The 144179-nt window shown below is 47.4% G+C and overlaps 1 protein-coding gene across 1 annotated transcript; it reads right to left on the reverse strand.

Moving 5' to 3' along the window:
* Positions 1–54850: 54850 nt before the first annotated feature.
* WNT9A (Wnt family member 9A) lies at positions 54851–119672 on the reverse strand. The gene is made up of 4 exons (XM_034759777.1): positions 119539–119672; positions 76048–76307; positions 68965–69227; positions 54851–57018 (listed from the first exon to the last, which is right to left on the reverse strand). Exons 1-4 carry the CDS (start codon positions 119631–119633, stop codon positions 56545–56547), a joined length of 1092 nt encoding a protein of 363 aa, XP_034615668.1. The 5' UTR covers positions 119634–119672; the 3' UTR covers positions 54851–56544.
* Between the last annotated feature and the right edge of the window lie 24507 nt (positions 119673–144179).

Genomic DNA, 144179 nt, shown 5'->3' on the forward strand with positions numbered 1-144179 from the left:
AGCTCTGGCCACTGTTACAGACCCGGATATTGGATTGGATAGAGCACTAGTCTTCCTCCAGGATGGCAATCCCTATATTCCTTTAAAAAAAAAAAAAGTCCAATGAATTTGTAACGAACAGTGGCAATTTGCCGACAGATTCTGTGCTTGTCAAGTTGGGGAATCATAGAATCATAGAATATCAGAGTTGGAAGGGACCTCAAGAGGTCATCAATTCAACCCCCTGCTCAAAGCAGGACCAATTCCCAGCTAAATCATCCCAGCCAGGGCTTTGTCAAGCCGGGCCTTAAAAACCTCCAAGGAAGGAGACTCCACCACCTCCCTAGGTAACGTATTCCAGTGTTTCACCACCCTCCTAGTGAAATAGTTTTTCCTGATATCCAACCTGGACCTTCCCCACTGCAACTTGAGACCATTGCTCCTTGTTCTGTCATCTGCCACCACTGAGAACAGCCGAGCTCCATCCTCTTTGGAACCCCCCTTCAGGTAGTTGAAGGCTGCTATCAAATCCCCCCTCATTCTTCTCTTGTGGAGACTAAACAATCCCAGTTCCCTCAGCCTCTCCTCATAAGTCATGTGCTCCAGACCCCTAATCATTTTTGTTGCCCTCCGCTGGACTCTTTCCAATTTTTCCACATCCTTCTCATAGTGTGGGGCCCAAAACTGGACACAGTATTCCAGATGAGGCCTCACCAATGTCGAATAAAGGGGAACGATCACGTTCCTCGATCTGCTGGCAATGCCCCTACTTATACAGCCCAAAATGTTGTTAGCCTTCTTGGCAACAAGAGCACACTGTTGACTCATATCCAGCTTCTCGTCCACTGTGACCCCTAGGTCCTTTTCTGCAGAACTGCTTTCCCCTCATCCACAGAGCCAGTTATCTCATCATAGAAGGCAATTAGGTTAGTCAGGCACGACTTCCCCTTCGTGAATCCATGCTGACTGTTCCTGATCACTTTCCTCTCCTCTAAATGTTTCATAATTGATTCCTTGAGGACCTGCTCCATGATTTTTCCAGGGACTGAGGTGAGGCTGACTGGCCTGTAGTTCCCCGGATCCTCCTTCTTCCCTTTTTTAAAGATGGGCACTACATTAGCCTTTTTCCAGTCATCTGGGACCTCCCCCGATCGCCATGAGTTTTCAAAAATAATGGCTAATGGCTCTGCAGTCTCACCCGCCAACTCCTTTAGCACCCTCGGATGCAGCGCATCCGGCCCCATGGACTTGTGCACGTCCAGTTTTTCTAAATAGTCCCGAACCACTTCTTTCTCCACAGAGGGTTGGTCACCTTCTCCCCATGCTGTACTGCCCAGTGCAGCAATCTGATAGAACTTAGGACTTTGGTACCAAAAGGACAAGCTTCTACCACTTGAGCTAAAGGAGAACTTTTAATGGAAAAGGAAACAGAGGTTCAATGAAGTGAAAGCCAATGCTGTCCAACAGGAGGCAGGAAAAATTGACCCATGAGGGTTGTGACACTTCCAGGGGGTACCCAGGGCTGGGAGACCCCTCGCTACCAGCTGCTCTTAGAGAGAGGAAGCCTGAATATCAGCCCCTGTTCCACTGAAAGTTCAGATTTGCTGCTTCCAAAGAAGCAGTATACCTCACCTTACCCATTCCACCTCTGCTCACCGCTCTGCATAACACCCAGCACTGGTGTCTACTGAAATCAAGTATAAGTTTATTTAACAAAGCACAGAGATTCAAGTGATAGCGCAGAGAAGTGCTGGAAACAAATGGTTACAGAGCAAACAAAATCATAACACACATTCTAGAGCCTGGACTGAATTAACGAGATACTCTCCTGGCTGGCAGAATATTGTTCACCCCAAAACTTTACAGCCAGACTGGCTGTGAGCCTCTTTTCATGAAACAAATATGCTGTCGGCTTGTTTCCCGAGTGAAGAAGCCCAGATGTCTCTTTGCTCCCCTAAATATACACTCATTCTTCGTCTTCATTCATGAACCGGACACTCCTTGCTAATTGGTTTTTCCTGTAGATTTCTCTCTTGTAGATTTCACAATCTTTCAACTGGTATCTGGCTCAGGATACAACCAGTTGTGAACCAGACAATACTCACATGGCCAGACATAGAGATAAGCATCTGCTACCTCCTACCTGATGGAAACATATCCACAGGATGTCACCTCCTGGTATGTCTCCTGCCTTAACTTCCAGACTTTAAGAACATAACTGTCCATATAGATACATAACTCCTTAAGTATTATCTTTATTTACACTTTGTGGTGATTACAACAACCAGTGGGCTACTGCCTCATGGTAGAGATCTCACCTGCCATCTTTTGGTGAACTATTATGCTCATATCTAACCCAGGGGATCCCTGTAAAACCCTATGCATGTGCCCTCTGCCAGTTGACACCAAAAGGTCTCTGGGTCACAAGGATACATTTGGTCAATTTATAATAATAGAATCACAGAATCACAGGACTGAAAGGTTCCTCACGAGGTCATCCTGTCCATTCCCCTGCATTCAAGGCAGGACTAAGTATTATCTAGACCATCCCTGACAGGTGTGTGTCTAACCTGCTCCTAAAAATCTCCAGTGACGGAGATTCCACAACCTCCCTAGGCAATTTGTTCCAGTGCTTAACCACCCTGACAGTTAGGAATTTTGTCCTAATGTCCAACCTAAACCGCCCTTGCTGCAATTTAAGTCCATTGCTTCTTGTCCTATCCTCAGAGGTTAACGAGAACAATTTACCTCCCTCCTCCTTGTACCAACCTTTTATGTACTTGAAAACTGTCCCCTCTCAGTCTTCTCTTCTCCAGATCAAATAAATCCACTTTTTTCAATCTTCTCTCATAGGTCATGTTCTCTAGACTTTAGTCATTTCAACCAATAATCAGTGAGTGAAGATCCTAATGTATTTTATTCCCTTAGGGAACACTCACAGTATAAAATCAGCTGTCTTGATGGCTGTCCGGCTTTCTCCCTGTCTATTTTCCCTCCTTCGATTCTGGCCTGATTAGCGTAGCCAGCAGACTCACGCTCTGTATAACTGATATAATCTGCAAGCCGGGATTCCAAAACAGGCCAGGGGAGCTGGAATTAGGCAGGGATTCATCTGAAAGACAGCACAGTGCACCCCTCACACCGTACTGGGTTTGGAGAAAAAAATATAACCTACAGAACCACACCCACATCAGAGAAATCCCAGGATTGCAGGGACTGAAGGTCTCTCCCTGCACAATACTGAGCAGGCTTGGCTATACTTAGGCCCCAATCCAGCAAAGCACTTGACCCTACGCTTCACTTTAAGCAAATGGACAGTCCCATTGACTTCCACACCCGTGGAGCCCAACTCCAGAGACTCGAAAGGCTGACCCTTGTCCCCGGAATGCTGATCAGCTGGGGAATGGGCAGAGAGGAGGAGGTGGAGAAAGGGGTGTGCAGGCTGCCTGAGAGGACACGTGCCACTGCAGGGACCCAGCATCGGGCCCCTGATCAATGACCGAGGAGCTGATATAGAGCGGGGCACTGGGACTGTTCATTAGCTGATAAAGCAGTTGAAGGGATCTGTGGGTGAATTCCTGCCTCCTCGAGGCTCTCCACCCCCAGGGAAGCTCACTACCAGCAAGGGGACCCCCCCACCACACCCCCCGCTGGTCCAGGGCCTTAGTTTGTGGTGCCTCCTGAGATGGCAGCAGGAGATAGCACGGCTCACAAGAGGTCCCCAAGGGGGGTGAGGAGTACAATGTGTTCAGATGGGATTGAGGAACTGTCTCTCCGCTGTGCTCTCTTACAGCTAGGGTGACCAGATGTCCCGATTTTATAGGGACAGTCCCAATTTTGGGGTCTTTTTCTTTTATAACCTCCTATTACCCCCCATCCCGATTTTTCATATTTTCTGTCTGGTCACCCTTCTTACAGCCAATGAGTTTAAATTACAAAGGGCTGCGGCTATTTTACCGTGCGCCTGTTTGTGAGCGTGGGAGGGTGAGATCCATTTCACTGCACGATGAGCCCTTTACTAAGATGGTGCTAATCCTACATGACTTAAGCAAATGGAAAGTCATACAACATCATGCATTCAGCGTTGGATCCTGGCCCAGCCTCATCCCCACCGGTCATGGCACTGTTTGCCGAAAGTCGTGTTCATTTTCAGACCAGGCTCTCTGGCACTCTAGTCCACTATCCTGCTTCTGGCAATAGCTAATACCGGATGCTTCACTGGAAAGCAGAAAGGCAGCATGATGCAGCTAACCAACTGTGTAATCACCCACATGATTGCGCGCGCGCGTGTGTGTGTGTGAAATATCCCTTCCTGATGCTTGCAAGTAAGCCCTGAAGCCTGAGGCCTGTTTACACTAAACACACCTCCTAAAGTTGTCCAGCCCTTTAAAAAAACCCATCTCCCCACTACTTGACTCTGTGACCTCCTGCAGCAGGGAGTTCCACAGATTGGCAATACACTCACAGGAGGGGAGGAAGGTGAGGAGATGCACAGAGTAGAACTGATCTGCATTTTTCAAATGTCCAAGACATTTCAAAAATAAAAATGTATATAGCCAAAATAAAAATTGGGAAAAAAATTTGATGACTCCTCCCCTGCCATTTTTCAACTGGCTCTTCCCTTTCCCAACCTTATCACCATTGTTTACTAATATAATTCTTTATTATATTACTATTGCTAGGAGCTGTACACCTATAACATGTTCAATTCTATTACACTGCCCTGCTCCCTGCATCTCAGCTTAATGCTTTGTCAAAGCACAGGCTTGAGGTTTGTCTTTCCAGGCCTTTTCAGAAAGCATTACCCCGAGTTAAACCTCAGGGCTGTTATATGGACAACCCTGCTAAATAGGTGTCAATAATTCCGAATCATCTCTAGAGAGAGAGTACCAGACAGATTCTTAGGCCACGTCTACACTACAAAATTAAGTCAACCAAACTTACGTCAGCATACAGCTGCCGCAGGACTTACATCACATGCGCATGTCTCCTCTTTGTGTCCTCACCAGGCTCACTTGTATCATCAAATGATTGAATCGTAGGACTGGAAGGGACCTCGAGAGGTCATCTAGTCCAGTCTCCTGCACCCAAGGCAGGACTAAGTATTATCTAGACCAGCAGTTCTCAAACTGTGGGTTGGGACTCCCCGAAGTGGGTTGCAACCCTGTTTTAATGGGGTCGCCAGGGCTGGCTTAGACTTGCAGGGGCCAGGGGCCGAAGCCAAAGCCCGAGCCCCACTGTCTGGGGACAAAGCCTGAGGGCTTCAGCCTTGGGCAGTGGGGCTGAGATTACAGGCCCCCTGCCTGGTGCTGAAACCCTTTGGCTTTGCCCCCACCACACACACACACCCACACCTGGGCTGGCAGGGATCGGGAGGGCTCAGGTTTCTTCCCCCAAACCCCTTCCTGGGGTTGTGTAATAATTTTTGTTGTCAGAAGGGAGTAATGGTGCAATGAAGTTTGAGAACCCCTGATCTAGACCATCCCTGACAGGTGCTTGTCTATCCTGCTCTTAAAAATCTCCAATGATGGCGATTCCACCACCTCCCCGGGCAATTTATCAATTGTACTATCCATGTGGGGCATTGTGGGATGGCTCCTGAAAGCCAGTAACAGTCAACATCAGCAACACCGTGTCTACACTGACCCTGCCTACATCTAAGTTGGCGCTACACTGCTCTACGCCCTCAGGGATGATTACTCAGTCCTCCAAGTGTGGCCATAATATGGATTGTGTGTCACCTGGACTCCTCTGACCTTGAGACGAATGGCAGCACCTCAGTGTCCCTCCAAACACTTCAGAACCCTGTCAGCAAACAGTTGTTGGAGGGCGAGGATCTCCACAGCCGGCAGCATTCCAGCCCCGGCATTAATAACGGACTGATCCTCAGGTGCTGTATCCAAGGCACGACAAGTATTGGGACTCCTTAAATTTCCAATACAGCTTCGGCAACAGCTAGTGAGCACGTCCAGTAACTGCCGTACCTTAGTTCTAGAGATCTGTGGGCCCTTCTAGCTGAATTGTCCTGGCCTGCCCTCTGCACGTGGGTAGAGACAGAGTACCCAATTAAAACCCATCCGTCCTCCCCACTGCTTCTTTCCCGTTCTTTGGAAGAAAACAGAAAAAAAATGGAATGCTGCAGAATAAAGCATGTGGGTTACATCAGACTGGTAGAAAGCTCTCTTGCGTATTAGGCCCTTTCCTGCTGCAGTGACATTTTTATGGTGTGACGTACGGTGCCAGCGATGGAAGGTGCCAAATCTGCCGGAGCTGAGGAGTTATTCTCAGGAAGCAGAAAAACCCGAACTAGCTATTTGAGCCCTGACCCTATAAAAAAAAATACAAACCCATCTGGCTGCTTCCCCACTGCCACCTTTATTAGGGGGACCCTGGGAAAGGGTATTGGAATCCAGGGGAATTAATCAGTCTTGAGAGTACGGAGCAGATATGTCAGCATCATTGATCAGGAGCATCTGGTGCGAAATTAGGGAGCATTCCATAAAGAACAGCTGGCTGCCCTTAGCATCCAAAACGGCCAAGGTTGGCACGGTGACTATACCACAGCCGTGCCATTTTCACAGCTCTCGGGCACTAGTGCCACATGCTGTTGCTCTCACGTCACTTCCCCATTTGGTTCACCCACGGCTGGTATCCACCTGTCAGTTAAACGTTTTCCATATGGCAGTCACACACCCACGAGGATCTGTGGAGCTGGGAACGCGTGACTAAGACCATTTCCAAATACAGCAGCAACTTGCTGTACTTGATCATGGGATCCATACGGGGAGGACTTTACAAATGAACACTGTATTGCTGACTATATATCAGGATTCCTTGCCACTGAAATGCAGCCTACTCTGGGGTGAAGCCCAGCAGGTGTTTAGCAGCACAAAGGATCACTCCCCAATAACACTTACACCATATACCTGTCAGTTATGCTGTTCTCATATCAGTCATCCCATCTCTATGCACGTCACAGCACAGTAGAAAAAGGCCCCAATGACAGTGCAGAAACCTCTCTCTTCCCAGCCTAGTTTTGGCAGCCAGATCCGATCCACAATATCCCCGCTCCCCTCATCACAGATGGCTCACCTCTTCGGGAATACTAATTCCACTGTCATGCCAAGGAGGAGGCTGAGTCTGTGACCTCCAAACCAAGAGCCTCCTGTGTTTGCTGCTAAGCCACGGGGCTGATCAAAGATCCCAGGATTTCCCTAATTAAAACTAGCAACGAACTTCTCAAAATAGATATGATTCTACATTGGACAAGGTCCCACTTTTGATATTGACCTTCCAGTCACGCCGTCTCTTTTCCTTTGAGTGGTAATCACTGGCTAGCAACCTTTGGCATGCAAAGCAGCAGGCTTATAATAAAGCTGCTAATGAGCAGACCAATAATTTCTGAGACTTGAAATGTCAGGACAGGAGTCAGTTGAACGGATGGCATTTTTAGTGCCATGGCCTGACTTGCTAGATCTGTTCTCGCCATGAAAGTCACTGGGTTGTATGAGGGCTAAATCATTGGTCACATCCTGCTAGCTGATAAGAAGAATAATGTGGAGCCTTTTCTCTCCGGGGATCTCATTACAAAAAGGGGTTGAGTGTTAGCATCAGCATTTTTTCCAGTTAGGGAAAATGAGTCACGGAAATCCGGGTGACTTATCCAGGCTCACACAGTGCGTCTATTGCAGTGCTGGACTTAGAATCTAGATCCTCTAACCCACAAATGCACTGTCCTCACTACCAAAGCACATAATCTTTCAATCTTCTTTATAAATAAGAGGGGAGAGAGAACTGGGACAGAAGGGAATATCACTAATATTTCCTTCCTTTAATTGCACCAACCAAACAGCATCTGGAGACACTTGAAATGCGTGAAAGATGCTCCCAACTCCTGCAGTCAAATGGCCTCGGATGGAGGCTTATGGGAAATTCTAAGATGAAGGGCACGCAAAGAGGTGATTCAAGCCATGCGGCTGTCTAACAGAGAAGGCATGAATCCCCTAGGAATGCCTTGTACATAACAGCTCTAGCAGGTGTCCCTTCATCACCCACCAAAAGAACCATAGCCCAGATCTAATCTCAGCTATGATGGGTGTAAATCCAGCGTGACTCTGCAGACAACAATAGAATTATCCTGGTGAGACTGAGATCAGAATTTGGCCCAGAGGTCCCCACCCTCACCCCGGCTCTATTTTAAATGTATACTTAGCAATACCGTTCCCAATTGCACCTTGAACCATTAGCTCTGCCTAGCTGGTCATGAATTTCCCAGGACATACCCTTTTCCCCCATCATTATTGCCTAAAATTGCAATAAAGTGATTTACGTTTCCAGGAAAATAATTGGCCCAGTGCGTGTGTTTGAAAATTAGGCTATAATGGTTTGGTTTTAGTATAGTAGGGCCTAGATGTCACAACAGATTGGGTGCTGCCCCGAAGAGCTTAAAAACAAACCAAAGAAGGGATGTGAAGCAGAACAGATCAGTGGCAGAGCTAGGACTGGAGTCCAGATCTCCTGAGTCCCAGCATGACACCACTAGCCCACACAGCTTCCCCACTTATGTCTGATTTCTAGTTCGCTGCTTTCTGATGGCAGCCAGGGGTCCTCCTGCTCCCCCCCCTCCCATTTTAATAGTTCCCACATTGCTAGCATAATACCAAGTAAAAATCAACCGGCCACCGTCTGAATACCACATTGTAAAATAAATTGATGAGCATGGAACCTAAACATCTAAGTCCACATTTTGTCTTCAGATTCACACATGCCGCTCCCATTTGATTTTCATGGGAATGCACTTCGCCAAGGTCCAAATTCAGCCCCTGGACTTCCTGGGCAGGTCACGGTACATGACCAAGGACAGATGTTGGCTTCTGATTTGTTCAGGCCTCGAGTGACTTTTGACTGAGAGGGTGTGTCTACATTGTGGTCAGAAAGAGCCATCTACACCTTAGCCTAGCTAGACCAAAGCTACTGTGAATAACAATAGCAGTGAAGACCCAGTGGCATCAGGGATTAGCTGTCCCCTCGTGCTGCATTCACACCTCCCAATGAAGAATAGATGTACCCGGTGTGTAACCAAGTTAATGATCAAAGTTGTGGCAAAACCCCCAGATACCTGGGTTGGCTCTATTAATAGGGAGCCAAAGGGAAGAAAAAAAGATACATCGACACAGATGATCTAGCTGTAGGTATAAAAGAGACAGAGTGAGAGAAAACCCACTCTCCAGTCTTCCTATGATCAACCCCAAGGCCTTTAATATTACAGCTAGCAGGATCCTTGTAAGGCAAATGCCAAAGTAATTGTTCTTAATGGGGACCATAGGTGACAGCAAAGGCTCCTCTCATCTTCAAGCTTTCATAGGGCTTGATCCAAAGTTGCCCATTGATTTTTAATGAGTTTCTAATCAGAGCATGGAGCTCGCATGGACTTTAGTGGATGGCCCATATGTACAACACATGCAGGGATGGCCCGTATTCTCATCAGGACTTAACTCGGGGGGAGGGATAGTTCAGTGGTTTGAGCATTGGCCTCCTAAACCCTGCGTTATGAGTTCAATCCTTGAGGGGGACATTTTAGGGATCTGGGTCAAAATCAGTACTTGGTCCTGCTAATGAAGGCAGGGGGCTGGACTGGACTCAACTCAATGACCTTTCAAGGTCCCTTCCAATTCTATGAGATAGGTATATCTCCATTTTGTCCCTATTCCTGCTGGCATAGGAAGGCACTTGCTACAGTGAAGGAGTTGTGATTGCTCTGTCCAACGTCCTTTCATTGCTTTGGTCTCCTCTGAGAGATTTTTTATTTATTTCTGCCAGCCTGGGATGCCCTCTTTTAATTGCCCTTTCACTTTATTGCAGTGTGTAGCTGGAGCTTGCTTTATCCACAGAACAAGTCCGATGGGGTGACAGAATCTTCTCCCTCCCCTCTCGACCATCATACCGGCATCTTGACCTGGAGAGACCACTAACTATTTTCCTACAGAGAGATAGCAGTTCATTTTCTACTGATCATGCTATCCTTGGCCTCTCCGCTGACAAAGGGAATCAATTAGTGCCAATGGATTTTGATGAGGTGGCCACCCATCTACCACAAATTGGTTTGAGACTATCAATTCAGGTTATGTAGGTCAGGCCCTGATAAATTGGATACATCCAAAGCTTCTAACCAGCCCATCAACCTGTGTTCCAGGAAAGGGACGTGATTATGTCTTTCTGGCTATAGGCATATATGCATAAATTGTGTGAAGCGTAGGGAAAGGGCAGGAGGCCAAATAAGAAATAAGGGTCAGATTAGAGTTAGTCAGAGCCAGTTCTTGAGGGTTGGTCCTTAAATCCCATTTTTACAGGGCACATGGGACCAAATGGGATGAAGGCAGAGATTTTGCTTCACTCTTTCCATTAGATACGATGACACCGCTAGGCCAATCGTCTGTTCCATGTAAAGGGATGGGAGAATGCTGTAAATTATTGACTTGCATTTCTTCGGCTTGTACTTTGCACACTGCTGTGCTGGGCTGCATTTGGGAATTGCAGTAATAGGAAAGATATGTGGGGTTTGGAGCTGGGCTTGAGAATGTCATAGCAGAGGTGATGTGCACTGAGCCCATCCCATTTGTGCTCTCAAATGCTTCTATTTCTCCTTCCAGCTCTCTCTGATCAAAAGCTCTCCATGCCCTGTCTCAGCATGCACAGACATTACACTCTCCGGCAGTCCCTGTTTGAAATGCACCCCTCATCTTCAGGACCTACTGAGCAAAGCCATCCTGCCTCAACTCTCCCATGGCTCACAACTTCATGACATTCAGAGCACGCCCTGTTCCTTCTTGGCCCAGCTTCGTAGGTTTTTCAGGAGTCAATCCCAGATTCATTAAAAGTTCATGAAAAAATGCAGAGAAATAATGTTTGAAAAGGTCAGACCAGTCATCACGACACCTGGTGAAAAGAAAAGAATCTACTCCATTTTCTCCATCTTTCGTGCTGTTGGTTTGGTCTGCATCATTTCATCTCCACGTCCAATGCAGTGTCAGCAGTAGACCATTGGGAGCTAGATGGTTCAAAGGATTGGTAATTGCCTACAAAGCCTTTCACTGCTACATCAGTGGTTTGCGTCCAGCTCAGATCCATCACTATCAAAAATCTTCTAACCCATGATGGCTCCTTTGTGGCCTTCATAGAATGAGCTAGGGCATCCTAATCCAATGGGTAAGTAGCGAGATCACACGGTGTATCTACACTACATACTAAGCCTGGAGTCTGACTCAGGTTTGAGTCCAAGCCCCATTTCTGTCCACACACAAATCAGTCTGACTCAGAATCTAGGACCATGCTAGATGGTTGGTCAGAGCCTGAGTCAGATCCTCACCAACAGAATTTGGTCCATTAAAAGATATTACCTTACCCACTTTGTTTCTGTATGATCCAAGCTCTGTCGTTTTGCAGTGTGGATGCAGTTCAAGCCCAGAAGGTCTGCATAGTGCAGCATGAACATGGGTCCAGGCATTGTAAAGTCAGGTTTATAATGCAGTGTGGACACTCTAGCATGGGTTTGGAACCACCCAGTCCACAAGCCCAGATCCCACAGACTTGGGTTTATAATGTAGTGTAGACACACTGACAGAAACCAATAGGCTCCAAGTGCCCCCCTTATTGGGATCCCAGACAAACAAGCCCATGGCAGAAGGAACCCAGCAGAATACATTGCTCCCTCAGCCCCAGAGGTGGCCCCTCCACTGCAGAGGACCCTCCCCTTGATGATATTTAGGCCACATCCAAGGATTTAAAGCCTCAGTCTAGCACTGTAGAAAAGGTCACAAAGCTCTCAAATATCCCGCAGGCACTAAAGGGGGTTACAGACAGGGAAGCAAGAAGATATCTCCGTGTGGCTGTCATTCAAGGTCCTGGAGAGCCGTTGCCTCAGGCTTAGATTAATGCATGATCATTTTGCTTCTTTGTGGTCCAGTCCGGGAGACCTCTTGTTGCTCAGGCTGGAGACGAGCCAGAGACTGACATGAAAAAAAGACGCCTTTCCCGTGAGCTGTCGGCTGGAACGTCCGACGGTTTGCTGGAGCTGAGAAGAGTGGAGCAATTCAAGGGACGTCTCCCCCACCAGCACAGTCCATCGGGGAACGCATTTCAAACTCCTCCTCCTTCTAATGGTCCTTGCCATTGCTGGGCAAAAGCGACAATGAAGACCCAACTCTGATGACCTAACAGTTCCGTTTAACTCATTCAAGTCCACGGGCTGGGTATTGTTCATTGCAATGCCCCGAGGACATCACCTCCAGGTTCCTGACCAGGGCTGTGGGAAAAACGAAGACAGGGATACCCTAAATAATTCGTGCCAAGTTTTACACGGAACCCAGTGCCTGCTGGGGTGGGACTTAGGAAGTTCAATGTGAATAAATACCCCAGCAGTGCTGCTAGGATCCCCAACACATAGTGCTCAGTACGTTGCTTTCCAATCTCAGTGCACTGTTCCAGGGACACAAGGCTGACATCTAGGACACCGCTCCAAAACAGAAAAGTTCTGCTCTCACTTACACACTGGTGGAAATCATGGACAACTCCACGGACGCCAATGGTGTAATGCCAGCGTAAACCGGGGTTGATGGGAACGGAATCAGGCCTGGAGGCTGAAAGGAAGGTTTACTCTTCCTCGGGACACCCCAACGCACGGATCACCCAGCCTTTAGCTTTCTTACATACACTCCTAAAGAAATGCTGGTTTATCTTTTCTGGAAGGTGATAGGAACTGAAATCACCTGATAAAGGGGCCATTTAGTCCAGGGGCCAGTCTCTGCTAAGGGATAAAACTGGATATTTCAGTGCAGGCATAAAAACCCTGCTTCCGAATGCAGCCAGCCATGCAATAAACAGGCCGGATTGTGTCTTGTTATTATTATTATTTATTACAGCTGGTCAGACATTTTCTGAGGGAAGGCTTTGCGGTCAGAAAATGCTGATTTGATGGAATCAAAACTATCAACGGAAACGAGGCATGCAGGCAGGGTGGCTGGCTGCCAGCCCACCTGGCTTCCTGAGCTCCCAGCCTCCCCTGTGCCCTCCCACTCCCCCCCCCGGTGAGCTCCCAAGCTCTCCAGCTGCCCAGCTCCCTGCCTGGCTGACTGGCCAGCCTTCGCATTGGCCAGGAAGCCGTTTCCATGCGTCCCAAGCAAAATATTTTGGAATTTCTGTCCCGTGAAAAATGTTGAGATTTTTTTGTGATGTTTTCTCCCGATTCCGGATGAGGGGTTTTGTTTGTTTGTTTGTTTGTTTAAAACTCTTCATTCGGTGGCGATTGGAAATTCCATTTCCCAGCCAGCTGTATATTATTTCTATTCCTTAGCAGCTAGAGGACCCATCCAAGATCAGGGCCCCACTGTGGAAAGCACCGCATGGCCATATAGTAAGATGCAGCCATGTGTCCAGGAGTTTACACTCTTAAGAGACACAGGAAACATGATTCTTCCCATTTTACAGATGGGGAATTAAGGCACAGAGAGATTAAGGGACGTCCAATATCACTCTCAGCATCCATGGCAGAGCTAGTCACTGAACCCAGGTGTGCTGGTCCAGGGCCTTAAACTCCCGAGCCAAACTTTCTCTTTTACATTTGCTGCTCCATGGCTAGATGGCCAATAGAACAGCTATAAAGCCTCTTCCAAAAGGCCATGCACAATTGCAGCCCCTGCTCTGGAGGGAGAGTGAGGCCTGCTCCTTTCCTACACACCACCCCAAAGTGGTGGGGAAAGCCCCCACCACCATCACATACACACACACACGCACACACCTCAGAAGAGGTGGGTGGAACAAAACGCACTGATCTAAAGAACACAACAGCCTGTGCGTGCCCACCTGTGCACTGGGAAGGGGCCGAGCCATTTCGTTACCATATAGGATGGCGCGCTGATAAAGGAAACATGAACCCTGTCAGTCTAGACACACTTCCGCCTTCTAAGCACCAGCCGCGCTGAGTCAGAGCCCTCCAGCAGGGCCTCCCTGCCATCCAAGGTGGCTTCAACAGCTTGGCGTCTCGCACTTTCCCACCCTCCTCCCCCGCACGACCCGATTCCCCTTTCTCCCCTGCCTCCCACTTAAGCCTGGCTTGAACCACAGCCAACGCTGTGTTTGATGGGTGAAATGTCAGAGGATTAACTTCTCCCTGACTCGGCGGGGCCAACAAGCAAACAGGAATTCTCACAAGACGGCAGCAGCTTCTCTTCTTATCCTTCCCAGACTCTCAGGAACGAGGCCTAGCAACGTCCGCCTCCCGAGCCTGCAGCTTGGGGAGCTCTGGGCTTAGTGAGGCTATTCGGCTGCCTTCATGGAAACAAGTGGGGTATTTTCCTATCCCGTCCCTTAATTCAGTCAGCAAACATTCCCCACACAAAAACCCCAGGCTGGGAAGAATGGCCGTATGCACCATCCTGCATTTGCCAAATGGATTAGTTACTAAATTGCTGACTCCCTCAAATGCTGAAGGGCTCCTGGGTCTTATGTCTTGGGAGGGATGGTTTTTAATTTTCATTTTCCCCCCTTGTGAGCCCCCGGATCCTGTTCCTAAATCCGTCTTGCCTTTTTTTTCATTAGCAAAGCAATGGGCCTAAAAATGACTTTGGGAACCAAGATCTTAACCTTTAAGGAGCCTAATGCCGCATTACAACGCATAATCCTGCATTCCACAGCATGTTAAAAACATAAAAGGATAGCCTCGAAGAGCAAAGATCACCCGTTGTGCAGAATTTACACTCGCCGAAGGAAACAGAGATCATTTGAAGGGAGGGAGGGTGAGGACAAAACCGAGCTGGGTCAGGCTGTCTAAGCGTGGGACATTTCTAAAGAGCGGAGCGTTGGCTCCAGAGTGGCGTATTGAAATGATCACTCCCGTACATACACACACACCAACTACTTCCTCCCCAAACCACTTTGCCACCAGGCATATACAGCCTGTGTGGGGTCAGCACTACCAACCCCATCAGCACGAGCAGGGGTCTGTGGCACACAGCCACTGTAGCCTGTTGGCATCCCAGAGGATTGAGAATGCATCACAATAAGTAGAACCATCCTTTTGTTCACGGGTTACCTAGCTGCCTAGCCCCCGGGGCCATCTCAGACAGTGTCAGGATCTATTGCTCTATGGCTCTGCCCTGGAATCTCACCACTTAAATATTTCTTTCCCTGCGTATTGGTGAGGACATCAGAGTCTCCGATTTCATGCAAGTGTGATACACGTATCTGAGCAATAAGGTCATCGGAATGATCCAAGGCTTACTTAAAGATATTGCTATGCATCCAGCACACAATGGGAGGGTGGGAGCTGTGAAGGAAGGGGAGGTTTGGCAAGGGAAAAGCTGAGCAGTAAAGAAAACTTTTGTAACAAAGAGGAGAAGAAAAAAAGAATCCAGGTTTGAAAGCAACCTTCTCGGAACGTTGATTCTGCGAAATCACGGGGCACCAGAATCAATGTTCAGATAAGGTTGCTTTCAAACCATCTACGGTTAGGGTGACCAGACAGCAAGTGTGAAAAATCGGGACGGGGTGGGGGGTAGTAGGAGCCTATATAAGAAAAAGACCCAAAAATCAGGACTGTCCCTATAAAATCAGGACATCTGGTCACCCTATCTACAGCGCAAGGCGGTGGAGAATCAGGCCCAAAGAGTGTCCAGGATCTAGGTTCCTAGAGAGGTGGTTGGAAATTTTCAGAGGGAACGTTTTTCTGATGGAAAATGACATTTTCTCAAAGCTTCCCAAGGAAACATGCCAATTTGGATGATATTTCATTTCAGAAAAGAAACGGGGAGATTGAAAAGTTAAAACATTGTGTTTTGACATGACCAAACTGGAACGTTTTGATGTTTCATTATGAAACCCCTTGCTGTTTTGCAATTGCTTGTCTTTTATATTAGCAATTCTTTAAAAGGGTCAACATTGATTTTGATTTTTTATCCAAAGGAAATAGTTCAACTGCCTCCATTTATTTTTTCCAGAAATGTCACTTCACAGGAAATTTTGAAATTCTTTATTTTCATTCTGATTCAGAGCGAAACAAATTTAAAAATCGCAGAATTTCTCACAAAATGGAAATTCCAGCTCCCACGCTCTAGATTCCTATCTATCGACGCATCTGCCTACCATAAATACATAGTCCCCATTCCAGTAGCATCTGAGTGCCTGTTGCCTGCACTGATTCAGATTGGATACATTTGTGAGCTTTACCCATTGCTATAAAGTGCCTCTGTATTCATATTTCTGTGTCTCTTTCATTTAGGGTGATCAGATGTCCCGATTTTTCACACTTGCTATCTGGTCACCCTACTTTCACTTAACTGCTTTCAGTGGACAGCAACCTCCCCTTGTTTGAATGACAGGGGCCTGATTGTTTATGTACACCTGTTTTAAAGCAGCACAACTCTAGACACCTAACTGGAGTTAGTCCTAATGTACACCAGTGTAAGTGAGAAGAGAACAAAGTCTAGCTAGGACAAAACTGAAGCTATCTCCCTAATGCACTGACCAGGGTTTTGATTTTGCAAAGCCAAAACCAGAAGGCAATTCAGAACCAGGTTCCCTTCTAAACCAAACATTCCAGTCCAGGTGCTGGGTTCTGTTCCAAAGCAAACACTGAATCCACCGAAGTTCAGATACAAGTTTTCAGTTCTGTTGAACTCTGTTCCACCTCAGATACCAAATCCTCAGCTGGTGTAAATGGCTGATTTACACCATCTGGGGCTCTTGTACCCTTGCATTCATTGGAGCTACTCTGATTTATGCCAGCTGGTCCTACACGTGTCTCCTGCAATAGATATGCAGCATGGGAAAGTGTGCTAGCGATGCCTTAAAGCGCTTTTCAAAATATCCGCAATAGCAAGGAGTGGGAGAAGATCATTGCTTTGCTAAATGTATGGTTTGCAACAAGCACTCCAGGCAAGCTTTCTGAATGGAACCTGACGTTAGCCCTGGAGGGAGTCAAACCACAATGGTGTGTGGGGGGGAATGGGAATGGGTGCCACATGTGAAGAGCGGGGGGTGCACTTAGAAAGAAAAGTGTGGGGAGTGGGTTTGGGATTCCTCCCTTGGAAAATGGGGCAGTACCAAGAGCAAATATCCTGCATTTTAGAACATTTTAAAAACATTGCAGATAAAGGTTTATGCCCCCAAATGAAAGGAACTGCTTCAATGGTCTTTATCCCAAACTCTCTTCACTAGGAAAACTTGCCGATGTAATAGGACTGGGTAATTTTAGATGGCCAATAGAGTCATAGAGTTTAAAGCCAGAAGGGACCACCAGATCATCTCGGGTGACCTCCTCTATATCACTGGTCACCAGCACCATCCAGCCACCCTTACATCAACAGCCAGAATTAGACCCAGCACACACCAAACCCAGCCACGCCTCAGGGATTATTTGATTGTACTTGGCAGCAGCTAGGAACCCCCAGACAAGGATCTCCATGCACGCTAGGCGCTGTACAGCCAAGTAACAAAGACTATGGCTGCCCTGGAAAGCTCTCAATCGACACGTCAGACAGGACACACAACACATGAGTGACAGACATGTGGGGGAGGGGGAGGAGGAGGTAACAATAACATGAACAGAATTTGGCTAAAAAAACACAACCCATGAGGATCTGATCAGACACCTCTGGAAACAGAGGACCAAAGGTGTTCAGATGCTAAGACGATAGCACCTATGTAAAAACCTAGAGAGAGAGATTGCCAAGGAGCTGCCTGGGTAGGGTTAAGTCAAAGCAGATTCTGGATCGCAGCGTACAAACACGTTCAAGAAGGTGTGTATGTCTATCTATACACATCAGATAGATATCGATATGGATAAATACACACACACACACACACACAATGTAAAACCAAAGCAGGATTCTCCCTTCCCATGTACACAAAGACAGGTCTCCCTTGATAACTTCCCATTCATAACCATGGCTGCCCATTTAAATCCCCATGGTGCAATTCCCCCTTGCCCTGCACAATCTCTTCCACTGATGTATATATAAAAAACAAACATTCTACATATATAAAGGCCAGACCCAACCCATACATACAGTCCCAAGCCCTTAAAATCTCTCTGTCCCACATGGGATTCGCTGCTCCAGCTGGTTAGGAAATGGTTTTCTCGTCCTATTAAAAATTCACATTTTGTATCAAGACAAAACTGAGACCTTTTGACATTTTTTGCAAACAGTGTGAAAGCCCCATCCTGGACCAGCCAATAGCTGAGTGCTATTGGACTCACCTAGCATGTAGGAGACCCAGGTTCAAGTCCCTATTTCAAGAGTAAAGATTTGATTCTGGGTCTTCTGCAGCGCCACCCCCCCCCCCCCCCGAGCGCCCTAATGAGGAGGCTATTGTGGGGCCTCATTGGCCAGAAATTCCATCCTGGACCAGAAGGACCATCCCAACAAAAGATTTTTTGAAATGGACTCTTTTGCAAAAAGTTTCAACAAATTGGCATTTTCCGACAACAACAAAAAAAGTCTCATAAAAAATTCCCCACTGGCTCCATTCCCAACCCTGCAAGGTAAATTCCTTGGCCTATTTTCTTGCTTCATACACACTCCCTTTCTCCAGGAAAGGTGCAATGTTAAAGTTGTATAGATTTGTACTGGGCATGCAGGTCATACCATCTGCAGAGAGACATTTATCATGCAAAATCATGGAAGTATAGGACTGGAAGGGCCTCAATAGGTCATCTGGTCCAGTTCCCCGCACTCAAATGCCCTAGAATGGAACATTGAACAACGAAATGGCATCCTAGGCGAGGCGCGTCTTCTGCACCCTCCCCCTCCATTTATTAAACCTTTGAATACCCTGTTTTTACTGCCTTTGTAGCCCATTTCACAACTTTTGATGCACAATTTGCATGCATGATTTATCCCTGTCATATAAGAGGATACATTTGCATGCTAGGATCTGTAAATCTGTATTTGTTCATGCCCTATATAAGCAACATGTAGTTCTCAGAAAATCTGGAAGGTTCCGTGAGATTCTACAAAGGTCCAGAACTTTCTAGAAAAATGAATCCTTATACAGAATACTTGAAACATGTTATTTCAAACATTCTCTTTTCCCTTTTCTCGCTAACAACAAAAACAGCCCCCTGAGCCTGGCATCCCCCAAGCCTGGAACCCCAGGTGTTTGCCTGGGTCACCTGCCCCTAAATCCAGCCCTGGTTGTGGCATGCCCAGAAGCACAGCCAGCAGTAAAGTAACAAAATACCCAAGATACATTCTTAACACCTAAAAAAATTAGGAGCGGGACCTCAGTGTGATTTACTAGCAGGTGCAGTGCACAGAGAACTACCTCTTCTTCCTTTCCAATGGCCAATAATTCACTGGATTCATCTGCTGTCAGGTCTTACTATTTTATATATCAGATTGCTGGCTAATTTATGATCTGCAGCCATTCACTCATCACACGGGCCTCTGAAAAAACAACAACCCACACAAGAGTAAAAAAACCTGCCAACAACTGACAGCAAAGAGATAATCCCGAGATTAATCACTGACAACCCCTATGATTTAAAGGCCTTCGGAAACACCTTCCCCTATCAGTCATCTGAGTGCTAAGAGTCAAGTTAATTTTCAGGGTAGCACCACTGACTCCTGTAGAGTTACACCCCAGGGCTGAGTTTGGCTCAAGACATGCCCTGCCAAAATTCTGCCCAAAGGCTTTCTGTAAAGGGATAAGCCGTAATGACAGGCTCCAGGGGACTCCATCACACCAGGGATGTGGTTGATGGGATGATATGTCCTGGTAACCAAGTGGGGCTGTGCTGACAGAGTTCTGTGGGAACTGCTTGACACCCCTGAGAGCAGTGTAGCAGTGCTGGACCCACCTTCTACTGACCTTCCTCTCTTCTGTCCGGCCTGGAAGAGCAGACTGGGATGGGGCAAAAGAAGGCCGGACATGGAATCGTAGGCCTTGTGACCAGGTATCCAGTCAGCGGATCTGCTTACTGAAGTCAGTGGGGGCATCTCCATTGACTTCTACGGACATCAGTTCAAGCGCTAAAAGAACCTGCACCAAAAGCTCCCAGACTTTGGCCTCCAAGAACCTGCACCAGCAGACTGTTCACTGGAGCACTACAGCTGTTCTCAGCTGTCAAGAGGGCACATGGGGGAGAGGAGTGGTCAAACTCAACCATCCCAAAAGGAAGAGCAGTTTAAGCCAGATTTAGACTTGATCCCTGGTCTCTAAAGTAGCCAGAACGCAGGCCTTTCTCAGAATATTTCAGCACATCAGATCCTGAATTAACATGTCTAGTCAAAGGCACTTGGAAATTATAAGAAGCAACAAAACCAAGTTATCCAAATTTTATTCCCCTCCCCCCTCCCACACACACAACCCTCTTAAAATACTCTAGTTTGGCTTGGGTTGAAGGGGAAGGTCCAAACCAGTCACTAATTAACATGGGGTTGTCTGGTTTTCTGGTATTTATGTGCCATAAAATTTAATAGGGGATTTCTTTGGGCAAATAAATGGTGAGTTGGAAGGTTTTTAGCCTTCATGGGTTTTTTTTCCTGTTGAGTCATAACCTCTCAGTGAGGTTTCCTCAGAATTTTGAGTCAGTTTCATCCCAGGAACCTATACTGGCTTCCCAAAGCCTATGCTTAGAATGGGGAATGACTACAATCTCAGGTATCGTCATGCAGCCACTCTAGGGAAAAGTTAATTCTTTCATGTTGACCTCAATGGGCATTAGTATCCCGATTCTACAGAAGCAGGGAAGGGAGGCACAGGTTTTCCGAAGTGGCCTATCATTTTGGATGCCTCCATTTTTTTCCGGGTACCCAAACTGACACAGCTACCGTCCAGCTTTCAGAAATGCCAACCATGCACAGAACCCATATGGAAGTCAATGGGTGCTCAGTTCCTCTGAAAACCAGGCCCAGAGGGGTTTAAAGCTGGGCACCCAACAATTGGACCATGAAAAAATTGAGAGCTCTCTCGAAAAAAATTGGCCCTATGTGATCTACTTAAGGTCACACAGCCAGTCAGTGATAGCGTCAGGGATCTAACCTAGATCCCCTGACTCCCAGCCCTGTGCTTTAGCCCCCAGCACTAATCTGTACTAAGCCTATGCCAACTGCTGGGTTTGGGATTCCGTTCCCTTACAGCTACTTCACATTTCCATCTGTAATATCCAACAGCCTCCACCAGAAAACCACCAGTAGTTCCATTCTAAGGGTATGGAGAGTACTCCGTACTTTGAGTATACTCAGAATTCAGAGAAGGGTAAGCTTCAGAACATCATGAAGAACATCACTGATACTACTCCAGATCTCCTGGTGGAATAAATGGTCAGCATACCTCTGTTGATATCAATGGAGTGACACCAGTTTACATCAGCCAATCCTCTTTGAGTTGCTTCCCTCCTCCTCCCCTCCCCACACACACTGAGTCATGAACCATTCTCCCTAATGAATCCCTTTCCTCTAATAATATAGCATCGAGAAAGAACTCCTGTTGGATAGAACATTTCTACAGAGCTAGTTCTTCTTGGAGGCCTGAGGAGAGCTGCAGGTGTCTGGCATGGGATGAAAGCAGGCAACTAACAATGCTGTTTTATTCCTGACACTAGTCCTGATATTTCACTGGGCTGAAGTATGTCAGTGATGCATGAGCCAAACCTTAAACTATATATGTAATACACAACATTGGGACCTATGTAATGGATTAAAAGGACACGATTATTATGGTTACCTCAACTGCAGTGCCAGCACTACTGAGTAATGTTCAGCCAAGGAAGTATCATGGAGACAAAATTTACTTCTTTATATACTCGAGGGGGGTAGGAGGGAGACAAATGACTCCAATTTGAAGGATGAAGACACCAGCCAGGCAAAGTTTGCTTCTTTGAATGATCCAGTTTCTGAAGCGGCAACCACAAAATACAATGTTTAATGCATTAAAAGGGCCAGTCTCCAAGATTCAAAAGCTGGATTTTGTCAACCCACCAGACCGCAACTTGCTGGGTGGGCTCTGGCTGGCTAGGTGATACTCTTGCATTTGGTTCCTTCAGGAAAGTCCAGGGTGCCACTAGCTTTACGTCTAGTTATCCAAAAGCCTTCACTGATTGTCATCATGAGCACGATGGGACAACATATCATTATCTTAGAGTAAGTAAGATCAAATGTCTCCTGGTCAAAGAGAGACAGGATGCTCTTGTGGCTAAAGCAAAAGCCGTAGGAGAAAAGAAATCTGGATTCTCTATCTCTGGCTCTGTCAGAGTCTTCCTGTTTTACCTTAGGTACGTCCCTCAGAGTCTACCATTGTTCTTAGCGTGAGGAAAGGGGGGAAAGATTCGCCATTTTGCTCACTGGCGCCGCTGGGTGGTGCATGCTTTTGCAAGTCTGGCCAAAGAGGTACTAAGCACCTCCTGAGAGTGGATAAGTGCCCTCAAATAGCACTGAGGTCAACTGGAATAGAGGGTACTCAGCACCTTTCAGGATCAAGCTATGGGCTTCTCCATGCCTCCCCTTCCATAAAATGGGGAGGATAAAACCGGCATCACCAGACAGTTTGGAGGCATCTTTCATTCCTGAGCAGATCCTGGCCTAGAAGATGAGAGGAAAGGTCAAAATACTAAGAGACTAATAGATGTAGCATGAGAAGCAGGACACAGAACCAGAGATTACATCGCTCTGGTAGCATAGAGGGCCCATGGAGAAATCACATCAGCCCAAAGGAGAGTTCCTCTGGCATAAGAGCTATGTAAGGTCAGTGGACATAGTTTCCTGCAGCCCCAAGGTAGGAAGCATGTTTGGGGTGGAGTTGGGGCCAGGAGGTGGAGTGGTCATAACCCTGAGCTCTGCACAGATAGGTGTCAGGAGACTGCCATAAGTTATGAGAGCAGGTCTATACAATCATGGACGGTGTGGCGAAAGTGCATAAGGAAGTGTTATTTACCCCTTCATATAACACAAGAACTAGGTGCCCCCCCAATGAAATGAAGAGGCAGCAGGTTTAAAACAAACTTAAGGCAGTACATCTTCACAACACGCACAGTCAACCTGTGGCCTTTGCTGTCAGGGGATGTTGTGCAGGCCAAAAGTACACACGGCTTCAAAAAACAAATTAGTTGAGTTTAAAGAGCATAGGCGTATCAATGGCTATTAGCCAAGATGGTCAGGGATGCAACTCCATGCTCTGGGTGTCCCTAAACCTCCAAATGCCAGAAGCATCGGGCACTGGCCACTGTCGGAGACAGGATACTGGGCTACGTGGACCACTGGTCTGACCCAGTATGGCCATTATGTTCTCATGAACTATTCTACTACTTTATACCGGGAGTCACACAATCCCCCAAGCAGGCCGAATCCATGTAGCACAAAGATAGCTTAAAGCCCCTTCCACCCCATCCCCCATCCATACTCGGTCTTGGGCTGAGTCTAGTCCATATCCTACCGAGGTTATGATGATATGGGAGAGCTGGGTTCTTATGGGATGGCTTTTAGAATCACAACTACAGCTGGACCAGAAAACGAGGTCAGTATATTTGGCAGGACAAAACATTATAAAATAAATGAGCTTTTTCATGTTTGACATTTTCTGTGAAATTTTCCATTTTTCAACACAAAACTTCATTTTGTTTTGGTTGGAGAGGGGAATTTCCCCCCTTTTCCTCCCCACTGGAAAAAAATTGGAGTGGCAGGAACTAAAAGTAGTGGGGGAAGGATCTGAGGGTCCACCCTGACTTTGCCTGCCTGCCCCTAGCCTGGCCCTAACACACCCCTGGTTTCGGAGACAGGGCCGTGGACAGCCATGCCTAATGGTTAGAGCGGGAGTCAATAGTCACTAATCAGTTCCCAGGGTCATAGCCAAAGCCGGAGGCCAGATGCCAGAGCCAAGGGTCAGAGCTAAAATCAGGAATTGGAGCCAAGGGACAGAGGCGGATTACCTAGAATGAGGCAAGGCTGGGCCCAGGGCAGGAATAGTCCGAAGCAGGAACAGGGCTGGAGCAGGACTGGGAACAAACAGGCGATATCACAGCCAGGACCGGATTTCCAATTAGGCACAGTAGGCACGTGCCAAGGGGCACCAGCTTTCTAAAAGTTAAAAGTGGGTTAAAAGTTAAAAAGTTTGTACATACGCCAGTGGTTCTCAACCTATGGGCTGCATGCCGCCCAATAAGCACGCAGCTGCGGGCGGCCCAGCTGCATGCTAAAAAAGATTCAAAGTCTGCTGCTCCCAGATCCCGGCAAGGGGTGGGACTGGCTGACGGGGAGACAGCCCCACACAGCCCTGCTGGAGCGCTCCTGCCATCAGGGAAGGCAGAGCAGCCCGTGTGGCAGGGGAAGAGCTCAGAGCAGTCCAACACAGGGGGCCCTGCCGGGCAAGTGGGTGCCGAGGGAGCCCGGCCTGGGCAAGCCCCACTCCTGCTCCAGCCTGGCTGATGGCACCTCTCCCGAGGGGCCAAAGCGATCCCCAACTGGCCCCAACCACGCTGCCAGCTCAGCCTGCTGGACACGATCACCTCCCAGCGGCGACAGTGAGTGCGGCCGGGGGGGCAGGGCGCGGGAGAGTGGGTCTCTGGGGGGAGTTGTGGGGGACTGAGCAGCCAGGGGGTGGGGGTGCTGGGAAGGAAGAGGGTTGTGGGGGGTGCTGGGCAGTGGGGGAGATCTGTGTGTTTTGGGATGCTGGGCAGCAGGGAGGTCTGTGTGGGGCACTGGGCAGTTCTGGTGGTGGGTCTGTGCAGGGGATGATGGGCAGTAAGGGGTCTGTGGGTGGAGGGGCGCTGAAGAGGCTGTGCCTAAGGGCGCATAAGGCTGTGCCTAAGGGCACATGATCACAGCCCAGGGCAAAGGCTTTGAGCAGCCACCGAACTGCTGCTAGTGCCGGGCTACAGAGCTGGTCAGCCAATCAGGCCCTATGGGCAATCAGGCAGCCTACTATGGGCCAGCTGCACTCATGAGGTTGCCCAGAGACTGGTGCTGCTGCAGGCAGATACCTGGTCCTTCCAGGAGTTCCCCGTACACTGGGGGACTCCTGTGAAGGTGGAGCACTGCCAACCTGGCATAGGGGATCGGCTTTGCTGGGGGTAGGCCCCAGAGGCCCTAACAGTTGCCTGGTAGCCCCTCTGGCACGAAGAGACCATGGGGCAGCAATAAAGTGGGCCCAAGGAGGGCTGGAGTTAGCCCTTCATTTACCAGAACCAGGTAGGGTTGCCGGGCGTCCGGTTTTCGGTGCAGCGGCTCCGGTCGGCGGTGCAGCGGGGATCCAGGGCTCAGGCAGGCTCCCTGCCTGCCCAAGCTCTGCGACACTCCCGGAAGCAGCCGCTGGGTCCCTGAAGCCCCTAGGCACATGGGCGGCCAGGGAGGCTCTATGCACTGTCCGTGCCCCAAGTGCCGGCTCCGCAGCTCCCATTGGCCAGGAACCGCAATCAGTGGAGGCTGTGGGGACGACGCAAGGGCAGCGCGCAGAGCCTCCCTAGCCACCCATGTGCCTAGGGGCCTGGCGGCTGCTTCCTGGGAGCCGCAGTAAGTGATGCTGGGACCCCACACCCTCTCCTGCACCCCAACCCTCTGAGCCCCCTCCTGCACCTCAAACCCCTCATCCCCATCCCCATCCCAGAGCCTGCACCCTCAGCTGGAGCCCTCATCCCCTCAAATGCCACCCCCCTACCCCAGCCCTGAGCCCCCTCCTTCACCCCAAACCCCTCATCCCTGGCCGCACCCCAGATCCCACGCCCCCAGCCAGAGCCCACACCCCCCACACACACGCACCCCAACCCCTGCCCAGTGGAAGTGAGTGAGGGTGGGGAAGAGCAAGCGACAGAGGAAGAGGGGATGGAGCGAGCAAGGGTGGGACCTCGCAGAAGAGGCAGGGCCTGAGGGCAGGAGTGTGTGGTTTTGTGCAATTAAAAAGTTGGCAACCTTAGAACCAGTCTGTGCAGCGGCCCCCTGCCACAAGGGCATAGAGAACAACTGGAAAGGGGGAAATAATGAGGTTTTGAGGAAGTGTCATAGGCAGGAATGTGGGGCTTTTTGTTTGTTTGTTAAAAAAAAAAAATCAGTGTGAGCTAAGGAGAAGTGTTTCAAATGTGTACTGTTTCCTGAGTAAAATAAAGACAAAATCATAAAATATGAAAAATGAAAAAAATGAAGAGTCCTTATCTTGACATGAAAATATTATTCAGAATCTCTACAGATTGTTTTGCTAATTTCCAGAATGAATGATCAAATAGCGAGGGGGCCTTCTTCGGCTGCCAATATTTTTAATAGGCATCTTAGTCAATGTTAGTACAGCTGCCCTTGCAAATCAACTCTTGTGATGACTCATGCTTGGATTCAGAGGTTTCCCAAGGTTTATCTGCTCTCTTAATGCTCTTTGGTGGACGCGTCTTTGTGTCCCGTAGCAGGAGCGCGCCATCCAAAACACACAGCCCCACTGGGTAATAAAGAGGACACACACAATGAAAGGAGGTGAGGATGAACTGCTTTCCAAGAGCTCTATATTTATACAGAGCACTCAGAATCCAACACTTCTCCAGCCTTACTCATGGCTAGTTCACATCACCTGTTTCCCCTCTGAGTCGACATTTCCAAGAACTCTGGCTTCCTGACATGCCCTCGGAAAACTAAGAAAGTGAAGTCTTTGGAGTCACAAGAAAATACAGCTGATTGCAGAGCACTAGGAAAAGTGTCAACAGCCAATGCAAACAAAGAAGAGAAGGGAAAAACCTGAATATACACGAGACATGAGCCTGGTGAAAGACAGCAACAAACAAAACAATTCATGTTATTTTAGGAACCTAATTTCTCTTTTATTCTACATTATCTTCGTCACGCTGGCCTGGCGCTTAACGGCCGTCAGTGGACCAGCAGGATTCGGTAGCAGAGCAGGGGAGAAGGAAAATCAGTAAAATCAAGGATGCAGCCTTCCGCTGAAAAAGTGACCCTAAGCCCAAAGGTAACGTGGGAAAGGCTTTGTTTAACTCCGGGATGTTGTTCCTTCTTCCAGACCAGTCTAGATCCTCCGATAAAGGGAAGCAATCTCTGAGCTGAACAGTCCAGTTTTGGAGCCTCCAGTAGATTGAAATATCTCCAAGTCTATTAAACCCTGAAACCAAAATAAGCATGTTGTCTTCCTTTCATGGAATCATATCAAAGACCTCTTAGGTCAACAACTTGTCCATTTGCCTGCCAATGTCAGATTGTGCTCTAGAGTATATTCTCCAGGTCTTTGTCAAACCAACTTTTAAATGTGTTAAACAATGGGAAGTTCTGCCACTTTTCCTGGAAAGTCTATTTCAAAATCTTTTTCTTACGCCCTTATCAAAAGCGCACCATAAATTAAAGAGGCAGAGTGGGTGAGGTAATATCTTTTATCAGACGAACTCTCTAATATCCGGGAACTGACACTACTGCAACTACATTGCATAGCCATAAATTAAAGGCATGTATAAGTACCGATGTAATATCCAGCTAAGAATTAGCCTTTTCCTTTTGCATTGCTCCAGGGACTTACGCTACTCAGCTATTCATGTATTAGGAAATGCGTTTCATAGGAGAGAATGCCTGTAGTGCCACTGAAGGATGCCTTTTTAATAAAAGGGTACTGTCCATTTTAATTGGTGCATTCAGTACTCCTTATATAGGGCTGACACCTCCATTTCTCCTAGGGTTCTATATACTGCCTGTTTTAGGATTTTGTACTTGCATCAATATATTATCTGAGGGCGCTGATAGGTTTCCTACGGTCCCTATCCACTCAGCAAAGCTCTTAGCCATCGGCTAACTTTAAGCAGGTGAGTAGTCAGTACATAATTTGGATCACTCAGGTCCTTAAAGTAAGTATGTGGTTAACTGAGTTTCTGAATCGGGGCCAAAAAACCTCACTTGACTTGGAGCCTGACCCAAAGCCTATTGGGGTTAACGGGAATCGTTTCTGCTGACTTCAATGGGCTTTTGAGCAGGCCCCGGGTAGGTGGATATCAACAAAGGGGTACATGTTCTCTGTATTCATCATCTTATCAATTAAACATACAAACGTCTGTTTCTAGAACATGTCCTCCTGCCTATGTTCCGGATACTACCATTGAGAACACATTCACTCTGCTATCTTATTGGCTCCTATCTTAAGTCAAGGGCCCATTGCACATCTTTTGCAGGCTAAACTTTCTGGCATTGATTAATAAGTATTCTGCATATAGTAGTTGATTGCACTGTCAGCTGTTTAGTATTGATTTATGATTGGTCTTCAAGGAAAAACTGGGCAGTTCCAGGTCTGCAAGATGCCAATGAAAATAAAGCTCACGTTAGCCATCATCAGTTTTTTTCTGGTGCTAAGGATGTGGGGGGAGGAGGGGTATAGCGGGGTGAACACCCACTCCAGCCCGGAAGGGGTTGGAAAAGCTCTGTGGAGGGCTGGGGCTGGGCAAGGGAGTAAAACCCTGGCTGATTGGGGGAAGTGGCTGCAGCTGGGGCCACGCCCCAAACCAAGCAACTGGGCCTTATAAGAAGGCCAGGGAAGTGAGAAGCAGCAGCAGTCTCTCTCTGACTGGAGAGGAAGACAGGCCTGGCTGCTTGGGAACTCACCCAGGGGACCTAGAGTGAGGCAGGGCTGGGGAAAGGCCTTAGGAACTGGGAAACCCTAGGCCAGCAACTCCCCAGGCTGCAGGGCCTAGTTCTAGGCCCACCTAGGTATTGGGGTTGCAGAGGGGCAGCCGGAGGGTGGGTAAAGACAGCCAGTCCAAACCCCGTGTTACCTGTGATAATCGGCTGATAGACTGCAGTCTGCCCCAGGACGCGGGGGCTAAACAGAGACTGGCAATAGATATGACTGAGGCAATGTGGGGATAGGGGGTGGGGGTTCCCCTCAGGTGGGGGAAACCAAGTAAGACTGTGGGGTACTGCAGGAGGCAGAACCCTGAGATAAGGGCACTGGGGTCCTGGGAGGGACACGGGGGGGCTAACGGCAAACGCATCACTGGCCTGCAGAGGGAGCTCTTGGGTCGAAGAGCTAATTCCTGGAGATGACCAGCAGGAGGCGCCGCAGGGGTGAGTCGTGCCGTGCTACGGGGGGCGAGATTTGTGCTCTGTTCACAGAGATCCTGATCCTCAAACAGTTACCTAACCACAGTCCAAACCAAGGATAAATAAGGTGGGCTCCGAGCAAAGGATCGGGAAAGTGAGGGGAAGGCTAGCTCAGTGAAATACAAACAAGGCAGACGTTAGACTTTCCAGCATTCTGAAAGGGCAGGTTCTTTGCACAGTCAGGGAGGAAAAAAAACGATTTACTAAATAGCGTGACATAACTTGTTTGCACAGCGTTTGATGACGTCTATTTTATTACCTACACTACCTCCGCGTTAGCCCCCAGAGCCTTTTCCAGAGGGCTTGGGAAGAATGCATACAGTATGGAAAAGAAATAAAAGCAGTGTGAGGCTGGATGGCACAGCTGGGTGAAAGGAAAAAACCACCAGAAGCAACCTGGTTGTGTGTCAATCGTACTGACTAGCGGGGGAAGAAATATGGTTCTTTCCCTTACACTCAGTGTCATTTGCCCACTGGGTATAACTGCAAGCTCTGGTCCTCATTACTAAGATGTGCGCGATTGCTGGCACAGCGTGGTACTCCCATGAATGCCCATCTGTTTGCATACTCCGGCTCTCCAAGACCTGTTTGCAAAAAAAAAGGGCCATCGTTAACATGGCAGAAGGAGGGCACCTCTGGGAATGCTTTTTAGCAATTCATTTCAAATCAAGGCTGGGATAAGGCATAGACACTAGAGGCCTAGGGCTGAGCCCCTGAAGTCAAGTGAGAGCAGAATCGCCGTGTTAATTAAAAAATGACAACAAATAGGTAACCTTTTTCAAATGTCTCTCTGGCTTGCCATGTCATTTAGGCATCGTAGGCCTTGGCTACACTGGCGCTATACAGTGCTGCAACTTGTTGCGCTCAGGGGTGTGAAAACGCCCCCGCCCCGAGTGCAGCGCTGTAAAGCGCCAATGTAATCAGAGCCTGCACGCTCACTCGCAGAGCTGCAAGCTATTCCCCTTGGAGAGGTGGAGTACATACAGTGCTGCGAGAGAGCTCTCGCAGTGCTGGCAGCGCGACTACACTCGTGCGTCACAGCACTGCCACGGCAGCGCTGGGAAGTCCCGAGTGTAGCCAAGGCCTAAGTCACTTGGGCTTTTGAAAATTTTACCTTCTCTTCCTAACACTCATGGAAGCAAAGGAAAACTTGAAAACACTGACCGAAGTGTAACTGATGCCTGCCTGAGTTTGCAAAGAGCCTGAAACAATAACTCCAAGAGGTGTGAACTGTCCTATACATCTTAAATCTGAAACCTGCTGCCCCACCAAGAAGGGGTGGGGACACAGCATGGAGGGTGGGAGGAAGGGGAGGAGCGGATGGGTTGTACCTAAGTTCCCAGTTGCCTTAATTTTGCTCAGTTTCAAGGAATTCAAAAAAAATTTCAAAAAAATATTCCAATAAACATTCTCACTGTCTTCTAATGAAATACTGTGTTCAACTGGAGGGGGCTGAGTGGGAGAAGGTGTGAATTTCCCTGCACCGAGGTTCCTCTCCCTTTAGGGATACTGCTAAACCGCCCACCCAGCAATGACTTATCATCCCTTGCTCATCAAGGGTGAAATGCATCTCCCCTGCAGGTGGTCTGCCCAAGGTCTGGGCACTATTTCCCACATAAGCTCACAAAATATAGATCTTCAGCACAGGACAGAGTTTGCCCACAAATCCTGCTCACCTTGAACAAAGATGGCAATAAACCATTAGCAATACTAGCACTGACTGAAAATCAGAATGTTGTTCCCGGGGGGTGGGGCTGGGGGAAAATCCCTAGATTTCAAGATTTTTTTTTTTGTCCCAAAACTGGATGAAAAGTCAAAATCTCAGAACCGATCATTTCAACCATCTATATTGTCACGTTTCAAATTTTATGTTCTATTCCATAACAAACATAAAAATGATGAAGTCAGAATGAAAGGGTATAGTCGAAACAAAACATTTCGATGAAATCTGTCCGTCCCCACCAAATGCTTCAACTCCTTCTAATCAGCATTTTCCAGAAGAAAACAGTCATGGTGGAACACTTTCAGCCCTTGCTATTGAATATGGGTTGTACTGGGGCACTAACACCCTATTCTGTCCTGCAACATTGAAGAACTCAACAGGCAAAACCAACCACTGTTCACATCCAGCCCAGGCGGGATGTTAGAGTAGGGTGACCAGATGTCCTGATTTTATAGGGACAGTCCCCATATTTGGGGCTTTTTCTTATATAGGTGCCTATTACCCCCACTCCCGTCCTGATTTTTCACCCTTGCTATCTGGTCACAGAGAGACAGCCTGGTCCAGTGGATAGGAAAATGGACTGGAGATCAGGAGAGCTAGATTCTGTTTCCAACTCCATCACTGACCTTGGGCAAGTCACCTCACCGTTCACTGCCTCTAGTTTTCATATGCATCCAAAGAAGTGGGCTGTAGTCCACGAAAGCTTATGCTCTAATAAATTTGTTAGTCTCTAAGGTGCCACAAGTACTCCTGTTCTTTTTACGGATACAGACTAACACGGCTGCTACTCTGAAACCTAGTTTTCATTGTAAGCTCTTAGAGGCAGGGACTGTCTCTCACTATATGTGCATACAATACCTAGCAGAACAGAGCCTGGATCTTGGTTGGGGCCTGTAGGTGCTGCTTAGAATAAAACTAATACATAGCTGGAGTTAGAAGATGTAAAGAAGAGAGCCGTGCATGAGCATCTAAGTAACTTTAATCACCAAGACCGGATATGCACACGCAGAGCAGCCCAATCTGATTCTGTAACATATTATACCCGAAATGAAATACCAGCACTCTCTTATTACCACCTGTGCCGTGTGTGTGAGTAAAAGGTTCTAAACGCCCTGCCTCAAATTGATCAAAAACAGGCCCATCACTAACCACCAGAAGCAACACTGGGATTTGGACGGAGACAGTCTAACTCCAGCTATTTATGATTCGTTTTATTCTAAGCTGCACCTACAGGCCCCAACCAAGACTCTCGTATTTGATATTTTTCTGAAAGCCGCAGCTCCTGGCCACAAGTGATTACCTGAGAATCTCAGTGTTTTTATTTTTTTCCCCTAAGTACGTTTCTAGCCTCCATGGTTCGAAACGGTTGGCATTTGTTTTGTGGAAATCTATACAATTTTGCCAAAATCGGCATTTTCTGATTTTGATCCTTTTCCGCCCAGTTTTACTCATGGTTGCAGAGAAAAGCTTGAAAACATGCACCCTCGTGTAACCTAAAGGCTCTGAAATCCTGAGGCAAATAAAAAGAACCCAACAGCGATGGGATATTAGACGAACTGGATCCCAGCTCTGATCCATTTTGGTATTTCCTGTATTCTCAGGAGGCATGAGATGGAACGAACCCAGCCTGATGAGCTGATGTATTTGCAAGGCTGGCAGTGAAGAGAACACAGCTAAGCTCTTCAGGGCAGGCATTGTCTTTTTGAGATGTGTTTGCGTAGCGCCTAGCTCCATGTGCTCCTGATCTCAACCCCGAGGCACAGCTGCAATGCAAAATATAAACACCAATGAGCACATGCGATCTGGAACCGCTGAGAGACAAAGCAAACACAGAGATGCAGAAAATTACTTTCCAGACTAAACCCACCCTTCAGAGCTTTGAAACATCGGAGTTGCCTTTTTTTTTTTGTCGCTCTTCTCACCCAGAGCATCTGTGAGCTGGAAGAGAGTTGAACAAGTCTTTGAACCAATATAAATATTAAATATCACTAAAAATAAAACAAAAGGGAAGCCACCGAATCTTGCTGCAAGGAGAAAAACCGGGAGGGGATTCTTCCGGTGAGAGGTGAAAAAAAGAACAGCTGGGGTGACATCCAGTTTAAAATAATACCAACACATCAAGTTGCGTTCGTTACAGGAGAACGGAGTCTATGCCTTCAGTTCATCCAGCAGAGTATAATCTGAGCTGGGAGAACCAGTTTGGATAAGTAAAGATGAAAACCATTGTCCCCATGCTGGAACCAGACCAAACCAACCATTAGAAATGAATGTCCCAAGAGTGAAGCGCTCTCATGAACACCCTTGCTGCAGAAATATTTGTTGCAAGTGTTTCTGTGCTGGCAGTGAAAGAAGCACACCCAGAGATGGCCCCTAAAGGAGGTGGGCTTCACCCAGAAGGAAAAGGCCCTTGTCTGAGGAAGTTCAGGGAGTGGGGATGCATTTGTGCTTCCTGATGGGGGGCGTGGGAGGAGAAAGCCAAACTCTCTTCTACATCAACATGAGCAGCAGGAGAGGAGCTACCTCTGCAGTGTCTCCAACTCTCCTGAATCTCACAATATTTGGTGTTTTTCTTAAAGCAGCAATTGTTTAAATCAGGACTTTATATGAGAATCTCCACTTTTTAAAGTAAATGTCTAGCCCTTTCCGTTGCAAAGAGAAGCTTGAAAATATGAAGCAAGAGCAACCCAATGGTCAGAGATCAAATAAAAAGAACCCTGTTTTTAAAAAAAAAAAAATAAATCTCATGATTGCTAAACCAATCTCATGATCTATGGGGGGATCTGACTCACCATCTTTCAGTGCTTGGGGCTGGCACCTCTGTACCCTTTTCCAGTAATAAACAGATGCTGTTCTGTTGTTTACTGGGCTTGTGCCTGTGTCGTTATTCGGAGGACACTGCCTGCTTGTGATGATCCACCAATGAGGAGAGCACGAGGAGGCATAATAATATTCAACACTACTCTGGCCACTTTCAGAAGCAACTCCAAGCCCAGGCCTTTCCAACTGATGCAAATGTTGCTCTCCTACTTACTGGTAAAATTGCAGGTATTCGATCTCTCTCTTTGATACTCCAAGAGTCGTATCACGTGCCTTATTACCAGGGTGATGGCATAAAACCGTTGTTTGCGATAACAAATTAAGTAAATAAAGAACAATGAATAATTATGCCCTCGCTGCAGGAAGTCTTTCTCCCCCTATTCATTTATCTGAACTCCAAACTCGTGCATTATTTTCTTTTCATCAACATGGCCTCAGTTTACCTTACCTGCCATACTTGGCATGAAACCTTCTATCAAATGCACAAAATAAACAGTAATAATAATAATGTGGCTTTAGCTTTCCCTCCTTGCCGACAGTCTGCCTTTGAAGTACAGGTGGATTATTTGGTTTCCAAGAAAAGATTTACACCTTAGCTGAACAGAATTGTTTGAAAACAAGACCAAACCTGACTCTTGTTTTTTTCTAAGATTTTTTTCTTAACAAGAAGAAAATGATTCTGCTGGTTTCCCACAGGCAAGGGTCACTTCAGTGCGGCTGTTTGACAGTCCCTGTAATTAATTTCTCAGATACATGGATTTTGTAATAATCTGAGGATGTAGCGCACTGGCCCTTTAAAAGACAACCATGTCCTTCTCCTGTAGCGCCATCTGGTGTTGGAGAGGAAGGATACACTTGGGGTTTAGGCACTGAATTGGGTCTCAGGAGATATCGGGATTCAGTTTCTAGCTCTGCCACTTCCACTTTGGGCCTCAGTTCCTCATCTGTAATATGGCGATAAAAATCCTTCCTTCATCTGTCAGGTCTCCTTAGACTGTAAACTCTCTGGGGCAGAGACTGTCTCTTGCTATGTTTCTGTACTGCACCTAGCACAATGGGGCCCTGATCTCAGCTAGTGCCTCTAGGAGCTATCATGATAATAGTAATGGAGAGGGATCAGAGAGTGCTGTGAGTGTGAGACAGCAGGGAGGGTCTGGAGCTGACTGCCCCTTCTGTGTGCTTCTTCTGTCTAGCCTGAGACCCTCCTGAGCTCCAAAGACTATGAGAAAGTCATCTGAGGCAGTGGTTGGACCTGATGACATGTTCCATACCCCAAATTCAGGAAACTAATAATTGGATGGCCAAGAAATCTAATAAATGACAAAGTTAATGGGAGTCTTTCTATAGACTTCCATAGAAATTGGATCAGGCCCAGTGTTTATCTTATTTGGGGGTGTCACCTGCTTCTTGCAAGTTGGTGGAACAAAGTAGACCCTGGTGTCCAATTTGTGTTTTTCTCAGTGGGGTGAGCTAGGTACAGAATCGCAGAATCATAGGGCAGGAAGGAACCTTGAGAAGTTATTAAATCCACTACCCTGTGCTGAGGCAGGACCAAGTAAACTTAGACCATCCCTGACAGGTGTTTGTCCAACTTGGTTTTAAATGCTTCCAATAATGGAGACTCCATAACCTCCCATGGAAGCCTTTTCCAGAGCTTAGCTACCTTTAGAGTTAGAAAGTTTTTCCTAATATCTAACCTACATCTCCCTTGCTGCAGATTAAGCCCAATACTTCTTGTCCTATCTTCAGTGGACATGGAGAACAATTGATCACTGTCCTCTTTATAACAGGCCTTACAATATTGGAAGACTGTTGGTTGCCTCCCAGTCTTCTTTTCTTAACATGCCCAGTTTTTTCAACCTTTTCTCATAGGTCAGGTTTTCCAAACCTTATCATTTTTGTTACTCTCCTCTGGATTCTTTCCAATTTGTCTACTTCCTTCCTAAATTATGGCACCCAGAATTGGACATAGTACTGCAGCTAGGGCCTCATAGTCCAAACAGACAAGACAGACCAAGGACATGTTACCATCCCACTATACAGATGGGGATTTTAAAACTTAAAAAAAAAAAATTGGACCAGATTTACAGATTTGCTTAAAAAAACAAGGAGAAAATGTTATGAAAAATTCTCTCCATTTTTTTTCTGGATATCAAAATATGAGCAAAAAACCTGACCAGCTCTGGTAGCAAGCTAGCTAAGATGAGTGCAAATCTAAACTCCAAATGCCATGGATTTTTACATAAAGCTACTTACAAATACCAGCACTGACATTCGTGATTGCTGGAGATGCTGTCATGAGGGCACGTTCAACTCTATTAAGAGCACTTGCCTCACCCACCAAACACCAATGTAGATCTGATTCCAAGCATTCGAAACCGGTTTACTCTGGAGTAGAGGGTACCTGTAGGAGAAGCTTTGAGTCTGGAGGAGGGAAATCTTTGGCGGAAGCTCCATGCACAGCAAGCCAGAGGCCTAGTTCCAAAACATGCTGATACAACTCTAGAAGGGAAAAAAAATAGCAAAAAACCTCACCCCTGCCAATTCACGCAGGAGGTTCCAACCCCTCGGAATTCCATTAACGGCCCAAGCACATATTAACAAAAAAGCCAGATCATGTGTGCCTGGAATCTGTTGGCAAACAGGTCAGAAAGGCAGATGTTGTCCTAATCTAACCTCCACCCACTAGTAATATAGTGCCAGTTTGCTGCTGACTGTCCTCCACCCACTGGGGCTGGTCACTCGGGGAATCCAGAGATGACAATGTGAACACTGCGTTTTACCAAACATTTGCTTTTCTTGCTATGGGGCGGGGGGGAATCTCCCAAAGGGCATTTCCAACCAAAAGAGAGTCGTCATCCCCCAACTCCAGAACTAGCTGAAATGCTTGGAAAGAAGCAATGTGGAGCCAGCACTAACCGATAGAACTTCAGGCACCATAAGCTGTGGTCTTGTCACTTCTTACTAGCTAAGCAGCCTTTGGCTTGATGTCTGCTAGGAGGGGAGCCTTGCCAGGAAGAGCCTGTTATCTTTCCTCTGATATGTAGATTGTAAGCTCTTTGGGGCAGGTACTATGAACAGTACCTAGGACAATGGGGCCTCAATCTCTCACTGGGGCCTCTTAGTGTCACCACAAAACAACTACTACTAATAAAACACACGGCCCTTCAGGGAGTGATGGAGATTCAACAGGAGACACACTTTGCTCTAAGCCAGTGCCCCAGCATGGTGCTATCTTTTAGGGATGAGATGGAAAACTGAGGCAGGTAGTCATTAAGGATCTGGAGGGTAGGGGGCAGTTCCAGGTGGTGGGAGGAAAGGCACTGAAAACAGGAGTCCATGTTATTACACAGGGAAGCTTTCCAGGACATCGCACATACCAAAATGGAGCCACCATGAGTTAGTCAAACATTTTCCATCAGTGGGAAGTTTGGTTTTCAACTAAATGGCATTTTTCAAGAATGGAGTCTGTTTTTTCAGAAAAATTATGAATACCTGGAAAGCCAAACTATTTTAATTTAGATATGTCACCATGGTGCCCCAAGGAAGCTATAGTTTGAGTATCTCATGTCGCCATTCTCCTCTATGGGCTGGGCTCCCCAGCCAAACTTTATCTCCCATGATGAAGGGACTCTCATGATGCACCAAGATGGACAGTGTGGTGCATCATGGGAGATGTAGTCATTGGAGATGCAAGGAGCCCAGTCTGCAGAGAATAGGACCATTAGGCACACAAACTACAGTTCCCATGAGGCACCACAGCTCATATCCAAATTGAAAGAGTTTGGTTTAAAATTTTTCATTACAAAAAAAAATTACATTATCCATAGAAGAAAAGCCCCATTTTCCAATCAGCTCTGGGAGCTAGCATGACCATGCAATCCATTCTGATAAGATCACCCATCCCCAGGCCTTTTCTTCTACCAAATCTTTACAAAACTCTAGGAAATTCCGAAACTTCAGAAATAAAATGTTGTTTAGTTTCAATTCTTGCAGCCTCAAGCCATAACTGGAAGTGGAATTAAAAAGTTTCTTCCATCACATGACTAAAAACTCAGCTCTCCCCCACACTAAGTGCTTACCCGGTCCCGGGATATTAGAGAGACAAGGTGGGTGAGGTAATATCTTTTATTGGACCAACTTCTGTTGAAGAGCTCTGTGTAAGCTCGAAAGCTGGTCTTTCTCACCAACAGAAGTTGGTCCAATAAAAGATATTACCTCACCCACCTTCTCTCTCTCTCTTTCTCTCTAAGATCAGATAATTGTTCACTCTTTCCTTTCACATATTCTCTATATCCAACATTCCCATTTAGCCCAATGGCCACATTAGCACTCCTTCCTGGGCCACCCAATTCCAAGCAATCCACCCTCTTCTTCCAAACTAAACCAAACCAAACCAAACCAAGTGCTATAAAGGGGCCATGCAAGGTCACCTCGAAGTCAAACAACATGGACATTTCTTCCCTGTCAATATTGTGCTCTTTAGGTTGCATGAAAGGATTTTCTTCTAAGCCTGTAAACCACCCCCACTTCCCCAATGACACAATAAATAAGGATCGTAATAAAGCTTTGAAATCAAAGGAGAGAGGAATCACAAGGTTTCCAAATCAACTTTGAAGACACAGAGGTGCTCAGAAGGGCTCCAGTGATGATCTCTCCCCACCCCATCCTCCATTTTCCTTCTGCTTTTCATCTGTCAGACCTCCCAGTGCAGCTCTACAATTCTGCTGGCAGTGACATGGCTTGGAAGAGAAGGGTCCTGTTTTAATGAGATTAGTCTTCGGGTGCTTCTCTTTTAAGTAGCGGGAGCGGTGAGGGACCGTTCACAACACGAGTTTCTGTAATTTACACACTGACCAGGGAAGCTGACAAGACAACAACCTAAAATGTTGCCAGAGCACAAACATCATTCTCCTGTTTTGGCAAAAATCCTCAGGGAGATGATTAAAGACTGGAAGAACATGGTCTAGTGGACAAGGCCTCAGCAGACCTGGGCTCCAATTCTGTCTCTGCTCCTGGCCTGTTACGTGACCTTGGGCACGTCTGTGCCTCTGTCTTCTCTATTTAGATTGCAGGCTTGGCAGGAGAGGGACTTTTACTCCTAGCTCCCAGCACAGTGGGCCCCTGATCATGTTTGGAGCCTCTAGGGGCTACTCTATAGAAATAATTAATAATAATAGAGGTCTAGAGACTTGCCTGAGCCCAGAGATCTAGACCTGGAAGTGCACTCACTCACCATCCAAAGCCCATGGAGGTCTTTGTTGACTTCAATGGCCATTGGATCATGCCCTGGGCTTTAGAGTCTTATAGTGAAAGTTGCCAGCTACAAAAGTCAGATAGGATCCTGATGTGGGTTCCACAAATCCCCTTAAGCCTGTGGCTGTTGAGATCTGGTGTACACGGGCTGGGGAGAAGGTTGCTGTAGACTAGAGAAAGAAACCCTGTAGCCAGGATAAGACGATACCACCCCATTCTGTACTCTTTGAGCAGGGTGCCCAGTCAACAGCTGCCTCTCTCCGGTTGCCCAGCTCTGAAGGCAGCACAGAAGTGAGGGTGGCAATACCACGACACCCCCACCCTAAAATATCCTCATGACCCCACTGCAGCTTCCTTTTGGGTCAGGACCCTCAATTGGAAAAATGCTGGTCCCCCTGTAAAAATCTCTATAGCATAAGGTAACAGCAAACAAAAGACCAGATTTCACAGGGGGATACCAGAATTCCACAGTCCATGATGTGCTTTTCATGGGCGTGGATTTGGTAGGGCCCTAGCAATGAATAATTGGCAAAGCTGATTCCTCCAGACATATCAGGTCCTCCGATGGCACTGTGCATTCTGACCGAGTTCTGTTAATCTGTTTGCGACGATGCGGTGACCACGTTTCATTGTAAGCAGCGACCACAACCGCAGTTTTGCTCTTGCTCTTATCACAATGGATCGTTGGTTCTGTTTGAATCCAGGCCTTTTTTTTTTTTTTTTTTTAGTATTTAGTGAGACTTGCATGTTGATTTTTTGGTAAACGGTATATGTACTTGTGTGGTGGAGGGAGGGGCGTAAACTAGTACAGACAAAGAAGTAGGGAGAGATCAAATCAGTTTGAGAACCACAGTCATAGAATCATAGAATATCAGGGTTGGAAGGGACCTCAGGAGGTCACGTAGTCCAAGCCCCTGCCCAAAGCAGGACCAATTCCCAACTAAATCATCCCAGCCAGGGCTTTGTCAAGCCTGACCTTAAAAACCTCTAAGGAAGGAGATTCCACCACCTCCCTAGGTAACCCATTCCAGTGCTTCACCACCCTTCTAGTGAAACAGTGTTTCCTCATATCCAACCTAAACCTCCCCCTCTGCAACTTGAGACTATTACTCCTTGTTCTGTCATCTGCCACCACTAAGAACAGCCGAGCGCCAACCACTTTGGACCCCCCCTTCAGGTAGTTGAAAGCAGCTATCAAATCCCTCCTCATTCTTCTCTTCTGCAGACTAAACAATCCCAGTTCCCTCAGCCTCTCCTCATAAGTCATGTGGTCCAGCCCCCTAATCATTTTTGTTGCCCTCTACTGGACTCTTTCCAATTATTCCACATCCTTCTTGTAGTGTGGGGCCCAAAACTGGACACAGTACTCCAGATGAGGCCTCACCAATGCCAAATAGTGGGGAATGATCACGTCCTCCTAGAGGGCTGCATGGGTAAGAGCGTGTGACACACCAATGCCAAGTCATTGCATTTTAAGTGTCACTTCCAAGTTATACGGGGCTCCATTTTGTTCTCAGCAGATCTGCCACCCCACACATTAGGGCTCAGTGAGGCCTAAGGGAGGTGGGCTGGGCCTTGGATTTTAATTATTTTATTTTGAGAGTGAGAGAGAGAGAGACTGAGACTGACTCTAATTCTGTATTTTTTTTTAAATCCCAAATTTTTACAATATGTGATCTAGCTTCGCCTCCTTCCGCTGCTGGAACAGCTGTCAAAACGCGGCTGGATCCGAGGCTACTGCGGCTTTACGACTCACATTAGCAGCTCTTTAAGGGTCTGGCAGAGACTGGCTGTGAGGTTTCAGCCTGCAATTTCTCATTACCCAACTGGCAGGAAGTGTAACGTAAGGTCAGAAGGGAAGCACCGAAGGTATGTGGCAGGTCTGGCCCCATGGGGTCTCCAGCTCGGATCACACCTCCTACACCCTTCCCTTTGCAAGGCTGGCCAAACGCCCTCCAGCAATAGATTGTGCTACAGTTCCTCAGGGCCCTATCACAGCTCACCCCCTGCCTTCACTTTATCCCCACTCCATGCTGTTCCCTTGCTCGGTCAGCCCACTGCACCAAAGTGCTCCATTCATTTCTGTTTCTGTGCTCCCTCCCATGCCACGCCTGTGCCCAGATTAGTCTCCTTGCCCCGTGTGGCATGCCACCTTGCCCTCAACAATCACTGCTTCCAGTCAGCCTCCTTCCAGTGCCAACCTCCTGCCACACACACACACCCTGGCATGTCCCACAGTCCCTAACTCCAGTGCCTCGCCCCTGAAAAAAACAGAACCCGAGAGGGTCTAATAAGATGCATGTATAATGAGCAGTGACGCTCATGACCCTCCCATGGAATCCACACCGCATTTAGCACCAGCCTTCACCGTGCCAAGTCTAACTTGGGGCTGGTGCAGATCATGGAAAAGCCCCAGTGTAACTGCATCAGTGTCTGCTCTCCAGGGCCACCAAGCATCGGAAGCCAATGGAGGAAGCAGGGAGCTTCCTTTTCCCTTCCTCAGCTCCCTGCATGGAGCCTGGCAGCGGATAGGGAAGGGAGAAGAGGGACTGGGGTCAGAAATGCAACGCCCTCCTTCCAGGCACACGGCCCATTGGCGTGTGATGTGCTCTCTGGTTGCTCTCAGGGCCTCCGTGACATCTGTGCTCCAGTCCCTGGTCATTCCTGCACAGTAAAGGGAGACAAGAACATCTGGGGTCCTCCACTAACCAGGACTGTCCACGCCTCCTTTGATGAGAGGAATCTACTACCCATCCTAAAACGTGCACAGGGTTCACCAATACCAGAGAAACTATTGCTCAGTCCAAGAGCTCCCAGAATCCACGGGTCATTACGTGCAACTGTCTTCCACCTCCAGAGCTCCTCATCTCTTGCATGGTATTCATATCTATATGAAGCCACTGGGAGATCTGGTCAGGTTGAAGAGCCGGCAAAGACAACACCCCACTCTACATTCTGACATACAACAGAGACATCTCCCAACTCTCTGAATGCCTAGCTGAGACCAACAGCTGGATGCAAGATAGCTGGCTGCAGCTGAATCCAGGCAGGACTGATGCTGGCAAGAAGAGGGAAGTGTTTCCAAGGATTTGCCATCTCGCCATTGAGGACATCTGCCCTCAGATTGCTAACTCAGCCCACAGTCTTGGGGGTCTTCCTTGCAATCCCAAATCCTACTGGATGCCCACATAGCCATGGAGGCCAAAAAACAAACAAACAAACAAAAAACCCACCACTCATCTTTGACTAGCCAGATGGCTACCCCCTCCAGCTGTCGGACTCCAACCTGGCTACCATGATCCATTCACGTGACCTCCAGGCTACACTACTGAAACTCATACTCACGTGTCCTGGAAAACAATGCAACTGGTGCCTCGCACAGCAAGTCCTTCTGCTGAGCAAGAAAGGTCATCATGAGCCCATCCACTCAGGGCTCTGGTCTCTGCCCTGCTCTCCTTGAACTACAGAGTCCAGTTCGAGGTCTCAGTCCTGATATTCAAAACCCTCCATGAAACTGACTGGAGCCATTTGAGTAATAGCCTCTCGCTCTGCAACCCTGGCCTCTGACAATAGCTACATGCCACCAAAACCACGAAACGGTCAATTAGCAAGGGAGCACGGGACACCAAGCTTTCACCAGAGCCTGATCGAGACTACGGGGCTCCCTGGCACATGAAACAAGAACGACTGTGGGCCTAAACCATCTTCAGATTGAAAGGCAAGAACCTCATTTCAGCACGGCTTTCCCTCAATGAACAGTCCTCATGCACTCAGGCAGACACACAAACACGCCCTCTCCCGCACAAACTAGAAACATCCAAGCTAGTCCAACTATTTCTCCAGCAGCCAAGTGCACGGGTCCTACAGTGATGGAGGAAAAAAAGAAGAGAATAATTGTCCAGGACTCCCTTACTGTGATGTTATTGACATAAACTGGGACCGTATAGATCGTTGTTGCAACCAAGGTCCTGTAGTGGCACCCAAATCTTGTATAAAGGGGGTCAAATGGGGTGTCTAGGACAAGGTTATGGTTTACTGGTTATGATTATGCTGCCTATATGTGTGTATCAGTTTTGTAGTCGAAGTTATGAATATTGGCTCTATACTGTCTGTATGGCAAACTTATGCTATGCTTCTGGGTGACATCCCAGACAAGCTGAGATTAGCTCTGCCTAGCCTGCTTGATGGCCCATTAAGGACCATCAGCTATACAATGGACCCATTGAGAGGAGGCAGATACGCCTTGTAACTCAGCAAAGTATGCAGGGACTGGCCCATGTGACTCCAAACTCCATTTTGCGGTAATTTTCCACAGTAAGAACAAAGAGGTGTTCTTACACCTGGAAAAGACTATATAAGGCTGATGCCTGATCTCCATCTTGTCTTCAATCCTGCTTCTTACCTCTGGAGGAACTTTGCTACAAGCTGAAGCTTTGAACAAAGGACTGAGGACCCATCCCAGCGGGGGATGTATTCCAGAGACTTGATTTGAACCTGCAGTTTATTCCATCGCTGCTGCAAGCCTGAACCAAGAACTTTGCCATTACTGTATGTAATTGATTCCATTTAACCAATCCTAACTCTCATCTCTATCTTTTCCTTTTACGAATAAACCTTTAGATTTTAGATTCTAAAGGATTGGCAGCAGCGTGATTGGTGGGTAATACCTGATTTGTATATTGACCTGGGTCTGGGGCTTGGTCCTTTGGGATCAGGGGAACCTTTTTTCTTTTACTGGGGTATTNCTGAGTTGGCATTCTCAGTTGGGTTCCGCCAGAACCGCATTGTCACACTTACACAGCACCAGCCGGAGCTTAGAAGTTAGAAGGTCTTATCTCAATGCTGTTGCTGCTTCTGTTTGCGAAGGAGGTGCAGGGAAAGACAGTTGGGCCCCAGCCCGTTAATTAATAACTGGCTGTTGACCAATTACTGGGCACAGCTGGCCTTCACTAACAATCCAATGGATCGCATTGCCAGCCTGGTTTGAAAGAAATGGAAAATGTGGCTCCGGGCTAAAATGGGATGTTGACGATCTTTCACTGTAGAACCTCCCGTGGGATTGCTACTCGCGGTAACAAGGCTCAGAGAAAGGCACCGCCAACGCTAAAGGTGGACCAGAGTCATTTCTGGAATAGCACCAAAGGTGAAATTCACTCCTGTGCAGAGAGCAGCTGTCACATTGGTCATGAGACCCAACATACCAGGGACCTCTAGAGCAAAGGCACAAGCTGCTACAGCTGGAGATAAAGACCAAGGCTCCGTGCCTGGGGACTGTAACAGCTCATCCTCTTGGTGGTTCGGCACAGAGGGGGACCTCTAACCCACACTCATCAGTGGGTTAGGGCAGCCAGAGGCCCAGCCATCAATCCTTCAACCCTCCGGGGTTAACTAGTGCACGGGCTTTGCGCTGCCCCTCTGCACAGGGTGAATTTCATCCCCTCTGCTTAAACTAGGAAACCACCATCAGGAAAGAGAGCGCAAGATGCGTATGTGGCAGTTACCAAGGGAAAACACTAGGCTTTTCCTCTGTCCGCCAAGTTACTTTCTGCTAAGAATGGGGGAAGAGGTGGCATGAAAGTACTTGTGAGGTTTGCCATAGTGAATAATGGGAGCTGAATAGGTCAGTCTGGAAAAAAGAAAAAAAGAAAGAAAGACACCTCACCCCACCAGCACCCTTGCAACATCCCTCTCATTAGAGAAGAGATGGAGCTTAGTTATAATAAAGATAAAGGGGGATCCTTTCTTGAGGCTGCTAGATACACAGGATATGCCGACACTACATTGTAAACCCAGCTCAGTGGGACGCAGGCTTCTTCGGGCTTGCCAAGTCCACACTATAGCGTCCACACTGCATTGGTAACCTGGGTTTACAGTTGCTGGACCCGGGTCTCAGAGCCATGCTAACACGTCCATACTGCACTACACAGACCTTCTGACTCAGATCTGCGGCTTTGCCCTGCAGCCACACTGCAAAATGACAGGGCTTGGACTTGAGGGCTCCGACTCTGCTCCTCTCTCAGTAGAGTGCTAGGACCTGGGTCCTGAGTGAGATCACCGTGTGTGTGGACAGAAGGGGAGCAAGGGCTCAAACCTGAATCAGGCCCAGACTTAGTGTGCAGTGTAAACATACCCTCAGGCCCTACGGTTCTCTCCAGCTCCTAGATCAACACTGCCGGTGCTGCCTAGCGTCACTGCACAGGCTCTCTCTAAGCTCTGGCCTGGATTAGGAACTCATTGAAGGGTCTGCTGACCCAACTCACAGCAACCATGAGTAGGAACTGAGTCAAGGTCAAGGTCTCAGTCTTTATCTTCAAGGCACTCAGTGGCCTGGACCCAGGATAGCCTAACGCTCTGGGATGAAGAGCATGGTCAACAACTTTATTCTTAAGGTAAAATGGAACCATCTACAATAAAGGTAAAAGCTTGTCTGTGCAGGAGACGGAGCTTTCTTGGGGGTTGGAACAAACTCCCCCAGGAACGAAGGGCCATCACACACCTCACTATCTTCCATTTCAAATGCAAGGCACATTTCAGCAACCTGACTTCTCCAGTAGAAACACAGAGCTGTGCGTAAGTTGTTTGTTGTGGTTTTGTGGGTTTTTTTTAAAAGAGCAAAACAAGCCAATCCACTGCACACTCAATTCTTCCTTCGGAGAAAGGATGAAAGAAACATGTAACAGATGCTAGTCATATCACTTAAGGCATTACTGGAAGGCGTTCAGATACTACTGCGATAAGTGCTGGATAAGAACCTCTTTAGAACAGAACAAAACAAATTGGTGCTTCACTAACATGCTAGAAGCATCTCCATGGACCAGCAGTGATTCAGGGAACAGTTTAAGAAGCTCTGATCTAACCTGTTTTCTGAGATGGCACATGCACCGTAGATGCAGACTTCTAGTAATTTACCAAGATCAGTTGGTCTGGTCACTGTCAGTCCTACAGTGTCTTTTGCTGGTAACATTAAAAAAGTTATCAGCCTTGCCAGATGGAGCACAAGTAGGAGTAGGGTTTACATAGTCCAGTTCCCCACATAGTTGTTGTTGGACAGTACTACATAGCATCATGATGTTCTAATCATTAGTGTGGTAATACTGAGACCCCATGGCATCCTAGGTTCAAATGTCATCAGGACCAACTGCATCCTTCAATCTCTTTCTGGGTGCATTAGAATTCAAAAATGACCTTCACAAATTGGAGAATTGGTCTGAAAACAACAAGGTGAAATTCAATAAAGGCAAGTGACAAGTACTTCACTTAGGAAGGCGCGGGGGGCGAGGGGGAATCAAATGCACAACTGCAAAACCAGGAATAAGTGGCTTGGTGGTAATTCCACTTAAGGATCTGGGGGTTATAAATTGGGAGGATCACAAATTGAATGAGCCAACGTGATGCAGTTGCAAAAAAGGCTAATATGATTCTGGGGTGTATTAATAGGAGTGTTGTATGTTAGACATAAGAGGTAGTTATCCAACTCTGCTCAGCCCGGGTGAGGTCTCAGTTGGAGTAAGGTTCCAGAATTGGACACCAACACTTCAGGAAAGATGTAGACAAATTGGAGACCGGCCAGAGGAGAGCAACAAAACTGATAAAAGATTTTGAAAACCTGACCTGAGAAAGGTTAAAAAAAATGGGCCTATTTAGTCTTGAGAAAAGAAGACTGAGGGGAGATATGATAACAGTCTTCAAAAATGTTAAGGACTTCTATAAAGAGGACTGTGATCAACTGTTCTCCACTTTCACTGAAGGTAGAACAAGAAGTGATGGGCTTCATCTGCAGCAAGAGAGATGTAGGACAGACGTTAGGGAAAACTTTCTATCAGGATAGTGAAGCTCTGGACCAGGCTTCCAAGGGAGGTTGTGGAATCCCCGTAATTGGAGGTTTTTAAGAACAGGCTGACAAACCTGGCAGGGCTGGTCTAGGTTTACTTGGTCCTGCCTTTGCACAGGGGGCTGGACTTGATAACTTCTTGAGGTCCCTCCCAGCCCTATATTTCTATGATTGTGTCCCCATGAGAACTGCTGGGTGCTGGAGATGTTTTGTGGTCACCTAACATTTATATTGTGGTAGCACCTAGGGGCCAACCAGATTGGACCCCTCCTCTGTGCTGGGTGCTGTACAGAGTAAATAACAGCTCCTGCCTCAAGGAACTTCACCTGCTAAGAGACTAGATACAACTGGTGGATGGGACACAGGCAGGCTGGGGTGGGAGAGATGAGCTAACAAACAATAGGATGTGTCGCAATCCTTAGCCAATCAGGAATCACAATCACAGCTCAGCAGCTGTCTAGTTGATACCTTTGATTATCTAGCCTTTATGGAGGTGCCCACCTGGGAGCCGAGCTCTTCTGAACAAAAGAGACATCTAGCCCGAACCGAGGATGCTGAGCACTTGAGAAACCTCCCCCCTCCCTCTAGGGACTACAGTGACGAGTAACCTAGAAATACCAGACATGCTTAGAAGAGCTTCACTTACTCAGCGTAATCCACTGCTGGTGCAGCCCTCACAGCCCTCCAAACTGGATAGCGTCAGTTCTCTGCTTTAGAGGGTAATGTGTAAGACTCAAAGGGGAGGCAGGCAGAAAAACTTGGACAGCCACCCCCATGGCATTTGCCTTTCTGCCTCTCTCTACACAGTGGCTATGGATTTGGGTGCTGTCTAGTTTTCTATCTGCTATTTAAAATAAAAATCCTAGAGTCTGGTGGCTTCTACAGAATACAGTGAGGTTTTTCAGGCTGGAAGAAGCAGGCTCACTTGTTGAGCCATGGGTGCATTGCACCTATGGGGCAAGGGGTAGATCAGTGCACGAACATCATGTTTCTGCAGGAGTGGTTTGTAACGTGAGGCATTTGCTCCTGGTCTGTAGTTTGCCCTAGGCTAGCCCTTCACTGCAGACATCTTCCACACACAGAGGCCTCGCTCATGAACAGCACCCCAATGATATGGGCAAGGCTCATAGACTTTAAGGCCAGAAGGTGGTATCATCATTTTTCTGTGGAAAAATTGGAAAGAGTCCAGCGAAGGGCAACAAAAATGATTAGGGGTCTGGAGCACATGACTTATGAGGAGAGGCTGAGGGCACTGGGATTGTTTAGTCTGCAGAAGAGAAGAGGGGGGGGGGGGGGGATTTGATAGCTGCTTTCAACTACCTGAAAGGGGGTTCCAAAGAGGGTGGATCTAGACTGTTCTCAGTGGTAGCAGATGACAGAACAAGGAGCAATGCTCTCAAGTTGCCGTGGGGGAGGTTTAGGTTGGATATTAGGAAACACTATTTCACTAGGAGGGTGGTGAAGCACTGGAATGGGTTCCCTAGGGAGGTGGTGGAATCTCCTTCCTTAGAGGTTTTTAAGGTCAGGCTTGACGAAGCCCTGGCAGGATGAATTAGTTGGGGATTGGTCCTGCTTTGAGCAGGGGGTTGGACAAGATGACCTCCTAAGGTCTCTTTCATCCCCTAATTTTCTATGAAAGGTTGAGTGCCACTGCTGTAGCCCAAGTCAATGGACACGGGCCAACCACGGGTCTCTACATTGCAGTTAGACACATCCCTATTTAGGCCCTGCAATGGCAACCCTGAGGAACTGCCAGGGCTTTTAGTAGTCCCACAGTTAGTACAGCATTGAAGTACATACAGTACAATATTAGCATAAAGAGGAAAGATGGCCCAGTGGTGAGGCCACTTGCCTAGGATTTGTGAGATGTGGGTTCCAGTCCCTGCTCTGCCACAGATTTCCTGGGTGACCTTGGGAAAGTCACTTAACTGTTGCACCTGATCTATAGGATGAGGAGACTAGCACTACCCTCCCCCACAGGAGTGTTGTGAGCATACACACTATAAATGTTGAGGTGCTCAGATACTATGGGAATGGGAGCCATAGAACATACCTTAGATAGTATCAGAATTAGCAAATCACAAGACCTCAATCTTTGGGCATTAGGTAGGGATGCTATACCACCAAAACTAATATCTCCATTTTAACACCCCATAGCAACCAGTTCACAAGGTGTCATTCCTCCAGGTGGCATTGTGCTGGGAAATACCATGAATGCAGTCATCCTTCATGCACTTATGAGTCTCAGAGCCATTGAAGGTTGAGATCCTCCTCTTGAAGGCCTAAATCCCATTGGGGTAGAAAATTCAGAAGTTGGCATTTAGTGCCAGGCTAGTAAGGCTAGCTTCAGAAGTTTGGCTGAGGAACCCCATGAATAGACAAATATGTTAAGGGGAAAATGGTCATCCACCATCCCATAATCTGCAAACACAGCAGCAGGATGAGTTACAAGTTCTTTTCCTCGCCTTAATGAGATCAGCTTTTCAAGTTCTTCTCCATTCAGTCTGTCTTGAAGCAGTTCCCCAGAAGCTCTGCAGCTAATCAAATCCTTGTGCGTGCCACCTATCCACCTAGTTTTGGATCTTCCAACCCCTTCTCAAACTTAAAAGTGGAGGGTAACACCCTATTTCCAAAATATTCTTCCAATCTCATTTTCACATGCCCATACCATCTAAACCTGAATTCCCTCAGGTTCTACAATTGGTACCCCCTTCAACATTTCCCCCCAATTCATTCATTGCAAACGTTTTCATTTCCACTCTATCCAAGAGCTGCTCATCTCTTCCTCAGTGCCCTGCATTCAGGCCTGCACTCTTGTATGATTCTATCTAGTTTTGTAGATCTTACTTTTCAGTTGGACAGGCAGTCTCCTATCACAAATCACTCCGCTTGCTTCTCAATTTAATCCATGACTTTTCTGTTCTACTTGTAAGTTCTTGCTTGAGTTCCAGCTTGTTCTGTTCTATTGAACCAAGCTACTTGAACTTCTGTACCTTTGGTAGTGGCCAGCCCTCCAGATTTACTCTCTGGGTCTTCCTGCAAGTTATTGAATCCATAGACCACCTATACTCTATTTCTGCTGACTTTTATGCCATTTGTTGCAAGTATGCACCTCCATCTCTCTAAATAAAAATGAGAGATTGTTGTGCATTATTCACTTGGTTCGGAGGGATTTAGGGCAAGACAAAGGCAAATACGAGAGGGAACCATCTCAGGTGAGGGCTTGGTTGGGACTGCATGGAGTATCTGCCTGTGAGTCTTTGCTATATTTTAACTTTTGGGAAGATGCCAACGCACAGGAGATAAACAGAAGTCCAAGCAGATGTGCAAAGCTAATATCACCCAAGGGTCCAATCCTGCACAACCTTAACTCTCAGGGGTTAGCTCAAATGGGTGGGAGTACAGCATTATGTCTTAATGGACCCTTATGTCTTTTGATGTCCTAGAGGAGGGGCATCCAGCCTGTGGTCCTTGAGGTTATAAATTGTTGCCCTTGAGGGCTACTGTATTTAAAGAAAGGTACCTCCTGAGCCACGCTCTGATTTTTAAAACTGAAATGTTTGGCTCGGCCCCATCATTCCAGAGAGGGAGTAGGGCCTCCTAAACTCCATCCTACCCTTCCAGCCCCAAGAGCAGCTCTGACATGAACTGGGAGCACCACGTAACTACTGCGCCTTCCTTGATGTGGCTTTTCAACAGCTCCCCCTGATGGCCACCCATTGCATGGCCAGGACAGCCTGAAATGAGTGGGAAACAGGACAGAATCTGCCCCCCAAGGATGGGTTGTGGCCACTTGACCTCTTTTGAAAGGAGGTGACACCACTGCCCTAGCGGCGATGGTCTCAGACACCAGCCAGCCCAGGCAAAGAAAGGGGAACAGACGTCATGTATAATTTAAAATACATTTATTGTTTCATTTGTTCTGGCTTTTGTTATACAAAGATGTTAAATAACTTAAATACATTCTCAACAGTCACTCAGAATCAGATTTATACCTACAAGCTGTACATATGAGGTAGAGAAAAATAACTTAGGCTCCCATAAGACATTAAAAAAACCCAAAGATAATACTAATCCTTCATATGTTAGTGTTCAGTCCCCCATCTCCCTTGCAAAAGGAAATGCCATTCTCAAGTGCACAAAACAAATCCTAGACTCCACATTCAGACCTCACAGGGAACTGTAGCAAAATGGGAAGGGGGAGGTCGGGGGAGAGGGAGGGTCATGTGCAGAGTATGAAAAGGCTAGTTTGGGTTGGGTTCATTTAAAAAAAAAGCGAGGAGAGCTGGCAAGGCTGGGATAAACCCAGCTTCCTGTTCATACCTCTCTGCAAATTGTGTTATTTAAGTGCATTTCGCTAACTTCATGAGACTAAGTGCTTCTACACTCATTGAATGGAGGCCAGCCCAGCAGAACCCTACGAATACAGGATGCGCAACGGGAGAGCGGGCCGTGGTAAGAAAGTGACTTTTCAAAGCTTGGCTCTCGGGAAACACTGCGCCGTGTGCATTTGAACACAAAGGGTGGGGGGATTCAATTGAACTGTCTTGCCCTGTATTGCATTCACTTAGGTTTTCCATTTACTTTAAAAGGGATCATTCTTCCTCTAGATTTGTAAGAGCTAGCATAAAATGGCACCCAAGTTAAGGTGCTGTCTGCATTTCTAGTCTACTCTTGCCTACAAGCTTTGGAGCTATACAACTTCCCATCAAAGATACCCTTTCAGCTTTAACCTTTAGCGTTAGGCGGAGAAGTGACTGGAGGTTCAAAGTGTTCCATATTATGGACCTGGTCCAAGTCTAGCCCCACATTGCACTCTAAATCCAGTCACCAATTCAGTAATCTGGTAACCTGCATGGAAGTAAATTACTGTCTCAGCCCAGGGCCTTATGGACAGACGTCTGCAGGATCGATCCTGCAAGGTGCGGAGCATCCTCCACCTCCTGCTGGCATCAGGAGGAGAGAAAGGCACTCAGCATCTCACAGGTGAAGCCCATTTTACAAAGCCACCCACCATGCATAAGCCAAGGACTGAATGGGTGAGGGAGACAAGAGACTTTCTGCATTAGCTAGGTAGCTGCTGGAGATGACCAAGCAGGGAAAGAAGCTGGCAATGGCATTGCCCGGGCTGCAGCTGTTCTGTGGGCTACAGAAAGGCCTCAACTCTCCTGGGAACATTTCACAAGCATTAGAAAGTGTTTGCAAGTGACCTATACCCTCTAAATGCTCCCTTCCAAGCAATGGCCCTTTAGACATCTTTTCCCTCATCAAGCTTGTACTCTTTGCCAAGTATCAAAGGTGGAGAAATGGCTAATGCCCATGGCAAAAGTGGAGCAAAAGAAAGTAAGTTTGCAGGCCATCACCCTCCTGGTATTTCCTTACAGGAAGGAGTGTAGATGGCCAGCTGAGGACATACTAGGTGTTAAGTCTCCCTCATCCCCTTCACATTCCTTTCCAAAAGGAGCCAACCACAGTAAGTCATGGCTTTTGACAACAGGTCCCTGACTCTATCCTTTGCCTCCAAGGAGGACTGCCAAGTGTCCTTAGCTGCAACGGACAATTCCAGCCTCTCACGCATGCAGCAACTGAACTGAAGTTAGTGAGAGCTGTGTATGTTGGAGACCAGAATTGGGTCCTCGATGTTTAAACCCTTCCATATCTTCATTTCCCCCCCTCCCCATCTCCCCCATTGCTTTCATAATAACCAGCTCTGCTGCTCCAACTGAAAATCCCTGGCAAAAGCCTCATTCATTTCAGGGACACAGTGGTATTGGCCCTGGATTCATTATATTCCACCCACTACAGGGCAGATCTTAGAAGTTCATTTGACAAATTTTAGGTGTGGGCATCTTTACTGTAAACTTCTGCTTCCCTCCACCTCTGATCAGAAATTCTCGTTTCCGTTTGAGGGAAGGAACGGATGAACAAACACGGTCGTCACCGTAAGGTAAATACTACTCAGTTTGCCAAGGTAAGGCCTCTGAAGTCGGAAGAGAACAGTACTGTAACATTTAGGATTTGTTTTGTACTTCACATCCAATATATGGAAGTCAGTCGCAGAATTCAGAAGCTTGTTGAAGAGATGATGGGTGCAACAATTATTTGTGTGGGATTTTTTATTATTTTTAGTAGAAAATTCTAAGATAAAACAGCAAACGTTTTCAGTTTGCCTGGTTTACAAAAATAGGTTTATATTTCCGACATAGCTAAATGCACTGCTCAAAAAAATATTTTTCCATCAGCTAACTTCTCTATGATAAAAAAATTAAAATAAAGTTATATAAATAATGGTTGCACCCTTCCATTACCTTCCAAGTCTTGCTGGATTAGATAAGGAGAACCAGCCCTTAAATGCTGGAAGGGAGAAGGGGAGGGGAAAGCAGAAAGCTCCCCATACACACACCCTGCTATCCCTCTCCAGTTATATCTGCTGCAAGAGTCCATTTTAGAAAGGGGAAAAAAAAAAGTTAAGCGTTGCTTTCCTTGTAAAATGGCACCATGGCAGAGACCGGGTCCAATTCTGCTCTCATACCAGTTTTATAGACTGAGTCATTGCAATGGAGTTACATTGGCCTAAGTGACAGCAAAACCAGCCCTTATGGAAGAGTAGAACTTAATATGGATGAAGCCAATAGATTCTCTAGAGGTTACTCTAAAAACCCTATCTTTATGTCCTATACAGGGGTGTTTTTTTTGAGCTACCCTATAGAGCAGCAGGGATAGAATTCTCTGGTAAGTTCCAGAAGATCATTTTAAAAACCTACAGAGAAGGGTTAGGAACTATTAAATTCTCCTTAGGGGTCAGAGGAATTTCTGTAAAGACACTACTGGATCCATCCTAATTAAGTTCTATAGGATCTTCCCATAAGGGAGAGACCTAATTTTCCCCCCCAATCCATTTATTTTCCAAAAATAAGGCAAACCTTGGAAAACCCTAGAATTTAACAAAAAACAAAAACAAGTGTGTACATTATACCTCCTTAGGTCAAAAAGGCAAGTTCTCCTGATTTCAGGGTGTTAGTATATTTTATACACTGCCTATACATTTAATGCATGTGCCTCGCTACTATTTTAGTAATTTATAGTTTTGCTTAACCACAGGAGAATAAACCTTACTATTTACAATATATAACAGGAAAGTAATATATCCAAATTAACATAAATACAATTTGTTTTTAAATACTTACAGAAAGCATCCAGGCTTCAGTGCGTGAATTATAATACACAGAAGAGCTCTTTCACTCAGTAGTTCATTCACTCTTTGCCTTTTACCTCTCTGTGATCGTTTAGTTTGCCTTATTGCCCCAACCTCTCTCTCTCCATTGTCAAACACATTGCTTGGAAATATATGCCATGTGCAAGCTAACCTATTTGATGCGTCCCATCCACAACCCCCAAACTCAGTGTCAATTCCACACACTCTTCATACATATATATGGCCTCCTTGTCCTCTGGCATTGACAAAAGCATGGTGTTACCCCAGACAAGTCAATGCAGATGGATACACAGGTTAAAGGGGGGGGGGGGAAACTTAGGCCCCATAGTTACAAAAAAAATAAATGAAATCCAGCATGTAACTGTCCCACTTTAAGAGACTAGAGGGGGTCTGGACCCAGCAGCTCAGATCTAAAATGTCTCAAGTTTGGGGTATGTTTGGATCTGGGTTTAAGCCTCTTTTGGGGGAGGGGGGAAAAAGTGATATGAAAATATTACTGCAGTGAGTTTGCATCAGAGAGAGAGATTGGACATAATACCACATTGAAACCACAAGGTCCTTCTGAAAGGCTTTACAATAAATAAATGTTCGTTCAATACTTATATATAATTATGCATATATATCCACACTGACTAATAGGTTTCTGTTCAGTCTATTTAAAAAAATAAAAAACCACCGGGTAAACTGCTTGTGTGCGACTTTCGAACTGGCGCATCTGGCAGAAGTCACGGAATCCTCCTTATACCTCGCATTCAATGCGTCAATGTGCATTTGCTATGCAGAGTCACCAGAACTGACAGGTGGTGCCCCAGAACTGTCCTCCCCCCACCCGCCACCCTCCCCAGTGCACCCAGTCTCCAGAAATGTACAAAAAAAGCGCTAATGTTTCGCTTTGCAGGATTGTAAAGCTATTTTTTTTAAATAGGGAAAAACACCTTCCCTCCCACACTCTTCCCCACCCCACCACTCACCCACCCAGGCCAGGCTGGACTGCAGTTATCTGTTGATTAGGAAAAGAGATCCCCTCCCAGTAGATGCACATGAACAGCTTAAATATTAGTGGCTACTATTTGAGAAGATGCTCCAATGATAGTCCCTCTTGGAAGGTCATATGGCTCGTTACGCAACCATCTACTTTTCCTTGAAAACAAGAAAAAAAATTTTGCCAGTCAGCCTTCCTCCCTTGAAAGCCAGATATGGGTTATAAACTAGTGACAATCACTACTACTAGACAATCAAAGACTGCTACACCCCCCCCCCCCCAAAATGCCCTCCACTCTCCAGTGTTTCCTTAGAAAGCTTGTTAAGGCATTTACCAGCCGCTTCTGATCCCAGCAGTGTTATATGACTGAAGAACATTGCCACATAAAGTACTACGTTGTAAATATCCTCTTTAAAGAAAAATATGGCGGTTGTCATCTAGTTCACAGCATTGGAGCTCTCTGCCATTGCATTTGGCTTTTCTTTCTTTATCCACCCTTGGGTAGAACCATATGTTGACTAGGCATTTGGACTCCCATGGTTTGTTACCTTTAAAACTATGGTTCTCAATCTAGTGGTTAAAAAAAGCTTAAGGTCATAGGGTCTACATATAGCTTGTGCCATATTCTAGAATAAATGGAATTCTGACTAGGAAAATACAATCTTTTCCTCCAAAAAGGTCCAATCCAGTCCAGAATGGCTGCTATTCAACGAGAGCATCAAGTCGGCCTTGCCTTCTGAGAGGCAACGGAATGAATATGGTCATAAGCCAACTATCCAAAAAACACACACTTTCGAAATCAGCCTAGATAAGGCTAAAGAGTCCTCATTTGGGTTTTTGAAGCAGCTGCCACAGGGTGATTCTAATCAACAAGAGATGAAAGAAATTAACCCTCTACAAAACGAAAAGTGAAAGGTCTTCTAGTGGTTTTATTTTTTAAATTAAGACAGTGATCGTGCTAAAAAAACCTGCATCTGAAGAACACATGAAGAGGAGTGTCCAATCAGGCTGAAGGGGGCGGGTGTGTCTGAACTCTTCCCAAACTTTTTGTTGTCTGCAACATGGCAAGCTGGACGGACCCCAACATTTCTGAAGCTATGTTCACTGAAAAAAAAACGGATAGACCCACTTTTGAGGGTAGCTCTTTGTCAGAGCTTTTTATGCTAGAGCTGCAGAAATTCCACTAGAGGAACGATTGGTACTCTCTACGCTTAGCCCACCCCCTATCTTTAGGGCGCCGCAATTACCTTGACCACAACGTTTCAAGGCAAAAAGATCCGAAGTCAGTTTATCTCGCTGATTTGCGTAGCTGTCTGGACAGTCAGGTAGATTTCCAGGAGTTTTGGGGAGGATTGGTGAAATAATCAAAAACCTCAAGATAAGTGAGTGATCTATCAAGCTGATGGGTTCATGGACCGCTTTGGTGAGGGTCTACTGGTACCTAACCCCAATATGACAGGCACTTATTTCCACACGGTTGGACCTCATGGTTAAAATTCAGTCTACAGAAAAAACAAACAAAAAAGAACAGCAACACAGCTGGGTCACCTGTACCCTACAAAGTGCTTATGTCTCAACATAGCTTTCAGATCCTAGAATGTCAGTCAAACCCTGTTTGTCTCCATGTGTAGTTCTCATAGATCATAATCTCCCACCACCGAGGATCTCCATTAGGCAGAGCATGCATTAGTCTTTGCAGGTATAAACTTCTTCTCTTTGAGTACACTGCTTGCACTCTACGTAGCAGCACCAGCGAACCTGGCACTGGCACGGCCGTGTGACCACCCTGCTCTGTGTGTTGTGACCTCGGCCGCAGCAAATGCTCTCGCAATTCTTGTCCTTGTAACATTTCCTTCCTGAAGTCCCAGGCGAATACCTGCTCATCAGACAGAAACTAGGGGAATCGTCAATGTAGACAAGATCTGTAGTCCTTGGGATTTGATCGCTGTGGCCAGGGGTGGATTTCTTGGGTGGCGAGATGTCCCCTTCCCCCGTGGCCTCGTTGGTGGTGCTGCCCACTTTGAGTGACGTCTCATATTTCTGCTTCAGCTGCTTGCCGATCTCATGGAACGGAGAGAGCTGCCGCCAACACGTTCGGACAGTGCAGGATCCGGACACGCCATGGCACTTACAAGTAGTCTCCACACCAGCTTTGATGACCTGCAAATAGAAGAACGAAGCCTAAGAGAGTCACTTATGGGAGCAGGAGAAATTTAACCACAGAGCAAACAGACAGTTCACAGGGTCGCCTGTAGAACCAGGAAATCGTGGCAATACAAAAAGCGATCTCCTGACTGGAGCAGGAACCTCGGGGGAGGGGCACAGTTCTTTTCCTGGTTCTGTCCCACGGATTTTAGCCAAGTCATTTAACTTCTGTATCTCAGTTTCCCTGGCCTCCCAGGGGAGTTGCAATGCTTAACTAGTTAATATCTGAAGTGGTTAGGGATCCTGGGGTACTAACCTGGAGTTTATTGTTACCCATTATATTTGCACAGGTAGATTTTTTGAAGCTGGGATGAAATCAAGGGTTGTATACTGCAGTGGGATCATTCTTGTGTTCATGGTTAATACAACGTTCACCTTGCTGATCATTGTTACCATTCACCCTTCCAGGGTAAGTTACCAAAAGCTACCAACGGCTAAGCAAAAAAAAAGTATTTCTAAGACTCTTAATTTGGATGGGTTAAATCTAATCCTTTGTTACAAGTCTTAGATTCGTACCTCTAGTAGCCCTCTGTTGGGTCAGAGTTCCGTTTTTCTACAGTGGTGGTCCATAGTCCACCAGTGGTTTGCACATCACTTGGTCACATTGTGGAGGCTTTCCTCCATTTCCAGGAACTCCATTGCATTAAAGACAGCTAAACACTTTCCACCATCTAGTCACAGGCAGATAAGCAATCATGAATAGAGGGGGAGCACCCACAAGAGTGGAGGGCTACACTTCAAAAAAGTTTGAGCCTATAGTGCTAATTTCAGATGTGTCACTTACAGTAATTTTAGGGCGACAATGCCCATTTTGAGACAGACAGCCCAAATTGGCAGCATCTGGGAACACCAGAGAAGCAGCTCGCTAGGTTTCAGACCACACGACACACTGTCCCACTGGTAGGCATGAGGTTCTGGAGGGATTTAAGACCTAGTGCAATGTCCTGTTCTCAGGATGAGCATACGGAGAACAAGTTACTGTGTTTTGAAGCAGGGTAAGAGAGGAAGCAGGAGAAGACAGCCGTGAGGTTCTAAAGGGCTACAGATTTGACATTACGCTCCATGCTGAGGCCACTCAAAACTTCACGACTGGGATTCTGCCTCCACCTTCCTTCTCCAGAAAGCATAGGGTCCCTATCACGAGTGCACAGAACCCGCATTAGCAGGGTGGCACCTATGGAAACACAGTTGAGCAGTTCAGACTCCAGCGAGCAGATGCCAATAGCATACAGACACCGGTCAGGTGAGTACGTCAACAGAACACCTTTGCATACAACTAACGTCAGAGGGTTCCCGCCAGTTCATGATCTTATTTTAGAGGTCAACAGCTCACCCACAGAGTTGCCAGAACTTACAGCAAGAGGTCATGAGCGCATATGTTCTCACAAAGTATCACCGCTTACTGGCCAAGCGCAGGTTTAACGAACCATGCTGTAATTTGCTATGAAACCCCAGGACGCCCCTTTGTTCTTGTGTCTCGAAAAGGAGAGGGTCAGATGGGAAAGGATGGAATACATTTGTGTATGTGAACACAATGATCTCACTGTCCGTTGCAGAGCTGGGCAAATAACTGATTTTTTTGATTCACTGGCAGTTAAAAAAAAACGTTTGCTTTGAGTCAAGCTGACACCAGAAATTTGGGGGAAGGAAGCAAAGGGCTAGATTTACAGGGGAAGTAGGCACCATTAACAAAATGGAGAAGGAGGAGGAGATGTCCCCCACCCCCATAACCACTGGGCTCTTGGGTAAGGCGTTCACCTGGGATGCAAGACCCAGTTTGAATCTCCACTCTGGAGTCAGAATTGGAAACTTGTTAGCCACTGGGCTGGGTTGTGGAAAGGACTAAATGGACCATTTCAAGATTTCTGAACCTGCCCCCTTTCCTGAAGCAATTTTCCAAAAGAGACACCAACTGGCAAAATGTTTCGGTCAACCCAAATCAGCATTTTTCAGTGCAAAAAAGGTTTCACCCAGCCCTAGTCAGCACATGGGGTTAATAATTCCCATAGTCAATGCTACAGGCAAGGACCAAGTTGTTAAAAACCTAGAGCCTTCAGAAGCAATTCTGCATGTCACTAGGCTACGTTGTTACCTGTGCAGGGTCAGATTCCCTCCCAATTATACAGTATATGGTACTCCACAGATCTCAATGGCATTCTCAAAATCCAGTTGGTGTAAGAGGCCCATGGGCCCAAGCCTCAGTCTGAGGAATCCCAAATAGTGGGAACTATGAGGAAGTTGAGTGGGGTAGGAACAAAGGCCTTGCCTTTAATCCAGAAGTGGGTGGCTTCATACAAGAGACATATTAATGGAGCCGGCTACTTGTTCTCTAGACACATTGCGGTCATGTGGAAAGACCCATCATGATGAGAACCTCCATTACTATCCCATATCTGTAGTGGGCTTCTCTGTGCTCTCAGTGGGATGCAGGACGCACAGGGCCTATACCAGGGGTTCTCAGGACAAATTTTTTGGTGGCCTCAGAGTGCAGCCACCAACTCTGCCTGGTGGCCACTCTGTCCCGTTTTCCTAAAGGATTTAATTAGCTTTTGGAAAAAATCAAATAAATATGCACATCGAAATCATTGTCATTTATTTATTGCTCGCTAGTAAGTCTGCTTTGGGAGGAGATATTCGCAAACATACAAGTATCACTTCTCAAAGCAGACTTGCTCAGCCCTGGCCAGCCTGGGGACAAATTAAGCCCAGGGGGAGGGCAAGGGGAGATGGGGGAAGTTAGTGAGAGCTGAAGCCCAAAGCCCTGAGGCCAGAGCCCAGAGTTCTGCAGCCAGAGCCCAAGGATGGAGCCCGAAGCCATAGACCGCTGCCTTGCCGCCCTGGAGCTGAAGCCCAAAGCCTGAACCCCATTGCCCCTGGGAAGGTGGGGGACTCACCAGCTGCCTGCTCCTCCAGTGTTGTGCCCCAGGTGACTCCGGGGGGGGCAACCCCTGCTGGCAGCCCCAGCAACCAACACTAAGGCGGTGCATCCAGGATAGCAGGAACTACTTTGCCCTCCCCACCCCTCCCAATCACAGCCTCGGCTTGTGGCCAGAAGAAAAGCCCCTGGTGGCTGCATGTGGCCACAGTGGCCGCATTTGAGAAACACTGGCCTATATGGTGTTTGGCCTCCACTCCACAGTAGAACCATAGTTTAAGCTCTTCTGGCCCTTCCAGGGGTAGGATTTGACCCAGAGTGCGATGGCAACTGAGGCTGGGAATCAAAGGCCATTAGTTTGCAAAGGGTCTATGACTGAGTGGCAGAGCCACGGGCATGCCTTGCAGGTCTGCCGAAGACTTCAAGTCGCCACAGTGACTCACGTTGCCTCTTCTGTCCTTTTTAGTCTACCTTTCATCTCCCACTTCCCTCCAGAGCATGCTAGTTGGGCAAATCTTGGAGCCTCTTCCCACATAGTATGTTACAGAGCGAGTCTACACAATCTTGTGACAAAAAGGTCAGGATCATCATCATAATTATCCCTACTGTAGAGATGGGGAAACTGAGGCAGGGAGCTGAAATTACTTATCCAAGTCACCCAGCAGGCCATTGGCAGAGCCAGGAACAACCTAGGTCTCCTCAGTTGGAGTCCATTGCTCTACCCAGTGGGTCACAACCCTGGGGGAGAAGGGGAAACCAACTGCTTTCGAAAGAGGCCATTTTTGCTGGATTTCAAACCCCCCCCCCCCCACCAAAAGGAGGGGCAGTTCCACTTGAGTCCTTCAAACTCCAAGTTGGGGGTGGGAAGGAGGCAGCGGCTTAGAAACCCTGCAAACTGAAACCAAAATGGACACCTTCGTATAGAGGGTCTCGTGTCAGATTCTGCCCTTATTTAAGCCCAGTGACTTCCGTGGGGGTGCAAGGGTAGCGTTTGGCCTGGAGGTGAGTTTTTTATTTCTTCACTCTAGTGTCCCAATCTTCCACCACCACATCCCATTGCTGCAGAAAGGCGGAGGTCAGAGGATGGAGACATCAGAAGCAGAATGTGATTTCTAAGCAGGGCTGGGGGGGAGGGACAGACAGAAAGACAGGATCTATTTCCAAGGTGTATGCACACCCATCAACCTAGGGAGTTCTTCCTGTTGCAGCTTTAATTTGAACATGGGTTGTTCTTACTTCCCACACATCAAAATAATTCAGAGCTAAGTAGGAGTAGAGGTTGGGCAATGGAAGGAATGTGTTTTCATAGGCAATGGCGTGGGGAGACTGCAAGATGCAGGTGCTGCTGCACGAGTGGCCTGGTTTAACGGAGGAAGCCAGAGGAGGCTGGTGCTAGGTGAACGCAAGGAGAGGAGAATAAGGGCCAAGTTCTCAGCTGGAACAAAGCGCCGTCGCTCCACTGACTGATTTATACGAGCAGAGGATCTGGGCCAATTTGAAGGCATTATTTACCAGACGGTGCCAGAGAGACTTCCTATTACCGGAGCCCATCCACCTCAGAAAGGGCTCTCTAACCTGCTCCTCCACCCATCCTTGTCCACAACTTCTTTGTGGCTGCTGGGAAAACCATGTGGGCACCTTAATTGGACAGTCATGGGCAGCTTGTACTTTTCATGGATTGTAATAATTATATTTTTATAGTTCTAGTTCTTCCCCCGCTCTCCCCAGAGGGCAATACAATGCCACCGCCACATTTTCCACTAGAGAGACTTTGTTTTTACTCTAAACGGACAAGCTATAACCATCCCTTAAAATAGCAAAGGGGAACAGTCTGTTTTAGAAGCTCCCTCCCGTAAAAGGTACCACTGCTGAGCACTCTTCCTTTGGGCCATCTGGCTTTATTCAGTATCTTGAAATCAACCTTCAGGTCCCCCTCCCGCCCATTATGGTGTCAGCCTACGTTACAGCCCCACAACAGCAGATGACTGGCTCAAATCCATTTTCCTGACCAACGGGTTCTTAGTTACTTGGCAGCACGAATCCCAAGCACCACATGCAACTTTGCAATAGGTCATGGACTTGGGAGCTGGGGCCCGGCCCAATCCTGATATTACAGAGTCATTTTTAGAAAGAAGCTCTGCATCATACGGCCTTAAGTAAACCCCAGCCAATGGTCACACTTCATTCCTGTGACAGCCAAGACCTTCTCAAATGTGAATCCAATAATACACAGTAGCATTCAAACAAGTGACGGGTTACAGAGAGCGATGTGTTACTGCTCACAGTGCTCGGCTGGGCCAGCTTGGTTAGAAGCCGTTACACACTATGTGCCAAACTGTCTAGCCAACTCTGCAAGAAATCCCACAACGTTAGACAGGAGCACACAGAACACATTTCAAAACACTAAGAGACCCTATGCTTGCTCCTGCTCTCCTGCAGTCACAAACTGGTTCTCCCCCCGCACCCCACCCCACCAGTGAAAACTGAAATAAGTTCTTATGCCTGACTTCATGCCCAGACCACCAGTGTGCCGGGCAAAGCCGACGAGAGAGGCTTCATAAGGTCTGCACTGCAGTCACTTCGTGCTCCTGGATCAAACGCCTGAGGCTGCTGGTTCTCCTCCTCGCTCCTACAACCCACTCCCTAGAGCTCCGGCAAGCAACCCAGTGTGTTAAACTATCTACCTCACTGTTGACTTGGCTGGTGCCTAGGAGCCTATATAAGAAGGTGGCCATGTATTTAGAGCCATTTCAAAAATGCTTGTTATGACACCCTTGCAGTATCAGATGGGATGGACAATTTGACCACCTTGGCCCATCTCTCTGCCAACTGCACTGGAGGAAATGCAAGACTCTAGGGCTCCCCCTAGAGGACAGGCAAGTGCAAAGTACTATATGCAGGCTGCAAGCCTTCACTGCAGTGCCCAAGGTGGGAGGAGATTTATTGTGTCTGGGTGAGGTTTTTTTGTTTGATGGGGGCGGGGGCCGTTGGAGAAGGAACACGGCAGTTTATGAACCATGAGTATTAAAACCACCAGACAAACCTGGCACCATTATCCTGATCTCCCTGCCAGCCCCATGGTTACCCACAGCCAGGACTACTCAGCCCTGGCACAAGGTGGAAGTGAGCATCAAGTTTCCACTCCCCTGCTTTTAACGAGCACACCAGTTCCTCTGTTCCAGAACGATGCATTTACACTGCCGGCGCATAACAGGGACACATACCGAGCTCCCCATAAAAACTCCTCTTCTGGGGCTTGTGAAGACTCAAGAATCTTACAAGGCGGCTACAGTGAAAATCCTAGTGAGCTTCCTCCCGCAGCCACCCTCCCTCCCTGCCATCAGTCACAATTCAGCTGCTCATGGAAGGCTTCCATGGAAAGCCATTATTTAGGGGTCTCGCCACGCTGCAAGAGAGGCAGCCAGGAGAGGGCATCTGCTGGTGGACAGGTCTATGTGGTGCTGGAGAATGCGTCATATATACTAGTTAGTCGAGTGGAAGCCCATGGGGAGCCCTGACTCACCTGCTTTGCCCCCATCCTGCACAGACTTACTCTGATCTTGCATCCACCACTGGGGTCCTTTTACAGCAGAAATATTTCAGCTGTGACACTAAGGGGATGCAAGTTCACACAGCAGGTTGGGGCAGAATCAGGCACAGAAGCCCAGCTGCTCTATGCCCAGGCTTGCCCGACCCCCTTGACCATGCTGCCTTCAACACCATTGGATTTACTTGTTGGGGGGGGGGGGGGGAAGAAGAGAGACAAAAAGAAGTTTTTAAATAGAGCTTTATCTCCTTCCTCTAAAATCAGAGATAGTCACAGCTGGAGATGGGCAGGCCACACTGGACAGGCCAGGGCGGGGTGGAGGTGGTAGAGCATTCTCTCTCTCTCTCTCTCTCCAGTGCTTGGCTGGCTGGTTCTTGCCCACAGGCTCTGACTGATCACTATGGGATCAGGAAGGAATTTTCTCCTAGCTCAGACTGGAGCGGCCCTGGGACTTTTGCCTTCTCCTGCAGCGTGTGGGTGTGGTCACTTGCCAGGAGCATCTGGGTGTCTCACTTAATCCCCTTTAAGGACACACGGGAAGCTGATTAGGGTACATCCCTTCCAGAATCTGGAGCAAAGCCAAACGGATTAGCCTGCACTGGAGGACCCCACTGCCAATACACTCGGGGAAAGGGATCACAGCAGAGCATCACTGCAGTGCGGCAGCATAAGCCTTCCCCACAACAGCAGCAACTGTAGCCTGTGCTTGGTAGCCAGCTAAAGCCCAGTCTAAAAAAATAAATCCATCAGTTTTGGACACTCTGCAAACAAACAATCTCTCCATTTTAGCTGAAACACTGAGCACCGATCCCCATTCACCCCCCACTGGGCAATCAACCTTTCAGTGGTTTTAAGCCAGTTCCTGGGATGGTCTAAACTCAGGAGCTGGACACAGTCATGGGCATCGGTAGATGGTTTTATTCTTCGAGCCCACCCTGCAGCTCCCTTAACTCAGATCAGTAACCTGCTCCTCACCCCTTTTTTCCAGGTGCAGATTCAGACATGTGTTCAGAGCAGGGAAAGAAAAACCCAAGGGGTATATGCTAACAGTACAGAACTTCCCTTTCGATGGTCATTCTAGAAACAATAATGGCATCCGTTTGCCCCCCCCCCCCCTTTAAAAAAAAAATCCAAACCCATTCAATTTAATGAGACTTAGAAGAATGTAACCCAGCTTTAAAGCTGGGTTTTGCAGGGAAAGTTTAGCTTCAAGATTCTTGCTGGTTTGGTTAACTTTTGTAAGCACTTCTGAAGAGGAAAAGCACTATGTAAGAGCTAAGTACTTTTTCTGATGGGGTAACTTGGAAAGAATTCGAGTGGCAAGTTCATTTTCAGGCCTTCCTTTTCAGAATGTTTTTTTGCAAGGCAAATCTGAACCTGGAAAAATAAAATGTGTGCTTGCATCTTTCTGCCTGCAGTTGCCTTGCTAGCAGTTTGATTTGTAGGTATAGGTCAGGTAATTAACCCTCCAGCTGCCAGTATTTTGCTGGAGCGATTTGTTGTGGATGGAAAAATGCAGGTACAATTTGCAGCCCTAAAGAACTGCATATGCAACATGCTTGTGTCTCATGCTTTGACTTGTTACATATCCTTGTGTGTGTTTAGCCTTAGAAGCCCTGCTGGACAGCTCTGGAGATGAAATCTCCCTGTCTGCAGGGAATAGAAACAGGTAGAAAAAGGAAGGATTGTGCAGCGATCTGGGCTGTAGGAGTCCTGGTTCAAGTCCCTGCTCTATCAGACGTCCTAGGTGACCTTGGATAGGTCACTTTGTGTCTCTGCCTCAGTTATCTTACAGATGGGGATATGAGCACTTCTCCCCCTCAATGCGCAGTCTGGTCAGATAGATACTCCAGTGATTGGGGCCAGGGACAGTACCCCAGAGAGGGACAGGCTAGAATTCCACCTCAGGCCTGATATGGAGAGGTGACCTCCAGGGGCAGGAGAGCTGACCAGCCTGACCATTCAGACCTAGAGCTCCCTACGGATACTGACCCAGTTCCCTTTTTTGGCAGTTACAATGGAGCCCCAACCACGCCCTTCATGCTGAAAGCTAAACCATGGCTATCCTTAGTTGTTACCAACTGGGGTCCAGTGAACCCTGTGGGCCTTGAGGGGAAATGGTGACCTGCTGCTAAAGCCACTTCCTCTAGTACAGCAGTCCCCAAACTTTTCATGGTCATGCACCCCCCTTTACTGTGATTGTGTACCCCCCCAGGTGCAGGGCCACAGCTCTTCAGGGGAGGGTTGCATGGACACGGGTAACAGGGCCAAGAACTGAGCGGGGGCCAGGGACTAAGACTGGGGCCGGGCCGGGAGCAGAACTGTGTCTGGGTGGTGCTCCTGCCCTGATCTCACACCCCCCAAAAATGTTCCTCCATGCCCCCTAGGGGGCATGCCCCAGTGGGAACCACTGCTCTAGCAGGATTCTCCCACCCATTCTTGCCCTTACAAACATGAACTGGGGGGGGGGGGGGGGGGAGAAGAGAACACTGATGCAGAGACCTGAAATAAGGTGGATCCATTTTATAGCCCTGCAGTGGATGGCTTGGGAAACAGGCCTTTAGTAGGCGTATAATCTCAGCAGGCCCAAATCCCTCAACTGGCCTTTCAGGTTACTCCTAAATAAATTGAGGAAACTTAAAAATTACTGCATTAGGGGGAACAAGTTCTGATGGATTTATTGTCTAAAGAGACTGGTCAGGGAGAATTCGCTGCTTTGCTGTTTTTTCTGCCTCCTTTGCTCTACACCCTCATCCTTCCTAGCAGAACTGGCCTTTGAATGCACCACCCTGCAGAGGCAGCTGACCATCACCCACAGCCCTGTGCCCTTCAGTTCATTGAGAGGCAGGGAGAGAGGGCTGGGAACAATGGCCCTCCCTGGCTAGCTGCGTCCCCTCTAGTAGTGCCCCTCAGACTGGGAAGGCATGTTTGACCAAACATGCCTCAGGAAAAAGGTCAGGCCTTTGTGGGATTACAGGAATTTAGCAACGCTCCAGAGAGAGAGTTGCAAAGTCATGTTTAATGATACTTTGCTGAGAAACATGGACGAAAATTTAATTAAAACATCACTTACTCAAGCCTGGTGGAACTAATTGAGTGCTCTAACATTCTGACTTTTCATTAATGGGTTACAAAAGAGGGGGCGAAGAGGGTGGTGGAGGAGCATCCAGCCTCGCTTTGTAATAGAGTGGAGTGGCTTCCACTTCGCTGCCAGCCATGGAACTTTACTGAGTGGACTTCTTTCAAGGGGGGCGGGGGGGTGGCAGTGGGTGGACAGAATAGCTGAGTGAGCTCAAGTAGATTTGGCAGAGGAAGGGAAATTGCTTTTTTAATAAGTGGGCTATTCAGAGCCCATGCTTCACAATAAAAGAGGATGCTGGAGAGGTCTGAAGTCTAATTACCTCATCCTCACGCCAGACAAGCTTGCCCTTTCATTAGCAATTGAGGTCATATGGGAAGCACTTTGCAAGGCCCAACGGCCATAACCAGCTCAGAGAGGAGTTCAGCATTTGTGGGAAGTTACAGTCGACCCAGCGAGGGTGTCAAGACGTGAAGTCAGAACTTCTACCAAGAGAAACTAGGATTTGTGTTTTTAAAAATGGAGTGACAGAATAATACCACCACCACCTAGAACTACATGGTGTGTTTGATAGCTTCTTTCCATGGAGAAGTTGCTCTGTTGACTGGAAGGAGACTAGAGTTTGTTGCCAGCCAAGTTCTCTTCTGCTGTATCTCAGGGCACCCGTTACACGTTCTGCCAGGATTGGGGAGTAACGTGCAGGGTGGGAGGGGGCAATCCATGCTGCTGAGAAATGGGGAAAGAAACCACCAAAAATTGTGCTGCCCCTTTAACAGATTGTTCCAGTGTTGGTCCATGGGGGTGGAGAGTGTCTGGGTACGGCTATCTCCTAAGGCAAGCTATTAGAGGAAGGAGTCTTCTTGCCCACACCAAGCCAACCCAAAGCAGGACCTATGGTGCACTGCACTGATGCATCTAGTCTACACTGGTTTAACTAAACTGATGCCTTTAAGCCAGGGCAATCCCCCTAGTGTGGGCAGTTGTGGTCCAATGTTTAGGGCCCTAGCCTGCGACTTTGAGCAGGGAATTCAACTTCAGTCTCCACCATAGACTTCTTATGTGACCCTGGGCAAGTCACTGGCTTTCCAATCTGTAAAATGGGGATAAGTGCCTCATATGAGTGTTGAGGGGATAACTACATTAAAGCCTGGGAGATGCTCAGATACTTCAGTAACAGAGGTCCTACATGTACCTTAGATATTAAAAAGGAGCTCTATTGCAGTGTCTCAGGTTGGTTTATGCTAATTCAGATGAAGAGTTCCCCATTTTGAAACACACAGGGGGATTCTCCCCATTTAGTTAAATTGGTTTAGTTAAAAGTAAAGGCGCCAACTGGTTTTCCAGCAGCCCTCCCCTCACAGCGATCGATTTAGCTTTCCGTGCTAGTCAACGGTTGGAGAATCTGGAGCACAAAGAGCCATGTCCAGTTTCTTTAGGAAGAGATGAAAAGGAGGTTGCCAAGAAACGTGACCTTGAACTGGATTGATTAACTCTTTATCCTGTTACCTTCACAGAGGGGGATGCCAATAGAGGGGATGCTAAAGCAGAGGGTTCCCTCGACATGCACACCTAGCACTCCTTGTTATCCCTGGGAATTAATGCCTGGCTCCACGTACAAGTGACAAGATGGACACAAGTTTCAGAGAACGCTCCTTATTCTACCTGAAAGAACAGCTACAGCCACACCGTACTAATGGGTTTAGCCACCTGGTTTTAGCACAGTTTAGCTCTTATTGCGGCCAAAACAGGGGTAGCATTGCTTTGCCAGCCAGAGTGAACAAAGCCAGGTCAAACACAACAGCCTCTTGTCTACATCTTTACAGTTATCACTGAATGATGGTGGGGCAAACTAGCCTGACCACATTAAGCTACATGCTTAATTATAGAAATGGAGGGCTGGAAGGGGCCTCAAGAGGCCATCAAGTCCAGCCCCTTCTGTGAGGCAGGACCAAGTAAACCTAGACCATCCCTGACAGGTGTGTCCAAACTGTTCTTAAAACCCCTCCATTGATGGCGATTCCACACCCTCCCTTGGAAGCCTATTGCAGAGTTTATAGAAAGTTTATCTTAATAGCCAAGCTAAATTTCCCTTGCTGCAGAAGGTGGGAAGCTTCTCACACGAGTTCTGCAGGGGCATCTTAGTCCTGACAGCAACACTGTGCAATTCTGCTCCCGCTGAGGGGGAGGCACTCATGCACCCTGGAAGTGGCCATAGTATTAACATCAAGAGATAGCCAGATGTGATCCAGTCCAGAAGATGGGGAGGGGAGACTTCCTCTGATTCCAATTCAGACCCAACTCTAGGGAGGTGAAAGGCAAAGTGAATTAACCCAGATCACCCCCACAAGCGCCGATTTCCACATGACCCAGATCAGGCAGCTCGTTGGAGCTCTCTCTCACCTTCATGCCCACGAGGTTGTTATGAAAGTCCACCCTGGCTCGCAGGTCCTTGTTGGATTTCTTCCCTAGGAACTCCTTGACAAACTTGTTGCTGTACTTGAGGTTGTCACCGCAACCGCCCCACTGCCAGGCCTCTCGGTTTTCCAGATCAGGAGCCTCGTCGCAGGTGCAACGCTCCATGCGCCCAGCGCTGCAGGCCTTGGCCATGGCGTGGGTGAGCCCGGCCGAGGAAATGGCATAAAGGAAGGCTGTTTCCTTAAAACCTAGGAAAGGAAGAGAAAGAGGACAGTGTTACTTTGTGGCAGACTGCCTTGCTGGACACACAGTTATCTCCAAGGGACTGGACTGAAGGGAATAAGTCATGCCAAAAGCATTACTCCACACCTGCCATTTATACAACACGGGGAGAAATATTGGAGAACAGAACAATCTTTCCATGGGAGAGCAGTGAGGAAAGGACAGATTAGAACTCAACCTGCAGCTCTCATCCTCTGTGTGGCTAAGGCCTTGTCTACACAAGGAAACTTTTGCAGGTGTAGCCATTCCAGCAAACCCTCCTAGTGTAGACACAATTTATATGGGCATAAAAAAGGGCTTCTTAGGGCATAGCTCACTCCAGTTCCCTAAGAAACAAGCTCTGCTGGCAAAGACACTTTTATACTGGTATAAACTAGCTACAGTAGGGCTTAACTGACCTAGCTATGCCAGTGTAACAAACAAAACAGAACACATCACTCATACCAGCATAGGTATGATGGTTAGAAATGTTAAGTGTAGACCAGGCCTATGACTGAGTCAGAGGAAGGAGGAGGGAAATAGTGTGTGGGGGAGCATCTGTGAAGATCCCCAGCCTCCAAGACCAGCAGAGGAACAAGTCAAAGCCATCATCATCATCAAGTAATCCACATACAACAAATTTGAGGTCAGCAAGAGCTTCATGATCATGACTGCGCTGCACAGCAGAGCCACTTACAGTTAAATGGTTACAGTGGGGAACAGGAACAAAAAACTTTCTGCTCCAGAAGCACATGAGCTCAAGGAAACAATGAACTAGGTATATGTTATTATTCACGATAAATATCCAAGACACAGTTGAGCAGGGAGGAGAGCGACCTACACAGTAGCTGGCCCATCATCACAGACACTGCCCCATTTGAAAAGAAGTTTCTCGTAAGTCTTACACACACTTTACAGTGAACCTGTCTGTGCCTCAGTTTAAGTGATCTGGCTCGAGATTACTCAAGGAGCTGATGAAGACAGAAATGGCTCCTAGGTCCCTTCTATCAAGGCAAAGCTATTGCATGTTTGAGATCAGATCCCAGAATTCTGTTCTGGATCTGACTCAAGAATCCTTATCTTGTGAATAACTCAAGCGAAGGGTGACAGTGGCTGATGTCCGTCTGCTAGTCTGTCACCCAAAGACGGGCATGGCCACTGCCAGATCACTTCTAGCACTGTGAGCCTTCAAAGCAGGGAGTGAGATTACATGGTGCTGGGCCAGCACCAGTTTTAGCATTGCCAGGGCATTCCCAGATCCATAGATTTCTAGGGACACAGCACTATGTAAGAGTCAGGTTGACAGCAAGGGCCTCCTGGATGGTCTGGTGGTACTAGCCTTGAACTTGGGAGATGCAGGTTCCATTTCCTGCTTTGCTACAGACTTCCTGTGTGACCTTGGGCATGCCACTTGGCCTCTCTGCCTCAGTTCCCCATCTGTACAATGGGGATAACAGCACTGCCCTACATCACCGGCGTGTTGGGAAGGTAAACACACGAGATTGTGAAGCACTGAGATCTGCCGATGGAAGGCACTGTATAGGAGCTTGGCATTATATTGTCCTAGCCCAATGTGATGGTGTTGAGCCCACACCAGCCCTGAAGAGGTTCAGGTGGCCCAGAAGGCTCTGACAGGAGGCCTGGGGATTTATAAATACTAATTGCTGATGAAGCCCAGCTGGGGGAGAAGTTGCAGTAGCAGGAGAAGGCTGCAGGGAGACCAGTCTGCCATCAGAGAGAGATGAGGTGGGAAGGAGTAAACTTGGGGAAGAATGAGCCCTGGAAGAAGGGTCAACCCCAGAGTAATTGTGGGGAAAAGAACGCCTGAGAAGGCAGAGTAGGAAGAAGCCCAGGGAAACAGCCGTAAGGAAGAAGACTGTCGGGGTTGGCTGCTGGTTATAGGGTCCCTGGACTGGAACCCAGTGTAGAGGGTGGGCCTGGGATTCCCCTACCAGCCACTGGGAAGTGGCACAGGACTGTTGGAGGTGCCCTCCATACAGTTGGTCCTGTGAGACTGATATCCTGGAAGTGGGGACCATGTAGGACCTAGCCGAGGGCTGAGCTGTGAAGAGAGCACTGAATTATGGAAGGAGACCACCATCACCACCACCGTACAGTGGCCATCAGCAGGAGGCACCACATGGCAAGAAAGTTGCTGTGCCATGCCTAGCCAGGAGGTGGTGCTCTTGCAGTGGGTGAACCCCATCACCTCATTTATTGCAGGCCACACAGAGCTAAACATCTCTACATAGGGCCATTCCCTTCCCCCTCCCCCCATTATGAATGCAGAGAGGCATGGCACCTACGGAAATCCCCAATTCCACAGACAGCAGCATTCAATGGCTGTTTCTCCTCTTGGTACCAAGCAGGCTAGACTCTAGACGTGTTACAATACCAGACATTCAAAGGGCGGAGACCGAAAGTGACTGTTGCCCATGCCACAGAATTATCACACAACCCCATGATTTGGCCCATCGTAAGCAGGCTAACCTGTATTCAAGTCAGACTTGCTCAAATCATGGTAGGGGTGCTCCATTGCCATAAGTGACCCCCTTTCACACAGAAAAGATTGTGCATTACACAACAGCCACTGACAGAAGTGTACAAAAATAAATCAATGGGAGCATTCAACACTCCAATATGGGTTTGTGGCAACTTTGTCCTGCTCACTTTTGGATGTGAACGGGTCAGAGGAGAATCTGGATTTGGCAGAGATTTTACTAGTTTTGTAGGGTGACGCAGTGTGCTCCACCAGAGGGATTCCAGACTGCTCAGGTGTGTGTCATAGGCGCTATATAGCTAGAAGTGGTTCTCTTTAGATAGAGACGAGGGCTTTTGGAGTAGGACATTGTGGTCTCTCTGCTGAGAGTGCTATTGTAACCCACACGCCTGGGTTTGGGGCTCTGTCCCACCTAGTGGCATTGAGACAGACCACTTAGAGATTAATGAGTCTCCAACAGCCTTAGCTAAGGACCATGTGGCTTTTAGCTCATGCAGTAGAGACTCATGCATTTAGCTGCAGAGGTCCCAGGTTCAATCCACAGGTCTGTTAGCGTTACACCATAAAGTAGAGAAGCGAGAATTTGCACCAGTATTGTAACCCTTCTGCCAGGTGACGCCAGCGGCAACCAGGGCTGGATTCAATATCTAGGGGCTCTTTTCCATGGATACAACATAGAAATGGCTTGAGCCCCCACCCAGTAACCTGGGAGAATTACATACCACCCCTGAGCGCCTCAGAGAGGCAATACTTCCCCACTCACAAGCACAGACTGAGTGTAGAAAAGAAACTTAATAAAAGGAGGGAAGTAACTCTGCATTAGTTTGGGAAACCACCACAAACAGGGTTCATAAACACAAACCATGAGTAAAAGACCCACCCCCTGGGGGGGGGGGTTGTGCAGCTTCCTGACCAGACGACCAGAATTCCTGTCTTCACCCCTATTACTTTCACAGGGCTCTGACATTCGAGCCCCTGCTTAACGAGGTTCTTTCAACTGAGGGTGCCCCCCCATTTGGGACAGTTTAAGCACAGTCCAGCTTTCTTGTATTCCTACAATAGTTACAACATTGGTAACCATATTTCAGCACCCCTGCATTCAGTACTAAGGTCATTTGTACCCACCACCAGCCAAAGTTGATCCTTTGACACAGCTGTAAATGATGAATATGTAAACAGAGCAGGAGCAAACTGTATTTACATAAACACACCCATGTCTCTTCCCCGCCCAGCTAGCGGTCAGGGAAGCATTCATTCAGACCCTGCTTACTGTATAAAGCATGAAGCCCTTACTGGAACAGGAGATAAAAATACCTTCTGTGGCTAGGGATCCTAAAGGAAACGCCATCAATCATCAATGTGAAACAGCCAGCAATAGACGTGCTAGAAAGGCAACAGGCATTTTTGCATCTGAGTTCTCGGCCTTGTCAATACAATGCTACCTTGGATACACGGTGAGCACAACAGGCCCCAGATAAATAGCCCAGGCTCCGTGCACTGCATGGGGCGTATCAAAACGCTGCCTGAAAAATGAATTTGGTGAGAAGGGATAGTTTGTCTGGCATGCTGCCACGACAGCGCTTAGTGGCAAAACTTCAGCGTAAGCTTGCTCCTCTTAGGTCGATTTCACAACCAGCCCATTAGGTATAATAGCTTATTCTCCACTTCTCCCTCCTCCATCCTTCGAGACTCAGATTCCCAATGCCCACCGGCCTGCGTATCATCTCACTCTCTCCGGCAGCTCAGCCAGTTCAGTCAAGTTCATGTGACATTTGGCTCTGGCCAGAATTAGAGCCATCTCTGCAGTGCACTATTTGATTGCACTGAGATATTTTGTAACAAGATAATAGACTCTAAATCAATGCAGGCATTCTAACCTCAAGTGTCTGGAGAGCCTGCCATCCACGGCGATCCAGTTTCAGCCATTTCCAGATCACTTGCAAGTCTCCAAAAAGGGCATCCAAAGAGGATAACAAACACAGTTAAAGGGATTTTTTTTTTTATTAAAAAAGGAGCACTTATCTGGAAGTTACAACTCAGCGATCAGGCACTTTTGGTGACCGAATGCAAGATACAGAAGACAGGCAAGTTTCTCTCCTCCTTCAAAGGTGAAGTAGTTCCAAGGAAGCACGCACACAAAAAAAAAATCCCCATGCTGGCACATTTCAGTAACTGCAGATCACTAGATAACACACCTTCCCCTTTGCCCCAGGGTAATGGCTCTTGCAACGCAGAGACAGGAACCAAGAACTCCCCTTGTGGAGAAGTGAAAGATTCAAAGGGCAGCATGTTATGCTACAGGCACAACATCTGCAGGATTTATAGCCTCTGTGGAGGGCAGAGAACTCCAAAGAAATAAAACATGGAACAACGAGGCAGCAGGCAGGCTACTGGAACCTGCAGGGTTGTCATTTGTTATGCAAAGCCATATTTTTAGGCAGCTAAAATTGAAGCACCTTTAATGTGGTAATGGCTGTCCATCAAGCCAGCTCTCAGCTGGAAGGAACAGGCTGTGACCTCCAGGTGTCAGTATAAGAAAGAGCTTGTACTCTAAGCTCCATTAACCAGGGGTAGTTCTGGCAAGCGGAGATATTTTTAAACATCTTATAGCTCAGGTTCAGTGTCTAGGGTTTCATAGGACTTTCCTTATTCTACACAGTCAAGGACAGACCATCAGTTTAGACCCAACGCTTCAAGTGATTAAATTTTGGACTACTTGAAGATGGTGCAGAGAGGAAGGAGTGTCTCATGGTCAGAGCAAAGGCAATGCTATGCCGTTTGTATGTGCATGGCATGTGTTGTATGACCCACAATTGGCCGGACCCGCAGAACGAGTCCATCTAGTCCCTGAACACGATGACATCCTCTGCACAGAGTGACCTCACATGTACTGTACGTGCAAGGCCATGCCACATAAAGGACATCATTTTGCAAGCAAATGTGCAGTTGCATGCCTGACTCAAAAATGTCACAGCATGCCACTGGGCAAATGTTGGAGTCAGGACACCTGGGTTCCATTCCTAGCTCTCTCATTGATGGGATGACTTTCCCTTAATGTCTCTTGGGTCTCAGTCTGGAAGATGGGTCTAGCATTACTCAGCCACCTCAAAGGGGATGCCGAGAGTTTAAAGTTAGTTTTTGCCTTTCCAGAGCCCCACTTTTCACCCAGGGATCTCTAAGCACTTTGCCAAAACACCAACTTATTTTCTATTAGGGAAACAGGAAGGGGGTTTTTGCCTCTTCCAACTAGCTTCCTTTGTATGGAGTATTATAGTCAGACTTGGTTCCCGCCCTTCATACAAGGTTAGGTGAGTTACAAGACTCACCACCAATATTCACTCCCCTCTTCTGCTCTACAGAGCAGCTCAGAGATAGTGTAAAGTAACCATCCATATTGTCCTCGACCTAGAACCATTCCAGGCCGGGGCAATTAGGGCTCATTAAAAGTTGCAAAAGCTTCATTTCACTTTGCACTAGGACCTGGCAAAAGCGGACTCTGCATATCCTCTGTTTCCCTTTCACAACATAAAGCCGTTTGGCACATCCCGCTCTTATGCCTTCATTTTAAGGAGAGGATTCAAAGCACTTTGGCCTGAAAGTTGAGTACTCTTTAGGTTTCATGGTTTATTAAGAGTGTTTCTTACCTTAAAAGAGAAGTCTGAGGGGCAGATCGGGGCAAATTCTACCCTCTGTTATAACTCATGGGTTTAGAGACAGAACAGAGGGCAGATAATTTAGCCCAATCAGTCCATCTGTGAAACTCCACTAAAGTCAATTGGTAGCTGAGTGTAAGTGAGCATACAGCTGGATCCATGGTTACCACATCCCCTTTGGTGACCCACCATGTTCTAGAGAACAGGGGCTCTCAACCTTTCCAGGCTTCTGTACCTCTTTCAGGAATCTGATTTTTCTTGTGTACCCCCAAGTGTCACCTCACTTCAAAAACGACTTGCTCACAAAATCAGGCATAAAAAACTACAGATGTGTCCCAGCACACTACTACTGAAAAATTGCTGACTCATGTTTACCCATACAATTATAAAATAATCAGTTGGACTGTAAATATTGTCCTTAGATTTCAGGGTATGGCATAGAGAGCAGTATAAACAAGTCATTGTCCATATGAAATTTGTACTGACTTTGCTAGTGCTTTTTATTGACTTAGTTTTACAACAAGCTACATATCTAGAGGAGTTGATGTACCCCGGGGGATTGGGGAGGTCTTCTAGGGGTACATATACCCCTGGTTGAGAACTATTGCTCTAGAAGGCAGAGCAAATCCCCCCCCACTGATCCCCCTCACTTGCCTCTCTTCAGCAGACTGGCTCTGTAGCGCCCCTCGAGGGTGCAGTTCCACCGTTCGAAGCGGAACTGGTACTGGCACTCCAGGGCACTCATGCTGATGGCCTCCACGAGGGTCTCGGCCACCCCTGGATCCCGCCTGCACATCCTGCGCTGCTTCTTCTCCAGCTTCAGGCGGTCGCACACTTTATAATGGGCCTTGACGGCAGCTTCCTCCATTTCTGAAGTCAGAGGGAGGATGGTCAGAGGTTCATTCCCAGTCAGCCTGTGAAGAGACCGGGGCACAGGTTGGGGGGGGGGGGGGGAAATAATAAAAAAGAAGGACTAGTCAGAAGACTGCTACCATGCTCAAGCTACATTCTAGTATCTCTAGCCGGTGCCAGCCATTGGCTGGAGATGCCCTACCTCACGGAGTCTGGGGCAAAAAGGAGCGAGATACACAGAACATGTCCTACATTATGGCTCTGCAATCATAGAATCAGGCTTGGAAGGGACCTCAAGAGGTCATCTAGTCCAACCCCCTGCTCAAAGCAGAACCTAATCCCCAACTAAATCATCCCTGCCAGGGCTTTGTCAAGCTTGACCTTAAAAACCTCTAAGGAAGGAGATTCCACCATCTCCCTAGGTAACCCATTCCAGTGGTTCACCACCCTCCTAGTGAAAAGATTTGTCTTAATATTCAACCTAAACCTCCCCCACTGCAACTTGAGACCATTACTCCTTGTTCTGTCATTTGCCACCACTGAGAACAGTCTAGATCCACCCTCTTTGAAACCCCCTTTCAGGTAGTTGAAAACAGCTATCAAATCCCCCCTCATTCTTCTCTTCTGCGGGCTAAACAATCCCAGTTCCCTCAGCCTCTCCTCATAAATCATGTGCTCCAGCCCACTAGTCATTTGTTGCCCTCTGCTGGACTCTTTCCAATTTTTCCCCACATCCTTCTTGTAGTGTGGGGCCCAAAACTGGACACAGTACTCCAGATGAGGCCTCACCAATGCTGAATAGAGGGGAATGATCACATCTCTTGATTTGCTGGCAATGCTCCTGCTTATACAGCCCGAAATGCCGTTAGCTGTCTTGGCAACAAGGGCACACTGTTGACTCATATCCAGCTTCTTGTCCACTGTAACCTACAGGTCCTTTTCTGCAGAACTGCTGCCTAGCCATTCAGTCCCTAGGCTGTAGCAGTGCATGGGATTCTTCCTTCCTAAGTGCAGGACTCTGCACTTGTCCTTATTGAACCTCAGATTTCTTTTGGCCCAATCCTCTAATTTGTCTAGGTCCCTCTGTATCCTNATCCTATCCCTCCCCTCCCCCCCCCCCATAACTCACCCACCTTCGGCCTAGGTTCAGGTGATGCAGTCAAGAGGCTTTAGTTTTCAGGTTTGTTCATCTAAGTTAAAAGATTTGGGAGCTTTAAGGGGCGGCGGGGGGAAATAGGTGTCCCATCCCCTTCTTCAAGTACAAGGTCCTTGACTCATACAATGTGCAACAAAAGAAGCCAGCATACTGTTCCCGGTGTCAAGTGACTGGCTGCTGGACGCTGACCAGGCTGGCACCCGCCCCAGGGAGTAAAGAAGCTGCAGGAACATCTGCTGGAAGCATGAGCCGCTTGTTGGCTTTTCTACCAGTAGCCAGCTCTCCTGGCTCTGCCCTCTTCCGGCCAGGTGCCAGTGCAGCCAGTCAATGGGAATCACTATACTGTGTTTTGAGGGACCTGAAGATGCATTTCCCCCAGCCAAAAAGGAAGAATTGCTAAAGCCAGAATGAAAAAAAGCTTGCTGGAACATTTCAGCCCTGCACAGACACACACAGAGCGAGTGCAGGGCTGGGCGTTCGCCTTCACTGAAGCGTACTCTGTTGGTTTCAGAACTTGCACAGAGTAGACCCCTAACAGAGCCCAACATCAGGGGAGGGCAGGAAGAAGGGGAAAAAATGGACCGTCACTTCCGGAATTAAAAATAAAGGTTCTAGAACCTTAAAAAGTTATACTTGTTTTAATTTTAGGAGGAATTCCATGTTATACATAGGGATTCTCCCTACCATGCAGGCAATCAACCCCCAGCCAATAGCCGGAATGCTGGAACTCCAAGACATTTCTTTACAAATAGATTTGTATTCCAAGTCCCGATCCGAGCCCCCACACCCAGCAGAGTTGACTGAAGCCACTTCATAGAAGTCAACATTCTCCTTCTGTGGGATTCAACAATGGACCCAATTGTTTTGCTGATGTTGTTTATGGTTCTCCCCCCAAACCCTTGGCCACTTTTGAAGTATTGGGATTATTTTTTTAAATGGCTAAAGGAAAAAAGGGGACAAAAAGAAATAAGGGGGGGGGGGGACACTGATAAGTGAAAAATATCAAAGTGATTAAAAACAATTAAGTGCATGAAAGTATTCAAAAAAAAAAAAAAAGCCTAGTAGTTTTTCCACAAAGACACTGTTTTCAAAAAAGGTAATTTTTTAAACCACTCTTGTTCATAGGTTTCCACCATTGCCACTGGTTCCTGATCACCCCTTAATAAATTTTACAGAAAGGTGCCAGATTGACCCCTCAGAAGATGGAAACTGTCCACCATGAAAGTATAACAGCTCATTAGCTCAGAGTCCTGACCATGGAAGGACCAGCTCTAGTGAGTAGGGAAAAAAAAAAAAAATTCTTCTAGTCCACTCTTTGGATTTCAGCCTGCTTGCTGGCCCTTCTCTTTGCTTAGTAGCCCAGGCTTTGGCACCCCTTCCCTCCATACCCTTCAGAGGTAACTTCTGACCTTAAGGGCTTGTCTACACTACAGGGGCTACAGCAGCCCTGTAGCTATAACCTTGCAACAGAAGTGCTTTTTCCAGAACTGGAGTAACTCTACCTCCTTAAGTAGGGTTACCATATTTTGTGCCTCCAAATGGAGGACACTCCCCGGGGCCCCGGCCCCGCCCCAACTCCGCCCCCTCCCAAAGTCTCCGCCCCCTCCCCTGCTTCCCGCGAACATTTAATTCGCGGGAAGCCTGAAGCAGGTAAGGGGGGCGGAGGGAGGAGGCGCGGCCCAGGCTGGTCCCTCCCGCGGCTCCAACCTGGGTCGGCTCGGGCCCTGGGGTGCCGGCACCGACCGACCACCCCCCGGCTCCCCGACCCCGGCGCACCCCCCGGCTCCCCGACCCGGCGCACTGCCCGGCGCGCTCCCCGGCGCACCCCGACCCGGGCTCCCCGGGGCGCCGGCGTACCCCGGCCCCGGGCTCCCGGCTCCGGGCTCCCGGCTCCCGGCCCGGCACCATGCCCCCGGACAAAGAGGCCCCCCCGAGCCTCTTGATTTTCCCGGACATGCCCGGCTTTTGGGGATTTCCCCCCGGACGGGGATTTGAGCCCCCAAAAGCCGGACATGTCCAGGAAAATCAGGACGTATGGTAACCCTATCCTTAAGCAATGGCAGCTAGGCCAAGGAAAGCTAGGTCTACACCTGGGGTTAGTTGGTTAGAGCCACAGGGTTCTGGGGTATAGATTTCTCTCCACATCCCTGAGCTATGCCAACTTAAAATGTAAGTGGTGACCAGGCCTAAGCTTCAGAAAAAAATCCCCTCCCCTCCCCTCTCCCCCCTCCCCCACATTATGCTCAGTTCAGTGAGCAAAGACTCATCCAACGAGCATAAGCAAGTAATGGACATTTGTCACCCAACCCAGCTTCATGGCTTTTTTGGTTCAGGTCTGCTTGAGGCCAAAGCAAGAGAACAGGTTATAAAACCAAAGCATGTTTACAGGGTCAGTAGCAGTTGCTGCTTCTTGGCCAAAAAAAGGCCGTCCCCATTCAGGAAAAAAAAAAAAGGGAGAAAACAAGTAAAATGAAGTTTGCCTCTGCTAGCTGTTAAACAGAACCCTTCTTCCGGATGAAGAATTCCTTTGGAGCAAATGTAGAGTAATATGCATCTTTGGCATGAGACCTATGCCCATTCCAGCAAGGGCACCAACCTAGCAGTATCAGGACTTTACTGTGACAGTTCAAAGGGCTGAGGTGGCATTTTCAAGAGTGCCAACACCACACACACACATCCCACCCCCCCGCCAGGGAGAGTCAGTGCCGGTGCCTGAAATACTGGCTTAGGGGCTGCCACGGCATGGAACCCTTATCCATCAAGCCCTTTTATGCAACCTAGGCTGAGTGAGGTCTTGTGAGGCCATGGGGTCAGAGTCCGATGCCCTCTCAGCTCTGCACAGAGGCTGAGCTGTTCCTGCCAAGGAGTCTGGGGCTCTGTAGGGGTGAGGGAAGTGCACTTACTCTCCCCAATAGAGATAATTCCAGCAAAAAGTCTAGGGTGCATATGATGGAGGTGTTGTTGCTCAGGGAACACCACCACGTGGGAGGAGCTGGGATTATTGTTGGTGGGAGCGATTGCTAACATTGAAGGTGGGCTTATATTAGTCATTTTACCCTTCAGTCTGCATCCGACTGCAAAATACAGTGCTTAGTTGGGAACCCTTAACTAGTCTCTTCCCGTTTGAAACAGATGCCAGCATTATACCTACTTTAAATATTGCAATAAACTGTTGGCGAGTGGTAGTACCCTGGATGCTCAGTTGTGCCCAGCCCTACGAGGTGAAAAAAAAGTTTCCCTCTGAGATCAAATTGCAGTGATCCATGCTTTAATAGTCAAGATTCGGCCCTGCTCTCACTAAAACGTTCAGCTTAGCATAGTGTGCCCCACATGGACAGCAGCAAAGTCCCTAGGCAGCTGTGTGTTTGTGGCAATATGCTACCCCTCAATGAGCCCTGGTTTTAGACAGGCTCTAAGCCAAAGCTTTAGTTCCCTACCTAGCAAGAAGACTTTTTGTGATCAGTCAAAGCAGGACGAGAGAGGCAGGGTCTCTGCAAAAGCCAGTGAGTGCACTCCCAGTTTGACAAAAATCAGGAGTTGCCTAAGCCCTGCCACAGCCAAGCACAGCCACATCACTGCAAGAAAATTGCTCTTCTATATCTGCCTGGAATGCCAGGCCTGGTGAAATCCACCATGCCACTCTCCTCTTCCAAAGGATTTCTCAATGGTAAATCTGTACAACACTCCCCAATTGAGATCTTCCCTTTTTACGACTACTTTGCCTGTAGTTCTGCCGCCTATCTCAGGCCCTCTTTGCCTTCTGACCTTCTCCTTTCTTCCAAAAATGCTTTGAGGCGCGACTCTACTGTATCCAGTATGAGTGTATATGTCATAGCCCAAGGCATAGGCCAGTGACTCAAGTGAAGGAAGCCAGACACTAGTTCAGACTGGACCATGTGGAACAACAGATCGGATGTCCTTTTCCTTCCAGCTTTCTGGCAATTCCAAATTGGGATTTTCCCCTCCTCCCCATAACTTTCCTAACTTGGGCCCACATCATGCCCCCCTTCTACAAAGTAGAAACACTATTTGGAGTATAATGGGTCCAATTCCTCTCTGGGACAATTCCACAGACTTCAATGGAGATTAATCTGGACATTGGTTTGATGCCCGGTCTAGTCTTTGAAGTCACCACACTTTCACTGGTCCAATGCTTACAGAAAATACGACAGTGAATTGTAACCAGTAGGCTATTTAGAGTCCATAAAGAGGAATGCAACATATAGCTGTGTTGTAGACCTCAAAGATCCACCGAAGAGGTTTTTGGTTTTACCAGTACAAGTCATGGGGAACCTCCCATTAAGTTATTTCAGATTTCCAGAAGTAGCCATCCAGCTAGTGTGCTCAATAGATTCCAGTTTATAGAACAGGAGATGCTGATACCAGACTTTTGATGCTCAATCCAACTTGGACCAAAAAGCCATCAAGAAATCCATCACCACAAAAAGTAAACAAGTTGCAAACTTCCACCAGTCTCTGAACATCAGCACAACACTGAAGCTCCCCCCCCACACACACACACACTTTGGCTACCAAACAGAAAAAAACCCACACCCACCCACCCCTTACCCCCATGCCACAATAAGATGCCCTCCAAACCTCAGCCCAGATTTGTTGGCCTTCTGGATGTCTCAGTGCAAGTCAAGCACCATGCCTCTCAAGAGCATCCTGTCAGCAGCTCCCTCAGTTATAAACTAAGGGAGAGCTAGGTGGAAAGACCCTGCTGATTTCACCCTGTGCCACACCGCCACAGAAGGGGGCATCACAGGTAGAGAGATCCTAGGCCACTTAGCGTTTATGGTGTTTGGTTTAGACCTCTAAAGCACCTATCTGGAAATTGACAGACAGTTACGGGTCTTTTCAACATTCTCTTGCCTCTAGTGTGGCTCATACCAGAGGGTTGACCAGTTCCCTGCCACATGTCGGCTTTGGAACCACTGCCGCATTCTTCTGTTTTTCGATGATTACATTCACTCCCTCATTTGGGAGCTTCTGGGTAGCTTGGCACCCCGAGCTCCCAGTGACCTAATTCCCCTGGAACAACCCATTTTGTTTGTAAGCGAGCTGGGTTTTGCCCCCCTCCCCCTTCATCCTCTCAGGAATGAGACAACCATCAGCTAGATTTATGGAGGATTTTTACTCAACTTAAAACCTGCTGGTGAACTCTGGTGCCAGTGGAATGCGTGGGCCAGGGAGCTTTCACTCACAAATTTAAGACAGCATTAGCTTCACTCTCCGCAGTTTGTGCCAGGAGTTCTTCTCGCCTCAGCCTTTCCCCCCTCTCACCCGCATTGGCTGCGCAGCTTCATGGATAACCCCCTCTCCACCCTCCCAGGGAATTCTTAGCAACCCAGGACTGTTAATTATTCTACTGACTACTTTTTTTGGCTTCATGTCATTCCTTCTGGCATGGGTCCCACTAGATCGTAGGCAAGCGTAGCTGAGAGTGTTGGTACAGGGAGGCATGAGAAAAAAAAGCAGTGGAAGGAGAGAAAAAGGCGGGGGGGGCAGTTTAACCCCTTCAGTGCCCCACTGTTGGGGACAGCGGCTCCAGAATTAGCTGTAATTTTCAGCAGACCAAGAAGGGCTGGGAGATGGCTGCAGCAGAAGCTAGGACAAGAGACCGCTACAAGTTCTGACAGTTCAAGTAATGGATGTCCCCTCCTCGCCCCCCTTTGAGTCAGCAAGAGAAGGCAAGGCTGATGGGAGGGTTGTGGCCAGAGATCTTACGCACAAGAATGAGTAGTTATTACAGCAGCAACAGTGTACGGCCATGGGCTAGGTTATCTGTTGGCGTAAGCCAGTGCTTCTCCATCGACAATAGAATTACATCAATATAGTCCACTTGAGATTTTAGTCCAAGAGCTTTCCATGCTTAATAGTTTCATGTGTAAAATAAAGGCACCTGAAATTTCAATTCTTCTCCAAAAGTGGACACAGCAGGTACAAAGGACACGAGCAAGAGTCCTTTAAAGAGGCCAAAATCCAACCCCCACCCTATCCAGGTCTGCACCCGGCATCTCTGGCCCACCTGCTACTTCACAAGAGAGTGTTGATACACAAGGCACAGTGGAATGCCACAAGCTTGCCCAGAGCCATGTGGACTTTACTGTTATAAAAACGTCTCTACCCTCCTTAGCCCTGCAGAGGGAGTGACTGACTTACTCACAGATGCTTTACAATTCCCTTCTTGCTCTGCGTGATGAGAGGATTGGGAGTCAGAAGACCTAGATGCTCTTTGTAACCTTTGCTACCAATTCATTCGGTGACCTCTGATAAGCCACCTCATCTGTAAAGGAGCTGCCCTCACTTTAGTCACCTGTCAAGGTGCTAGATGTTGCCTATGGTTATTTTCACATGGTCCTCCTGTTTAATATTAAAGGCACAGCCAAAGGGTTGTTGCTTATTAGGACCCGGTTGCTACTGAGACACTGAGGGGAGTCACTTCTACTTGGATTACAGAATACACTGGATTTAGGCACTATAATGGTGGCAGTTCTGCTCTATTTCCAAAATATTTCTCTACGACTCAAGCTAGCCCTCAAATCTTCAGGACATGGGCACTTGTGGCACAGCTCCAATCATCCACACAGCATGCCATGTGTTAATGTCAGTCTCGTCTGTCCGCTCCGGTGCCAAAGAACACATCTGACTTTGTAATGAATCACTCATTTGTCTCCCCAACACCTCAGCCAGCCTTTTGTTAAGCCTCGCCTCCCAAATTTAACAGCTCCGTGATGGATGTTCTGCAAAGCACTGGCCTCTCCCTTTCCACGCTCCCCCAATCCTGCACGTCCAATAAATCCTGCTTTCGTTCAGATGCAGAGAGAGTTATATAGCCCTGGATCGGCCAAAGATTTGCAGAGGGAAGACTCCTTGTGGCAAAAGGCAACAGTTTCCTTAATTGCCCAGAGATATTAAGTAGGGTGTTTAGAGCACAATCGCTTAAAGAAGAGGAGTTTATGGTAATATGGAAGTCTCAAGCTTTGCCTCTTGGTGCTTATTTGACTCTTCGACAAAAGCAAACTTAGACAGAGGAGCTTTCTTAGCTAGTACCCCTGGTTTTGGTGGGGCCAGAAATACTTCGAGAACAGCCTCTCCTCTTGTATTTGGCACTTGTGTTTCACAAGTGGAGAGGAGAGATAAGACTCAATAGGGTTCATCCAAACAGGTCATAACCATCAGAAAAGGTTTTAGCCTTAGTGCGCAGAGCTGAGCGGAAGGTGCATTAGTTCCCATCCCACCCCAGCTCCTCCAAACAGTTCACCCATCCCCAATTTTACAGTCCACAGCTATCAGATCGTAGAGTATTCGGATGGTTGGGCAGTTTGACACATCATCTGCTCTATTTTGGGAGCAGTTTACAGCTCCGCAATTCCTCTGCCGCACAGCAGCGATAGCTATTTCACTCAGCCACTGGCTTTAGTGTCATATTATCCTGGAGGCAGGTTTAAAAACTGAACAGGTGAAAAAACAAACCTATCGGGCACTGGAGAAACCAGGATGCAGGAACGGGGATTATGCCTCTGGGTTGGTATAGGCTTTTCTTACTGAACCGGAGAAGAGAATGAGTTACAAGTGTAGTGGCTGGTTCTGTCCTTAGTCAGTTAGGAAAGGAGGAAATTAAGAGGCTCTGATACCCCTTCAAGGGAGACGGGTGTATTTACAAGCTTTTGAAGCTCATCAGTGGAAGCGTTATTACTAACAATTGTATACAACAAGTGATATGCACCCTACTGTTTCTGGGCAAGCGCTACATAAGCAAAGCCGATTTAGTCAATGGAGCTACAGATTAATACCAACTGAAGACCGGTCCACTGCTCTAAGAGATTCCCTCATTAGTTTAAGTATCTGTGCAGGAAGCAGAGTTTTCTTGGGGCCAGTCCTGGATTTTGGAGTGAACTCACTCAGGAACTAAGGACCATTGCAGCCCTCACAACTTTTGGCTTCAAGTGTAAGGTGCATTTCAACCTGCCTTTTAACAAAGAGCAGCATTACAATTATATAAAAAAAATCCTACCACACACAACCCTATCAAGACACCACTTCAGTGTACACACAACCCTCCGCATAGAAAGATAAAGGAAAAAGTAGGAACGGACAAACTAGAGAGAGAAGGTAGGCAAGGTGATAGTTTATTGGACCAACTTCTGTTGGTGAAAGAAGCTTCTGATCCATACAGTGCTGAAGGGCTCCATCAAAAGCATCTTTCACCAACAGAAGTTGGTCCAGTAAAAAAATTCTCACCCACCTTGTCTATCGAGTACCCTGGGACTGACACAGCGACAGCCATTACTGCAGACGAGGTGACAAGATATTCACCACAGTTCTTAATCCACTATTGGAAGGTGCTCATCTACTCTGGTCACGAGGGTGGTGTAACAACCTATATACGAATCCATTTGCAGCCCTCTGGAGAAGTAGCAGGGGAGTCCATCTGAGCCAGGGAGAAGAGCAACAGATAAGTGGCTCTTGAACTGCCCTGTGGTTAACTTTTGGTGTGGACACCTCTTGGGTTGAAGGAAGAAAGCAAGTGCTTTGTGTTGCCTGCAGTCGTCCTTCCAAGTGACGGATGTAGAGTTCAGAGAGTCCTTGCTAGTGCTCCCAATCCTAAGGCCTGGTCTACACTGGTGAGGGGCGGGGAGGGAAATCTAAGTTACGCAACTTCAGCTATGTGAATAACGTAGCTGAAGTCGACGTACTTCGATCTACTCACCACGGTGTCTTCATTGCGGTGAGTCGACAGCTGACGCTCCCCTGTCGACTCTGCCTCTCACTCTGGTGGAGTACCAGAGTCGATAGGAGGGTGCTTGATTTATTGCATCTAGACTAGATATGATAAATTGACCCCTGCTGGATTGATTGCTGCCTGCCGATCTGGCGGGCAGTATAGACAAGCCCTAAGTAGCAGCAAAATGTAGGAGGACATCCCAGCCCATGGCTCCCTCACCCCCCGCAGCCAAGAGTGTGATGGAACTGAACAGCTTACAAGAACCACATGTGGAGCTTTAACAGGAATAGTCACCCGTGTAGCTGGGCAGTGATATTTGAATAGATATACTGATGGAGCTAGAGAAACATGGATTGCTGTGGGGTTGGGTATACCCATGGGAATGTGTGTATGTACTCACGGGATCATGGCAACTAGAGCGAGACCAAATCAGATCCAGACCTGAGCTTACATTGAGTCCTGCGCAGCCAAACAGATGGATGCAAGGCAACACCAAGACCCTGATTCAGCCAAGGTGCTGGAGCACATGCCCAGCTTTAAGCATGCCAGTAGCTCCACTGACTGGACCGAGTTCCATGCCTCGAAGGCAAAAGGGAGGTGAAACAATTTGCCAAGGCCCTTCCACCAAGTCCATGGTAAAGCTTGGTACTGAAGAGGTCAGTCCTCCTGGATCCAGGCCGTCACCACAAGTAACCCACTCCTGCCCTTCCTTACCTGAGGAGGGCAGTGAAAGTAAGGAATGATTGACGTGCTAAGATATTTCCTGTGCAATCTTGGGCATGTCACCTATGGTAGGACTTTCAAGAGAGGGTGAGTGCTTGCAGCTGGACTGGTCATGGACTTCCATGGGAGCTGCTGTGCTCAGCATGTTGCGGGGGGGGGGGGGGGGGGGGGGAAAAAAAAAAAATAATCAGGTTGATCTGTGCATCTTTTCCCCCCCCCCATCTGTAAAATAGGGATAACACTCCCTTTTGTCTCTTAAAGAACTAAAGAGATCTCTTTGGGGGCAGGGGCTGTTGCTTACTTGGTAGGTTTGAACAAAGAGCCCCAGTTTCAATTGGGGCCTGTGAGTGGAATGAACAAATTGAGGCTGATGAGTGTCAGCGCTTAGCAGTTGCTCAGTACTTTATAGGCTCACAGCACTTTGCACAGATTAGTCAAAAGAAAAAGGATCTATTATCCCAAAATCATGCAGACCAGTGTATTAAGACAAGCATTTCCTTCCTGTATTGATTATGTATCCAATGTATTAAGTTAACCTCCACCCCACAAAAAAAAAAAAAAAAAAAGGAAAAGAAAGAATCAACCGAGTGTTAAACATAGCAAGTTCCAATCAGATTAGGGAAAACTAAGATCTTAACAAGTGGACAGTGGACATTTACATAATTAGCTTGCTACTTGTAAATTCCTTCAGTGGTGCCAATGGCAGATTGTCACCACCTAAAATAGCCCAAAGCTGTTGATTCAGGAACTGTTGCCATCCCAAATTAGATCAACCCAAATACAGAGGCCATAAGGTGGTTTTGTTACATCAAGATTATGAGTTGAATGGGCCGTGTGTGTCAACTGGAAGGGGTGAGACTGCAGATGAGAAAGTCCTATCACAAGGTTATTCATGATCCACCTCAGAGGATTGTTCCTTTGAGTTGTCTGAAATCATTTACAGTATGGTTCTTCTGCCACTTCTCTTACAGTGAGGTTCTACCCTAAAGAAACTGGCTCCCTCCCCTCCCCCCAGGGGAAGAAAAAGAGCCAGCAATAATATGCATTGTGGGAGTCCATGTTTCGCTCTCACTCACTTTGCAACAATCTGCCCCTGCAGTTGCCAGCCCCATAAAATGGACCAAATTGGGTCCCTTCCATCACACCTCCATCTAGGAGGTGCTCGACAGGCCAAGCCAGGCCTCCGACTACACCCATGTTACCTCAGAGCCTTCAAGTCATGCCTTCCAGGACACCTGTGCAGACACATCTTGGGCCCACAGGCCACATGATTATCATTGAAAGATATCAAAAACAAAAAGAACACCACTTGCACATGGATTTCTAAACCAAAATTCTATATGTACTATGAGATCCAGTGAACATGAAACCACACAATGCCATTGCTACAGACTAATATCTATATCTATATCTATCTCCAGTCCAATAGCTTTCTTGAGACGTGTCCTCAATCCCATGTAGGGCTTCTGTTTTAGTTATATGCCCTGGGGAACAAATCTAGAACATTCTTAACCTAGTACACCTTTAGAATACTCCTCTCCTCCACCCATTTAGAAGGTGGGCTAAAAAGCTACACCTCTATCCCAATATAAACACGACCCGATAGAACACGAATTCGGATATAATGCAGTAAAGCAGCGCTCGGGGGGGGGGGGGGAGAGGGGGCGGCGCTGCGCGCTCCGGCGCATCAAAGCAAGTTCAATATAACATGGTTTCACCTATAACATGGTAAGATTTTTTGGCTCCCGAGGACAGTGTTCTATCAGGGTAGAGGTGTACTAGTAGGATTTCAAGGAGTGGCCATGTCAAAGGAAGAGGGGGATCTATACACCTGGTGTCAGATTCTGAACCTCCGTGGCAGTTGCACACCTGTAGTGAAGTCATTGGAGTTGTACACTCTTACAAAAGGTTAGAATTTGGCCCATTGTCAACAAGACAAGAGGAGACCTCCTGAGCTAGTTAATCCAATCTTCTGCATAGAATGAGAACTCTCCTCCTTCCTGATCCTGACCAGGGCATCATAGTCTCTACAAAAGTCCTATGGGCAAACTGGGGACCGCGGATATAAAAGCATGAGCTTCTACTGCTTCAGCAAATGGTTCTACAGCTCAAGAGATTGTAACAAACGAAAGTTTGTGGCTCTGCTGCTAGAGGGAGACAAGGAACTAAAAACTGGATTTATGTGGATTACAATGATGCCATTTCTCCAATACCCAGCTCTACAACAGATACTGTTTACGGCTAGAGTAGTCCGGTCAGCTACTGCAATCGGATATGGCATTTCACTGGTCTTCTGAACCTGTCATTGCTGTGTGCTGTTGGACAGCTACCAACATTCCCCCTCCTTTCAGTCTTGTGGAAGGTAGAATTCTCCCACCCCTCCACCAAGCTAGTAAGGGACAAATGACAAGGAATCTAAGCAGGCTGGAGACAGTGGCAGGAATTCAGATTAGATTCTGCCATGCATCTAGGGACATAAATTCAAAAGAGGGCAACGCCTGGAAAGCTGTAATGCCAAAAAGGAATAAAGTCAGAAGCCATAACAAATTGAAAGCAGTGGAACAATGCCCCTCCTAAAAACAAATCCACGAAATCTATCCTCCTGCATGGACTAGGATGACAAGACCTGGAACATAGCATTCAGTTCAACACACACACAAAAAAAGCTAGAGAGCGTTCAGAGGAAAGAGGTCAAGGGGCTGGAGATATGCAGGGAAGGCTGAACTATATGTGTAGCTGGCTAACTGATGAGTTAGGAGGGTGTTGATAGCATAATGGTAGAGCAAGGGTGTAAATACAGATTGAGGGAGAAATTGAACCAATTTTAGCTAAACAAAAACCAGGTGGAGGATACTGCGACAAACTACTAGAAAGTAGTGCACCTATTTAATTAAAGAAGTTGATTCTCCAAAGTTCCATTACAATGCTCTTTTAGCACCAAGGCCCTCTCCTCTGACTATATCCATCACTAGTCACCTTCTGTCTTATGCTTTTCAGTCCAACTGGTGTTCAGTGAATCAGCCCCATCTTGGTTTCTCCTTCCTGAAGTAGTTCTTGGAATTGTTCAGGTCTTCCAAGGTGCATAACTCATTGGGTGCCTCTCAGCCTCCGTGTAAGAAGTCCGCCAACGTTCTTTACCCTGCTCCCCAAGCTAGTAGAGTTAAGCTGCATGTAACCCACCCTTGCAATCACAGATCAAGCACAGCAGCTCCTCAACCAACCACTTTGCCCATTTTCTATCTGCTAGAGTGATGTTGGTTTTCCAGGTGGAGAAAGGGACCCATCAGAGCAGAAGCTTACTGCTATTAGATCACCATCCATGCATCTGCTGAATCAATGGCAAGTCTATTCCTCCACCACCAGTTAATTCAAGCACAAAACAAAAATAGCCCCTTAGACTTGCGATTTCCCTCCCCACTACAGTTTCTGGTGAAGGATATCCTGTTTACACCTTCAAAAATGGATCGGATATTCTGTTCTCACTTGCCCTGATGAGAAGTGGGAGCAACTTCATTGAACATGGGTTTAATAAAAGAGAATCAGGCCACCTAACTCTAGAGATGAAAGGAGCCATCTATTATAGCGTCTTTTGAGTTAAGCAAGAACATTAGCCAAGTTAAAGAACTTTCAAATACAAAAAAAATAAAATAAAGAGTGTCTACATTTCCAGAGTATTTCAAGTGATAACTGAAGGGTACAGCTTGAAAATAAGTTCCACCTGTAATTTGCACATACCTCAGAAGAGCTACACCCCAAAACCAGAAAAATCTTGCATGTGGTTCATCTGAGTTGTCAGTCAATATATGTAACACTCAAGGTTTCCTATAACACAATATCTAATTATGTGGTTGTATACAAAGCAAACATACTCCGTATCTAAGGCGAAGAAAAAAATAATTGACCTGAGGTCCAAATGTCTTGGTCAAGGTATAGTCAAGGCCCAGACTCCAGAGAAAAACAAACAATTCATAATAAATACAAATATTTTGGGGTCTGTTCAAAAGCATCTGGTGGTCTGGATTTGGCTCACCATCTGCCTATTGACTACCCCCATCTAAGGAGACACCCCAGGAAACTTGCAATACGGTATGGACAAGACCATTTAGTCACAAGATAAGCATTGTACTAAAGACCACTGTGAAGTCATCTTGCCAGCAGCCTGCAAATAAACTGCCCTTTGGACCATCAAGCTAGTTTGCTACTCTCATTTTAACTGGGCTGTGGTGCCCAAAGAAGGGGTCATTTTTGTTCTAGGTTTGTACAGCACCCAACACCATTAGGTTCTGGTCTGTGACTAGGGAACTATGGTAATACAAGTTAATAATCCTGACAGCCCTGGAGATCGGAGTCTTTTCCATTCAAGTATAGGAAGCAGTACAACCCTCCAGCCTTATCCTTCTCCTGCATCTTTTCCTTTTATGCCTAGTCTTAAAAAAAAAAAAAAAAAAAAAAAACAAAAGCTCCCCCCCGGAATTTTGGGGAACATAACATCCATACTGGGTCAGACCAAAGGTCCATCTATCCCAGTATCCTGTCTTCTGACAGTGGCCAGTGCAAGGTGCTCTAGAGGGAATGAACAATACAGGTAGTCAAGTGATCCATTCCTTGTCACACATTCCAAGCTTCTGGCAAAGGGAGGCTAGGGACACCATTCCTGCCTATCTTGGCTAAGAGCCATTGATGGACCTATCCGCCATGAATTTAATCGTTTTTTTTTTTAAAACCCTGTTAGTCTTGGCCTTCACAACATCTCCAGGCAAAGAGTTCCACAGGTTGACTGTGGGTGTGTGGACACACACACACACACACACAGTTTAAACCTGCCTATTAATTTCATGGGGTGACCCTTAATTTTTGTGTTAAGAGGAGTAAATAAACTTCCTTATTTACCTTCTCCACACCAGTCATGATTTTAGACCTCCATCATATCCCCCCCCCCTTAATCATCTCTTTTCCAAGCTGAAGAGTCCGTCTTAGAGGAGGAGAGATTAATGGCAGCTGTTCCATACTCCCAATCGTTTTTGTTGCCCTTCTCTGAACCTTTTCCCAATTCCAATATTTTTTGGAATGGCGCAACCATATCTGCACATATTCAAGAGGTGGGCATACCATGGATTTATATAGAGGCAATATGATATTTTCTGTCTTACTATCTATCCCTTTCTTAATGATTCCCAACATTGTTCACTTTTTTGACTGCTGCTGCACATTGAGTGGATATTTTCAGAGAACTATCCACAATGACTCCATGATTTTTCTTGAGTGCTAACAGCTAACTTAGAGGCCATCATTTTATATGTATAGTTCAGATGATGTTTTCCAATGTACATTACTCTGCATTTATCAACATTGAATTTTATCTACCATTTTGTTGCCCAGTCACCCAGTTTTGAGAGATCCTTTTGTAGCTTTTTGCAGCCTGCCTGGGACTTAATCTGAGTAGTTTTGTATCATCTGCAAAATTTTGCCACCTCACTGTTTACCCCTTTTTCCCCAGATCATTTATGAATGTTGAATAGGTCAAGGCCAGTACAGACCCCTGGGGGAACACTACTATTTACCTCTATATTCTGAGAGCTGACCATTTATTTCTACCCTTTGTTTGATCTTTTAAAGAGTCACCATTCCATGAGAGAACCTTCCCTCTTATCTGATGACAACTTACTTTGCTTAAGAGCCTTTGGTGAGGGACCTTGTCAAAGGCTTTCTGAAAATCTAAGTACATTATATCCATTGGATCCCCCTGTCCACATGCTTGCTGACCCCCAAAGAATTCTAGTAGATTGGCGAGGCATGATTTCCCTTTATAAAAAGCATATTGACTCTTCCCCCAACAAATTATGTTCATCTATATGTTTGACAACTTTGTTCTTTACTATAGTTTCAACAAGTTTGCCTGGTACTGAAGTCAGGCTTACCAGCCTGTAATGGCCAGGGTCACCTCTGGAGCCCTTTTTAAAAATTGGCATCACATTAGCTATCCTCCAGCCATTTGGTACAGAAGCGGATTTAAAGGATAGGTTACAGACAGTTAGCAGTCCATTTGTTCCAAAACCACCTCTAATGACACCTCAATCTGGGACAGTTCCTCAGATTTGTCACCTAAAAAGAATGTCCCGTGCTCTACAAGAGGTCAGACTCAATATCACAATGGCTGGCTTGGAAGCTAAGTGTCTTTCCAGGAAGCATACCCTCAGCTTCAGCCAGGAAACCTGCCACTAGCTCCCGACTGTCTCTGCCTATAACAGCCCAAAGCCATCACAGGCTAAATACCTGCAAAGAACATGAAACTAGCCCTTGTTGTGGGAGGATACTCCAGAAGAGCTTCCCCCAAGACAGAACTTGGGCCATTCCTTGCTTAGGGAAGACTCAGAATGCATCCAATCCATGAAGCGACAACCATTTCCAAATGCAGCAGGCAGTTTGTAAACAAGGGAACACCAGGTAACGGTCTCCTGTGCTGACCTGCACCAGATACTTCAGAGGAAGGTGCTAGTACTTTTTGCCTTCAGGTGAAGCACCAAGAGCAACAGTTCAACTAATTGTACAATAAAATAGGTGTGTGCGCACATGGGGGGGCACCTTCCCACCCTTGGGGTATCAATTAAAATTGTTTCCATGTGAAGAGGGGAAATAGAGAGGTCTAGTCAATACCTGCTGACCAGAAGTAACTGAGCTATTCCAAAGTAAAAAACTCTAGTGGTTAGGGGACTCACTTGGGATGGGAGACCCAGGTTTCAGTCCCTGCTGTGCCAGATTCAGACTAGAGATTTGAACGGGAGTCTCCCACATCCTGGGTGAGTGGCACTTGACCTGTGGGAGAGGGAAACCCAGCCCCACAGTCCTTTTCCTCCAAAAAGCTCAACAGGTCACAATTTTGTCCCAATATGGGAAAAATTCTCACCTGAAAACGTCTCTGCTCAGCTCTGCCATTCACATGGATCATTAGAAGGTCCCTGCTGAAGCTAAGTAGGGTAAAAAAAAAATTCATATTGCATGATCATTGGGAAAGCCAGAGTTTGTGGTGCCAGTTAATTAGCCTACTTCCAAGGCTTTCTGGGGTGGGAGGTCCTGCTTTATCAAAGTAATTCAGGGGTTGCTTTTAAGAGTCTTAAAATAAAAAGCCAGATGTTTCTTCTTTCTATAGATGTCCCAACTGGGACATATAGAATTAATTAGTAACTTTAAAAAAAAAAAAAAAGTGGGTGGGAGAAAGGTGGAATCTATTGAGGACAAATTCTTATAATTCCTGATGTCAGTCTAGCTTGGTAGGTCCCACTGAGAATTCAAACAGCTATGAAAGGACCCTATGCAACCAGGAAATACATTAGTCTACAGCCTGCACGTTCCTAAGCCAAAAAAAATCAGCAGGATTTACACAGTGGTTGCCAATTAATTCCACTGTTCTGAACTGACATCAAGGAACTGTTACAGGACCTTCGCCTAAGTAAGCCTCCAGAAGTCAATCTCCAGAAAGAGGTAAATAGGAGAAAATAAGTTGCATTATTGAAACAGAAGGTAGGTTGACACTTTAAGGCCTGTTCTTCACTCAAGAGTCAGGTTGATCAATCTGCATTGCTCAGGGGTGTGAAAAATCAACACCCTTGAGAGGTGTAGTTAAGCAGACCTAACCCCTAGTGTAAACAGAGCTAGGCTGATGGAAGGATCAGGGAGGTGGATTCTCTACAGCAGTGGAAGAACGCCTCCCTTTGGGGTAGTGAGTGTCTACACTGAAGTACTACATTGATGCAGCTGCAGCATTTCAAGTGTAGACAAGCCCTAAAAGGCAAAAAGGTTAAATGTTCACCAGTGGTCTTGCTAATAGCCATGTAAATTGCAGAATCCAAAAGTCCCACTCCAGAAGTCTTTCTGGAGGAAGGCTGTTGCTGCCATCAGCTTGTCTTCAGAAGGCTCAGCAGTGGTAGATATCGCCACCTTGTTATTCTTCAGTGTCATCTTATTCCAGTGCATGACAAGGGTGAGGGTCACATCCACCAGAGAGCAAACCAAATCATTTACAGGGTGTCCCCCCTCACCATGTCTCCCAAGGTGGGACAGGTCTAGATCCTGGGATGAAAGGACCTGAATGGGGTCAGGCTCAAGTTCACATGGTCAGGCTTTCCTCTCACTCACTAAGTGATTACAGAGTCCCCACCTCAATTCTATGAGTCCAGCCTGCTCCTTTCTTGCAAAAGCAGGTCATTAGGCAGCTGGAGTGGAGGGGAGTAATGGGACAACAGGACATACCTCATGAAGAGGAGCTACAGTTTAGTTAGTATTCCCAGCCAGATTGCAGCTTCATCTCCAAATACAAGTGTGTCTCTCTCCCTTCACCCTCATTGGATTCCTTTTTGTACACTATACTTGCAGATAGATGCTAGGTGAATCAATGTAGGTAACACTCCGTTCAGTGCTTGTAATCTTAACACTCCAACCCAACGGAGATTCTATTCCCCTTTGTTTCCCCCACCTGCCATAGTCAAGGTTATTTCAAGCAGTCCCTATGGAGCTGGGTTGGTAACAGGTGTTAAAGGTGACACGGAGGGGATGGGGGTGGGAGGAGGGTCAGGAGGAGTGACAATTGCCACTTCGCTACCTACTAGGTTCCTCTGGAGTTAGAGAGTGGGGTGGAGAGAAATAAAGTCTTACTGCAGCTACAGTCAGGAGGGAACCTCAAGATCACGTAGACCACTTCTGTGCATGCAAGCATTGTAGGAGTCAGCCGCTGCCTCCAGAGGTAATGTCAGGAAAACAGGAAATAGAGTTCTTAAAAAGTGTTAGCTGAGAGTGAAGTTGTAGCTAGGAATTTGTTTGCTCAAAGGTATTACTACTAGTGCAATCAGGACTGGCGGGTCTGTTTGGTAAAGAACCAAGCAAGTCCCTTCTCTAAAGGGATTCCACCCTTTTGTAAGGAAGGATCCCAAGACACTGAGGGTACATTACATTGCAATAGAAAACCTACCGCACTAAGTCTCAGACTAGAGCCCAGGCTGCAGAGCGAAGAACCACCGTGGAACTACCAAGCAGCAGATGTTTTGGTCCTTTGTAACCATGATCCCAGGAAGCAACTCATCTCTCCCAGCACTCATGTGCCCACTTCAGTGTCACCACCTGATTTGCTTTAGCACCGTGTTCAGACAGTGATGTACCTCCCTCCATGTAACACATACGCTGTTGCATGTTAAGGCAACCAGATCACAGCATGCTAGTGAGCAGCTCCTGGAGCATCTCAGCCTGCAGATTATAGACTTTCACCACCTCTAGTGGGAGCAGGCAGATACCAGCTTTCGTGTGCTTAAGCAGTGAATTAGCGTGCCCTCCTACAATGTATTCTGATCCACTCAACTCAACCCCATGCCATCAATGCAGGAGTCAGCTGCAGGGCTCTGTACTCCATCACTCCTGTCCTGCACAGTAGATACTGGTGCTTAAGATGTCCCCATACTGCTACGCATCAGCTCTGGAAGGGCCATCTCCAGACACAAGTGGTTCAGTTTTCTCCCCGCTATGCAATGAGTAGCAATTAAAATGGCTGCATCTCCCTTCATATGCTCTCGAGTATCGTACAGAGGACTTGGCTCAGGAGGGAACTGGAGGCTGACTGCACAGGAGCAGCAGACTGGAGGTACCAACCTGGTTGCTAAGACGACCAGACAACTTGGGAGCTGGGAATGAAAGGCCAAGCAGCAGTCTGTTGCTGCTGGCAAGGGGTGCCAATCTTTGCCCCTAGGTTTCCACCTGTTGTGGCTGCCTGTAGGCAGGGGATCCATGTAAATGTAGCCACATGGGACAGACTAGAGGCATTGAGCACTGTGGTGCTCAGAAGTTGGTCTCTTTGACCAAGAAGTTGGTCCAGTAAGAGGTATTACCTCATCCACCTGGTCCCAGCATGAGAGAGACAAAGACAGCTACATTTTCCAGCATTGTTGAACATTTATGGCAGTATTGTTTATAGTAGCTGAAAAGCTTCGGAAGCTTTGAGCACGAACAACAAAAACAGTCACCCTGGCAACTGTGTGTGAACATGACCATGTTTACCCACCCATTTCTGTACTGCCTAGTCCCACCAAGGAATTTCAACCCCTGAAGCCAAAAGCTTCTTAAGTCACGCTATACACATGGTCAAGAAAGAGTTGACCAAGTTACAAGAACTTCAATAGCAAGAGGTTGGCAAGAATCAGAACAATTCTCAAAGCCTGAATAAAGAGACAGCCCACAAGATGTAACCTCATCCACCCCTCCGCCCCCATCCATGAATAAGCAACACCTCAATGGTGGTCATGTAGCAAATGCCTCAAAAGATTAAAGTCATTGCTTTGCAACGATCACCATGTAGAGGCGATTCAAGACTCCAGGAGAGGCTAACAATGGAATGTTTGATTTACTTGTTCAAGGTCTGTTACCGTCTCTGGCACGTCATGCCCACAGCAGGCTCTTTAGAAACGTGAAAAGTTTGAGCGAAGCAAACTGTAGGTTTGTTCCCAGAGAAAGAGCCTATGAAAACTGCCAGCTGCTCCTATGACCACCCAAACTGTCCACGTATTTCTTAAATAGTGCTGAATTAAGTACAGGAATTGAGATATCAGGAGGAAAGAGATGGGAGATTGGAAAATGACAGAACTACTGGCCAAATAAACTTCAGTTCTGGCAAGGGGAACCATATTTCCCCATGCTGAGTACAGGACACCTGGTAAAATTACTCACATTCAAGCAAGTTCAACAGCAATCAGAACTATGCAGTACAAATATTCAGTTGACTGAGCCGGTGTTGAAAAGAAACACTGCGTAGTGGGATTCATTTTATTTACCTTCTTATCTTTAAGGCTTTAGGGATCACACACACAGTGACTGACTGACCTGACCCTCCATGCCTGGGTGGGCCCCTGGGACAGACTCACCTCTCCTGGTACCACATCTTCAAGGCAAAATGTGTGTGTGTGGGGGGGGGGGAGAGCACATTCCCCCCCCCCCCACTTTCTGCCAGGGTTCACACCAGAATGTGACCAGCAGCTGCCTTTCTGCACAGTGCAGGAGGGAAGGGGCGGGAGCTGCTTTCAGCTTCAGGGGAGGGATGACCTGGCCAGTCTCTTTGCAGAGCTCATCTCTTCCCCCCACCCCCACTCCCCTGTGGCTGGAACCAGCTTGTCCCTTCCTGCCTCCACAACGTCCAAAGGCAGCTAACAACTCCAGGCCGCTGCTGGCCACGGACATAACTCAGCCGCCGCCTGTCCCCTGATTACAGCGTGGGCAGGAAGGGGTTAAGCCCTAAGGATGCATTATGCACCAGGGCCCAGGGAATCTGACTGCAGGGGCTTTAGGGAACCCGGCCAGAGGGGTGGCTCAGCAGGGGAGAGTGCCTGGGGGACGGAGCAGTCCCATGCTCCTTGGGGGCAGGACCTAGGATGGGGGAGAGGTGGATGAAGAGTGTGTGCCTGGGGAGCTGCTGGAGGGGCACAAACAGGCTGGAAATAGCTTCCCCCCCCCTCCCCCTGCCACTCCAGAGCATAGCCAAGGGGCAGAGAGACTTCCCCATGCCAGTGCTGTGCGGGGCTTTGGCACATGCAGGGCTTGGCTCCTCCTCCAGCCTGGGGGCTGACTAGATTCTTGGGCTTTTCTGCCAGCCCAGCCAGAGGCAGTGGGGGAAGGAAGGAGCCTGCCGGCCAGGCTGTGATGAGCTGAGCGCTCCAACCAGGGGCTGGTTCACCACACAGTGCTAGGAGCAGGATGTACCCCGTGGGGTGGGTGAAGGGGCAAAGCAGGGTGAGCACGTAAAGGGCCAGTGTGGGGGGCAGCAGAGGTGACACGTAACCAGCTGTCGCCTGGCACCTGCCTACCCTTACCAGCCACTGCAGCTTGCAGCCCGTGCCGGCTGGAAACAGGATGAGGCCCTGCTGACCGAGAGCCAGCACGCAGCGGGGGCTGTGCTGACGGACCAGCACGGGGAGCGGCTGGCCCTGTGTGCTGCAGCTTTGCCTCTCCATCAGCCTTGCACACCCACCCCCATCCTCGGCCGCTGGACCCCTGCCACTCACTGAGTGGGCTACTGGCGAGCAGGGATCCGGCCAGCAGCAGGACCTGCCAGTACTGATGTTGAGGGAGACAAAGAACTATGGGACAATTTCCCACTTTTTAAAAGAAAAAGTCGGGACACCTGCAGGAGGGCTTAAATACAAGACTGTCCCTTTAAAAACAGGACATCTGGCCACCCTAGTTCTGGCAGGCTGAAGGAGCAGTAGCAAGGAGGATTGCAGACATTTCAGTCACAGGTTTTAACACTTTGGTTTCTCAACGGCTTTGCTGCCACCTACCCTTTGAACATCGAAACAAGGCAGAGTGCTACTGAATAACCCCGCAGTCTGCTCTGGCGACAGCCCACCTGCAAGGAATTTTGCATGTTGTTAACAGGCAGGCGGTTCTACCCAGACAGCTGTCTCTAGAGCACAGGGGAGGTGGGTGGCTGGATTTTTCAGTAAGATCCCATCTGTTGCAACAAGAGACACCAGGAAACAGCCTCCTTCTGAAGAGGGCTGCTCTGAAAACTTCAGTCTTTTCATTCTTGCCCCTCACATCGCAGCCATCATCTTAGGGGACATGGTACGTCTCCAGTGAGAATTCAGACCTGCATCTCAGAAGATGCGTCTGAATTTAAACCCCTGCCAAGATTAGGAAGAGAAATCTCCCACAGCATCATGTGCCAACCCCTCTCCCAGATTTAGAGTTCAGGTTTCCACAGGCACTGTTCCAGGAGAATGGTTTTGCTTTTGGGGGTGGGGAAGTATACTGGAGGCTGATTTTGTGAGAACCAGCTGAAGTTTAAGTTTGATGTCCACTTTTCTGGGGTCTATGTGCCCCATACCTGACAGGTTTCCCCCCCACTCCCCTTAAAAGTCTTACTGAAAGACTGAAGAGGAATGAAGTCCCGTTCCCTCGCTCCAGCTGTCTGAAGCAGAGAGCCAGAGTCAGTGTCACCAGTACTTTGAATGTTTAAACCACAACAAGGGCTAACCACTAAACACGAGTGAGGAGGGTTCCTTTTCACGGCACCTCCACTTGGTTTATTTGGGATACCTGGCTCATGAGGGGCCTGGTGTGGTTATTGGAGCACTCTTACTTTACTCCAGTGGGTTAAAAAAAAGCAGAGAAAAGTGAAACGGTCCCTGCTGGCCTGGATTTAAGTGAAAAAGCAAGTAGCATGGTCAAAAGGATGCATGCAGGATCGGGGGGAGGGGGAGACAGAAATAGTATGGGAATGCAAGAGGGGAGAGACTGAACACACCCCACAATGCACCCCCAGTTAGTTTTGGACACTGCTTCGGTATGGGGGCATTTAGCTCATTAAGCATCTAATTTGGCTAGAAAATTTCTACAAATGTACTTGAGTGTCTGATTACATTGTCCACACTTAGGGTACATCTACACTACAGGGGGGAGTCGATTTAAGATACGCAAATTCAGCTATGAATTCGACGTATCGCAGCCGACTTACCCCGTTGGGAGGACGGCGGCAAAATAGACTTCTGCAGCTTTCTGTCGGCGGCGCTTACTACCACCTCCGCTGGTGGAGTAAGAGTGCTGATTCGGGGATAGATTGTCGCATCCCAACGGGATGCGACAAAATCGATCCGAGAGGTCGATTTCTACCCGCCGATTCAGGCGGGTAGTGTAGACCTAGCCTTAGATGTGCATGAACGGGGAGGGGAGGAAAATCTATTGAACTTGCAGTAGGCAGATCACTTCGCCTATAGTGTTTTACACAAGTCTGGTTGGGAACTGCATGGGAGCTTATTTCACTACTGCTTTAGCCTCTCCTTCATGCTTGACACATTTGCTATGCAGCCTTAGGTAGGGTCATCTCCCTCTGTAAGGGTAGCGGTATTTATCATATATAACTCCCTACCCACACAAAAAAGTGGGTTACAGGCTCCAGTAGATGGAAAACACTCAGCACTTGCAGAGTACATATATTGTTCTCCACACTATAGGCTAGTCATTTTGACGCTAGATTTGTACCGACTGGTTTTCTTTCAGAGAAATTCCCATCTCTTTAATCCCTCGTGCCTGACTCATCTACCAGTCCTCAAAATTTGTGACAAACTGAGGATGGGTCCAGATAATCCCTGCTGCTTTGGTAGGATTGCAGTTTCCACCTACAGCCTTTAAAATGAAGCAAGGTTCAAGCCTTCTGACAAAACTCGACCCAAAACGGTTTGTAATGGAACTGGAAAAATTCAGCCCTGCGCATGCCCAATCTGTTTCTAGATCATTCCCTATTATTTACTGGGCATTACTGCCTGGCAGTGGAGGAGGGTGGAGGCAAGAGAACAGGATACTTCATCTTTATGACCACTGAAAATGCTTTTATAGAGTCCCAGCTCTACAGAACTGGGCTGGAAATATTGCCCAGATGGACCTAAACTGCAAAATCCTATGTAGACCACCACCAAGTTAGGTTTTCTGGCACAAAGGTTTACTGTTACATAAAGCCTCTTGCTGGTCATTATGGCCCTTCTGGTTCCAGATGGAATTTGCCAAGTACAGTAGGTAACAACTAGACTGAGTTTTGGTTTTGCTTCTAGAGCATGCTTGCAAGCCCTTCTCATTTTGATCTGAACTGGTTCTTCCACTACTGATAATCCACACGGCTGCTGTTTGATCTACGTATTCCCATGCAAGTCCAGTGGTTTTATCTGGTAGATAGACCGGGAAAGGAGGAGTACATCTGTGTGTGTTCACGCTAGTTAAAGTTTCCTGTGTGGTTCAGCCAGTTGTGCCTACAGGTATGTTTATTTCACTACTTTAGCAAACCAGCAGACTTTTTAATGGAACTGTTGATATTTTTCCTGGCTGGAATTCCTGGCTGGGCTAGGCAGTGTACAACTGAAGTTCATTCCTAGCTACAGTCTGAAACTATTATTCTCCTCGTGGGACTGAAGAGAATTGAAGGTTTCCATTGCATCGGTCAGATTTCTTCCTTCTCCATCCTTCAAATTTAAGGTATCTAAATAAAGGATCTCAGGCAGTTGACAGTAGCTCTTGCATAAGCCAAGGCTTGCTTGAGCACCAGGCACATTGGACATTCATCTCCATCATTGCAGCCATATATTGCACCGTAAGTAGATACATTGCTGCACCCCAGCAGATGAAGCTTTAAGCATCGGACTTGATTCAAGGCCAAATACCTTGGGACAAGGCTGGGGGGAAGATTCCAGCTTTGTTAGCTTAGGCCACATGATCAATAGATCATTCTTTTGGTATTTTTCTTGGCATTCCTTTAGATGCTGCAATGGGAACAGTAACTCCAGTCTGCAAGCAGCATGCTTCTGTTTTGCAGGGCAGAGAGACAAGGTACCACTACCAGCAAGACATTTATATTCCAGTAGCACTCAGAGGTCTCAACGAAGATCAGAGATCTATGCAAGGTACATTAGATATGCACAATACGAGTTCCTGATCCAGAGCTTAACGTCTTCAGTACACAAGAGAATTCTCGTTTTTACAAGAGATTAAGTAACTTGCCAGAGGTCACACCGATTGTGGCAGAGCCGGGAACTAAACCCAGATTGCCAGAGTCCCATTGCAATGTCTTAAATGAGGAAGGATAGGCTGAGAGGTCTAGCCTTCCCTGAAACAAAGTGAGACAAGTTTAGATCAGTCAACTATTGACCAAGTACAACCCATCAGCAACAGTCCCTTAAAAAGGGCCAACAGGGCATGCATGCACATATCCTCTGGGGTCTTAGTGTTGCCTGGTCAGACGGTAGGATGGCTCATGCAGTCTGATTGCTAGATACTGCCTTTGTTGAGAACAAAATGACAGCTGGTGCAAGACCGTAACAGGCTGAGACAATGCTGTCCTACAGAACAAGTGCTGGATTTGTTCTTGCTGCAGGAGGTGGTTTTTGCTCCAGCCTGCAGTGCATTCATGCCAAGCAGCACTTAGACCCATTGGGAGCCTGATCTATGGTGATTGGTCTTGGAATTCTTTACTGATTCTGGGGGGGCACTTCAAAGTGAACTCTACCCCTGCTCCCATCCTAGAGCTCTGGCTGAGTTAGGCATTTGCCGGCTCCTCATTCTATAGCCACAATGTCATGAAGTGCTTCATTGCAGGTCCAGGCACACCTGGCCAGGAATGTAGACAATAGCTGGGGATTCCTGCACTCATTGCTGAGAAGAGGCTGGTTTCATACACTTGGTGACACCACACTGGTCTTGCAATTAGATACACACATGTTTAAAGACAAAGTTCTAACCTTGGCTACACCCACAACTCCCATTGACATAAATGGGAGCTGCATGGACATATGGTAGACAAGGGCTGAATTTACCTGAAGCTTTAGGGTCTTGGTATTCTGAGGGGATCTCTGAGGGGTACCAGTTGAGTTAGTGTGTACAACAAGAAGCAGTCACTAATGTAGGCATTTGCTCAGAGTAAGTGCCTACAAGATCCGTGTCAGATTCCTTTACAGAGACACTTGCTGTGTGCCTGAGTTTTGAGACCAGTCTGTGCAAGAACGCAAGTTGCAGCCTGCTCTTCTTCCCTAGCTCTGAGAACCTCTCCTCCACCCAAGCCTGTGGGCTAGTACATAACCCGTCAGGAGACATTTCTCAAAGGCACATGCTCACTCATTGGATTCTTCACCCTGGGCAATTTGTAGTGCACTGGACTGTCAGGACTAGCTGGGGAGAAATGAGAAGGATGCAGTTACGCTGCACTGCCAGACCAACCCACCCCACTCAAACCCTTGTTTGGTGACCAGGGCTTTGGAGCTGTGCTCTGCCTCCGCTCCAGCTCCAGGCAAAATCCTGCCGCTCCACTGCTCTGCGCTCCAGCTCCGGGCTCTGCTCCAAAGCCCTGGTTTGGTCCATCTCATGCTCTCCCTAGAAGGGTTCTTTCACCTCTGTCCTAGCCCACACAGACCCAGTCTAATGAGATTTTGCATCTCCAGGGCCAACATACAAGACTGATCGGAAGCTGGTAGTTCCTCTTCCCTGGCTTTGCTTGAATAACTTGCTAACTTGACTGCATGCTACCTTTGAGCCCAAATGCAACAGCTGTTTCTTATAGAAGCGATCTTGTTGGGCCAAGCTAGGGTGGTGTATTGGAGGGGTTATGTTGCCTGTGGGCTGTCTGGGATCTGCCTGCAATTATACAAGGCACACACACTGTGTGTTGGGGGGAGAAGGGGGAAGAGAAAGACTCTCCAGGTAGCTCCCAGCAGTTTTGCCACAGAGCTTGTGTCCCAGAAGAGATTTCCCTACTGACGGTGGCTAGAAAGCCTTTGATTGTAGGGGTGTGCTGAGGGATGTGGGAATAGAATCTGGCTGGTTAGTTTGCTGTGTCTTTAGAGACCTGGCCTTTTATTTGAGCATTAGGATAGATGTGCCTGAAGTAGAGGCACCACCAGTGAATTTTTAAAGGCAGCTTTTTTTTTTTTTTTTAAATGCAACACTTGTTTGCATGGAGCACCCACCCCTTCAAGGCATGGCTGAGTAACCAGAAACTGAACTAGAGGGGTTCACAGAGCAGAATCAACACCTTGAGTGGCACATGGAAATAGACGGAAGAGACCAGAGAGACTCCCAGCAGCTCACACAAAGTTCAGCATCTTGCAAATATCAGGCTGTAAAACAACTCAGTACAACCTGTTGGGCTAAGTGTGCCCAAGTCCAGGAGATGACAACTAAGCACTCTTATTGGGAATAGTCTTGTATATTTTCCTGCTCAGCAGTCCCCGCTCAGGCATCAGCTACCACTCATTTGTTTCACCAAATGCACCATAAGAATGGCCATACTGGGTCAGACCAAAGGTCCATCTAGCCCAATATCCAGTTTGACAGTGGCCAATGCCAGGGGCTTCAGAGGGAATAAACAGAACAGGTAATCAAGTGATCCATCCCTGTTGCCCATTCCCAGCTTCTAGCAAATAGAGGCTAGGGACACCATCCCTGCCCATCCTGGCTAATAGCCTTTGATGGACCTATCCTCCATGAACTTTTCTAGTTCCTTTTTGCACTCTGTTATAATCTTGGCCTTCACAATGTCCTATAGCAATGAGTTCCACAGGTGTGCTTTGTATGATGAAATGCTTCCTTTTGTTTGTTTTAAGCTTGCTGCCTATTAATTTCATTGGGTGACCCCTGGTTCTTGTGGGATAAGGAGTAAAGACTACTTCATTTACTTTCTCCACACCAGTCATGATTTTATAGACCTCCATCATATCCCCCTTTAGTCATCTCTTTTCCAAGATGAAAGTCCCAGTCTTATTCATCTCTCCTCACATGGTCTCACACAGAGCTGGGGGAATATTAAACTTTATACACCTGATCAGCAACAGAAACAGCTATAAATAAGGCACCTCATGTAGATGGAACTGGAAGTGTCTGACTGGCGCTTAGCTTAACAGGTGTTCCTACGAAAGGTTTGAGTTGAGCCAATTCAACCCAGGCACAAAGTTAACAGCTGAAGTCAGTGGGAGCCTCTACTTATGCCAGGTTAGAATGACCAACAGATCGAGGTGGGAATACTTGGTGGGGGGAGAAGATATTTCAGGAATGTCTAAGATATAGGAGCACAAATCCCACTGATTCACAAGAGGATTTGTGGCTAAATCACTAAGGCACTTTAGAAAGTCTCCCCTTTAAAAAAAATTAACAGCCTTCTCCAAACAGCAAGATTGTCAATAGATGAGAATTAGTGACAATGTTATTCCTTCAAGTAGACTAAGGAACCCAACTGGTAACCTCACTGGGACTCCATGGAATGGCCGAGGATTATGTGGGTGGGATCACAGCAGAGGAGGGAAGCCACTTAATTCACCTGCTACTGCCAGTGCAAGTGCTCCCTCTCAGATTTTTCTAGTCCAGAATGCCAGAACCCCATGGCTTAGGTCTACTTCCCTTGGGGGATGTGCTATAGTACATATTCTACAGTTCTTGGAAGGACGGAGAAGACAATTTAGTCCTGCTAAGCTCCTGAATGACCTTGAGGCAGTATCTCCAAGGATGGAGCAATGCACATAGCTTCTCATATCCTTCCACAACAGTGGTGGGACAGTCATTACATAACCACCCAATAAAAGTCTAGTGTAACTATCTGTTTTTTGGAGTCTTCTGGTACAGCCTTCCCCTCCTCCTCCTCCTCCCCCTCCCCCCATTTAAAGCAGCATTTTTGCAGCAGCTACTCCTTTTGACAAAAGGAGTTTTTAATTCCAGGCTTTCCTAGATACTTACCCATCCAGCAGAGCTACAAGACCATTGGTAAGTTAATGAAAACAGACCAACATGACTTTTATTCCAGGCTCTTCCTGGAAGAGCTGGTGAATGAGCAATCTAGACTTCTAATGAAGACTTGCTACTCTTAAAAGAAAGAAGATTGACTTGGGATCTGTGTAGTAATTCTGTAAGGTTTTACTAGTATGGATCTGTCTCATCATGGAAGGTGATGCAGTAGGTGCATTCCAAGTCAGTACAAACTAAGAGTTTTAACACCAGATCTATTCCAGTTTACACATGCTCAGAGTATCTATTATGTGTCTTATGCAGTACAGAGTTGCCCATTTGCAACCCATGGGAAAGTTGAAGTATATATTTAAAATGTTCCCTCACCTCAAGTTTTTGTAAAGAGCTCCCCACCCTTGACTCTTCTGGAAGAACGATTTAATATTAGAAGCAAAAGCAAAGAACCACACATCAGAAAGTTGTTTTGGCCATTTCAAATATGAAGTTGTTTGCAACAGCTATATAAAACGCTACTCTGATTTTTCCATCAGCCAGAGCAAGTCCCTCGAGTTTAGCCAATATGTTTATCTATGTAAAGTCATGAAATACTCCCTGTTCTAGTTACTACTTTGCACTGTGCTGCTACCATAAGGAGTAGAGCTTACTGTGGTAGATTAAAAAACGTCTGAGATTTTAACCAAGATCAGCTTTTCATCCAGCAGAGGTCAGATTCTGGATCTAGATTGCACTTGGGGACTGCATGAGTATGAAGTCAGAGTTTTATTTTGCAGTCTCAATTTTAGAAGTAAAAGGGAGTTCTGTAACAACTACATTTTGGAGAAACATGATAGCTCATTTTGCAGCAGCTTTGGCATTAAAAAGGATGAGAGATGCAGCACCAAATGATTTCTGACTTGGTTATCTTGATCTATTTTAGACACCGGAATAGTTCATTAGCACTTGGCTTTTATGACTTTCTTGTGAACAAAAACACGCAAGGCTATCTAAAGAGATAGAAACTTATTAGGACTTTGTCAGGATTTCCAAGCCAGTCTAGCTCCCATAGACTCCTTTGAAAATCCCGGTCCAAAAAGAAATATGTAGGCCAACACTTTACCCCTTCTATCGAAAAAATCAAAATTCGGCCTTTAAGGTTTTATCCTCCCACTCCCCAGCCTCCCAAATGAAGGTTTGTTTTAAACCAAGACAGTTGCACTTAAGATTTTTAGCTTTTCTCCCACACTCCACTGGCTTGGGTTCCACTTGAATTGGACTAGTTCTCCAGCAGTGGGATCTGACAGATCAGGATGAGTAAATGGACATGTGTGTATATTGGCTGGTTACAACCAGGGCTACCTAATGCTCAGTATTTGGTAGGGGTACAGTCTTCAGAGCACATCACGAGATCTCTGCCACCATGTGGTCTAAGATGTAGCTTTAGATACTGTATTTTCTTACTGTGCCTGGCCCAGCTGCCCCACTTAGAACCTAAGGGCTGCTCACTGAAGTGCATTTCTGTACTGTTTTGCTTGCAGGTTCAGACAGTGGTACATGGCATTAACATGCACTAGCAATAAGCAAGCTTCAGGCAACATGGAGAAGGGTGCTTCTCCATAACTAGTTCCAAGCCTTTAGATTGAGTTTTCCATCTTAGTTGAGAATTAAGGTCAGATGCTTAATGTGGGCAGGGAGGGTTAAAAAAAAATGGTTTCCTCCCCATGTTTATACATCACTGTTACTATTGGGGGAGGGAGAGAGAGAGAACAAATGTGAACACCTGTTCCTCACATTGGATTTGACAGGTGGGTTTCTTTCACTCCATATAAGAGCCAGTTAGCTCTGCTGGCTTGTACCACACTAAATTGGAGCTGAATACAAGGTGATCTATGGAGTCTTATAGTCTTTCATGAGACTTCACTAGGGGTCTCATACAAAGCACTCAAGGGACTGGGAGCTTTTCCAGTGACTTTCGGATCAGTCCCCAGAAGTGCCAAGGTTGGTTGGCGTCATTTCCATTCAGGAGCCAACAGCCTCACTTACTGCACTGTGACAATAGCTAAAGATTCCTGTACTATCTGAGGCCTGTAGATTAAAAGGCTAAGAGGGACCATTATGATCTGGCACAACCAAGCACAGAACTTCATCTCAAGTTCAGTAATGGAATTCACTCCATCCTTTGGGAAGCTGCTACAGTGTTAATTACCGACACTGAAAAATCTGCATTGTATTTCCAATTTGTCTGGCAGGTGAAGCCATCCATCCATCGGCTCTTCTGTCTTTGTCTGGTAGGTTAGAGCATCCTCAAACTTGAGGAGGTCTTCTCCCTGTGTAGGTACTGTCTGGACTGATCAACTCACCTTTTAACCCTCTGAGGATTTCAGAAGCTTGAACTCTTAGTTGTGTAAGGTGCATTTTCCAGACTATGAATTATGTGTCAACTCTTCTGTTAACCTTTCCCTATTTAACATCCTTTTTAGAGTGGAGGTCTGAACTGCACATATTCTAGTAGTGGAATCCCCAATGCCATGTACAATGGCATATCACCTCTTCATGCTTACTACGCCCCTAGTAATACAGCTGAGTATGGTAACAGCCCTTTGGGGAGTTAATGATCAATGCAGTGATCCCTGCCACCTACCCCAGTTGCTTTTCAGTGTCACCATCTCCTCAAATAAGGGAGGAAGAAAACCATGGGGGAGGGAGGGGAACTATCCTAGAAGTACCCCACATTTTCCTCCTTTCTGCCCTGAAAGGATCTCACTGATAGTTAGCCCAGCAGAGCATCCCATACTACAAATGATTTCCTTGGGCTAGCAATGAACAGATGGGAAGGGGAGGGGGACAAGCAAACATTGACATGACCTAGAGTCTGGTGCGACAGTTCCCTAGTCTGAATGTATCAGGTTGGTCTTTGTTCCGTTTAAACCCCTTCTGTTCACAGCCCCACCAACAACCCACTCTGCAACTTAATTCAATTAACAGCCACTGAATAAGTTTTAGTCAACTTGGTTAGTCTCTGGTAAATCATGAGCCCTTTAATAATTAAACACATGAGCTTTCTGTATTGGGGTTGTAGGGCTGCAAAGGGGGACTTCCTTTCATTGTGGTTAGCAGCTTCCAAAAAGCAAGTTAATCATTGACCTGCCCCTTCACCAGGAGACCAGAGTCCTAAAGATTTCAAGTGTCAAGTTCTGCATAGCCAATCCCCCGAAAGAAAAGAACCCGCCGAGTCAGACACTAAAATCCTCAGAGCTGATGATCTCCTCCTTGAGGAGTGATTGACAGTTGCACCTAGAAGCCCCAGCCAAGGTTGGAGCCTGGTTGTACTAGGTGTTGTAAGCAGGGTTACCTACTAAGGTGGTGAACATCAGGATAAGAGACAAAAAGCATTAGCCCCATTTACAGCAATAGAATTGTAGCAGAGCCAGGAATTGAACCCAGGCCTCCTGAAGTGCAAGGCCATCCTTCTGCTCCCAAGACTGTAGGGCAATTTCCCCCTGGTCTTCTTGCACACTGGTGGTAGAGGGAGCCTATATAGGGTGACCAGATGTCCTGTTTTTAAAGGGACAGAACCTTTTGGGGGACTTTTTCCTTATGTGGGGACCTGTAGTGGGGCAGCTGCCCCACTCCCCCAGAAGAGGGGTTGAAAGCAGCCCTGGAGAGGACTGCAGCAGGGAAAGGGATCAAGAATGGCTGGGGGAAGCTGATTGGGTAGCTGACCACAGCTGTGGCCAGCTCAATCAGGGCCCAGCAGCTGGGAGGAGAGTCTCTCTCTAGCTTCTGAGAGAGAAGGACCAGGCTTCCTCGGAGCTGAGAAGGGTACCTGAGGTGGAGTAGTGCTGGGGAAGGGCAGAGGGAGCAGGGGAGCTCCAGCCTGGTAAAGCCCCAGGCTGCAGGCCTTGCTAAAAAGGCCAAAAAAGGTACTGGGGCAGCAAGGAGACAGCCCAGAGATAGGCAAAGGTAGCAGGTCCTAACCCCCTTGCTGATGAGTGGTTTATAGACTGCAGTCTGCCCCAGTGAGCAGGGGCTAGATGGTGACTGGCAGTAACCACTGAGGCAAGGTGTGGAATAGAGGGTTGGTGTTCCCCTGGGTAGGGAGACCCAGATTGTGGGTTACTGCTGGGGTCAGAACCCTGATGTAAAGGGCACTGGGGTGCAGGAGGGACACAGGGGCCAGCAGCAGGTGAGACACCGGCCCACAGAGGGTGCTCTGGGCTGGAAGAGCTAATTCCCAGGATGACCAGCAGAAGGCACCACACCAGTGAGTCATTATCCCCCACCCTGTCCCGTTTTCACAGTTGCTATCTGGTCACCCTAAGCCTATAGTTCCCAGGAAGTTAAACACCCACATGTGGATTTGTGTATCCAGGTCTGAAAGCACCGTCCTTCACTTTCTGCTGTAGCAATAGCAAGTCTATTACAAGGTCAGACTGCACCAGGTCTATGGGCAAGAGCTACCCTCTAAGCTCTTCAGGTGCTCTCCACCTTCAGGAGATTTTGCAAGTGCAATCCAGTACTCCTCTTAGGCAGGCTAAAACAAATGCTTCTTCATCTGCTCTTCTGTAAGTGGTTCCCTCCACAGAGGAGGAATTGTTAGAAGCTGCTTCTTGAATTCACCAGGTCAAGGCCTACAATTTGGGAACTGGAGATCACAGTTTGTTGATCATATCCATTAAAAGAAGCCCACACATGCACCTCACTCATTTTAAAGGGGGTGAAGAAACTACTATTCCAGCTCAGGACCAAACCAAATGCTTCCTCATTTACTCCCATGAAATGTGAGACGAAAGGCAGAGTCTTGAACTGATGTGAGATTTTCTAGTCCCTTTTCTACATGGGACTAGAAAATCTCACCCTTGCTCAGTTCCCTCTTCTGCTACTCTTGATTATGGTCATTGTTTGGATTCCAAGACCACACATTTGGGTCTGGAGAATTGAGACCTCTGTATGGACCACTGGGGTCATTAAAAGGTGCCATGGGAGCGTTAAACAGCATTGAGGGGTGTTAGACCCACACTCCTGGCCAGATTCCAATTTTGGGAATTACATTCTGCCTATGTAAATTCCAGCTGTAGATTCAACTGGATACAGTATTCATCACAGCTCATTTTTCTAAACAGCTGCTGTGTTTCACTCTGGAGAAAAATGAACTAGACGATGGTACTTGTTATAACACAGTCAGGCCTGTACTTTGGACTAGTCCATAGCCTATACCACAGTTCAAGAACCTGCAGCATAGGTAACACTTTGAGTGTATGCACCACTTTCCCTAGATCACACTACCATCCAATATCCGCTGCAGAAATTCCCTACATGGAAAGGCAATATTAGGATAGTATTTAGATTATGTTTACATTGTGTCTCCAGTTGCCAAAGTCAAAGGAACAGAATCCTTAGTTTTGTTTATTACCCAAGGTGCTATAATAAAAAGAGAATTATGCAAGTATCCAGACAGTAGTCTCTTATCAAGTGGTCCCACAGAAGGTCATGAGTTCCAGTATCAGGCAATACCCAAACGAAAGGGCAAGTGCTTCATGGCCTGCCAGGACAGAAATGCTTATGGACCAGTAAGTGGTTCTGAACACTGGAGTGGACCAGGAGGGAAAAAAAGTCACTCCACATTGCAGGAGAAGTGCCAAAGGTGGGCATAGGACATCCCCTGGGATGTGGAAGGAGAGTCAGCCTGCATCTGGTACCAGAGAAGGCATTCCTGAGTGGAAAGTGTTGCACGACTTGTGACCCAGCCAGCCTGCCCTGACTCCAGAGGTAGCTATAGTGTAGAGTACAGATCAGCAAGGTTTATGAAGAACATTGGGGTCTGTCAAGATGGACCACCACTAACACAACTGTTAGGTAATGTTATTACCTTGTCTTGTCATGCGTTTGCAATGGGACAGATCTGACGACTTAAGCTAGAGTTTTTCGGCCAATGGGATGGACACACCCCTCTGCTTCCTACTCACCTGCAGTAGTGTGGCACACATGACTGGCCTTAATGATCTGTCACCCAAACAGGACACTGTTAACCTCATCTGTTACTTCAGAGGCCAATAATGCAAAGTCCACAGGGATTCCCTGAATGTTATCCTAACATCTGCCCTACAAAGAAAAGTGGAGGAGCAAAATAACCCAAAGCTTTTAAGCTACAGGAAAAATGGGGGGGAGGGGGGGAAGTGAAGTGCTATGCCTTCTTGGGATTTTCCTTTTAGCTTTGGGCTGATCCAAGCTACCCCCCTCCACTATCAAAAAATGGTTTTGATAAAAGTTTGGCACATCCTATGCAGCTCGTCTAAGTGCTCTTCATATTCAGGAAGCAAATATCTTTAACACTCACTCATGGAAGAGAGGAAGCCAATCTGTAGGAGATGCCTTCATATGGCATGCACCACTATTTGTAGTTGTGTTCTGCCTTACAATGCCCTTTACCCTAGCAGTTGTGTTGTCCTTTCCTCAAGGTGTGTCCCAAATCACTGAACATCTAGGTTCTTAATAAGAGAACAAGGCCTGTCTCACATTAGCAGAGAAAGCCTGTTGTCAGTTCAGTTTGGGAGACTCAGGTACTATAGTGATGAGGCCAATTAAGAGCCTAGATTGATCTAGGTCACCTAGTTTACCCTAAGGGGCTAGTATAGGATTGTTTCCTATAGCATGTTCTCTAGGCCAGAAGTTCGCAACCTTTTTCTTTCTGAGCCTCCCCCTCCCAACAGGCCATAAAAACTTCACAGCCCACCTGTGCCACAACTAGTTTTCTGCATATAAAAGCCAGGACCAGCACTAAGGGGTAGCAAGCAGTGCAATTGCCTGGGGCCCCCATACCACAGCCCCCCCCCCCCAGGAAGCTATGTTTCTCAGGCTTTAGCTTCAGTCCCAGAAGAAAGGGCTCAGGGCCCCAGTTTCAGACCCATGTGGTGGGACTTCAGCTTTCTGGCCTGGGCCCAAGTGAGTCTAACACTGGTCCTGCTTGGTGGACCCCCTGAAGCCCTCTTGCAGGCACTCAGGAGTCCACAAGCCACAGGTTGAGAGCCACTGCTCTAGACTTTATGAAGTCAATCATACAGATACAAGGGAGGAAGACCTCCCCTCCCCCCCTTGGCAGACTCCCCATCTGTCATCACAGGTCTTTCTCCCCTACCCAGTGTTCATAGAACCATAGGACTGGAAGGGACCTTGAGAGGTCATGAAGTCCAGTCCCCTGCTCTCATGGCAAGACTAAGTATTATCTAGACCACCCGACAGGTGTTTGCCTAACCGGTTCTTAAAAACCTCCAGTGACAGATTCCACAACCTCCCTAAGCAATTTGTTCCAGTGCTTAATCAGCCTGACAGTTGAGAATTTTTTCTAATGTCCAACCAAAACCTCCCTTGTTGCAATTTAAGCCCATTGCTTCTTGTTCTATCCTCAGAGGTTAAGAACAATTTTTCCACCCACCTCCTTGAAGCAGCCTTTTATGTACTTGAAAAGCACTAGCATGCCCCCCCCCCCCAGTCTTCTCTGCTCTAGAAGAAACCCATTTTTCCAATCTTTCCTCATAGGTCATGTTTTCTAGACCTTTAGCCATTTTTGTTGTTCTCCGCTGGACTTCTAGTTTATCCACATCTTTCCTGGAATGTGGCACCTGGCTGGAGTTGTGTCCAGTTCCAAGTCCCTATCAGGGCAGAGTAGAGCATTCTGTTTGAAGACCGTTTATTCCAAAAGTACTAAACATGTTAAGCTTCCTTGGGCTACCACCATATATTCTTTCCATCTCTAGTGTCTTCATTCAGACTTGTTTGGGCACCACACCACCACCACTCCAGGAACAATGCTTGTGACCAGTCACTTCTGATCTAATCTTACACTGAGCACATCAGTTGAAAACACCTGCTTTTCCTCCAAGTGGAAGAGATCTGGGATTAAAGGGACAGGAGTCATGAGATCCAAGTTCCAATCTGTTACAGATCTGCAGTCTGACTTCAGGCAAATCAACAGCGTATGCCTTTTCCTTCTGTTACAGGATAATGTTGACCCACCTTTGTAAAGCGCTTTGAGTGTCATGGACAGAGCACTGTATAACCAGGGGACTACAAACACTGTCTTGTGGAATTCTAGCAATTAAGATTCTTCTACTGCATGTACACAAAGCAAGAAACTGCAATGAACTAAGATCAGGAAAAAACAGGCTATATTTCTCCCCCCTCTCTTCCCCTCCATCACTTTTCAGCTACTCTACAATTCAATGGATCGCTCTCAAGAGAGGGGTCTTCATGGATCCAGAGAAGAAAATTAAGGAGCCCCCTCTATTGTGTTCACACCATCAATCTACTGCATTCTAGAGGGATACTCATCATCCTTGCTAGACCAGCCTGCTACTTCTGCAGTCTCCTTTGCTGGCAGGCAGACACCAGCGTTACTGCATGCTGACACAATCTCGTTAACATGTAACCATGCACAATTCCTGTCCCAGTGGCACTAATTACTGGGTAGGCCACCCATTTGGAAACATTGAATTCTTTCCCTGAAACAATTAGTTTGGGTGGAATGTGGGGGGGGCACAGAAGGGAAGAGAAGGCATCGTCCACAGCTGTCTCAATTCCTTTTCAGACCGTGGAACGGAGCAGCCAAGTTTGGAGCTCCAGGGTGACGTCTGTTTAACACGGCCGCCTGCAGTTCACCCCTCTCTGCATGGAGACTTTAAAGAGTCGCTACGGAGATGTTTAAGGCTCCTAGGAAAGGCTCCACAAAGAAGGGAAGTCCATTTTAACGGCCAGAAGAGGAGTATTGCCACATAGGAGTGGGTGCTGAAGGCCAAGCTAGATTTGCACTAGACACCTTGGTGCTTTAAAAGCAGCTCCTGCTGACAGGACGAGGCAGATTCTGCTCTGCTACACTGGTGTAAATCCCAGGTATGCTGAAAGAGGGTATATGTTGGTTAATCTGGTATAGATCTAGGAGCAGAATTTGACCTACAGAATTTCCCTTGGATATTAGGTTCCTTGTGCAGTTTTCACTTTAGTCTCATACCGAACAGAGGAGTCTCACAGGAGATCTTTGCAAGGGGAGTCAGCACATCCCATGCTGCCCGGCAGGGGAAAAGAAAATCACATGCATGTTTATACGAGTCCCCTAGAGGCCTGCTGGGTTTCTTTTCACCCACGCTCTGGCTTGTAAAGCAGAAGCACTTCCATTCTCAACAGTAGGGGTGCCCGTACTAAAGAGTGCAGCGCACCCAAGTATACCTTCCATGCACACTGTGCATCCACAACAATGCCTGATTTACAAGGACCATGAACCCAGTTATTGAATAGTTGTGTATAAGAAGGCTCAGTGAGCATGATCTCTGCTTTAGTCCTCTTAAAGAACAATGAAGAGATTAGCAGCAGATGCTAATCATTTGCAGGGCTCTAACCAAAACAGAAAAGATGCTTAATTTACATAAGCAAACTTCATTTTGCACAGCAAAATCCCCAGGACCTGGGATGCTCACCTAGCAGGATAGAACAGCTGGCATTTCCCCTGCACAAGATGCTTTAGAATAATCAAGCCCAAGTCTGGAGAATTCAAGTAGCAACACAAACAGCCCCTCTGCTCAGCAATGCAAGAAATTCCCTGAGACCAAGAAGGGAATCTGGAATTAAGTCGGGCACAGTGGACATGGCACCTCTCTCTTGAACCAGGCTATTAGTTTTGAAGGGCCTATAATCTAAACTGACTGTTGGCAGCTGGCTTTAGGAAAGGCTACTCCTAACAGATGCAACAGACTACCTGTTCCCCTACAGCATTAGCACTGCGTGGTTTAAATAGATCTCGGAACAATCCCCATCCAGCATAGAGAGTGGCATCAGAATGCAAATGCTTAGTGCCATCTGCTATTTTAGATGATGCACAATGTGGTTTGCAGAAGGCACAAACTTCCATGTGCTCACAGGACTGCAGGACCCTTACCACAAAACCCTCACCAAATGAGAGGTCTTCTCTCACGAAGCTAGCCCAGGAGCAAAGAGTTAAACAGCATGGGTTTGGGAAGGGAGCATGCAAGCCGCAGTGTTTTGAGACGTTTGCCAGACCACAGAGCAAGACAATAGACGTGGTCTTACTGGAAGAAGATCTCAGCTCCCCAGTGGGTGGTTTACTAATGGATTGTGTGGCTCAAGGTGCTGGAGTATACAAATCCCAGAGACAGAACCTAGATTCACTATTAGATTTCACGTTTGTTTACTGGACTGGCTCTCCCGATCTCACTCCACCCTGCTCCCTCTACCCATTACAAGCTGATCCCATTTCAAACAGATTCTTGGGGGGAGGGGGGAGAAGAAAGAGAATAAATAAATAACCCCACAATACTTCCCCCAGCCACTGGGAGTGGAACTACACCAGGATTAACAGAGCGTGCAAGACAGACTGCTTCAGTGTCTGAACTCAAATTTCTCTACCGAGATCAGTTGAGGTTTTAGCCCAGTGACTGATACGGGAAGCAAAGCCAGCAACAATTAGAGATCGATCTAGCGATAAAAGGGAAAGACAGGTCTTCAGTAAGATGCAGAGGTAAAGGAGAAGAAACCAAGTTGGGGGGGGGGGAGAAATGTACTTTTTCCTCCTTTCATGTGTTTAGCTTTAGACTTCAATTCAGAATATTGAGAGAATGGATCCTCCCATTGAAGGACAAAAAAAAAAAAGGCAAACTTTCCCATGAAAATATTCTATTTTCTTTGAGAACAGGATACACCTGCAAGTCTCCAGTCAATTCCCCTCCACAGGCTTCATTAATGGGTTGACGGAACCCTCTGCTGGTGCAACTGTGAAACTGCATGCAAAGCCTCTTCAAACTTGGGGAAGAGGTAACAGGTGACAAGAGCAGGGAAGTCGCGGGTGGACCTATGCTAGCAGCACACCACATCCACACTGCAAGAGAGAGGACCAAGACTCTTGGTCCAAGAGGCACCATGTAGCCAAGGAAAAAGGTGTATTCCGGGAGAGCAGTGAAGAAAGCACGCTCCAGAAAAGCCATGTGCTTGCTGTTACAAGGGAATCTGCACAACAGGAACCAGTCTTGTGCTTTGTAAGCATTAAGCAAACTAAGCTGCATGCAAGAAGAGTGAAAGCTGTAAACAAACCAAAACCCCAGGCTTCCTGTCTCACTTTTCTTTACCTGCAGACTAGAAGGGGTTTTGATAGCACTGGAAAGCTTACTGATCTTTAGTATATACACCAAAGAGAGAAGAGTTGTCAAGACATTTCTTTTAAGAGAGAACTAAGAAACGAGAGCCAGAATAGTTGAACCAGACAAATCTGGTGTGTTTAAACCAGAAAACTATACCAATTCAGAAACTACATTCAAAGCCCACATGCACACTTTGAGACTGGAGAGTCTTGAGATGGGGGGGGGAAGAAGGAGAGAATACTTGTTCTTGCTGTTTTGATTTCCTGTCCAAAAAGAGCAATGATCTGACACTTTCAATAGAACAGCTGGGGGGGGGGAAATCGAGGATTTGAGTTATTTTTCTATAAAACAGTTTGTAAACATCTGGATTTTACAACTGTTTTATGGTCATTAACTTGGTGGGGAGAGCTATGGTTTGGGGGGGGGGAGGACAGAGGAGAATTTATCCCTTAAGGAGGCTTCCCATGATGTACTGCAAGTTTAGACAACTGAACAACAAAACCACACCTAGAGTGTGCAAATCCCCTTTCCATCCTCTAGATTCCAAAGCAAATCACTCCCTCAACACAGACAGACATTCAGTTTTCCCCGCTACTGCCAGGTTTTTTAAGTCACGTTTTGTTTATGAAACTAAGGAGTAGCCTGATTTCAAAGAATCATGGCTCCTAAACAGAATAGCCAGATCCCCAGGACAGACACACAAACGTGCCGTTTGCCATTGTATAATGTGCCCTTAAGTTGCACTGTATGCAGAAAGAGGGAAGGGGGTGGGGGGAGGGTGGACCACAAACATAAGAAAAATATCTGCTTGGAGACTACACTGTTCCCCCACCACTAAACATTACAGGAAAGACAAAATAAGACTCCAGAATCAGCACAATTTTTTTTTTAAATAAACCCCAGTTAAAATGATCTCAGTCCGTCTGCCCAGGCTACAGGGAGAGATTCAAAGCAGACGCCAAATACAAGAGTTATGAATACAGCGCTGCTATTACTATAAGAAATAGGCAAGGGGGGGAGGGAGAAATCCCACTTAAAACACAAACAAACAGCTCCCAAGCAACAACCTGCAGCTTCTAGACTCCCAGTGATTAATGACAAGGTGGAATTCAAGGAAAGAAGCAACGTCCCGCGCCCGCTTTCCAGGGGCTTGACAACAAGCAAGGTTACTGGAGCCGAGGGACTCGACCAGAAACAGAGTTGCCAACACTACACTGCGGGGGGAAATGGGGAGGAGAGGCTGGGTCCCTTCCACGCACCCCTCTTTCTCTCTGCTGTTCTGTGCGGACTGATCCCACTCCGCCGGCTCCCAGGGCTGGCCCCCTGCCCACACCCGCCAGCTGATGTCAGTTCCAAGAACTCGCCGAGTGGGTCAACCACAGTAAAGTGTTAGGAGAACTGGCTCCCAAGGGCCCTAGCATCTCGCCTCGAGGGGAAGGCGGGGAGGGGTACCCAGATGTGGGCTAGATCACTGGCCTCGACCCACCCCAGGCAGTCAGGAAGTGGGGGGCACTGACACAGTCCTGGCACCAGGCCAGAGAAGGAGTATCCTCGCTCTCGAGGGACAGAGATGGGGGCTCCCCCAGTATGATCAGCACAAGCCAAGCACTTTGCAGGCAGCCCCAGCACACCCAGGGCAGCGCGCCCCAGCCTGGTACAGGGGGCAGTTGCAGGGCGCAGAGACAGAGGGTGCGGGGGACTAGACCATGGAGGGAGGTGCCCCGGCTGACCGGCCCGAAGGAGAAGACAGGAGGGTCCCGGGGCGCCGCTGAGCAGGAGGGGGGGGCGCAAGGTGCAGCGAGGGGCGTTCACAGCGCACACGGGCTAGGTGCGAGACGCGCAGGGCTGCGAGCGCCAGGGGCACCGAGAGGGACAGCTGAGTGCAGCCTAGGGGGAAGGTGGGGGACTGCTGGGCTCCCTGAGGTGAAGGTGCAGAGGGAGATGCTTTGGGAGCAGACTGCGGAGGGAGAAGTGGGGGTGCAGGGGAAGTTGCCTTGGGGTGCCGAATGAAGCTGCCTTGGGAAAGTGGGGGAAGCTACATGGGGGTGGAGGGGAGCTGCCTTGGGGGAAGCGGGGGTGCAGGGCGCACTGAGGTGGGGATGCAGGGGGAGCTGCCTTGGGGGAAGGGGGGGCAGGGCGCGGGGAAGTGGGGCAAGCTACATGGGGGTGCAGGGCGCACTGCCTTGGGGGAAGAGGGGTGCAGGGCGCACTGAGGTGGGGTGCCGGATGAAGCTGCCTTGGGGCAAGTGGGGGCGCAGGGGAAACTACATGGGGGTGCCGGCTGAAGCTGCCTTGGGGGAAGTGGGGACGCCCGGCGGACCTACCCGAAGTAGGCGGCGGAGGGTCCCGGGGCGCCGCCCAGCAGCACTAGGAGCGCGCAGGAGGAGAGCCATCCCAGAAGGAGGTGTCCATCCAGCATTTTGCTGCAGCGCTAGGGCTGATCATCTCGTTTCCCCGCAGAGCCCGATGAGGCTCCGGCTGCCCGAGCCGCCTTCTTATAGCCTGGGAGGCAGCGAGTGCCCAGCCGGGAGCGGGGCGGGGCCGCGCGGGCCGGCCCCGCCGGGAGGCGGGGCCCCTCCCACAGGCCACGCCCACACGCCGTGAGGGCTCTGCGGGGAGGGGCGGGGACGACTGGGGAGGGGCGTGGTTAGGAGCTCAGGCTCCGCCCCCAGCGGAGGCCGGCACATGCGACTGTGAGGGGCGGGCTGGGTGCAGCTGCGACAGGCAGGCTGGGACTCACAGGGAAAGAGGCAGGCAGATATAGCGGCCTGGGCGGGAGGGGAGTGATCGAGGCACGGAGTGCGTGTGTGTGTGTAAGAGAGAGCTTGTGCATGAGTGTGAGAATCAGCTGTGTGAGCGTGATTGTGCACACGAGCGGGAGACTGAAGCTCATGGCTGCGATTGTGTGCATGAGCGTGTGAATCAGCTGCCTGAGTGTGACTGTGCGCATGAGTGTGCGCGTGTGCATGTACGCTTGATTGTGACTGCAGGAGTGAGCAAGACGTGAAAGTGTGACTGGGCTGGAATGCTTGCATGATTGTGAGCATGAGCATGTGGGACTTGTGCAGGAGCTTCACTGTGCTTGTGTGTCTGTCGTGTCTGAATGAATGGGGTATGTGAGTTTGTGGACATGCGAGTGTACAGAGCGTGCGTGAACGTGAGTATGAAGTGTGTGAATAAGTGAGAGTCAGAGGAAACGTGCATATGTGAATAAACATGAATGACCAGGAGTGTATAGTGGATGAGTGTGAATGAGAGGCAAAGAATGAACACATGTATGTGAATGAATGTTTTGGTGTAGTAAGAAGTATAAGGTCCAGGGACATGGGGGTTATACTTCAGTGGATTTATTTTTCCGTGTGTAAAATGCACCTCTTGCAACCTCCAGGTGCATATGATATAAAAACTATCAAAATAAAATAATCATAAAATTGTCAACATGACAATTAAAAAGAAATTCCTTGAGCCCTAAATAGAAAAATCTTTCTGGCATTCCCAACTTTTTTGGGCAACTAGACCCATTTAACCAGACTAAAATCTTGATCCTATATAGATTCATAGAGTCCAAAGCCAGAAGGGACCATTGTGATCATCTAGTCTGATCTCCTGTATGACACAGGCCAGAGAACTTCTCCAAAACAATTCCTAGAGCAGATCATTTAGAAAAACATCCAAGCTTGATTTAAAAATGGCCAGTGATGGGGAATCTACCACAACCCTAGGTCAATTGTGCCAATGGTTCATTACTTTCACTGTTAAAAATGTACACCTTATTTCCAGTCTGAATTTGTCTATCTTCAGCTTCCGGCTACTGGATCATGTTATATCTTTCTCTGCTAGATTGAAGAGCCCATTATTAAATATTTGTTCCCCTTGTAGATACCAATGGACTATAATCAAGTCATCTCTTAATCTTCTCTTTGTTATGCTAACTAGATTGAGCTCTTGGAGTCTATCACTATAAAGCATGTTTTCTAATCCTTTAATCATTCTGCAGGTCTTCTCTGAACCCTCTCCAATTTAGCAACCTCCTTCTTGAATTGTGAGCACCAGCACCGGACACGATATTCCAGCAGCCGTCACTCCAGTGTCAAATATGGAGGTAAAGTAACCTCTCTACTCCTACTCAAGACTCTCCTGTATGTGCATCCCAGGATGGCATTAGCTCTTTTGGCCACAGAGTTACACTGGGAACTCATGTTCCACTGGTTATCCACCATGACCCCCAGATCTTTTTCAGAGCAACTGCTTCCCAGGAGAGAGTCCCCCAACCCTGTAAGTATGGCCTTCATTCTTTGTGCCTAGAGGTATGCATTTACATTTAGCTGGTTTAAAACGCATGTTGTTTGCTTTCACCCAGTTTATATCAAGTGATACAGGTCAGACCTAGCCTCTTCGTTATTTACCGCTTCCCCAATCTTTGTGTCATCTGAAAACTTTACCACTGATGAATTTATGTTTATGAGTGTATATGAAAGACCCTGCACACAAGGATGTGTATATGTCCACAAACTGCTATATAGTAAAGGAGCAGGAAACTTTCTAGGAAATTGAAAAACAGAAGACAGACAAAACTTCCAAACCCTGAGATGTATCTGTCCTGAGATTTCTGAATTGGAACCCGGTTGAGAAAAGTTTTGCTTCTTCTCCCGTGCCCCGGGAGCATGTATGATTCAGGTGGTGGATTCACACCTGAGTGAGGGGCTCCCCGTACAGCTACTGGCAAGGGGATTCCTCTCTGGCCCTTTTCCGCGCCTCTCATGCCTCAGCCACTCTCCCTGGGCAAATCCGGACCCCCAAGCCGGCACTGTTGACCCTTGACCTTAGTTCTGCTCTGGAGTGCCCCTCGGGGGTGTTACCATGAAGACAGGTGCTTTGAGGAGGGAGCTGGCTGAGTGTAAGCCTAGAGGGAAGCATTTCCATACAAACCACACATACTAACGGCCAGCCAAATCCTGCCTCCACAGGGAGTCAAGAAGAGGGCTCTTAAGGAGCAAGCGGCATCGGCATAGCATTGACCACAGCAACCAAGCCTTGCTTCCATTTACAGCTTTTTGTAGGGCTCACATGATGGCCGCCATTTTGGACAACACACCAAGGATTGAACCAGGGAACCTCCAGAGCTGAAAACACACATCTCTATAGCTTGAGCTAAAGGGGGGAGGGTACATTTCCAAGCTCCACCCACAAAATAAGCTCCACCCACATGATACCACCTCCAGTAGATGATGCAGGTGTTCAGGCTATGATTATGCATGCTCTTGCATGGATTTTCAGACTATAATCCTCAATTCTCCTTCTTTACATGCTTGGATGAGCAGTGAAATAGTTAATCTCTTAAGGATCAACATTGTTAGCATCACATATCTGAGTTGGAACTCACTGAGATGAAGGGTGCAGGTCACACTTCTCAGTTATTGTTTCAGGTTCTTCGAACACAGGCAGATGTCGCTGTGTCAGTTACACTCAGCTCGTGTTGTCAAGGCTCTTTCAGCAGCTAGATACTTTTTAGTAAAATGAAAGGTTAAATACTGGAGAATGAAAAGGCAATATGAAAAAGGTACCAGTCTGCCATACCAGCTGCATATGACCCATATCGTCTGCGGATCAGACACAGATGAGGACATGTAATATACTGGCCAAGATTACATACCTCCTCTGGACGAAGGAAGCTTGTCCCCAACAGTTCATACCTCAGACAAATCCCCAAGTGACAGCTGCCATCTTAACTGATACACCAGGGATTGACCCACACAGACCTCCAGAGGTGAAGGCATGAGTGTCTACACAACTTGAGTAAAAGACCCAAGCTGTCAATCTAAGAGCTGAAACAGACCTATATCTTCTGGGGATTGAGCACAGAGCAGGACACTAACACTCTGACTCTGACCAGTAGGTTACACTCATACATGACAAAACATCCAAAATCACAAAGCTTGCATCTAATTCATGAGTTCTGGGATGGCTGTGTTTGTGCAACCTCCAGGCCCCTGGATACTTTATGGACAGGCTAGGTCAGAACCTCATCCACTCAGAGGTAGATAAGTGGGGAAAGTCTTCAGGGGCACATCAATCCCAGGCCAGTCCCTTTGGCAGATTCAGAAGCTAGTCAGGCTCACTCTCCCTTCCTATTGATTATGCACCCATTTGTCATTTCAACCTGGGAATCTACACACACACACACACACACACCATTCAGGTTTTGAGCTTTTCCTAACACCAGCCCAGCTTTGCAGATCTCAGCTGGTTTTCCAGTGACTTTCAGAGAAGATCAAGTTCAGATTGCATTTCACCTAGCTGGAGACACCACAGAGAGCACAAAAATATTTCCGAGGTGTCATGGAACCTTCCATGGCCCAGTGTTCCATCTCCCCTGGTTAACTAAATAAACTCAAGACAGTTGCCACCCAGCTGAGCTCTAGCCCACTCCCATTCTACATGGACAAGTTCAGGGCAGCCTCAGTTCCCCAGCCAATTGCAATGTGCAGAACCGAATGGAGAAGCAGGCAGTAGTTTCACCCCAGGCCCCAGCAGGGAGTTGTTTCTTGAGGAAAGCCAGTGCTGGTGGCACCTATAGAATAGAATATCAGGGTTGGAAGGGACCTTAGGAGGTCATCTAGTGCAACCCCCTGCTCAAAGCAGGACCAATCCCCAGACCCCTAAATGGCCCCTTCAAGGATTGAACTAACAACCCTAGGTTTAGGAGGCTAATACTCAAACCACTATACTGCATGAGCCTTTGCTTCCACAGGGCTGCTGACCTCTCACCATTTAAATGAGAGAGTTCTGCACAAAATAGCCGACATTTAAAAAAACTATGAGCGGGGTCGCAAATGCGTCTTTGGGGGGGTTGGCACGAATCCTTAAACCGATGGACAAGACGCTTTAAAAACCATCCTCCATCTTCATCCCCAATAGGAGCAAGAATAAGGCAACAGGCTTGTGTGTTTGCGAGAGATTCCGATCGTGGAAAGGAACGATAATCTACACGGCCAGTCAGTGCAAATAGCAAGAGTGCTTGGAAAGGTGGAGTGGCCATAACGTCTCGCTGTTTCCCCGCTCTTGACGCTGAGTAAGGAAATGAAGCTGATTCACTTTGAAGTCCAGACTGCATGTGATTCTTTAATGAATGAGACAACACAGGGCATTTTCAGGAGTTGCAAAACAGGGGCTGACAAGAAGATTCCTTCTTTCGGGAGGCAGGTGAAAAGCACATGCAAGGTGTCTACAACTTTGCCCAAACTAACGTCTTTCCTGACTGAATACTCTGCTGAATGCTTAGGTGGTGGATTCGCATTGTTCTCACGATCACTTGCTGATCGAAGCCATCTACTGGATCCCTTTCCCTTATTAAAAAGGAAGTATATAATGATTTCAATATAGCACATAACAGTGTCACAACATTATATTTGGTGAGTCTAACCACCGATGAATACAGTTAGGGTGCATTGTATGCACCACACATATAGAGAGCATGAATGGTGCCATTCTGAAACAGACCTGTGGCTAGCCTGGATTTTCAAAGTATCACTTCCCTAGGAAGTCACAGTCCAAAGCGAAATGCACGTCTTCCTGTTCCCGGCTCAGCACTATCGGACACTCATTTGAGCAGGTCTGACATTCCACCCAGCAGAGGGCACCGCTGCATAGACATACGACACGGCGTTAATAGAGGTTTTACCAACAGTTAAAACAACCAACAGCCATTTTTAAAAAGCCTTTTAATTGATAGTGTTTTGCAGAATTTCAGTGGGCGCGCAATAGCCTGCCTGAAACAAATAGACTGAGCAAACAAGCACTCCGCAGTTTAAGAAAGAGCATTTAAAAAAAACCAAAAACGTACACACTTGCAACTACATCTAAACCCGCGAATAGTGCTGCTAAGGAAATATAAGATAGATAGCCAATACTTTCTCATTGGAATAATGGACTGGAGCTAGAAGGCTCTGTGGAGAATGACTGGGACAAAGGCATGGAATTTGGTCGACTCGCCAGTGGTGAAGTCAATTATTTGTAATGTGCTAGCTAGTGTATGTGTGTGTGTGTGTGTGTGTATATACATACTTCCCCCTGTCATATGACAATGGTGAAGAATCACAGAGTCACTTTCTTCTAACACTGAACAAGGAACTTTATTAGAAAAAAGAAAACAGTTCTATCTGGGAAGCGACCCTGTTCCCAGTCTGCTTCAGTGTAATTAGAGCTTCTGTCTAGAATCTTCCCCTACCCACCCCTGTGGTCTCACTTCCTACTTCACAGAGCACATATCCTACGGCCCTCCACTGGATGGAACGGCAGCTCTTTTCAATGATTTGTGATCGCTGTTTAGAGGTTTGCCCCGAAGAGGATAAGCCATTGTCCCATCTGCCCCTTGCAGGCCAGACTTCGCCTTCCAAAATGGGAGGTGAGCTTTGATCTCTGCAACCAGGTCCTTACACAACTACAGCAGTTGCTTCACCTTCCCCTCCCCCCTCCCCCCCGTGCCTATAGGAGCCCCATTAGATCACAGGGAATGACCAGGGTGACTTCAAGTTTTCCCTCTCTGTGACTTGTGAGTCAGCTCTCAGGCTCTTGGCTCAGCCAGTGCAGAGCCAGTTGCAGGATCGAAGCGATTTTTATTTCCAACTTAGCCTCTTTTACTAAATGAACCCTTGACTTGCTCCCTTTTACTGCATGAAACTTGAGCTGGTCTACCATTTTTAAACATTAGCTTGAACTTCCATCCTTTTATTTTCCCTTCCTGTTTCGTTCCTTTCCCCTTGGTTTATTTTTCATCGAGCTCCCCCAAAACATTCTCTCTTTCTGAAGACATTTCCTGGCAGAAACCAAAGTGCCAACCACTCAGCTCTTACGAGAGGCCACTCACCAAGAGCTCCGACAGCGTGAACCAAACCTCACTGATTCAATGACTACAGCTCAATGGGGGGGTTGAGTCATAGAAGTCAGAGTAAAGGGAAATACCTATGAGGTCACGTCGTTCATCCCCGGTTGCCAATCCGGTATGATTTCCTACAGTATATTTAGTATTAGGTTCCAGTTTGCAATGACTTTAGTGGTGCAGTCTAGTGAGGGGTGGAGAGAACTAGTTATCCCAAGAAGCACTGAGCTATCGTTCCTGCCCTGACCCAGATTCCCTCTGAGGCAAATCACTCACACTTCCCTTCCTCAGTTTCCCCAGCTGGAAAATAGAGATTAGTTATCTACCTCACAGAGGGTTCCTGCTGTGTTTGAGGCGGCAGTGAGCCTATATGTGCCAAATGAGTAATTATTTTAAAGTGTTTATTCCACAATCTAATGGAGCTTAATGGCTATTAGCCAGGATGGGTAAGGAATTGTGTCCCTAGGCTCTGTCTATCAGAGGGTGGAGAGGGATGGCAGGAGAGAGATCACTTGATCATTGCCTGTTAGGTTCACTCCCTCTGGGGCACCTGGCATTGGCCACTGTCAGAAGACAGGATACGGGGCTAGATGGACCTTTGGTCTGACCCAGTACAGCCATTCTTATGTTCATTGTTAGGAATTTTCTCCCTGATCTTCATCCTATATCTGTTTGCTTATTTTCACCCCGTGACGCCTGCTCATACCCGTGAACAATTGCTCCCTCCAGGGTGTTTCCACTATTCAAATATTCATAGACAGGTATTGATGGGGAAAAGGTTCTCTGTTCTTTTCCAGCAGCAATCAGCCAGATCTGCATAGCTAAGAATTCCCCCCAGTGCAGAGAGCTCTGAGCTGGCGCAAAGCCAGCATATCATACTTCAGGGCTACACCTCCCTGTATACGCACTCAGTGCCAAGGGTAGGGGGGGGTCTGAGGAGGGACCCGGTTAGAATGTGCTGTGCTACAGTTATACCCATCTGGTGTACTGTCCCTACCACTGCCAGTTGGGGTAAGAGTAGTAGCCAAGCTTTTCTAGCCTATGCCCGGGCTGAAGATGGTGCATGTCTGCCCTGAAAATCAGGGCGCTGTAAGTGGCTACCTCGCATCACCTTCCCCAGATGCTCCAACCTCTTCAATCCCAGCTCTCACTCCTCCTGTCTGCCCTCCCATTGAAATTCACCACCGTGCACCACTTAAACCCCCCTATTTTAAGGACTTTCAGTGGTGCATGGGGTTTTATGCAAGCCCTCCAGACAGGAGCGAATGTCATCTTCTGTGCAAATTCCAGGATCCTCCGCCCTCTTTACGCCTGGGGAGGGGACCACAGGGAACCCTGCCAAAGCCGATCCTGAAGGCACAATCTGATCCTCCAGTTGTGTCAACCCAGCTTTTTGACTTGTTCTTCTGCCTCTAGTAACAACACACAGAGCCTGAGCTGATCTCACCTGCACAGGTGTAAGTGGGATCAGGCCTATCAGGTGTACGTAACATGGACAAAGCTACATGGAGTCATTTTGCAAGCGCCTCATTCACACAACCTCAAAGCACAAGAGGTTTGACCATCCCTAATTTGCACCACGGAACCACTTTCTCTCGCCTTACCAGCCATGCTCAGAGGGGCTGACCACACCCCCTTGACCATCAGCATGTGTTACAGCAGCTGTTACTGGGTGAATATTAGGCCACATCCAAAGAGGCTTAACAAGAGGGTGGCACTTCTAAATGAGTGTCTGTTCCACAGTTGTTAAACCTCATTAAATGTTGCTGACAAGCAATCACTATTCCCAGCGCACCATCATGGACTATCTCAGATCCCTTCCCAATGTTGCAAGCTCTTTCCATTCTATTTCAAGTCTCCCAGCAATTGGGGTTTTTCTTAAAGCCCCAGCTCATGATTTTTAAGCCAATCTCATTTTGGGGGGGAGGGAGGAGTGATGGTCTGACTCATGATTTGTGAACAGCTGTTTACAATGTTGTCTTCCTGATGCACCACAGAGAGGGACTGAGAGGGGGATGTTACTGGATTCCCCAAAGATGCTCTGGAATGGCTCACACCTTGCATTCATGGAGTCTGGGGTGAGGGGAGTATGACCTTTGAGAATCCTCAGCTCCTCCATCCTGGTTTCTAACCTTTCATATCAGCTATAGCCCAGAAAGGACAGTTCTCCGCCTTAAGGACAGTCATGTGCATCACGTGTCTTAAGATGAGACCATCAGCTTGAAAATTTATCAGTTGGGTTTTGGGCTTTTTTAATGAATTCAGGGTCATCCTGCACCTTTCCCTGGGTGTACACAGGCTCCAAAGGAAGGAACACAAAATCCATCCCAAGGCTTAGCTGCTTCCAGGGGTCCTCCTCAAGGACCGCTCAGCTCACACCCTAGGTCCTCTCCTTCTAGAGAGCTATTCCCCCTCTCCCTTATAGCCAAGTGGGGAAATTGAGCCATCTGCAATTGTGAGCCAGCAGTATACACTTAATGCTTCCCAGCAAGGTCAACACCTGCTGAAAGGGCAGGGCACCAGGCAAACACTGATGGCCTGTCACGTGTACAAAGTAAACAGTTAAAAAAAGTAGAGGATAGGTTTTTTCCCCCTCTAATACTTTTCAGTTATTATAAGCCCTGATCCTACAGGACATTCACTAGCAGGGGCCCCTATGCTCATGGAGAGCCACAATTCAGTCAATTGAACTTCACACTTCTACAGGAGTTTACACTATCAAACCCAGCTACAGGATCGGGGCCTTTTGCAGTATACCGGTAACAGCGGAAGGCAAGATATTTTGACACCGTCTGATTTTAGTTAGTGTCCTGTTAACTATTATCACAGTGTATTATTACGAGCCTTAGTTTACTAAAAGCAAATAGATTTTAAAGCTCTAATTGACTTTTCACCATTAGTCTGGTTTACAATACGTATGCATTCAGGGTGCAGTAATAACCCTGACAGTACTTTGCACCTATATAGATCAAAGTGAATTACAAACCGTCACTTGTTTAGTCTGTGATGATCTCTAGCCAGTTTCAGTGCTGATCCTTGTGACCTCCCACAAGCTGCTGTGTTTGGGCCCCTGCCGCGCTGTCCTCCCAGCCCAGCAAAGAACCAGTCTGTCCAGGTCACTTCCTTAATGCCCCAACCGTTTTCAGCCAAACTCCAAAATAAAACAATTCTCCTGCCCCGGGGCTTCCTTGCCAGAGTCTCCATGGTTCTTAATAGCTCTTCCCCTCACTTGAGCTTTCAGCCTCTATAGGAATCAGGTGCTCAACACTTGATCCCTTGCAAACTACCAGCCTATTCTCTACCTCTGAACAGGCCTGGCTGACCCCGGGCTCCTAAAGCGTCAGCCCCAGGTCACACAGCACTGCAGCACATGCTCAGAGTTAAGCACCTGCCTAAACACTTTACGGAACCTTGGCCTTTGGGGTCGGCTGCTGCAGGAGGGTGTTTGGTTTAGTTGCTGCTTTCAGTTTTTCTTTAATAAATCACAAAAACCTAAACTCAAGCCCTAAGCTTCCCGCTGGTGCATAACGAAAGCTGGACTTCGGCTCTTCAGCCCGGATCCATGTCCCACAGAAGCAGGGCTGGCTCCAGGCACCAGCGAAGGAAGCAGGTGCCTGGGGCGGCCAATAGAAAGGGGCGGCAGTCCCTCCGTGATTGGGGCGGCACGTCCGGGTTTTCGGCGGCACTTCGGCGGCGGGCCCTTCGCTCCCCCTCTTCTTCAGCGGCACTTCGGCGGCAGCTCAACCGGTTGGTTTTTTTTTTGTTTTGTTTTTTAATTTGCTGCTTGGAGCAGCAAAAAAGCTGGAGCCAGCCCTGCACAGAAGTTAACAGGAGTCTGTCCTTTGACTGTGATGGACGATAGCAGACTGATCCAAACCCCGTTGCTGAGATCCCTGTTCCCTTGGATGAGCTCAGAGCAGGTCCTTTATTGGTTTGGGCCCTGATCTTCCGAAGACTTATGCTCATGCTTAACTCATGCTCCAGGGAAAATGAACAGAACAGGTAAACATCAAGTAATCCATTCCTGGGTGACGGGATGGATCACTTGATGATGACCTGTTCTGTTCATTCCCTCTGGGGCACCTGGCATTGGCCACTGACGGAAGACAGGATATTGGGCTAGATGGATCTTTGGTCTGACCCAGTAGGGCCGTTCTTATGCTCTTATGTTTAAGCACCTGGGTAATCCCAGTGAAATCAGCGAGACAGCTCCTGTCTTTAACATTAAATAGGTGCACAAGTCTTTGCAGGACGGGGATCTTAATTAGCACGGTCTGTGGGCCCAAACCTTCAAACAACCCTTATTAGACATAAGGAGTTAACTCCCATGGCACCTTAATACCTTTAAAAATCTAGCCCAGAATGCTTACTACTGTGATTTGCCTCATGACAAGATTGGGTCCTGATTAGCTTTGTTGTGTTCGGTGACTTGAGGGAATAATGTTTTATTGGTTCTAGAAAGCCTCCCGGGGCCTTGGAGGTTCCAATCCAGCCAAGTATGTAAGCAAGTAAGAAATGCTGCTGATTTCAATGGGGTGAAGCAGGTCGCTAAACACTGTGCTGGGCTGGGGCCTTAATGTGTTTCTGTTCCAGCCCAATAAAAATAAAACACATATTTACAGGAAAGTCTCTAAGGATGCCCATTGCTTAACTCACCCACAAGAGTGACAGTTGCCCCGGCAACCTGTACCTCTATCTTAAGGTCACCCACCTTACCTGTATATCTGTTATTGATAGCATGACCAAGGCAGGGGTCACTGACCTTGAAAACGTATGAAACAAGCTAAGTGAAGGACATGCCAGGGCCCCACAAAGGAAAGGAAAAGAGAAGTGGAAAAATGAGTGCGGGGCGGAGGGGTGGGGGACGGAGGGCAATAAATAAATTTAAAAAAAAACAACCAAAAGAAAAGAAATTGCCAGACAGGGGGAGATACATGGTCAAGCTAGTCCGTTATCCCGTCTCTGACAGTGGGCAGCACCAGATGCTTCAGACTGAGGAGCAAGGAACCCCATAATGGAATAACCTGCAGTGATGGGGTTAATATGGGCCTGAGAGGCCAATTCACCAGTCTGGGTGCACCTGGAAGGTGGGCCAGGCCTAATTGGAAATAGGGTTGCCAGGTGTCTGGTTTTCGACTGGAATACCTGGTCAAAAAGGAACCCTGGTGACTCTGGTCAGTACTGCTGACCAGGCCGTGAAAAGTCCAGTTGGCGGTGCAGTGGGGTTGGCAGGCTCCCTACTTAGCTCCCAGAAGCATCCAGCACATTCGGCTCCTAGGTGCAGGGCTGGCCACAGGGGCTCCACGTGCTGTACCCAGCCCTAGCGCCAGCTCCGCAGTTCCCCTTGGCTGGGAACCATGCCAATGGGAGCTGTGGGGCGGTGCCTGCAGGCATGGGCAGCACGTGGAGCCAGGGGGACATGCCAGCTGCTTCCTGGGAGCTGCCTGAGGTAAGCGCCATCCAGAGCCTGCACCCCAACCCTGTCCCAGCTCGAAGCCCTCTCCTGCACCCCAAAGCCCTCACCATGGCCCCACCCCAGAGTTCACACCCCCAGCCAGAGCCCTCACCCCCTCCCATACTCCACACCCCTGCCACAGCCCAGAGTCCCCTCCCGCACTCCAAACTCCTCATGCCCAGCCCCACCCCAGAGCCCTCACCTCCACCCAGAGCCTTGACCCCCTCCTGCTCCCAACCCCCACCCCAGCCCGGTGAAAATGAGCGAGTGAGAGTGGGGGAGAGTGAGCGATGGAGGGAGGGGGGATAGAGTGAGCAGGAAGTGGGGCCTAATTAGAAATAAAGCCCAGCTGGGTGAGGCCCAGTGAGGCAGGGACCCGGAAAGGAGAAGGGGGAAGTGCCCTCTCTCTAGAAAGCAACCTGAAAGGAAACTGAGGGGGAGAAGAGGGGGAGGAAGGTCAGAGATGCTCCTCCAGGGGTGATCTGGAAGCCTGTCTGAGACAGGGAACCTGATAAGTTAGAGCCAGCTGGAAAGCCTGAGTAAGAGGAGGAGTGTGCAGCTCCTGGGATTGATCAAACCACCGAGGAGGAAATGCAGTAGCAGCAATCTATGCACACCTGCCCTGAGCTGACTGGCTTCTGAGCCCAGCCAGACCGAAGGTTTGGTTTGTGTATGTTTTTGCTGGACTTTGACAAAGGACTCTATGACCCTGGAAGGGGCTGGACACTGTCAAGTGGTCTGGTTGGATGGCCAGGACACTCTTATGGCTGGAGTAGGTCAAAAGAAGGTGGGGGAAACTGAGGCAAAGTTCCACAGCCAGTCAGATGGGGGCAGCAACTTTGCCACCTCCACCCATAGGAGACATTTCATCAGGGGGGAGGGATCGCTCAGTGGTTTGAGCAATGGTCTGCTAAACCCAGGGTTGTGAGTTCAATCCTTGAGGGGGCCATTTAGGGATCTAGAGCAAAAATCTATCTGGGGATTGGTCCTGCTTTGAGCAGGGGGTGGGACTAGATGACCTCCTGAAGTCCCTTCCACCCCTGATATTCACTAATACTGCTGGTAAGTTAGCTGCATTATGCCATATAATGTGGATTTGCGTACATGTTTGATCCACTCTAATAGAATTGTGGAAGCTTTCATTTGTCCTAGAAACACCTAGTCCTTTCATTGAATTCTTCTGAGGTCTCTGCCACAGTAATTTCACAGTGTGGTGAGTTCATCCTGGTTAATTATGCACCATGTAAAACAAAGAAACACTTTTTTTTTTAATCAGTTCTTATTTTCTTACCTCACTTTCATGGATGTCCTCTTGTATTTGTGTCACGAGAGAGGGCAGGTAGCGGTACCTGATTTACCGTCTATAGACCAGGCGTGATTTGTATTTGTATGTGGGGGAGTGAGGGAGAATGGAATGTGTGTCGTGCTGGGATTGTATAGATTGTACATGTGTATATCTGCCCTGAGAGGCGAGAGCGGATTTTGTGTATCTGTTATTATTCGTTATTATCCAGCTCCGCCACTGGCTTCGGTGGGAGTGGAGACTTCTACATCTCCCTTAACCAACTGTCTCTGGGAGGGAGTGATAGACTTGGCCTGGAAGTGCTGAGGTTTGATTAGCTGGACTGACTTGTGGGAGGGGAGAGTGGAGAACTCTTAGAAGACACTCTGAGTCAGGGCTCGGATGGCAACCGCTTCATTGCAGGATCTCCCCTTCCTTCCATGCTCTGCATGTTAAATAGGTGCATTTATTTGAACAAGGGGGAAACTGTCCCCCCTCCCCCCCCCAACACCCTGCTTCAAACTTCAAAGCTGGAAGAAGGAGCCCTGGGATGTCTTTCAAGGAGCTCTGGGCAGCTCCTCCTCTGAAACTGTGTTTAAAAGCCATCAAAATGAAGTTGAAATGCTTGTAGTAGAACTACCTTCCCACATCCACTGCTTCTGCTCAAGTCAGCTGGCTTAGCTAGCAGGCCTGTCCTACACATCCTGAGGTGTACCGGACCCAGCCAAGAGATCTGGCTTCTGGTCGGCTGCAAAAGAGCCAGAAACAAACTGAGGGAAAATATTTTTGCTGTCACACTATCAAGCCCACCCACCGAATACATGTCGAGTATTTTCCAAGGCTGCTGAAAACGCTTTGCTCTCAGAGAGAGGGCAATTTCGGTCATGTTGTTTCTCTTCATCCCTTCCGGGCTAATCGAGCTGCTCTTCAGTAGGCTTGTTTTAAGTGGGTGTGAAACATAGAAATGTCTTGGATGCACCAGTCCTGTGCTGGTGCATGGGAATCTAGCCCTGGGTGTGTGAATTGCGTGGGTCCTCGTCAATGTAGTCCATTGACTGTGTGCGCCAATCACAATTATAATATCAGAGGGACAGATCATGGCCTGCCCACTCCATGGATATGCAAGAACCGGTCCCCTCCCATTCTTGTACAAACCAGCCTCTGCACCACCCCTCCCCTTTGGGTACAATGATGATGCCCTGCTAATGCTCTCCTGGGCTTAGGTGCTGCCAGGTGAGAGCCAACCACACATACCATAGCCCTCAGGCATGCCAGGGCGCTCCAGACGTTCTAACAGCTCCCTGAGCTCCTGGTGCACCTCTATCTTCACCTGCCCTCTGGCTGCAGCCACCATTAAGCCCAGAGGGAGAAAGGGGCCCAAAACAAACCCTTATCCCAGCTCACCTGAGCTTTGGGGAAGCTCTGTCCTGGATCCAATCTCTGCCACCAGTTCCTCTGTCACAAGGAGAATCACACTTAATCAATTCCTCAGGCACTGAGGCACCTCAGTCCCTTCTGATCTCTGACTGTGGTGCCTAACAGCACAGTACCCTTTTGGCTGTAATAGTTTGGTCTAATTTTGATTTGGGGGTTCAGCATGCTGGTGCTGGTCTGTGTTATGTCAAAGTTCAGACTAGATGGTTAAGTGATCGCTTCTGAATATTCATTTATTATAAAGCCAGATCTGCTATTCTGAGCTTTTGATTTGTAGCATTTAAGTCCAGAACACCAGATCTGAATATTCATTTCTTATCAGTCCAGAAGGGACCACTGTGACCATCTAGTCTGCATAATGCAGGCCACAGGACTTCCCTAAATTAATTTGTTTGAACTAGAGGATATGTCTTAGCAAGTTATTGGATCTTGATTGAAAAGGTGCCAATCCTGGAGAATCCACCATGACCCTTGGTAAATTGTTCCAATGGTTAAGGCATAAAGTTTTGAGTGAGTATTTCCAGTCTGAACTTGTCTAGTTTCAACTTCTAGATTGAAGGCACCATTATAAACATCCACATAGGGAACAAATATTTAACAGACGAATTACATCACCCAATAACTTTTTCTTTTGTTAAATTAAATGGCTTGAGCTCCTGGAGTCTGTCACTATAAGGCATTTTCTAACCCTTTAATCATTCTGGTGGCGCTTCTCTGAACCCTCTCCAATGTATCAACATTTTTCTTGAATTGTGGACACCAGAACTGGACACAGGATGCCAGCTGAGATCACACCAATGCCAAATACAGAGGTAAAACAACCTCTCAAGATTCCCCTGGTGATGCATCCAAGAATCACATTAGCTCGTTTGGACACTGCATCACACTGGGAGCTCACGTTCAGCTCATTATCTACCATGGCCCCCAAATCTTTTTTAGACTCCCTGCTTCCCAGGTGGGTTTTTTAATTTGATCAAAGCAAGGGAAAATAGGGAAGAGAATATTTAGGGAATATTCTATCCCAGTACTTTTCAATACACCACACAGCATGGCTCTGTGGGTCAAGGGAGAAAAGGGCAGCATCTGGCCCTTTTTAATCCTCACATCTGAGATGTATCTGTAGCTCTTTCTATAGATTGGGAAACTGAAGCACTAAGAAAAGTGACTTGCCCAATATTGCAGAGTTGGAATGGAACCGCGATGTCTTTTTATTCCCTATGTTGCACTCTAACTACAGGATATAGCAAAGTAATTAAATTCATAGAAACGTACAGCCTACCTGACCTCATCTACCTAATTACTTCATTAGGTAGATGTCATAGGTGCTCCATAGCACCCCCCGATAGACAAGCTCAGGACTGCTAGTGCTACCTGCCTCAGTTTCCCTCCCTAAGGTGGGTCTCCTCAACTCTCCACCCCCCAGTCCACGCTGAAGATCTGGCCTAGCCCTCCAACCAACTCTCACCAAACATAACCCCTTCCAGGGTACCACAAAACTCAACTAAAAAGTCCCCACCAAAGAACAAGGTCCTGCTGCCCTTCAGGGCCCTATTCCCAACCCCTTTCTAGCCTCCATGCCTTGCGTCCATCCTAGCTTCAGTATAGCACCTAGAACCCCAGGCTGCTTCATTTATCTACCCATCCTCCCAACTGCAAACTAAGCTCACACTCGGGCCTTTTATAAGGCCCAGATGTCCATTAATCTGTCTCCTGACCCTCCTTAGTCTCGCCCCTCAGGCTGGGAAGTAGCTCATTATGGCACAGGTGTGGCCGGTCCCATCTCCCCTTAAAGGGGCCAGTCGTTCTGTGACAGACGATGAGTGTTGTGTGGGCAGCTGAGCGAGCTGAAATTGAGGCAGTATGACGTCCAGCATTGAATGACGCTCTCAAGGCATGAATTGCTTAATAAATAATAATCTATGGAGATATACCTATCTCCTAGACAGGGCCGGCTCCAGGCACCAGCCAAGCAAGCTGGTGCTTGGGCTAGCAGCTTGTAGGAGGCGGCATTCCGCCCAATCCTAGGGCGGCACAGCCGCATTGTGTGTGTTATTACGCTCCGGCTGCCCTGTAGGGGGCGCCAGCACGGAGGCGCCCTGCAGCAAGCCCGAGAGGGCAGCCCGCATCCTTCCCTCCCAGCCGACCAGAGCAGCGCAGAGCCCTCCCGGCAGGCGCCACGTGGCAGCACCCTGCTGAAGCCCTGGCCGCCCCCCTTCTCTCTCTCTCTCCCCCCCTGCAGGTTTGTTTGTTGCTTTGCCGTTCTGGCCGCCCCGGGGTTTTTTTTTTTTAGTATTTGCTTGGGGTGGCCAAAAGCCAAAGCCAGTCCTGCTCATAGAGCTGGAACATCATCAAGTCCAGACCCCTGCCTTCACTAGCAGGACCAAGTACCCATTTTGCCCCACATCCCTAAGTGGCCCCATGAAGGATTGAACTCACAACCCTGGGTTTAGCAGGCCAATGCTCAAACTACTGAGCTATCCCTCCTGTTGGCTATCTGACCACTATGGACCATGCACTTTCAGCTGCTTTGCGCTATGCTGCACAGAACAAAATTGAATTGCTGCTACAGCTGGCTTGAATCTCTGGCTTCTTGGATACCTGCAAGTCTCAGCTTGTTGGGGAACTCCCTGGTGAATAAGTCCAATGGCTCCCTAGCTTCAGTGTCTATGACCAGCTCTGCCAGATCAAAAGATAAATCAGAGTGGAAGAGAGCCCCAAACAACTGCTCAGATGGGCTAGGGATGAGTGCCTCTTGCAGGGAAATAAAGGCAGCCTACCCACATGGACATGTTGGACTATACCCAGGGTGGGTGGCTCGGGGGATTGGCACAGCCAATTTGCCTCTAGGTCAGTAATTCAAATCTAGCCTAAATCAGCAGGGACTGGTAGTTATTATCATTCGCTGACTCCCGTGTGAAATAAATGGTTGGTTTCAGTCCAGTGCCCAAATGCAGACAGCAGCCTCTGCACAAATTCTGATCCACTCTATCACCCAGCACGGGGATCTCGTTACAATGGGTTGAGGGATGCCCCAGCATGCAGGAAACTTGTGCTGCTCCTGGTTGATAGGTAAGAAAAATACTTCATTCTCTAGGGCTAGTAACATGGCATCTCTCATGGGCATAGGAGTCGTAGCAAAGGGGCATACCAGGAATTTGGCACGAACAGCCCAATCAAGGTCTCACTGCAGTCCATGGTTGGGCTCTGCTGATTTCAGTGAGATAAGGCTTCATCCTAAATGAGCAAGATGCATTTAAAAAGAACCCTGTGTTCCTGAACTTGATTGATCAAAGTCAATGAAGAAATTTGCAACAAGCGAAGAAGATTACGTGCCAGATTCTGATCTTGGAACTCCACTGTAAGTGTGTAAAAACAGGCTAGCGAATGGGAGGTGACTCAGACATTGGTTGTGTTAAGGGGATTTGAAGGGATCGGCTCAAATTGGTAGAGACCAAAACTGACTGACAGTTTGGGGTTTTTTAGGTATCTTACATTAAATGACTTGGTCTCAGACTAGCTCTCATGGGGCAGGCGTCCATGCCACAAACCCCCTCTACTATTGGCAGGCTAAGTAGGGAGGCCAAAGAATGAGTGAGCACAGAACCACGTTAACCTCTCATCCCTACAGGTGGGCTTTTCAGATGAGGTTTGAGGCACATGTGTGGATCAATCTGGGGTGTGGAGTTGGTTGACATTTTTCAACCAAAAACTGGGGAGAGGGAGTTGTAATTCTCAATGAGAACCTGACAGAGTGGTTGGCCCTTGAAAGAGAAATGGGACCAGCCATACCTGTGACACACTTAGCTCACCTCCCCAGGTGGAGAAAATGAGCAATGTCACACGACAGGCAGATCATGTGATTAAATCAGGCCTTCTCTAGCTAGGAGAATTCTGTGGAGAACTCGGAGAGTCAAGAAGGACTCCAGGTAGAAAGCCTTGAGCGTCACAGCTTGATCACATGTAAGGAGCACCTCAAAGAAGCCCAGGCAGGACTGACATGAGAACACATACCCTTGGGGGCTGTGACCAGTTTGAAATTGGGGTGGAAGACTTTTATGTTCCATGTCTATTTTGAGGTTTTCTTTTGATGACTTAGCCAGAGGGCTTAGTTATTTCTCCACCCAAATAGGAGAAATAGGAGGCCAGCAGCGGGTCTGGGCTGACAGAGGAGAAAGTTAAAGCCATGTTTAGCCTGTAGCCAGATGGGGTAGCTGGTGTTGTTAAAGGGAAATCTTGAAATGAATCAAAATAAGAACTTTTGTTTTGGTTTGAATTGAAACTATTCAGTTTTTTGAAAACTGGGAAACTTTTTTCTCCCCCTCCCCCTTTGCCATTCCTGATGCTGAATGCTGTGGAGTAGACACTGCCTAAAAGTGTTGTTTAGATCCCTTTTTTTCCCATTCTGTAATTCTTCAAAGCTTCCCTAATTCTGGAAAAGTGACAAAGTAGCACATTCACAAAGTTAAAGAACCTTTGAGAAGTTACAGAATGGGAAGGCGCGGGGGAGACTACCCTGGGTGGTGGTCACTATATGCAATAGCAAAAAGGGGGAACATTTAATTCTGAAAATTCAACACACGTTGTGGGGACAGGAGAGAGCGTTGCACTTTGATTCCAGCAGAATGAAGACAATGAAATACCAGATATTTCATGACCTTATTTTTCCTAGCCCCAACTCTAGTCTGGAGGAAGCTGGCACTGCCCGTGGGGGTGCTGTATCTGCCATAGGGAGGGGACTGAGACCTTTTCTCTTCCCTCCAGGACTACCATTCCAGTGACTTTCTCCAGCCCTCCTCTAGTTTTGAAATTAAACAAATTAAGAAAACGTTCAGTGGCAATGAGATGACTCAAAGGAATAACAGTCAATGAAATGAATCTAGGAAAAAGGCCAACAGGCTTAGAATCAGAAATGGAGGGCTGGAAGGGACCTCGAGAGGTCATCTAGTCCAGCCCCTGTACTGAGGCAGGACCAAATAAACCTAGGTCATCCCTGACTGGTGTTTGTCCAGACTGTTCTTAAAATCCTCCAGTGATGAGGATTCCACAACCTCTCTTCGTAACCTGTTCCAGAGCTTAACTCCCCTTTATAGTGAAGATTTTCCTGATATCTAACTGAAATCTTTCTTGCTGAAGATCAAGTCCATTACTTGTCCTACCTTCAGTGTACATAGAAAACAACAGATCACCATCCTCTATAACAGCCCTTTACATATCTGAAGGCTATTATCAAGTCCCCCCTCAATCTTCTTTTCTCAAGACTAAATATAGCAAATTATTTTAGCCTTTCCTCAGAGGTCAGGTTTTCTAAACCTTTGATAATTTTTGTTACTCTCCTCTGGACTGTCTCCAATTTTGTTACTCTCCTCTGGCCTGTCCACATCTTTCCTACCATGCGGCACCCAGCATCGGACGCAGTACTGCACCTGAGGCTTCACCTGTGCTGAATATTTCCATGGTTACCTCCCATGTCTTGCATTCAACAGTACTGTTAATGCACCCCAGAATATTAGCAACTGCATCACATTGACTCATCATCAATTTGTGATCCACTATAACCCCCAGATCCTCTTCAGCAGTGCTATCGCCTAGACAGTTGGTCCCCATTTTGTAATTGTGCGGTTGATCTTTTTCCCCCTTCTCAAGTGAAGTACTTTGCACTTGTCTTTATCAAAACACTAAAGGGGGGAGGGATAGCTCAGTGGTTTGAGCATTGGCCTGCTTAAACCCAGAGTTGTGAGTTCCATCCTTGAGGGGGCTATTTAGGGAGCTGGGGCAAAAATCTGCCTGGGGATCAGTTCCCCCTTTGAGTAGGGGATTGGACTAGATGACCTCCTGAGGTCCCTTCCAACCCTGATATTCTATGAATTTCATCTTTTTGATTTTAGACCCACTTTCTAATTTGTCCAGATTGTTTTGAATTCTAATGCTGTCCTCCAAAATGCTTGTTATAAGCATGCTCTCCACTCCATTATCTAAGTCGTTAATGAAAACATTGACCAGTACTGGATCCAGGATTGACCCCTGTGGGACCTCACTAGATGCACCATCCCATTTTGTTAGTGAACCATTGACAACTACTCCTTGAGTATGATCTTTCAACCAGTTGTGCATCCACCTTATAGTAACTTCATGTACTCCCTCACTTCCCTAGCTTGCTTAGGAGATTATCATGTGGGACCATGTCAAAAGGCTTAGTAAAATAGAGAGATCATCCTTTCATGGAAGGGAAAGGATAGCCCATTGAGAGCAAAGACACTAGAGCCATCTGCGGAGGCTATTTGTATGTATTTGTAGATGTTTGGAACCAGTTGTCTGGTTGGAATACTAATAAACACAAGCCCAGAGGAAGGGCTAGTAACCAGGTTTGAGGGAGGAGGGGGCATGGTCGTGTGGGTTAAGTCTTCAGCTTGGGAGCCCTGGCTTCAATTCCCAGTTCTACTACAAAGTTCCTCTAACCTTGGCCACACCTATGCCTTGGTTTCCTGTCTGTAAAATGGGATATTGATTCTGTCTTGCCTATTTAGATTGCAAGTCCTTCAGGAGAAGGATTGTCTCATGCTTTGTGTCTGTACAGTACTTGGCCCAATAGGCCCCTATTCTCTGTCTAGACCTCTAGGTGCTGTTGTAATAAATCAAATTTATAATAATGCCAGGCTAAGCTAAACCTTGGTATATGGTAAGCAGGAATAACACTACCAACCTCAGTAGAGAAGCACCAGTTTACAGCTGATCTCAGTTAGACCCACTATTTCAATGGGAGTCTGGCCTTTAAATACCTCTTAAGGATTTGAGCCCAATTCTGATTCTATTGAAGTCAAAGGGAATCTTACCATTGACTAAAACAGGAGAATGGTTAAACCAACGCAGAGCCTTTGAAACTCCCAGCTCTAAAAATTAGGTCATATTAGAGAGGACTGTTCCATGGGTTGTAAAGATTAGGCTTGGGTCCTCCTAGGTGTGGTGGTTTGTAGCTCGGTCTTGCTCAGCGCTGAGCAGTCCATGCAAAGTAGATGTTATATTCTAAAGGCCAAATATTCCCGGGTGTCTAGGTGCTTACGTGAGATTTTCAAAAGCACCTCATGCCTATTGATTTCAGTGGGTGGTGGGATTGTTTTAAGTCAGGCACCTAGTGAGATTTTCAGAAGTGCTTATAATATACAGGGGTATACCTATCTCATAGAACTGGAGGGGCCCTTGAAAGGTCATCAAGTCCAATCCCCTGCCTTCACTAGTAGAACCAAGTACTGTCCCTGACAGTTCCCCCCCTCACCAATCCCTAAATGGCCCTCAAGAATTGAATTTATAATCCTGGGTTTAGTAGGCCAATGCTCAAACCACTGAGCTCTCCCTCCCCTTGAGGTGCCTAAATACTAAATACTGTCTGTAAGACTTTTTGAGTATCACACACTGTAAGGATGGGTCTGATTGTTCCACTTAGGGTTAGTCACTGTTCCAATATTATCAGGACCACCAGGATGTTCTTAAGATCCCATGTGCAGGACAGTCACCGCCTAACATAATTTCAGGGGGGCCAGTGAAACACAGGTGGGAAGCCTTGCTGTCGTGTTGGCTGGTCATTGCATGGTGCCATGACCTGTTGACACAACCTAGTGCGACACGTCCTAGGGGTACCCAGGGTTGTGAGGCACTTCACTACCACCTACCCTTAGCATTAGGGAGTCTTCTCTGTGCCTGCCGTGGATCTGTTCCCTGAAGCCACCGGCCTCTGGCAACACAAGCACTGCCTACCAGGCCTCTAGGGTGACCAGACAGCAAGTGTGAAAAATCGGGACGGGGTGGGTGGTAATAGGTGCTTATATAAGAAAAAGCCCCCAAAATCGGGACTGGCCCTATAAAATCGGGACATCTGGTCACCCTACAGCCTCGCTCTCTCTGTACAGGGTAGCAATAGGCACGCTCCAACCCCTGAGACCTCCAAGCAACCCTCTGCAGGGTCCAGCCCCTGTTCCATTGGATGGTCTCAGAACTCTTTGATCCGCTACTGCCAAAGGAATAGAACACCCCAGCTTGTAAGATGCAACTCTGGAGCATCACTTTGCTTAACCCCCGGCCCTAATTATTCTTTCCAGGATATGGATATAAGTTTAGCAAAGAACAGAGATTCCAGTTAGTGAGTACGGACAATGGAAACAAAGGGTGACCTGTAAAACAAAATCACAACGTGCTTTCTAGAGCCTGAACTTAACTAACACGGCACTTGCTTGTCTGCCCCAAGTTCTAGCTTGTGGGAAACCTTTCCCCAGCATTTTGAACTGGTTTGATTGAGACCCCGTCTCATAAGATCAAGCCCACTGGCAGCCTGTCATCCCAGAGTGAAGGAATAATGAGGGGTTGATCTGTACCCAAAGTATAGTTCAAAAGTTCAGTCTTACCACTAAATAGGATTAACTCCTGCTGGTTTTTGTTTTTTTTTCTCCAGCCCCTTTCATCTGTTGATTAGTATTTGGTTCAGAAGGTAAGTGGGTGTCCTTTGTAAACCATACAATGCTCAATTGGCATATGACCCGCTTGAGTGAGATAAGCATCTCTTCCCCTCTGCCTGCTAAGAGGTACGCAGATTATCTTTTGGGGACCTGTCTTAACTCACAGACCTAGAGTAGGTAATCTTTAGTGTGTGTGTCTGTGGATATACACACAACTCTTCATGTATTTTCTGTACATACATCTTGCAATGATTACAATGACCAGGGTGGCACAGACTTTCATTAGAGAACTTGGTGAATCCAGTCGCACACAGCCACTTAAATGTGGTGGTGCCATAAATCTGTCTTCAGAGGTGACAACTCCAGTTATCTGTGGTAGATGGCAGATCATAGTATTGAGTATGCACAGAGCAAGGGGACAAGACCAGCTGATTGACTGGGAGTAAGTTTGACGGGGAAGGCAAAGGAAGCAATCTTAAAGGGCCTAGATCAGCAGAGCATGGCTAGTTACCAGAGTTGGGCAGGAATTGGCTATTCTGTTTTGTGGGAAATTCTGTGACTTTGAAAATTTGGTAACCCTGAAGCAGAACAAAAAGCACTTCCAAATTCTCACTAAACAAAATGCCAAACATTCATGTTGGGTCAACTGAAACACTGAAATCTTCTGTAAAATTGAAATCTTCAGTTTTGACTCTGACCGTCTTAAAAATGAACATCTCAGTGAATTTCACTGTGAAAAGCCATCTTCGAAAAATAAAAATGTTGAACCAGGACACACTGACATAATTAAAACGCTTGGCTCTTTTCTTTTCTTTTTTTTTTTTTTTTGACAAAATTTTCCAAAGTGAGATTGACACACTTCAGTTTTTACGAAAAATGTAGTTTTCATCTAAAACTGCTTTGATAAATTTCCAGCTGGTTCAGTAATACTAGCCTACCTTGGAGTGGAGTGATTAACTAGGCCACACAAGGCCCAATGGGAGTTTGCCCAGTGACTTTAAAAGAGCAGGGGTAGACTCTCTTTTGAGGTAACTCAGTTCTGACATGGTACATGTACAGCCTCAATAACTAAACAAATAATGTAACATTTCCTCATATCCGTGACACTGCACAGTCATTGACTCTCATTTTAAAGTTGGGTTGTATATTGGGTGACAGCTGTTAATAAGCTAGAGGAAAATTGGACATAAAGCCAGCAAAAGCCACTTCAGTGACAACGTCAATTTATATATAAATGTTCCAGATGTTTCCACCGATTTTTAAATCGCAGCCTGATTTTGATCCTCTGGAGTATTTAGGAAAATGTGTGGAACCATGCATACCAGCATCTGACTGGCTAACAGTCCTGTCCACCAGCGTGATTCTTATGGAACAATTGCATGGGTTGGGACATGTAGTGACATCAGATGGAAAACTTGGGGTGCCTTTTTTGTATTGAACCCATTGTCTAGCAAACTAGAAGTCCTTCCTAT

The sequence above is a fragment of the Trachemys scripta genome, chromosome 2 (assembly GCF_013100865.1).
Source record: "Trachemys scripta elegans isolate TJP31775 chromosome 2, CAS_Tse_1.0, whole genome shotgun sequence".
Lineage (NCBI taxonomy): Eukaryota > Metazoa > Chordata > Testudines > Emydidae > Trachemys > Trachemys scripta.

Bases quoted from the DNA above. Each gene is read 5' to 3' on its own strand.
- WNT9A (XM_034759777.1), bottom strand. From the start codon at position 119,633: ATGCTGGATGGACACCTCCTTCTGGGATGGCTCTCCTCCTGCGCGCTC. The intron at 76,308-119,538 runs GTAGGTCCGCCG...GTCTCTTCACAG, and splicing joins CCCTCCGCCGCCTACTTCGG to GCTGACTGGGAATGAACCTC. The intron at 69,228-76,047 runs GCAAGTGAGGGG...TTCCTTTCCTAG, and splicing joins AGCCAGTCTGCTGAAGAGAG to GTTTTAAGGAAACAGCCTTC.